This window comes from Heterodontus francisci, chromosome 30 (assembly GCF_036365525.1).
Source record: "Heterodontus francisci isolate sHetFra1 chromosome 30, sHetFra1.hap1, whole genome shotgun sequence".
NCBI lineage: Eukaryota > Metazoa > Chordata > Chondrichthyes > Heterodontiformes > Heterodontidae > Heterodontus > Heterodontus francisci.
Genome location: NC_090400.1, coordinates 46328977 through 46473155, shown reverse-complemented (window position 1 = coordinate 46473155; position 144179 = coordinate 46328977). Strand labels below are relative to the sequence as shown.

The following is a 144179-nucleotide window of genomic DNA, read 5'->3' as shown; positions in this document are numbered from 1 at the left end:
GCATAATGACCAAACTGTACTGTGCTCTGGGAGACCATATCTTGAGTACTGTGCCCAGTTCTGGACACAGATAAGACATCAAGTGCCAGAGGCAATACAGAGAAGAATTACGAGCTGATCTCTAGCATCAAAGGTCTGACTCATGAGGAAAGACTGGAGACACTTGGGATTTTCATCCACAAGAGGAGGCATCAGAGATAATTTTCAAAGTAAATAAAATAGTTATGGGGATGGGAATTAATAAAACAATTACATTGGGACTGATTTGGAAATTCTTCTTTCTACTGAAAATGACTATTACATGGGGGAGATTTTCAGGAGGAAAATGGAGGGACATCCTACAGGAAACAACTGATAATGCAATGGAGGGGGTTTTGGGATATCTCTAGATGGATGAATGAAGATGAGCCGCAATCTCTTCTTTATTCGTAACTATTTTGTGGTTTAGTTCCCCTAATTCTAGCCCTCAGGGAAACACCAGTTTCATTCACTGTTTACCCATCCTAATCACAATGCCATACCTGGTCTCAGATTGGTGACAATAATCTGGCTGGAAAACAGCCTTATCCTTTAAGACCTGCTATCAATTTCCACAGTTTGTGTTAGTCACCTTCCCCTTACTTGCCCGTTTCCCATAACTCCTCGTCTGCTGCCCTCCTTCACAAACTGTTTTTGGTCACCATCTTTTCTTCTGCGCCACTTGCTACTGCACCGTTGTGTTGCCATGTGTTTAGCCTCAGTGAAATGCTGCAGGCCAACAGGGTGTATTCCAAATTGACTAAACTTGCCCAGATCTGGGAGGAATACTCACTGGTTTTAAAGATTAGCAGGAAATATGAATGCTCGTCCCCACTTTGAAAAAGAAAGATAACTGCAGGGGGAGACAAATTATCACTGCATTGATTGGCGATGTCCTCATTGACAATTGAATATCGTATAGTCAGTACATGTATACAGAGCAATGGCTTTTCTCTAAAGGCAGTTAGCAATTGAACTTTGCTGTTTTATAGATAACCAATGGAAATTCAATGGAACAGCCTTAAAATGGAAAATGGTTGCCTGTGACCATAAGGTACTCAAGAAAGTAAAAAGAAACTTGTACTTGTACGGCATCTTTCATAACCTCAAAACATCCCAATGAGCTTTACGACCAATTAAGTACTTTTTTAAAGTGTCATGTAGGAAACATGGCAGCCAATTTGCAACAGCAAGGTCTCAAAAACAACAATGAGATGATGACCAGATGATCCTGTTTTTAGGTGTTGGTTCACAGATAAATATTTGTCCAGAGAACTCCCCTGCTTTTCTTCAAAATGGTGGCATGGTATCTTTTACATCCATCTGAGAAGGCAGATGAGTCCTTGGTTTAATGGCTCATCCAAAAGACAGCACCTCTGACAGTGCAGCGTCCTGGAATAGGACTTAAACCCACAACCTTCTGATTCAGAGGAAAGCATACTACCACTAAACCACAGGATGGCAATGGCCCTTCTAACTGACAATGGGTTTATGTTTCACCCTTGTGAAGAAGAAAACTCTGAACTCATATATTGGCCATAATTTGTGGTGTGATAAAATAAAAACACAGCAGGTTAAGATGTTCACACATAGTTTTCCACGCTTGACGAGCCACCCTAACAAAACACGACGGCCAGCTCACCAAAAGGCCGTGCTCTTTGTTTTTCTTTGTGTTAATCTTTGACGGGAAAACTTTCTACATACGACAAGATGCACCTTTGATATTGGGAAATCTTTGTCCAGGATTACGTGGCAATTTTAGATGCATCACTGAAACATTCCGATGCGGCGGAGGAACTGGCTCACAGAACCATGCAGAAGATTGTTTTGGTGTTCAGCAAAACAAATAATGTGACCAATTACTTTTAAAATGTTTAATTAAGAAATACTAGTATAAAATCATGTGCACCCATGGGTCGGCAACATGTCCGTACATGGACACCAGTATACGTGGCAAAATATTTTGAGGTCCGTGGCTGGTAATTTCAGGCATGAGAAATTTCCCGTTGGCTTCTTCTTTCCAACTAAACAGGTTTTTAAAAAAATCGCACTGTTAGTTTCACAGCTGAATTGGAATTTCTAAGCTCAGATGTTTATCTAATTCTCATGAACAGTCCTTTCCCTGATAGATTCTGAGAATGGGAACAGTGATTTCCAAATTTTGGACAGATTTGAAGTTTTAAGGCGGGTTCTAATTTTTTTTTTAAAGCCTGCCGGAAAACCACAAATCTGTCCGAAGTTCAGAAACTGCTGTCCCCGCACCCAGCAATGTTCAGAGAGAGAGAGAGACAGGGGTGTGGGGAGCAAAGAGAGGTGGGGGGGGGCAGAGAGATAGAGAGGTGGGCAGAGAGAGGGAGGGGGAGAGAGTGGGGTCGAGAAAGCAGGCAGAGAGAGGGGGCAGAGAGAGAGGGGAGAGACTGAGAGAGTCAGAGAGAGAGAAGAGGCAGAAAGGGAAAAAGGGACAGAGAGAGAGAGAAAGGGGGACAGAGAGAGGGGCAACACAGAGAGCAGGGACAACATGGAGAGGGGGGAATGACACAGACAGGGGTGGACATGGCAAGGGGGGACAACACAGAGAGGGGGAGACACAGACACAGAAAGAGAAAGGATGGAGGGAGCGATCAAGATCGCTCCTGACAGATGGACATCTATCTGGAATACTCCACATTGCTGCAACAGGTTTGCGGGCAGACATTGATTACTTGTGCAAGCAGCAAAAATGCCATGTATCTCACTAAATCACTGTCCAACATAGTGACAAGAAAGTAAGTCAATAAATTAGTCTTCTCATTTAAAGATTCTTCACAAAATGCAGATTTGTTGTGGTTTTGATTAATAGTAAGATAAATTGTGAATGCCTTTATCTTTCCAAAATTGTCTCACTGGCCCCCTATGTAAGACAAAAATTGTAATGTGCCCCTGCAACTGCCCCCCAAGTGACAAGGTTGGACACCCAACTCCAAGCCTATCACCTTGTGTTTTAAAATAACACAGGAGCTAAGTATTTTAAAACACAAGTTTACAGGCTTATGTTATGTAAACTCATTTTAATATGCAAACGTCACTTAGGGAATGTCTCAATTTCTACACTCTGGCACACATTACTTTCACTTCGGATACAAGCTCAGTGACATATTGAAATTCACTGGACTTTTACTTCTATATAAATGTCGCAATTCTGCTGCTATCCATTTGGAATCACATTGTTCCAGATCTTGTCTTGAGGGGAAAACAGAGAAGAAAATCCAAGGAATCTCCAGAGGTCAGCACTGTAAATTCCTTATGAAAACAAGAATATGGTGTAATGGGGCTGAATTATATTGGCAAAAACAGTCTGCTGCTGACCCATATACAATAGTTAGCAAATACAATGTAGCGTGTGCCATTTTCCCACACCCTCTTGGCCAGTCTGGACATAGCAGTGGATGCCTTTCCCATGCGCTTGTTGATTTCTGCATCTAGAGACAGGTTACTGGTGATAGTTGAGCCTAGGTAGGTGAACTCTTGAACCACTTCCAGAGCGTGGGCGCCGATATTGATAGATGGGGCATTTCTGATGTCCTGTCCAATGATGTTCGTTTTCTTGAGGCTGAAGGTTCGGCCAAATTTGTTGCAGGCAGCCGTAATCCTGTTGATGAGTCTCTGCAGACACTCTTCTGTGTGGATTGTTAATGCAGCATCGTCAGCAAAGAGGAGCTCCCTGATGAGGACTTTCCATACTTTGGTCTTCGCTCTAAGATGGGCAAGATTGAACAACCTGCCATCTGATCTTGTGTGGAGGAAAATTCCTTCTTCTGAAGACTTGAATGCATGTGAGCAGCAGTGAGAAGATGATCCCAAACAGTATAGGTGCGAGAACACAGACCTGTTTTACGCCACTCAGGATAGGAAAGGGGTCTAATGAGGCACCGCTATGCTGAATTGTGCCTTTCATATTGTCATGGAATGAGGTGATGATACTTAGTAGCTTTGGTGGACATCCGATCTTTTCTAGTAGTCTGAAGAGACCACATCTGCTGACGAGGTCAAAGGCTTTGGTGAGATCTATGAAAGCAACTTAGAGGAGCATCTGTTGTTCGCGGCATTTCTCCTGTAGCTGGCAAAGGGAGAACAGCATGTCAATGTTGGATGTCTCTGCTTGAAAGCCACACTGTGGCTCAGGGTAGACATGCTCAGCCAGCTTCTGGAGTCTGTTTAAAACAACTCGAGCGAAGACTTTCCCCACTATGCTGAGCAGGGAGATTCCACAGTAGTTGTTGCAGTCACCGCAGTCACCCTTGTTCTTATAGAGGGTGATGATATTGGCATCGCGCATGTCCTATGGTACTGCTCCCTCATCCCAGCACAGGCAAAGCAGTTCATGGAGTGCTGAGAGTATAGCAGGCTTGGCACTCTTGATTATTTCAGTGGTAATGCCGTCCTTTCCAGGGGCTTTTCCAGTGGCTAGAGAATCAATGGCATCACTGAGTTCCGATTTTGTTGGATGTACGTCCAGCTCATCCATGACTGGTAGAGGCTGGGCTGCATTGAGGGCAGTCTCAGTGACAACATTCTCCGTGGAGTACAGTTCTAGGTAGTGCTCCACCCAGCGGTCCATTTGCTTGTGTTGGTCAGTGATCGTTTCCCCCGATTTAGACTTGGTGGGGGGTGGGGGGGAGTCTTCTTGATGGTTGGCCCAAAAGCTCTCTTAATGCCATCATACATTCCTCTGATGTTTCCGGTGTCAGAGGCCAGCTGAATACGACTGCATAGGTGTTGCCAGTAGTCATTTGCGCAGCGCCTGGCTGTTCTTTATGCAGCGCTTGTGGCTACTTGAAGTGCTACAGATGTTAACTCGCTGGGGGCTTTCTTGTAGTTCAACAGTGCAATGCGCTTAGCAGCTGTGACAGGTTCCAGCTCTTCAAAGTGAGATTGAAACCAGTCTGCATTCTGCTTCTCACGTTTGCCAAAGGTGGTCATTGCTGAGTCATAGATGGCATCTCTGATGTGGGCCCACTTCGTCTCTGCATCCCCTGTAGGAGTGTTTTGAAGGGCTTTTTCAAGTGAATTTAGAAACTTATGTAACAGCTGTGGATAAGAAATTCTGTTAGTATTGATGTGCGGGCGGCCCTTCTGCTTGGAGTGATGTAGCTTCTTTGGTTTGACTTTGCTGCACACCAGGGAGTGGTCGGTGTCGCAGTCCGCACTGTGGAAGCTGCGTGTGATTTGGACACTGTTTATAGAGGCTTGCCTTGTGACGATGAGGTCCAGCTGGTGCCAACGACGTGATCTTGGGTGCCTCCAAGAAACCTGGTGACAGGGTTTAGTATGAAAGAACGAGTTGGTGATGCAGAAGTTGTGGTAGGTACACAACTCTAGCAGTCTCCGTCCATTCTCATTCATCCTTCCACTGGTGCACTGACATGGAACACAAAAGTCCGAGTGTTTCAAGCCTGTGTCCTCAGTACCTTGCTCTATGGCAGTGAGGCCTGGACATCATCTGTCAACCAAGAGCGATGTCTCAACTCATTCTATCTTCGCTGCCTCCGAAGAATCCTTGGCATCAGGTGACAGGACCGTATCTCCAATGTAGAAGTCCTCAAGGTGGCCAACATCCCCAGCATATACACCCTACTGAGCCAGCGGCACTTGAGATGGCTTGGCCATATGAGCCGCATGGAAGATGGCAGGATCCCCAAGGATACATTGTACAGCGAGATCGTCACTGGTATCAGACCCGCTGGCTGGCCATGTCTCCGCTTTAAAGATGTCTGCAAACGTGACATGAAGTCCTGTGACATTGGCCACAAGTCGTGGGAGTCAGTTGCCAGTGATCGCCAGAGCTGGTGGACAGCCATAAAGACAGGCTAAAGTGTGGCGATTCGAGGAGACTTAGCAGTTGGCAGGAAAAAAGACAGAAGCGCAAGGAGAGTGCCAACTGTGTAACAGCCCCGACAACCAATTTTATCTGCAGCACCTGTGGAAGAGTCTGTCACTCTAGAATTGGCCTTTATAGCCAGTCCAGGCGATGTTCCACAAACCACTGACCACCTCTAGGCACTTACCCATTGTCTCTCGAGATAAGGAGGCCAAAGAAGAAGAAGAAGACTATGTAATGGATAGCTTTAATAAACCTTAATCTATGATGAATTGTCTACGATTCCTTAACAAAATCCGTACTGCATTTGCAGTTTTAAAAACTGTCGGGGAAGACATAGTAAAAGTTTATTATGTTTCAATGACCATGTTAGAATTTTTTTTTGCTGTGAATTGGGTTAAAGGGTAAGTTTTACAAGTATGTCAAAGATCAATAACTATGAGTAATATGCATCATTTACTATTCAGTTTGAGGGCAGATAACCTGAGTGGCCAGTGTCATTTGAAAGTTTTCTGTATCATATAATTACATTACATTAAATGAGCATCTTTGCTAACAGATATGAGATTTGACTTGGACATAAATTGGTTAGTCTGGGGTATAATCTTACAGATAGTGACTAAACATTTAATAACTGCATAACTTTTTGCAGAAAAGCTTTTTGTTAATAATTATCTTGCCAGAGCTGAATCGGAATTGACAGTGATATAGACATAAGTGAATTTAAGAGAATTGCTTTATTAGAGGAACTGAAGGGCGCTCTTCATTTGTCATTGTGCTTATCTAATTTTGCCACTAGTTTTGGTGAGTAAATGACATTTTTTCCATAAGAGATGCTGATGTTTCTGTATTTTAGAATCCAGGACCTAGTTTTACAGGCTGTCAAGTTGAATAAACTAGCCTTGGCTACCTACCATTAATCTCACTGTCCCTTCCTGTCCCACTCTGCTCTTCTGAAGTACCATCTGCTCCATCCTGTAAAATTCTCTTGATTTGGCTGCTCTGTCTTCAGACACATATTACAAGCAGGTGGAGAAGTTGAACAAACATTGACCATCATTAGTTACACTGTCTTGTGATAACAGCAGTGTGAGAAATGGTTCATCCTCCTATTGCTAATTTTTCTACTGCCTCATCTCAATAACCAAAGTAGCAATCTTTTCCTTGAGTTTCATGATTTTTTTGGATGAATTTGCACTCCTGACACCATGTGAATTCACAGAGGTCATCCTATAAGGTCCCTCTACCACCCCGTGACATGATGTATAGTCAACAAAAGTAATTCACTTTGGCATCGCATACTATTTCGCTTGCTAGCTAGCTAATACAGTTGTGCTGCTCTCCATTGATGTTTGTATGCTTAGCTACTTTATAGGGAGAAATGCATTTTAAATCGGACTGTGTTTTGACGGCATTAGGTTGGCTTGATGCTTTATATACAGATTAATTGCCCCATGTCTATGGCTGAGTCAATAATTTTGTCAAATGTCCGTGGTATAACATGTCAGTGCCTATCCCTGCATGCCCTCCTGGTGATCCATTTGTTAAACACCCTGTTCTGAGCCATACAATAACAACTTGCATTTATGTAGCACCTGTAACATAGTAAAATGCCCCAAGGCACTTCACAGGAGCAATCATCGAACAAAATTTAATACCAAGCCACAAAAGGAGATATTAGGATAAATTTGGTCAATAAGGGAGGTTTCATGATGCTTCTTAAAGGAGGAGTGAGACGTAGAGAGGTGGAGATGTTTAGGGAGAAATTCCAGTATTTAGGCCCTAGGCAGCTGATTGCCAATGGCAGAGCAACAAACATGCAAGAGGCCAAAATTGCAGGAGCGGAGATATCTCGGAGGGTTGTATGACTGGAGGAGGTTACAGAGATAGGGAGAGGCAATAGGGAAGAATTTGAAAACACAGATGAGAGTTTTAAAATTGAGGCATTGCTGAACTGGAATGGGTCCCAGGTTCAATTCCTCAACTTGTACTGGGTTGGCTGATCTCAGCCGAGTCAATGGAAGGGTGATTACGCCTGATCTCTGTGCTCCTGAACTGGGGAAGGTGAAAGAAAAAGCAGACAGAGTTAATTACCACTGATTATTATCTAGTGATCCCTGTTGGAAAGTCATATATGTGGATGCTGAGTGCGGACAGGACGATGCCCTTAGTAAAGTAATAGCTTGACAACATTTAAGCCGAAACCTTTTGGTTTGGGGGTGGGGGAAGGAGACATCCACCTGCCTCAGAATTGGCCTCAGGAACCTACCACACCCATCTCACTGTGTTTGCAGTCCTAGGGTTATTTGCTAGAGATGAACTCACCACTTGCACTGGGAAGTTATGCCAGAATAGGGGTTGAAATTGGTCTCAGTGGTCCATCACTGTCATTGCATTGGATTGCCAGCAGCCTCAGGGTTGCTGGTAAACAGTGAAAAGCAAATTTAAGCCCTTTTCTGGGGCATTGCCTGAAGAGCAAAAGCACATGCCGTCACTGCCAACAATCTTTTCCCTCTGCTGATCTTTTGACACTGGGACCAAACTCGCAGCCCCTTACATCCGACATTCAAGCTGGGCAAAGGTGAAGGCCGTGTTTACCTCATTATTGGCTGATTCATATGGGCAGCGAGACTGACCTCTGGAATAGGACAACAGGCAGTAATGTTGTGAAGCTTATCCCTGATCAACTATTCACTCTTGTTCACCCCACCCCACCCCCCCAATCAGCCAGAAATGTATTAGGAAGGGGTCAGAAATGACTGTTCAGGCTCATAAGTAAAAAATGGTTACTCAATGGTGTGCTGGTGCATTGCTGTCACTTGTGCAGTTGTATCCCAGCATAGGCCAGAAGAGGAAATGGATGTTGGGGCAAAACAAAGAGATCCCTTTGTATTTCTACTTGTTCTAAATGTATCCTGTGCTGTTTCAAGTGTGTGAGGTGCCACTGTCTCCAAGATGCGATCAAATTGTTCAATTACTGCAAAGCCTGCAATAACGTACAGAATACAATAGCACACAGCAGTACATTTGTTCTATAAGTCAGCAGTGCGGATCCCACAGGATAGCATGTTATTTGTTTGAGGTCAACACTGCATGTTATTTTCAATAAAGGTTGTCTCTGTTTAGACTATTCGTGAAAATTGTTTTGGATGGAGTTTTCCCATTAGTGAGTTTTCCAGCCTTTTTCTCTTTACCTTTGATGATAGAGCCTGATCCCTGCATCAAGTGCTCAAATTCCATAGTTTCCCAGTGATATTCTAATGAGCAGGCAGGTCAAGATTTGCCAATTGGCATTAGCTCATTTAAAATAAATTGGATAAAGGCAGGTGTAAGAAAACCCAAATCAGACCATTTTTTACGAGACGTGGGGAATGGTTGCAGGGAAAACAACAGTTTGACTTCCCCCACCATTGCCACCGTTTTGTTGTGGTAAGCCTGGATTTTCCAAAGTGTTGTATCATTGTCACATGATCATAAAGAATTATGGATGAGGAAGATCATTTAGGCCGTATTCGTTCATTAATCCCAAAGCACTTAACAGCTTCCCCATTGCTGTATTTCATTGTTTCTTGATGCATCCATGGATTTTGACTCCATCATTCTATCTGGAAGCCCTGGAAGTGTTGATCACTGTGACTGAAGAACTTCCTGATAGCATTCCAAAAGTTGACTTTTACTGGTTTGAACCTATGTCCTATTATCCTACAACCACAATTTAACGGAATAATGTTTCAGATTCAGCTTTTCCATATCATTAATATTTTGTATATCTCTATAAGTTCACCTGTCTGATGTCTTTTTTCCAATCTCTTTAGTCTTTCCTTAATTCTCAGATGCCTGACACTAGGAATCAGCTTAGAACATAGAACAGTGCAGCACAGTACAGGCCCTTCGGCCCACGATGTTGTGCCGAACCTTTAACCTACTCTAGGATCAAACTAACTACCTACCCTTCATTCTACTATCATCCATGTACCTATCCAAGAGTCGCTTAAATGTCCCTAATGTATCTGCTTCTACTACCACCGCTGGCAGTGCATTCCACGCACCCACCACTCTCTGTGTAAAGAACCTACCTCTGACATCTCCCCGAAACCTTCCTCCAATCACCTTAAAATTATGCCCCCTGGTGATAGCCCTTTCCACCCTGGGAAAAAGTCTCTGGCTATCCACTCTATCTATGCCTCTCATCATCTTGTACCCCTCTATCAAGTCACCTCTCATCCTTCTTTGCTCCAATGAGAAAAGCCCTAGCTCCCTCAATCTTTCTTCGTAGGACATGCCCTCCAGTCCAGGCAGCATCCTGGTAAATCTCCTCTGCACCCTCTCTAAAGCTTCCACATCCTTCCTATAATGAGGCGACCAGAACTGAACACAATATTCCAAGTGTGGTCGAACCAGGGCCTTATAGAGCTGCAGCATAACCTCGCGGCTCTTAAACTCAATCCCCCTGTTAATGAAAGCCAACACACCATACGCCTTCTTAACAACCCTATCAACTTGAGTGGCAACTTTGAGCGATCTATGGACATGGACCCCAAGATCCCTCTGTTCCTCCACACTACCAAGAATCCTGTCTTTAAGCCTGTATTCCGCATTCAAATTCGACCTTCCAAAATGAATCACTTCACACTTTTCCAGGTTGAACTCCATCTGCCACTTCTCAGCCCAGCTCTGCATCCTGTCAATGTCCTGTTGCAACCTACAACAGCCTTCCACACTATCCACAACTCCAGCAACCTTCGTGTCATCGGCAAACTTGCTAACCCAGCCTTCCACTTCCTCATCCAAGTCATTTATAAAAATCACAAAGAGCAGAGGTCCCAGAATAGATCCTTGTGGAACACCACTGGTCACCGAGCTCCATGCTGAATACTTTCCATCTACTACCACCCTCTGACTTCCATGGGCCAGCCAATTTTGTATCCAGAGAGCCAACTTTCCCTGAATCCCATGCCCCCTTACTTTCTGAATGAGCCTACCATGGGGAACCTTATCAAACGCCTTGCCAAAATCCATATACACCACATCCACTGCTCTTCCTTCATCAATGTGTTTTGTCACATCTTCAAAGAATTCAATAAGGCTTGTGAGGCATGACCTGCCCCTCACAAAGCCATGCTGACTGTCTCTAATCAAACCATGCTTTTCCAAATAATCATAAATCCTGTCTCTCAGAATCCTCTCCAATAATTTGCCCACTACCGACGTAAGACTGACTGGTCTATAATTCCCAGGGTTATCCCTATTCCCTTTCTTGAACAAGGGAACAACATTTACCACCCTCCAATCATCCGGTACTACTCCAGTGGACAGTGAAAATCTGAGCATTTTGCATTGAGTTTCTGTGTCTAGGTTATTTATGTAAATGAGAAACAATGGCTGTGGCAACATCGAGCCTTGGGCACCCTGCTCAGTAGCTACCGCGCCGCCCCCCCCACCACCCCCCCCCCCCCCAGACCACCCCCTACTCAAACTAACTCCTCTAATGAGCATTCATTGCTTTCCATTCGTCAACCAGTTTATCGATTTCCAGGATCCATGTCACAGATTGTTCCTGTGGTATTTGATTGGTATATATTTTGCACCCCCCACCTCCACCCCCCTGCCTTTGCCTGTGGAATCAATGATGTAAAATGTGCAACAGTCATTTTTTAAATCTTGTGATCTTGCAACCATTGCATCAGTATCATTTTACACACAGTACCTTCCTATTGCCTCAACAGTGATACTTTTTCCCATGTTTTGTTCACTTTTGCCCAATTTTTCATCCTCTTCTGTTTTGTATCCCCAGCAGATGTGCTCAGACACTTTTCAGCTCTTTGTTTTCAAGCATACACCATATGTTGTGATATAAGCAGCCCTAGAGGTGGTGAAAATATCACACATTTGCTGCTTATTGTATGGTTCATGCAGAACCATCTCACATTATAATTGTTGCATGACGCTTTGTGTGATTAGGAACAACACAAAAATCATAGCCAGCAATGCCGATCACTTATACTTAGATTAAACTTCACTTATACCAGAAACTCCTTAACCTGGCAATAGGGATGTGGCGATGTAGTAATTTCATTGGATAACATTGGATCTGACTTGCTAATCAATATGTAATCCATTTAACATTCAAAAAAAAATCCTAATGTACGTTAGAGTGAAAATTAAAAAGAAAATAAACAGGCTCCAAACCATAGTGGAAGATTTTAGAGAGGTGATAAAACTTATCAATAGAACAAGTTTTAGAAAGTATTTTCAAAGTGGGGAGAGAAGTAACCTGTGTGGTGCGGTTTTGGGAAGGAGCTCCAGAGAGAGGGACTGAGTTGGCTAAAGGCTCTAGTGCCAATGGCGGGTCAAAGAGGGGGATAAATGCTAAGGCCAGGGTTGGAGGATTGAAGGCTATGGAAGGAGACACAAGACTGGAAAAGGTAGCAAGGATAAGATGGGGTTAGGCCATGGAGGGATTTAAAGGTGACCACAAGGATTTTAAATTAAATGTAGTGTGGGACAGGGAGTCAGTGTCGGTCAGCAAGAGTTAGCAAGTGGATTTTAATATCAGAAAAATATGGACAATTGACTTTTTAAAAAACGTGGAATTTAGAGAGTGATATGACCAAGGCAGGAGTAATGCAATGTTAATTCAGTCCCAGGTCACAACATAGTAGAAAGGTTTCCCACCTACTAAAAATTAGCCAAAGTAAACACCGTATTTATTCCCCAGAATGAAGCACACCAAACCAGGTTTCTTTAAATAACAACAAATTAACTATTTATTAATAAACCAATTTTAAATGATAATGAGATAAATATATATGTATGAATAGATTTTATAATTTCTTATTCTTCCTAACCCTCATGCACACACAAACTTCAATTATCAATGGTTAATTGGTTTTAAAATGATGTTTGAAATTAAAACTGTTTCTTAGGAATAATAAAATAACTGGGTTTTAAATTCTGGTAGTATTTTCTGGTTCGGTGAGGTGTTCCAGAGTTGAGTAGTCAGATGCCACTTGATGTCTCTCCAGGTGAAATTAATAAACAGTCTGTGGTGGGTAGGCATTCAAGGCAATTTGTCTGCAGCAGGCATCACACACATCTCCCAGAAAAAGGTGTAGCAACAGGTCTACTTGGATTTTGAAATGGCAGTCCATTAGCAGACACTTTCCTGAGGTTTCAGGATCTTTCAAACACACAAAAAGGCAACCAAACTCACTTTTGAGGCAGATAGTTTCCAGAGACTGGAGACAACAGGAATCTTTCCACCCTTAACAATGCAAAGCTTTCTATCAGCAAAACAGCCTTTCTCCAAAGCAGTGATTCTCCACAGAGTGTTGCAACTCCTCTTCCTGGGTCTCCCCTCTCTCTTCAGGTATAAACAGCAACAAGGGTTTTAGCTCCCCTACCTTAGATTTTCAATTCCTTCAAAGTTCCTTTAACTTCATGAAGAAATTTGAATTTCACTTAATACAGGAATTATTCCTCAAGAGAAAGAACTTTCTGGGCTGTATTCTTATCCAGTTTATCGCAGCAAACTGGTCTTTTACTTTCTTTCAGAGAGAGGTCTCTTTCTCTGGTCTCCAAACAGGTTCCAGCCAAAACTGGTCTCTTACTTGCAAAAGAGAAACTAAAAATTCCTCAACAGCCAGTCATGTGACAGTCATTTCTCTCTGCTGAGTGGCTTGGAAAAACAGATTGCCTTGCAATTACCCCACTCAGTTCAGCATTCATTGTTCTCAGAGAAATCCTTTTTCTCAGTCTTAAAGGCACACAACAACTTTTGTGACAAGAGGGAGAAGTAAGAACTTTGGCAAGAAGGACATTGGAGAAATCAAGTCCAGAGATGATATAAGAACATAAGAAATAGGAGCAGAAGTAGGCCTTTCACCCCCTCGAGCCTGCTCCACCATTCAATAAGATCATGGCTGATCTGATTGTGGCCTCAACTCCACTTTCCTGCCTGCCCCCCATAACCCATGATCAAAAATCTGTCAAAAATATATTCAATGACCCAGCCTTCACTGCTTTCAGTAGAAGAGAATTCCAAAGATTAACAACCCTCTGAGAGAAGAAATTCCTCCTCATCTCTGTCTTAAATGGGTGACCCCTTATTCTGAAACTGTGCCCCTTAGTTCTAGATTCCCCCATGAGGGGAAACATTCTCTCAGCATCTACCCTGTCAAGTCCCCTCAGAATTTTATATGTTTCAAGAAGATCACCTCTCATTCTTCTAAACTACAATGAGTATAGGGCCAACCTGCTCAACCTTTCCTCATAAGACACCCACTTCATCCCACAAAAGGATGGACAAGCATTCTGGCGGCAGTGGGCTCAGTTAAGAGAAAAGGTGGTAAATATTGTAGAGGTGGAAGTTGTATTATAAGGACCTGAAAGGGTTAATGTTGGAGACAGTGAGAGCAACCCCTCCCACTGTAGAGATGATGATGTAATGGTCACATGGTAATGGACTTTGGAAGAAGAGAGTAGCAGCACGAAGGATGGTAGCTAGAGAGGCTTGTGGAGAGTGTAAATAGAGACGTGTAAATAGTAAAAAAGTTATTAGTTGACCTTATCTGAGACTTTATCAATAACACCCTAACTACGCTACTACCACAACACACAACAGATGCCTTGGTGATGAATGGTGTTTGAAATTCAGCATTGGGTCAAACAAGATGCAAAGGTTTTGTACGGCCTGATTTAGTGATTCAAGGGAATGGAATCTGTGGAAAGAGAGCAAAAAACAGCATGGGGCAAAAAATAATGGCTCGGCTTTCCTAGTGTTCAGTTGGAGGAAATTTAGGCTCATGCATAACTTGATGTCACTCAGGTGTTTACAGGCCAAGCGAACTGATGGAGAGGTACAGCTGAGTGTCAGCAGCTTATGTAATGGGAACCAATCTTGTGTCGGCAGAACATGTCTTCATTGAACAATGTACCTCAAGGTGAATTCAATTTAAAAAATTGACTTTAAATGGTGGACCAAAGCAGTGTGTCATTTTTAATTGTGATTGTCAGGGATCTGCTGCTTATGTTCAATAGAGCCTGATGTTGCCTGGTGTTCCCTGACCAGACAACAGCAACAAAAAATAAAACCGGAATTGAACATATGGAACTAGAAAAGTTCATTTAACCCACAAAGCATGTTCTTTCCACAGCCATTTACAATGAATATTAGACATTATTTCACCCTTTTACCATTGAGAGTAAAGGTTCTGCAAAAGGATATTCATTATCCCAAAAGTAATCCTTAATATCTGTCTAAACTGGGAACTAGTAATGCTCATATAATAAAAACAAGAAATGCTGGAACCACTCAGCAGGTCTGGCAGCATCTGTGGAAAGAGAAGCAGAGTTAACGTTTCGGGTCAGTGACCCGCATTTCTTGTTTTTATTTCAGATTTCCAGCATCCGCAGTATTTTGCTTTTATACTAGTAATGCTCATCTTTGGCTGGTTCCTTTCCTTAGTACGACATGTTCATGGGGCTAACAACACACAGCATTCGATACACTTACTTTATAGGTTAATCCTAAATTCCATTTCTAACTAAGTATTCATCACACTCTTCTTCTCAAGATTTTAATTGCAAGCTCTGCACCTTTTCTTGACTTTGGAATATTTTGGAAGCTATTCACTGTACTCATTTGTGCATCTATGTAAGCCTGGACAGCAAAGACTTAGATGAATCTTACTATTTAATGAATATGTCGGCTGTATCTATTATTCATCACTAATATGGTAAGCACATTTCTAAGACTCCAGAAATCAAGCCAATTCTGTCCAGGCAGATGTGTTCAATAACAATTTGATATTTGGAGGATGGCCCACTTTAAGTAGATGTGTTTCTTCATGTGACAAGGGCTGGGATTTTGTTGAGCTCCTGACATCGAACCCCGTGGCAGCAGGAGCCAGAAGATTGCAAGGCAATGGCCGGCCACGGAGCCCGATGCTGGGATTGCCGGGACCGATCTTCCTGGCGGTGGCGAAACTCCTGGCGGTGGCTCCCCACCACCACCGGCCCCTGCACCCCCCGCCACTCGGCGGCAGGACCCAACTTTAAATATTTAAATAAAGGAAATGAATACATTTAAATACCATTCACCATGATCATACTGGCTGTCCAGGATCTTCCATGCGACGGCCGGCACTTGTGCCTTCACTTTCTCATCCAGGGAAAGCTGGCGCCTCTGAGGTGGGGAGTGGGGAACTTAGGATTTTTAGTGACGTTGGACAGGGGAGGGTCAACTCTGCGTTTCTACTGTTGGGGGGGTGGGGAGGGGGAACCTCTCCACTTGGTGCAGTTGTGGGGGGGGTGAGAGGTCAAATCTTCAATGTCAGTGTTCCTGGGGGGTGGAATGGGGCGGCCATTTATTTTCATTGTATCGGAGGGGTGGGGTATGGGTCAGAAATTTATTTACAGTGTAGTGGGGGCGGGTATGGGGTTCAACTCTGTAGTTTCTGTGCAGGTCTGGCAGCCCTTTAAAAATGGCACCAGCGACTGCACAGAGGCAGCTGACGCCATTCATGGCATCACTGAGGCCACCCCCACCATGTGATTGGAGGGGGCAGCCCACTCTATGTATTTAAATGAGCTGCGCGCTAGATCACAGAGACATGGTGGCACGGGCCGCCATTTTTTTCACCCGCCGCTGCTCCCAGTGGTGGGAGAATGAAATTCAGCCCAAGGTATTTGCAGATATAGATATTGGAGATCTCACATAGTTCTGTAGATTTGAGTGCCATTAGTTGATGATTGGATTGAGATGCGTTCTTGAGCTTGGGTTTGAAGATTTGACACATCATGAGTGCTGAATAATACAGTTATAATGTAGAGCCATGATGGACAAACCCTGAGCTCAATTCACCTTATATATACTGTGTCTTCCTCCTGTATAAGCTATAGTGCTGAAAATTGGGGAAGTTTTAATTTTTTTTCTTGCTAGTTGTATTGCTGGCTTTGTCAAGATTAAAAGAATCTCCTTGACTAAGGGACTTGGGGCTCCATGGAATCTAATAACTTTAAAAAAAAGAGTATTGTCTGGTCAACACTACAGAATGCATACTACCATTTACGTGATGGTTGTGAATAATAAATAATGGAGATCTTAAACAGTTATGTACATTTTAATGGCTGTAAGGGTTAGATCCATCCTTGGCAGGAAGTCTAAGTCAAGAAGGAAGGATAAATCAGAAGGGAGCATTGGGGATTGGGTATGGACAAAATGACAGTTCTCATGGATGTTTAAAGGGCAATTGCAATCTGGCACTGACATTGTTTTTCAGATATAGGGAACCCCTCCTATTGAAAGGCAAAAGAAAAAGAGTCGTATTTTACTCTTCTGTTGAGCTATGATATGGATTGGCCTCATTTGAAAAGATGAATTCAGAACAGGGATTGCAGATAATGGTGGCCTCTACACTTAGATTGATATATTGGTTTTGGATAGATGTTTGCTATGTCTCTCCTGCACTGAAAATCTGTTTTGGTTAATAGTTTGATTGTTGTGTGAGAGAGACACAAGTAGTAACTATTTGTGTTATTGTTGGACAACAAGTAACACATTTACCAGATTTTGCCTCTTGTATTTAATGGGCCGTCCACTCATCTATGCAATGTAACAAAATGGTTGTGTACAAAATATTGATGTTTTAAATTTCCCTATCTTCATAAAGACCTCCATATTCAGAGGAAGGTGTGGAAAGGTTTGCTTCTAAGACAGGGGTCTTTGGGAAGACAACACTGAAAGGATAACACCATAAATTGTAGGTAGTAAGATCAGCAGACTGTTTTAAGTACCAGCCAAGCAGTCACATGATTTGATGTACAAGTTTGAAAGAACAAACAGTCCTATTCAAATATATACTTGGATACAAAACAGAAACACAGCCAATAATAATGTTAAAGAACGGGACAATGCTGACTCCCTTAATCATACATATCATGTTGACAATAAAAGATAAAGGTTGCAAATATAAAACACCTTCCACATCCTCAGAACATCCCAAAGCACTTTATAAAGAATTAAGTACCTTTTTGAAGTGAAGTCACTATTGTAACGGAGGATTAATTGGACTGAATGTGGCAAAAACATTTCAAATTACAAAACTGGTTTCGTTTATTAATTATGTGACATGATCTGTGCTCAGTCCCTTCTATGGTGCACCTGGTATCAAAGGAGTCTAGAAATGTTAACCTGCTTCAGGATAGATTATTATCCATGGGGCCTTTGGAGTTGTTGTCAAGACATTGGTTTGAAGAACATAAACTGGATTTCTGCGCTGATTTTCCAGTGACCATCTTGTATCAAATTCTCACAAAAATCTGCTCCATTGGAGGAGCATAAAGCTGTGCAGAGAAAACACTGGCTGCTTCTAGAGCTGAAAGATGCCATTCCCCCAATACCAGTGTTTTTGGCACTTTCTGTGCACTTTATGCTTCTTTCCCAGCTTGGTCTCTTACCTAGAGATTATGACGAGAGTACATTGCTGCCTAACTTCTCTCTGATGCAGGTTTTTACGTCCTTTGGGTGCTTTTTGAGATTCCCTGATGTCTCTTTGCCAATTAGACATTATGTTACTATTAACCACCACATTTTTAATTTGTTTCTTTTTGTACTTATAATTCCAGATTCCTCATGTCAAAAAGTTAGATCTTTTTGTATTACTTCCACAATGGACATTTGCTACCTCATAGCTCTGTGCCTTGAACAGTTTACTCTTCAAACATTTTTTCCAATTTTCACCTTTCTCTCCTGAAACACTGACTCTTCCTTGTTTAGTTCCATAGACACCATACTTGTACTCCTGACTACTATCCAAATGGTACCTTTACCCATTGAACCATCAAAGAGGCCAGCTGGACATATCGTCTTAGCTGCTTGCCTTAATTTCACTTAATTCCCAAGGCACTGACCCTAGCTGGGCGATGTTCATACTCGTTATACATGTCAAATTTACTTCTTTTCAGAAACAAATATGCAAATCTATTTTCTCTTCATACACTTCCTTGGACATCTCATACTTTAGTTCCATTGATTCCAAGCTCAAGTGACCATTCATCATCCAATAACCCAAACAATAAGAGTTAACAGTCCATTTGATCATGGAAAATATCATAGTCCTGCCCTGTCCTGTCAATCCATGGGTATCTTGCCTATGTGACCATACTTCATGTCTGACTACAGGCTTTTAGTGTTATCAGGCTATTTTATCAGGGAGGGCACCACAGCTGAGTCCACACCAAGTGGATACACACTTTCCAGCAGAAGTCACTGGATAGCATCAGAGCTGGGGCCTCTGGCTGATTATTCCCTTCCTACCCCAGAGGCACTGACGCCAATTGTGAGATCCCAGGTATTGCCCAGCGAGCTTAGCATGGAGCAAAGATTTAACCTATGACCTCTGATATGCACAGTTTAAAGTGGTGTTGTCCCATACATTAGCCAGCAGCCACATGTGGCTAATTGATGAATAAAAAGTGCATAACGGAGACCATTATTGGGCATAAAAACAAGAAATGCTGGAAATACTCAACCGGTCTGGCAGCATCTGTAGAGAGAGAAGCAGAGTTAACATTTCAGGTCAGTGACCCTTCTTCAGAACTAGAAGATATTAGAAATGTGAAAGGTTTTAAGCAACTAAAGTGGGGGTGGGACAAGAGATAACAAAGGAGAAGGTGTAGATAGGACAAGGTCACAGAGAATAACTGACCAGAAGGTCATGGGACAAAGGCAAACGATATGTTAATGGTGTGCTGAAAGACAAAGCATTAGTACAGATAGGGTGTTAATGGACTGAAAACTGAACAGCCACAAGTACAAACATGTTAAAAAACAATGGGTAGGCAGACAAACTAAGATAAAATAAAACAAAATAAACAAAAAAAAAAATTTTTAAATAGGAAAAAGGAAAAATAACTAAAAATAAAAGTAAAATGGGGGGCCCGTCATGCTCTGAAATTATTGAACTCAATGTTCAGTCCGGCAGGCTGTAGTGTGCCTAATCGGTAGATGAGATGCTGTTCCTCGAGCTTGCATTGATGTTCACTGGAACACTGCAGCAATCCCAGGACAGAGATGTGAGCATGAGAGCAGGGGGGAGTGTTGAAATGGCCAGCAACCGGAAGCTCGGGGTCATGCTTTCGGACTGAGTGGAGGTGTTCCACAAAGCGGTCACCCAATCTGCGTTTGGTCTCCCCAATGTAGAGGAGACGACATTGTGAACAGCGAATACAGTCTACTACATTGAAAGAAGTACAAGTAAATCGCTGCTTCGCCTGAAAGGAGTGTTTGGGGCCTGGGATAGTGAGGAGAGAGGAGATAAATGGGCAGGTATTACACCTCCCTCGATTGCAGGGGAAAGCGCCGTGGGAAGGGGACGAGGTGGTGGGGGTAATGAAGGAGTGGACCAGGGTGTCGCGGAGGGAATGATCCCTTCGGAATGTTGGCAGGGGAAGGGAGGGGAAGATGTGTTTGGTAGTGGCATCACGCTGGAGGTGGTGGAAATGATGGAGGATGATCCTTTGGATCTGGAGGCTGATGGGGTGGAAAGTGAGGACAAGGGAAACCCTGTCGCGCTTCTGGGATGGAGGGGAAGGGGTGAGGGTAGAGGTGCGGGAAATGGGCCGGACACAGTTGAGGGCCCTGTCAACCACAGTGGGGGGAATCCTCGGTTGAGGAAAAAGGCATATCAAAAGTGCTGTCATGGAAGGAAGCATCATCAGAGCAGATTCGTCGGAGATGGAGAAACTGGGAGAATGAAATGGAGTCCTTACAGGAGGCAGGGTGTGAAGAAGTGTAGTCGAGGTAGCTGTGGGAGTCGGTGGGATTATAATGGATATTAGTAGACAGCCTATCCCCAGAGATGGAGACACAGAAGTCGAGGAATGTCGGAGATGGACCATGTAAAGGTGAGAGAAGGGTGGAAATTGGAAGCAAAGTTGATAACGTTTTCCAGGTCAGGGCGAGAGCAGGAAACGGCACCGATATAGTCATCAAGGTACCAGAAAAAGAGTTGGGGGAGGGGGCCTGAGTAGGACTGGAACAAGGAATGTTCAACATATCCCACAAAATGACAGGCATAACTAGGACCCATGTGGGTACCCATAGCAACACTTTTTACTTGAAGGAAGTGAGTGGAGTTGAAGGAGAAGTTGTTCACTGTGAGAACAAGTTCAGCCAGGCGGAGGAGTTGATATCAATATTGGCATGGCGTATGTATGCGTACTTTAGCCATTTTGGATTGCTGTGTGTACTTTACTTCTTCTTGTTGCTGTTTATTGGTTATCTACTAAATGTTGTGCAACATGCATGAGAATGCCAAACTTCAGCACCCTGGAAACACCCTCAAACATTGTATGATCAATGGTCATTGTGATCAACTCAACCAACTGGAGTAATCACTCCAGGCTAGCAATAGAAGAAAGTAAGGCCAACCTGCAACAAGCAGCTGCAACTGGGCATGCTATGACAAAGGGCAAGCAGCATCCAATAGCGTTGTGGATGGAAAGCAGGGACTGGTCTGTCACATTGCATTATGCAATTCAACACTCCCAGCAATGACTCTGATGAGATCTGGGTACCGCTTCTAACTGCCAGACAAATGCCTAGGAGATGCATGAAGATGTATGCATTTGATAAATTTATTACAGAATTGCAAACTTTGGTGAAAGAGAAAGATGGCAAGGTTTCCTATTGAATAGTGGTAGGCGTTTGTTAACTAAATATACACATGAAGTGCCTTTACCTGCATTGTGTTTAAGATGTTTCGTACTAAGATTAATGCATGTGGCTAAAATGGTGTCATAATAGCCACACCTGATTCTGTTGGACCACACTGTTTTATTGCTACACTGGACAGTGCCTTCACCCACTTAGCTATCAGGGGTTGCTACTCTTAGCCACTGTACTGATGATGGATTTGCAGATTTTGCTGCATGTGAAATTTGATTCTACTTCATTGCTATTCTTTAATAAAATGACAATCTTTCAAATCCCAAACTTACAAAATTCCACACCTGCTATTCCAGACCAAGTTGGCATAATGGAATGTTTCATAATCTTTAATAAATGGAGCCCCTTAAATCAGTGCAGGGGCCTGAAGGAAGATCACCTTCTAGAACAGAGAATGATATGTGGCTCGAGGAGTCATAAAGAGAAAGGGTCTTTTTTTTGTTGTTAGGCTCATGCAGTGTGGGTAATAAAGTCTTTTTATACGAGAACATTGTGAAGACTTATTTGATGTGTTTGGCTTCAAGACAGTTTAGGCAATGCCAGGAAAAGGTTAATTTTCACTTTCTGGAGACTCCTCTCTGCGTAAATGAGACTGTCTTTGAGGTGATGTTGTTAATTTTTAGTTAATTTCTTGGAGGGCAGCCTGTCATGCACAGCAGCAAAAAAGATGACCCCTGTGATATACTTCAGGCCAAGGTAGGAGAAAGCCAAAAAGGCTAACTAGTGGAATGATGAGATGAATAAGCAATTGGAATGGTAAGACCAGTAATTACAGTACTGGACTAGCAATCCTAGCAGTTGAGTTTATTATACCACCATAGCAAGTTATTTAGTCATAGAGTCAGAGAAGGAGGCCATTCGGCCCATTGAATCCATGCTGGCTCTTTCCAGAGTTTGTGGACTGGTAGCTGAAAATTACTATTTAAGAAGCCACAGGATAGTCATAAAAGTCTAACTAGTTAAGAATATCCTTTGGGAGTGGTAACCTCTCATTCCAACTTGTCTGGCCTACATGTGATTCCTGTTTCAACTAACCAGCGATTAGTAATAAATGCTGCTTGCCAGTTGCCCTCATCTCAATAACAAATAATTTTTTAAAAATGGGGAGAATTTGGGAGGTGCAGTGAAAGAGCATGCAATTAATGAAATTCATGTTGCTATGTCGATGAAGGACACGTCACCTTTCAAAGAGATGACTGAGAGGGGACTTCATTGATATACGCAAGATTGTAAACAGCACACAAAAAGGTAAATCCTTTATTTCTCTTGTTTGGTAAGAGTGTTACTTTTTTTCTACCCCTTTTGCAATTAATCTAATTCCTCTCTTTGCAGTAGAACCACAGAATGGAACTTTTCATAGATTGAGCCTCTATGTGCCTTAGTACAACCCTGCAACATGTCCATGTGCTTGGAAGTGCTCAGTGAAATGTTCATTTCTAGTGAGAGGTAGCTGCTGTATCTACTTGGTTCCTCAGGTGAGGGACCAGAAGCCAGGGAGAGCTGATATTGACGGGTTCTCTCAGATTGGACTATTAATGGGCCTTCATCACTGATGGAAAGATCCTATGCTTCAGTCACTGAGATCTTCCGCTTTCAGAGGTGCCACTGGAAGCCAGTTGGTTAGGGCTTGTTGCTGTACAGACCTCATGTTAACATTTTAGTCACTTGGCTTTTCCTGTGATCACAGGCTGTGTTGAACGGTTTCTTTTCAAGATGCACACAGCCACTTGTTGAGTGGAAAACGCATTTGCCAAAGGAGTATAAGTGTTGGAGGCTCCTGGATCCCTCCCTGATGGAATGTCAATAATCCTTTGCTAGATTCCATTACATGGGCTATCACAGATGTGAATGCTGATGGTGCCCCACCAATAGCAGACTTCATGCAAAACAAACAGCATTCTAACCTTCCCATTACCTACGGAGTGGAGTTAAGGACTTCTACATGGTGCATGTTTATTCAGATCCTTTTGGAATGTTCTTTTGGGCCTCCTTATCTCGAGAGACAATGGATACGCGCCTGGAGGTGGTCAGTGGTTTGTGAAGCAGCGCCTGGAGTGGCTATAAAGGCCAATTCTGGAGTGACAGGCTCTTCCACAGGTGCTGCAGAGAAATTTGTTTGTTGGGGCTGTTGCACAGTTGGCTCTCCCCTTGCGCCTCTGTCCTTTTTCCTGCCAACTACTAAGTCTCTTCGACTCGCCACAATTTAGCCCTGTCTTTATGGCTGCCCGCCAGCTCTGGTGCATGTTTATTCAGATCCTTTTGGAATGTAGGAAGACTTAAAAACTCCATCAGAAATCTTAGCAAGGACAGCTTATGCAAAGGCTTACTACTCTGCACCAGCAGCCTCCTAACCAGCCTCCGTCTCTTCATACCTTCTATCTGTCCTATCACTGTGCTGTACAATATTTAATACTTAATTCTTAATTTATTAATAATAATAAAACTGTAAATCCCAGGACGCTTGTGTACAGTACCTCTCTGGTGCTGTCTGTGCTCCACAGCATTCTGCATCCCTATCTGTGAACATTAAGCCATCACAATATGTCAATTCCTCATTATCTTTACAAGTAATAATGTACATAACTGATATTGTCCATGCTGAGTGTTGAGTGTTGAAATCATCACCTTAGCTGCCCTTCATGTCAGGAGAACATAACATGAATGGGGATATACCAGCAGGTACAAGTCTCCTTCCCACCTCCTCGACAGAGTTTTTATACTGAAGGAGGACAGCATCTATTTTTCAAAGGTTGGTGAGAGCTTTATTGTGGTACTATTCCCATCAGTATCACAGTAGAGCCTGTTACTGTACACCACCTTCTCCCTGTCATGTTAAAATAGACATTATTGGCAGGGTGTGTTCAGTAAGATTTGTGTAATGCTACATTACTTTTCCTGCACTATCATGGCCTGCAAAGTGCACATGTTATGAGAACACTTTTATAGAGCACTTCTACTGTGACATCATTATCTGTGTCAGATGTGGCTTCCAATAATAATGTTTGGAATAGTTTTAAACTATTGGATTAAACTGGAAATATGGCACACCCAGTAAAGGCTCCATTACTTCAGTGTAGTTGTGCTAGATTTCTGTGTCACATCCTTCCATCCCTCTGAAGCAACTTTAATAGGCTCTGTAATCCCCATCCAGGTAGCCTAGACCGAAACTTGGTTAATGGGTCATTTTCTTCTCCCAAAAGGTCAACTTGTGTGACATGGAGGCCATTAAAACGACAGTGAGATTTTGAGTAGAAAATAGTGCGGCAGATTTTGACTGTGCGATAGTGAATTGTGAAATAAAAACAAGAAATGCTGGAAATACTCAGCAGGTCTGGCAGCATCTGTGGAGAGAGAAGCAGAGTTAACGTTTCGGGTCAGTGACCCTTCTTCGGAACTGCGGAATTGTGATCTGTTTTACTTCTATCCCGCTTTTTAATTCAATGGCATAAAAATCGGGAGCAACGTAAAATGGGCCGCCCAACTCGCCAACAGTGGTATTACGCACCAAATCAAGATCTACCCCGGGCTGTTTGTGGATATGGCAAGCATCCATTGCCTGTACATGGACGGGTGACTAAACAACTTGTTAACTTCTGCAATCTGTGCGAACGAGCATGACTGCAATTACGCACAGATTACACCTAGTTTCTGCCGGTCAATAGTTATTGAATTGGTACGACATGATTGTGATAGAAGCAAATGCAGGTAGTTTTGCAGGCAGGAAATACAAATTGGTGATATTTAATAATAATCTCTAAAGGAGTAAAACATGTACCAATGATTGTGTGTGGATGACTGATACCAGAAGTGGAAAATGCTACATTAATATGATAAGACTCTTAGCATCTAACCCATTCTAGAAGCACTCAACACTGCGATGGAAGCTAAATGTAGATGAAATGTTTCTTCCACCAACAACCCTCCCTGGCCAAAAAAGCAGGCCACAAAAGGACTGTGGTGACAGCATTTTCTTATTCCAAAGAGTTCAGTGAAACTCTATTACACATAAAATCTAAAGGCAGGCTTCCAGTTTGGTAGGGCCTATCACAGTTTCAGTCCCTATAATTTATGAGTGGGTTATGTTGTTCTAATAAAATTCCTATTGTATCCCTGTCCGAGCTCTTTATTTTCTCCCAGTTACAGTAGAAATGTAACATCAGCCCCTAAATTTGTATAAGGCATCAAGGTACACTAGTAGTTATTTGCACTAAAAAACCCTGCTATATTTTAACCGTTTAAGCCTGAATTTGTCATTCTTCAAATACTGCATGTTGGATCCTGGTGGGGAAGTTTAGTTTGCAATAGTATAGATAGTGACACACCAATCATGTCACCTCATATCTAACATTCAACCATGTTTTAGTGCTGTTTATTGTGAAACAGATGTTGACTCAATCTGCACACCACTGTTGTACTGTAAATAGACATGCTGCCAAGACCTGATGTGTGCTTTGTTTCCTAATATCTGCCGCCTTCCTGTGAGTTGAGCGAGTAGGCAACATTGCGAATTGAATGTTGTTCAACTGTCCATAGGAATGAATTATTTTAGGGGACTGGATAGCACAATAGGTTAGCATGCTTGCCTTTTACTCCAGGTTCTGGGTTTGAATCCAACCCAGATCAATAATGAAAGACACCTTTCCCTTGTCAAAAACAAGGACTCGAAATAATACATATTGGAGCAGTCTTAATCCATTTTCTAATCAGTGCTAGTACCTACTACAAATTTTCATTAAATTAAACCAGATGGTTGTCTGCTGTGGGTTAAAGAACTGTCGCAGTGTGCGACACCTCTGCTTGATCCAAACTGACAGAACTTTACTCTGTATCTGGCCGACTCTATACCTGTGGAAAAAAACAAATACTTGCATTTATATAGCACCTTGCCCGACCTTGAGGATGTTGCAAATTGCTTTACAGCCAATTAAGTACTTTTAAAAAAAGTGTAATGCTGTAATGTAGGAAACACGGCAGATAATTTGCACACAGCAAGGCCCTAAAACCAGCAATGTGAACCTGCCCTGGAAATATTGGTGCTGACACTGAGTACCAAAAGTAGAAAAATGTAACCTCCCTGACATTATTATCTTCCATTTGGATAGTATTTTAATTTTTTTTTAACCAATGTCTCGTATTTTAACGTACAGTGCAAATGTAATATTCCTGTGCTCTGTGAGAAGCTGTGCTCAAAGGAAGTATACAATAGACACAAGGCTACCACACTGTAACACTGATTCTCTGACTTGTGCTCCCTTTGCGTTTGGCCCTTGTGTTGGAGCATTGAATTTAGCTTATTCAACATTTTTTAATCATGTCTTTCCCTTGGTCCTCCTTTCTTCCTTTTCTATTGCAGCTTCTCTCCTGCTACAGCCTGAGGGCAGTTGTGCAAATCTCTCCCTAGCTCACAATGTGTTCTGCTCATTGCCCAATTAAGAGGAAGATCTTGTAAATGTTATTACGAAGGGGTTGAGTTAATTTCTGTCAAGAGCTAAAATAGAGCTGTAGAAACACTAGCATATTTACCTCAGAGAGCAGTAATATCCTCTCCCGGTTAGCCTGCTCTTAAGCAGTTGACCCTGTCACTTTAAAACCCAGTAGAATTGCAAAGACATAAAGATTTTCATTCATATAATGTCATACCAGAGCTGTTGAAATGCTTTAAACTCCTTTACATGTTTTTGAAGAGTAGTAACTGTTTGGTAGGCAAACATGGCTGCCAATGTTCTGCTAAGCTGTGAGGGTGCGCAGTCGTACAGCAGCCTGCAAGGTACCGTGCAGGCCTTGTCCCATGTAAGTACTGAGCATTGAAAAACTGGCTTCACACAACAACAAAATTTTACAGGGAACATTAATGGCAACCATTTTCTGCACAGTAAAAAGGCATGTGGTGGATAGAACATCCTGCTCTTATTTGAACAGTGCCATAAGATCTTTATAACATCCACATAAAGCACTGTAGCAGGCAGGAGCCCCTCAGTTTAATATGTCATATGAAGGACAGCAGCTCTAACAATAAAGACCTCCCTTAGTAAAGCTCTGGAATATCAATAATTGTGCAATCAGCTTCCATTGCATTTCATCATTCGCTAATCGCCATTTTAAGAGAAATACCAGCAATAAGGAACATAAAGCATGTCAAATCTCTTATTGTGTGAATCTGAAAGTCAGTACTCACAGAAACAATTTGTGAGTTTTTGAAACAATTATATAGCAGATTGGGCTAAGAATTCCTCTGGTTACTATGTGTAGCAATAGTGTAAATGTGTTTGTGAAGATTTCCTCTGTTTAGTATTTCTCGAGAGTTTGTGAACACGTTCTTTATGAAGCTACCTTGGTAAATTATTGTGTATGAATGACCATAATTTTTAACAGAATTACTAATGTTGTCACGCTTTCCTGGTAAAAATGCAAAGAAAAAGACTGCTAATCTAGTTCATTCTATGGTACGTTCTGCCAGGTTGTCCTAAACCCTGCCTTATACTGTGCATTTCACTCTGAATTTATGCTGCAACATTTATTCAATAAGCGTGCAATTAGCAATTTTTAAAAACTGATTTTTCCCTCCCTGCTTTGCTTCTCCAGTTAACTATCAGTTGCTAGATAACTGCAACTGCTGCTTCTTTGTACCCAGCCTCTGTAATGTACCCAAGAGCAGCGCAAGGTGATTCTCCCTCCCAATTACCTCCCCACCCATTCCTATTTGAAAACACCCACTTTTTGCACTACACATCCATGATAACCAGGTTAGAAATTAAACTTTATAAACATACATCTGTGGCCTATCCAGCTCTCGTCTATCATGTTAGAGCAATGTATTAAATTGTAACAGCTTTGAGTACAAAATGGCCTTAATTTAGAAATAGCCTGTTCCATCTCGTACAAATTTGATCATCAAAAACCTCAACAAATTATTGGAGGTTGAAGATCATTTGAAAGAACTCTACACATCAGGTAGTTATGATACATAATATTTGAATGTTTCTGATTAACTGGTTGAAATTGCGCTGTGCATTATTAATAATGAAAGTGCTGCTGTGTTCAATAACATTTCTTTGTGAACTGATTTAAGGAAGGTAATAATCCTTAAACACGTTAGTGCCTTCATTAAAATAATGGACAGATGAATTTCATGATGAATTTGTGATTAATGTCATACAATGTGATTTGAACATAACAATGCTGTTTTTTCCCAGGAATTTGATTTTATGCTTCAGGTGCCCAGAAACAAATGAGTTATAATTTTTATTTAGCTCAGCATCAATGTTATTATGAGAACTAGCATTCCAATAGGTGATTTTTTCTTTAATTCGTTTGTGGGATGTGGGCATCGCTGGCTAGGCCAGCATTTATTGCCCATTCCTAATTGCTTTTGAGAAGGTGATGGTGAGCCACCTTCTTGAACCGCTGCAGTCCTTGTGGTACACCTGCAGTGCTGTTAGGAAGAGAATTCCAGGATTTTGACCCAGCAACAGTGAAAGAATGGCAATATAGTTCCAAGTCAGGATAGTGTGTGGCTTGGAGGGGAACTTGCAGGTGGTGGTGTTCCCATTCATCTGCTGCCTTTGTCCTTCTAGGTGATAGAGGTCACATGTTTGGAAGATACTGTTGAAGGAGGCTTGGTGAGTTGCTGCAGTGCATCTTGTATATGGTAAACAGTGCTGCCACAGTGTGCTGGTGGTGGAGGGAGTGAATGTTTAAGGTAATGGATGAGGTGCTGATCAAGTGGGCTGCTTTGTCCTGGATAGTGTCGAGCTTCTTGAGTGTTGTTGGAGCTGTACTCATCCAGGCAAGTGGAGAATATTCTATCATACTCCTGACCTGGGCCTTGCAGATGGTGGACAGACTTTGAGCAGTCAGGAGATGAGTTATTTGTCAGATAATTCCAGCCTCTGACCTGCTCATGTAACCACAGCATTTATATGGCTGGTCCAGTCAAGTTTCTAATCAATGGTAACCCCCAAGATGTTGATGGTGGGGGATTCAGCAATGGTAATGCCATTGAACATCAAGGGGAGATAGTTAGATTCTCACTTGTTCAAGATGGTCATTGCATGGCACTTGTGTGGCGTGATGTTATTTGCTACTTATCATCCCAAGCCTGAATGTTGTCCATGTCTTGCTGCATGCGTGCACAGACTGCTTAAGTATCTGAGGGGTTGAAAATGGTACTGAGCATTGTGCAATCATCAGTGATCCTCCCCACTTCTGACCTTATGATGAGGGAAGGTCTTTGATGAAGCAGCTAAAGATGGTTGGGCCTAGGACCTGAGGAACTTTTGTAGCAATGTCTTGGGGCTGAGATGATTGGCCTCCAGCAACCACAACCATATTCCTTTGTGCTAGGTATGACTCCAACCAGTAGAGAGATTTTCCCCTGATTCCTATTGACTTCAATTTTGCTCCAGGTCCTTGATGCCATACTCGGTCAAATGTTGTCAGTGGCCTTTGCTGTATCCAGTGCCTTCAGCCATTTCTTAATATCATGTGGAGTGAATTGAATTGGCTGAAGACTGGCATTTGTGATGCTGGGGAATTCAGGAGGAGGCCAAGATAGATCATCCACTCGGCATTTCTGGCTGAAGATGGTTACAAATGCTTCAGCCTTGTCTTTTGCACTGATGTGTTGGGCTCTGCTATCATTAAGGATGGGAATGTTTGTGGAGCCTGGTCCTCTAGTTAGTTGTTTAATTGTTCACCATCATACATGACGAGATCTGATCCTTTGGTTGTGGGATTGCTTAGCACTGTCTATAACATTCTGCTTCTGCTGTTTAGCATGCACATAGTCCTGTGTTATAGCTTGACCAGGTTAGCACCTCATTTTTATTTAGACTGGTGCTGCTTCTGGCAAACTGTCCTGCACTCCTCATTGAACTAGGATTGGTCCCCTGGCTTGATGGTAATGGTAGACTGAGGAATATGCCAGGCCACAAGGTTACAGATTGTGGTTAGATACAATTTTGCTGCTACTGATGGCCCACAGTGTTTCATGGATGCCCAGTTTTGAGCTGCTAGATCTGTTTGAAATCTATCCCATTTAGCACAGTGGTAGTGCCACACAGCACAATGGAGCATGTCCTCAGTGTGAAGTCGGGACTTTGTCTCCTCAAGCACTGTGCCGTGATCACACCCACCAATACTGACATGGTCCTACAAAGGTGCTCAGCAACCACATATTACACAATACTGCACAGTTCATATAATCGTAGAAACTTACAGCACAGAAGGAGGCCATTCAGCCTGTTATGCCTTTGCTGGCTCTTTGAAAGAGCAGTTGTGCTTATTCCACACCCCCTGTTTTGTCCATAACCCTGTAAGTTCCTCATCCTCAAGTACCTTTCCAACTCCCTTTGAAAATTATTTATGGAATCAGCTTGCACCACCTATTCTGGTGGAGCCTTCCAGATCCCAACTAATGAGTTCAAAGATTTCTCCTCATCACTCCTCCAGATCTTTTGCCAATTATTTTGAATCTATGACTGCTGGTTATTAACCCACTCACCAGAGGAAATAGTTTTTCTCTATCTATTCTATCAAAATCTCTCATTGTCTTGAAAACACCTATTAGGACATTTCGTAACCTTCTCTATCCCAAAGAGAACAGTCCTAGTTTTTCCAACTTCTCACAACTGAAGTTCCTCATCCCTGGTAACATCCCGGTAAATCTCATCTGTATCCTTTCAAAGGCCTTTACATCTTTCCCGAATTGTGGTGCCCAGAAATGTCCTCAATATTCCATTGAGGCCAAACCAGTGATTTATAAAGTTCTATTCATCTATTTATAAACCCAAGTAACCCATACGCTTTCATAACCAACTTATCAACTTGTTCTGCCACCTTGGGATTTGTGTATATGGACACCAAGGTCTCTCTGCTTACCTGCACTTCTCAAATTTGTGCCATTTACAGTGTACTCTCTTTCCATATTAGCCCTCCCAACGTTCATCACTTTGCACATCTCCACATTGAACTCCATCTGCCTTGCTTCTCCTCAGTTTACCATCCTGCCTTACACCCTGAAGCCTATAACAATCCTTATCATGATCCACTACTTTGCCAAGTTTCATACCATCCCCAAAATTTAGAATGTTGCTCCTTGCGCCTGAGTTTAGGTTCCTTCTAAAAATTGAAAAGAGCAATGGACCCTAACCTGACCCTTAGAGAACACCAGTACAAACCACCTGCCAGTCACCAGATTTGCTCTCCAGCTTTCAATTTGGCTATTTCCCCCTAATGAGCCTCAAGAGATCATTGCTTGTTTTACAGCTCATTCTCCGATTTCATAACACTCATCATATCTGAGGTGCGGTCTATTCCTGTTTTGCTATTCTGCTCTCACTCTGATTTCCCTATCCTTCCCTCAGTTTTCACTCCAACCTCATTGGTTTCTCCCATTCCTGGCTTTATAACCATTGTCAATCAGTTACTATCTCACACCAGACCTTTGCTTCTTATTAGCACTATTCTCTCTCTTTCTGCTGCTGGTATTTCTCCTCTCTGAAACTGTACAAACACAAATGATATGATTCTCAAGTCAGTGACTGTATCATTAATTATATTACTTCCCTCCTTCAAACCACTATCCCTCATGCTTTTAATCTGATAATCAATTTATAAGTAGCAAAATCAATCAACTTAAGATGCTGAATTACATAATCCACTTATCTTTGTCTTTGACATAATTCTATTGTCTTGTTATTTACTTTTGGAGGTTTTTTTGTGCTCATCAGGTTAAGAGACTTTTATCCCATCTTGCCTGTCGCAGAGGAATTTTCCAGGGTCTTTTTGCCTTTATTGGCGCTGAGTTTTTTCTGCTTGTTTTGTCCCTCCCAGGAGATTACATGGCTTTGGGAGCTCGGAGGTGCTTGTTATGACACTTCAGGAGTTTGGGGCAGGCTTGGTGAACCACATGGTCTTTTGTACCTGCCAGTTTCACAAGTCTGTATCTTTTAGAGCAGCCATCCTATTACTCTTTTCACTACAGAATTGACATTTTCACAGATTTTAGGAGATTTGATCAAGGTTTATGTCATGAACTGGTGTAAATTCAATATTATGATTCCAGAGCTTACCTTTCACAGCGCTTTCCAAACCCTCAACCTCTACCACCTAGAAAGACAAGGGCAGCAGATGTATGGGAACAATACCACCTCCAAGTTCCCCTCCAAGCCACACACTGTCCAGACTTGGAACTATATTGCTGTTCCTTCACTGTCGCTGGATCAAAAACCTGGAATTCCCTTCCTAACATCAGTACCTACACCAGATGGACTGCAGCTGTTTAAGAAGGCAGCTGACCACCACCTTCTCAAGAGCAATTAGGGATGGGCAACAAATGCTGGCCTAGCCAGCAACACCCACATCCCATGAATTAATAAAAAAAGAAAAGAATGGTGCAGTGGCTAGCACCGCAGCCTTACAGCTCCAGTGACCTGGTTTCGGTTCTGGGTACTGCCTGTGCGGAGTTTGTAAGTTCTCCCTGTGACCGCGTGGGTTTCCTCCGGGTGCTCCGGTTTCCTCCCACAGCCAAAGACTTGTGGGTTGATAGGTAAATTGGCCATTGTAAAAATTTTCCCCGAGTATAGGTAGGTGGTAGGAGAATTGAGGGAAGGTGGGGATGTGAGAGGGGAAATTGGATTAATGTAGGATTAGTATAAATGGGTGGTTGATGGTCAGTGTGGACTTGTTGGGTCGAAGGGCCTGTTTTGGTACTGTATCTCTTTATGACTCTAAGGCAGCTGAACTATGCATGAGTTGGATTTTGAGGGATGGTGTAATGTAGCCTCACTCCAATCACTCCATCCTGCTTGCAGTAGAATTGTAACATGTACAAAGGGGCTTTCTAACCTTAAAATACAAGCTCCAAAACTGACCCTAAATTTCCAATGTTCGTGAAGAGATAACAGAATAATCAGCATTTTGTTACAATTAAAAATATCATGGAATGGAGTTCCAGACTGCTTACATACAACTCAATCCACTTCAGCACAGCATGCTGCGAATGTGGTAGTATAATATTAAAAGGAGCACTCCTGGAGAGGACCTGATGACATCACTCCAATACAAAACAAACACCGGAATATATTTTTAGCCTTATAAGTATTAATTGGGCAGCTGGCACATGCCGAGAATGGAAAGTGCAGTGCAAATCACTCATAAAACTGTGAGCTTGTTGCTTTGTGCTGTTGATGTTGCAACTGGCAAGCTGTACTTTGTGTTGATGCAAGGCAGTTGCAGATTTGCACCGTCAAAGTACAGCTTGAGATTGAAGCCCCTTGCCAGATTTAATTCTGGCAACACGGGTGAGACCCACCTCAACAACAACAACTTGCACTTACGTGGCATCTTCAATGTCATAAAACATCCCAAGGTGTTTCACAGGAGTGTTAGCAGACAAAAAGGAGATATTAGGACAGATGACCAAAAGCTTGATCACAGAGGTAGATTTTAAGGAGCATATTAAAGGGGAAGAGAGAGGTAGAGAGGCAGAGAGATTAAGAAAATGAATTTCAGAGCTTAAAGCCAAGGCAGCTGAAGGCACAGCCACCAATGGTGGAGCCATTGAAATGGGGGATGAGCAAGAAGCCAGAATTGGAGGAGTGCAGTGACCTTGGAAGGTTGTTGGGCTGGAGGAGGCTATAGAGATACGGAGGGTGAGGCCATGGAAGGCTTTGAATACATGGATGAGAATTTTAACAGAAGGGCATTGTTGGATGGGTAATCTCGCATTCTTTCAGGTTTGCAAGTAGCTGTAGCATTTGTGCAACAACCGAACTCCCCAGTTGGACCGCCTGGTACAAATGTTGGCTTAAGGTGAACTATTTGTTCCCTGAGTTCGCTGTTCACTGCTTGTCTGCCAGTGAGCGGCACTCTGCTCATGCGTGCACTCTGCTCACCTGTGCACTGATTGCAACGCAATGCAGAGCCAGCAGTATAACTCATCACCGCCGGTTCCACATCATGGTTAGCAGGAACAGGTCTCAACCCAGTGGAATGACGGTGGGGCTACATAATGCCGGGGGCGGACTCCAAACAGCGCATTGAGGATTTTAGAAAATATTTTAAATGCTACGAAATAGCAATTTGAAGAGACATAAGCGAGACAGTTATATATTTTAAGGAATTCCGCTGACGGACCCTAGAGTGCACGTACACTGGGATTTTAGTATCGCTGCAAAGTGTTTTTGCACTGAACACCATGCTAAAATTGCAGTTTAAATCCAGTGTGTGTGGGGAGTGGACCCCCAGGAGAAAGCATCTGACAACACTACGGAATGCCACTCCTTGTAGCATAACGCCAGTGCAATGCCAAACAGGGTTCAGAAAGCGACTTGGAGGAGGTGGGATGAGGGTGTCTCTTGAAGACTCCCGGGACACTTTAAAGCTACCTGCAGTTAATGTCAGTGTTTACAAAGTTAAGGGCCAATGCCATATGCGATGTACAAACACTTTCTTCCCATCTGGGGCCAGCCTGCGCAGAGCTCTGCCTCGGACACACAAGCAGGGGAAATGGGGGACCGCAGGGCTGGAAGTCAATCTGCAGCTACCAGCCTCCAACTCTGGGAACTCCAGCATGAACGTACAATACAGTGAAACCACGAAACTCCCCAATAGAGGTGCCCCGTTTTAACAAATGAATCCACACGAAGTCATTAACCCTATCCTGACCCTCACCCCACACTGGCTTTAGGAGACGTGGATTGACAATAAAATTGTCTACATAATTGGACATTGTTTTCAATTGCTTTTGGCAATTAAGATTCTAAATGTTCTTTACTGTTTAAAAAAAAGAAATCCAGTGAGAATACAAAGATAAATATATGGGCACGAAATAGTGCATCATTTATGAAGCAAAAACTGAGAGATTTGGGAAGTTTTCAGTAAGAGTGTGAGAACAGAGCAACATCAGTGAGAATAAACAAACGGACCAAACTTGAGGAGGCTGTTCAGCTTTCACTATTATTAAGAAACATTTCTGAAAGCGTGAAATCCTGGCCAAATACCATTTCCCCCTCTCTCTAAAATCTCCTTGTCTGTATTAATGTATCCACGTGTTTCATAAACCACTGACGAAATATTGACGTAGATTCAGATGTTTAAACGACAATCGCCAAAAAAAAACCCTGAACTCGGTGATGTTGTTTCTCTCGTACATTATATGCGAAATTAACTACTCATTTAAACAGATATCTTTTAAAACCCCATTAATCGCTTTATAAATAGTAGGTTAGCAACGAATTGCCAGTTTTTAAATTAAACGATTGTTCTTTTCAAAGACCTCGTGTAAAAGAATTGACAGCAATGGAAAATAATGGTATTTGTATTCAATGATCTGCTTTTGCAACATATTTGGATCAAGATTTCAGTACAAATGCTGTTTGTTTCTCTCTGTACGAAAATCCCTCTTTAAATGAATTCTGTACGAACTCCGTCAATGGAAGAGCTGTTTCGTCCAATGACATATCTGAAAGGCAATAACAGAATTTCCTTAATAATAGCGTCCCTTCAATAATCTCCTTCGATAACTCGGTAAATAATAAAGCCAAAAGGATGTAAACTGAAAATCTGGCGATTCTTTGCAAACTAAACCGGTAAACCCCTCCCAGATTTAACAAGTGTGTGATTATGACAACTTAAAAACAAGGGTTTTAAACTATTATACTTCAACCCCCTTCATAAACTAATCGGTATCCGCGAGTCAATCCCTTGATAACAGCACAGTATAAACCACTAAAGTGCAGAACTAGGGGAAGCTGTCTCGCCATTACTACATTTAGACTCAGGCATGTTGAAATAACTTGTGTAGTCACATTGTTGTACTTGAAGATGCACTTTTGGGGGCTGGTTCAGTATTGTTTATATAATCAGAGTTTAATCAATGTCACAAACTCTTATTTACTTAACAGGGAGGACAGTTTGGAAAATTGGAAAACACATGAAAATAGGGTCTACCCTATTTACAGTTTATTACAAAGTCCACCTGGATACGAAAATTAAGGTTCTTTATTTTTTTAAAAGCTATGAAAGAACACATTAATGTCGCTGAGATAATCGGCGGGAATTATCTCTCTGCTGTTCTGTAAAACACGAAAGTTACACGATTATGGAGAGTGATAACATTTGATGTGACAATGGGCTCTATTCAGGGTCTCCTCTCTGGAGATTGATTACATAAACTGCGACTGCATAATGCATTGGGAGGCGAAAACTTAATTTAAGGGCGCAGTCACCATTTTATTCGGCTGAATTATCAAAAGCCCAAATCTATGCAAAACAGTTTTACGGCGACATGCACGGTGCGATATATAAATATCTCTCTTTCTGTATATATCATTTATTTTCGTTGTGTCCTTTCTTTCCTCCCACCTTCCCTCCGCCCGCCCTTTTGGCAAGCTCGCTGTTTGCAGCATTGATTAGTGTAAAGTTTACAGCAGGTAAAAACGCTTATTGGCAAGTTACGTCTGCTCTGTTTACAGTGCCAGAGTAACAGAGGGGGAAAACACATGAAGAAAAATATCTCCCGTACTTTACTAGAAAGTCATAGAGTTTGATAGCGAAAGATGCCCAGTTTCCCATTATTTTATTTAAGGTTATTAATATGTTATATTCGATTATCATGTATTGTAGTTACTGTGGCGGAGTGCTAGCATTCAACACGCTTACTTGGTACTTATTTCTGTTTAATGACAGTTACACAATTTAGACAGAGAAAGCGACAAGGTGGACAATATTGTTTACGTATTTAGCCCTCATAACATGTACTTGGTGTATAAGCGACTGATGCGGATTTGAAAAATGCAGTTGGGTAGAATGGTTTCTGCAAGCTAAATAACCCAATTGAAAACACATTTCACATTTAATGTATATTAAACTCTGCGCTGAGTTAAATTACTAATTTGGCTCTCAAGATCTATAATGTAAAACAAGACACGTTCTTACAGTCAGGGCGTTGCGCTCATTCGTTTAATGCCCCTTACATATCCCATTCACTCATAGAGAGCAATATTTATTTAACCTAGGGATAAAAACGGCTCGGAATGGGTAAATACACCAAATAAAAATATTTAGATATTAATTCGCTTCACTCCTAATCAGAGATGTACCTTTCAAAAGGACTTCTTGTAGCTTCCATCACAGGCCAGATTCTCTCTTTCACCGAGCACATGTTTTATTTCCCTGTTCTCTAGAAAACTTCCCCCAATTGTTTTTTCAACAGTCCCACCAATAAGCCGTTTTAGTCGCAGCAAAACTCCAGTCCCTCCCGTGCAGCAGTCGGCTGTATACACAAAAATATTGATTTATCCGCAAATGTCGTTGACCTGTTTCTACTTGTATCGATCATTCTGTTTTGTTCTGGTACATTTTTTGGAGGTGGGGGTGTAATTTTATTCCAAGCGATTTTCTTACATGGAATTCCTAAAGATTTTGGTGGATAAAGCGTTTCACAGTTCCTGTTCTTGACTGGCCGTTTGATCTGTAAAACGCAAATAAACCCAACTCAATCTATATTTCCCAATGCCATTGTCTGCTTTCTAAATGAAATGTTAAAAGTTTTAAATTTATAATTTGAATTATTCAACCGTCTGATACTTAATTGCATTAATTAGCGGTTTAAAAAATAATTCTGGGTTTAGCAGCAGAGAAAATTGCTTTTAGTCATCATTTATGACCAGAGTTATAAGATAGGGGAGAAATCTTTTAATCATCAGTGATGAACTCTGGGCATCTTTTAGTCAACTATCTGGAGATTAAAGCGGCCATATTGGGTCAATATGTGATCCAGAGGCAACAGGGGAGTTACAAGCACTCTCCACCACATATACTTCCATTAAAATTCGTGTTTTGTGTCAAATCCCTCAATGACGGCCAGGATATAAGATGTGGAGTAAATTACAATTCACTATTAACTGAAAGCAAACCGGACTCCCTATAAACTGCAACATAAAACAGTGGTCAGTGCACACTCACATTAGAATAGGACATTCTGAAATATCCCTTATGTGCTATCCATTAGTAATGACATGTTCAGATTGGAGAGAGGAAGGCCGTGCATTTCCCCCTGGAGTGACACGGTTTGTATTCTTTCCCAACACACACAAATGTCCTCACTCTTCTGTCCACTTTTAATGCCGATGTTCTTCTGTCGTTTTTATGCCCTCAGGATGTATATGTATATATAGCATTAACCGGACTTGATTTGATTTAATTTATAAACCCTAGGATCAAACTGTTGATAAGACAAATAAGACTCAAAGGGAGAGCCTGGTTATTGCTGCAGTCACTTGCAGCTCCACACACCGACGCTGACCTGTTCGTGTGAGTGTTTTATTTTAAGGACAGAATCTGAGTTGTCTCTAAGCATACATAAGTTGCACTGAAACCTGATTTATTATTGCTTCGTTTTTTTTTTAACGAACTGACTGGACGTTCATCATGAGAGTAAAACTGAACGCCATGAAATGTGGAATTGAAGAAAATGTTATTTTGAGTATAATTGCATGTGAAAAGCGCTGGGCAGGTGTCTGATCAACAAAGCACTAGTTCTCTGCAAAGATTTCAGGAATTGTTCTGGCTCCAACATGAGGGGAGGACAGGCCCGCAGAATGTGCCGTTCGATTGCTCTGTCTGGTAGCGAAACAAATTCCAAACGGGATGTCTGAAGGCGCTCAGCGAACATTTAACAGTGCCGAGGCAATAAAACTGCAGTAAAGTGTTGTCCAGGACCTGTTGTGTCCCATCGAGACATTAGCTCCCTCCTGGAGGGATATTGTTTTAGGAATCCGTTTGAACTATTACTCCGAAAAGGCCAGCGAAGCACAGTTCGAAATTGAAGATACATATACTTTATTGTTTATATATTATAAAGTGTGTAAAATATTTTTACTCGCGCCCTCTTTGTTCTATTTTTATTTTTCTAATTCATAGATTCAATTGAATCGCACCAGATATATTAACCAACTGAACTTCGCATAACACATCTCCAACTTGTTGCATTTACTCGTTTTAAATGGATTTTATAGACGGAAAAGATCTATGACGATTATTCATGTGCTAACTAAACTTGCAACTTCTGAATAATTACAAACAATGTATGTTTTAATCTCCATAAGACATTTTCTAGCTCAATATACAATTCAAAACTTAAATTTGTCCTTTTTTTCACAACTTGCATAAATTATACAGTCCCACACAAATCATTCTTACATTTTGGAAATATAGTGAGTGAGAGTTTGACAGAGACGAAAACAGACACGCTTTAAACTCTTTCCCTTTGGTTCCAATTGGAGTTAAAATCCAACCCTGTGCAATTGTCACGAATTTGTGAACCTCCTTCATTTTGGGAAAAGTAATCCGAAAGTGAATTGAAGGGATTTACATCTAAATTCCATTGTTTTACTCCGAATAAAATAACTATGGATTGATGTTTGCCAAGTCTGATCAAAGCAGTATAAATTAAACCTCTCATTCTCAAATAGGATTGGGAATTTTACGCTGTTATTTCGTCGGAATCATATCAGTACTTTTAATGTCCTTCCTACCATTAAGCAAACCAACGCCAATCGCTCCAATTCCCAACCGCAGGTCTGTTTTGTTGCAATTCCTATTTCGTATATTTAATCTTTAAAATCGGAGCTTTATCGAATTGACTTTGTAATGGGTTGCTTTCTACATTTAAGATGTACAGTACATTCTGCAAAACTTGGAAAAAAAAGTCTCGCAATTTATTTTCTTAAAACAAAAGTCCAACGCTTGAATTTCCTCGCCGATGTGTTTTTTTTTGTTTTAACCTCCCCTTAAGATCCCCGTCTATCTATTTTACCATTTTCTCCATTAATATGATGGACCCTGGTGTTTAAAAAAAAAATCCCTTGCTTGCGCAGTGTATCCATTCGGCTGGTGCAAGGGCAGACTCTGGACTTAGCGCATCGCCGGTCCAAAGTTCAGAGTTTTCTAGGTGCGGAGCGATAAATAGCGGCCAATAAAATGTGCCAGTCTCAAATGTAAACACAATGAGCTGGGCTCACATTGTCCCAGCTCCACCAACGCACTCTCTCGCAGCCAGTCGGTATTTGCATATTGCTAAGACTTTTTTTTTTACAAAGACTTCCCGCCGATTTGCATATTCTTATATTCTCTTCCCCAAGAAAGATCATGGCAGTTTAGAGCAAACGGCGCCTGCAGGAAAACGGCTTCTCCGGATTGTTTGCGTCCTGTTCTCCCCTTCTTAAATATTATTTTTGATGCATAAGAGGGAACGAGTAGTTACAAAGGATCCGATTGGTCTGCGTATATATATTTTGTAAAAGGTTTGATTTATTTAAAAGATGGTGTCCAAATTGACATCTCTCCAGCAGGAGCTCCTGAGCGCTTTGCTCAGCTCGGGACTTTCCAAAGATGTTCTCATCCAGGCTCTGGAAGATTTGGAGCCCTCTCCAAACTTCGAGGTGAAGTTGGAAAACCTGCCCGTGTCCCCCTTGAAGATGAACGGCTCCGGCTCGGAGAGTAAAGCCGTCTTCCACACTCTGACCAACGGGCACAGCAAAGGCAAACTCTCCGGGGACGAGGGCTCCGAGGACGGCGATGACTACGATACCCCTCCGATTCTCAAGGAGCTGGAGTCTCTCAATACAGAGGAAGGGGCCGAGCAGAGGGCCGAGGTGGACAGAATGCTGAGGTAACGTATCGTTATTTCAACATATATGCTTTTACCTAAACCCACGGTGGTGTAGTGAGCGATCATCTTGTCGATTTGAAAACAGCGCAAAGATCCACTAGCGCCCGTGGGCTAGTTACTAATTATCTAAGTAGTTGACTATTTATTTCTTATTAGGAGAATATAAAGTAAATGCAACGCGCAAGAGCTGTATGGAGATTAATGAGAAGCCTTGGCTATTTTTAAAAGCCTTTATCCGCCCGTGCATTTTATCTGGAAAGATAATTTCTAGATCGCTTCTGGTAAGGACGAAAAGCGGAGCAAATCTTGCAGGGGGTTTGCAGCGTTATTTATTTGGAATAGACATGTTGTCAGTTTCACACTTAGGATTTTTGTCAGTTTCACCTTGAGTACAATCTGTCCCAATTTTGCCAGGATCCCTTTCGCATGGCGCGAATCTATAAAATGGGCAGAAAATTCAAAATAATCATTGAAGTATACCTCGTCTAAAATGATCACTAGGGAGATACCGGGTTGCCTACGTGTCATCAACCCAAAAAAAACCACCCCAAAGTGCCCCCTTTTTAAAGGGGCACAGCTAATTAAGAATTTAACCATAAAACATCCTTAAAGTCAGGTGATTCGGTTTTCTGTCATCTTAACGGGTTTGTGGCTTGTTCTCGTCTACTTTAGTATCGAACAATTTAATGGATGATAAATATATTCTAACAGCAAAAACGTGAAGCAGAAATTAAGGGCAGTTTATCTGAAGCTTGTCTGATCTTTTAGCATCTAAAAACAAACCAGTTAAATTACCAGTAGAGTAAATGTTGAGCAGCTAGAAAATTGCACTCTTGTGTGTTACGAACACTGAGATCGGTGGAACCATTACACGTCAAGTAAGACACAGACTCTGGCTTGGAGGCTTCTTAGTAAAGCGTTGCTTTTGACAACTCATTTCAAACATACAGCCACAGGTTCGCTTTACTTCGAAGTCATTGTTTCAAAACCTCCATAAATCGTAAGTCTTGACTCTTTACCCAGAAAGGGAACCTCAACAGGCACTGAGTATACAGCATGTGCAGCCTCCTCCGACCCAGGTCCCTCTGGATCCCGAGAACCGAGTGCGAAATTGTACACATACCGCTAAGCTCTGTGCCCCAAATCGACAGGGAGGGAGCCTAATCATTAACATGTCATATTTTAACAGTGGAAATCAGTGTATTTCCCCCATTTATTAGAGTCAACCGAATGGCTGACTGTGTATATAACAATAACTTTATATATGACTCTATATATACGGACATAAATATATATAAAATTATATATATTCAAAGATTTCCAATACATGTCGAAAATACATGGCTAATCCCGACAGTAACTCCACCAATATTCCAAGCGTGTTTGGATGAGGGGCGAGGATGGCTCCTGCAGTTTCTAATCGTCTTGTAACAAGTTTGTAAATATAAATCTGACCCAAGATTCTGGGACACGTGGAGCTGACGTTTCTGCAGAGTGCTATTAATTTATTATAAATCATCAATCCCGAATGAACAGAAAAGTGGAACACGCTTTGATTAGGTGAATGGGTAACCTGGTTACTCATTGGCAAAGCCGAGTTGTAAAGGGACTTGAATCCAAATGCGGGCATTATCCTAAACAAACAACTCTGTGTTTGGGTTGGGAGTCCGTGATAACTTACTAAATATGATCTGAAAATTGCAATCGTCAATCAGCTTTGAACGTAATATTATAAAATATATCAAATTCGATTAAAAAAACACACATAATTCTCTGGAGCGAGCCTGGGTCCCAGTGCTAAGACAGAGAGTTCAGAACAAGTCTCATATCTCCCTGTTCTAATTGGGCTCCTTCGACAACTTTCAATGCTGTTGTTTCACTGTTAACTTCAACAACACGGATAAAGCGATGGTCGCATCGCAGTTACGGTTTTTCCTATTCGAATTAAATATTTTTTGGACTGTGATTAACCCTTTTGATAGTCGTTTAATTTTCGGCGAATGCAAGAGAGGGGGGTCAATAAATGTTACTATAGGACAGAAATCCAACCAGATCACACGCCTGGAGCTAATGTGATGAGTCGGGAAAAGGGAAGACGTTTTCAATTCCGATTTTAGCGGATCTTTTGGACTGTTTTTTTTAAAAAAAAAGAAAATAAATTCTAACGTTGCCAAACGGCACTTTGAATCCGCTTAAAAACGGAAACGAAATGTCATTCGTTCAAATGGGGTATAATAACCGTCACCAGTGTCCAGATAAAAAAAACTTTGTTTCATAATACATAAGAAAAAAAAAATTACACGGCGAATAAAAATGAACACACGCCATGTACATTCTCTCGTGTGACCAAACGGGAGACATTGCCGATTCCACCCGCACAGTCCAGATGATTTCGGATCTAGAACACACAGATTTTTACCATTTCAAAATATACCAATCGATTTACATTAAAGATATCTGACCATCAAAGCAGCCGACCTGACAATTCTTATTTTGGGGAAAAAAAAATCAAACACGGGCCCCAAGAGGCTTCGCTACATTTTCAATGTAGACTCTAAACTTGTATTGTGATTTCAGGCCAGGCTGAAACTGAGTGCATTCAGAATTTACACCGTTTGCTAGATTGGAAAATAGCTACAAAATTCAGAAAGAACTTGGCGGGTGCGTTGCACAGAGTTTCTCTGAGACCAGATCAATTCACAGTAGAGGCTGCATGAGTGGGTCCCCGCCGTCGTGTTACAAAACTTTGCTTTCCGTGTAGGGAGGGTTAGTGGGTTTAAATATCAGCTAGCAAGGAATGTGGAAATATGTATCATCTTTCAAAAATCAACACGAATTAACCAGGAAGAAAACCTTATCCAATTGAAAATAAATGGTCGAGATTTTCTTATGTTATTGCAACACGTACTGAAGGAGGAATATTAACTGAATGTATCTTCCGTCCCCTTTGAAAGCAGTTGCCAAAACTGCTTTCGAGTCTGTGTTGGCTAACGGGGTAGATTTTAATATAGACGCGGTGAAAATTCATCTGAATCAAGGCTGGTTATTTGGCTGCATGTTGCGATCTGTATAGTGAAAATCGAGGCTATTATCACGTCGGTTTGCTGTTCAATATTTCAATATTGTTCAATATTTCAATAGTTCAATATTTTCCACCCTTTTATTCCGTCTGGCCTATGTGTGATTCCAGACCTACAGCAATGTGGTTCACTCCTAACTGCCCTCTGAAAAGGCCTAACTTCACTCAGTTGCTCAAAGTATAAGAATAAGGTTGGACCGACCACCGGCATTGACCTAAGCATCAGATTTGGAGATGACAAAGGCACACCCTGCCCAGTCAACCCTGGAAAGTCCACCTCACTAATATCTGGGGACTTGTGCAAGAATTGGTTGAGCTGTCTCACAGACCAGTCAAGCAAGAGCCTGACATAGTCATACTCTCAGAACCATAGCTTTCAGCCAACTTTGCAGACTCCTCTATTGCCATTCCTGGGTACATCCTGTCCCACTGGCAGGACAGACACACCCGAGGTGGCATCACAGTGATATGCAGCCGGGAGGGAGTGACCCTTGGGAGTTTGCAATATTGACTCCTGACATCATGACATTTCATGGCATCAGGTCGAACCTGGGCTAGGAAGCCTCCTACTGATTGCCACCTACCACCCTCCCTCAGCTGATCAGTACTCCTCCATGTTGAACACCACTCAGAAGAAGCACTGAGGGCAACAATGGCACAGAATGTTCTCTGGCTGAGGTGCTTTAATGCGCATCACCAACAGTGGCTCAGTAGCACCACTACTGACGGTGCTGGCCGAGTCCCGAAGGACAGAGCTGCCAGATGAGGCCTGCATCAGGTGGTGAGAGAAGTAACACAAGGGAAAAACTTACTTGACCTTGTCCTCACCAATTTACCTGTCACAGGCAGTATTGGTAGGAGTAATCACCACACAGTTGTTGTGGAGATAAAGTCCCATCTTCACCCTGAGGACATCTTCCATCCTGTTGTGTGGCACTACCACCATGCTAAATGGGATAGATTTTGAACAGATTAAGAAGCTCAAAACTGAACATCCATGAGGTGCTGTTGGCCATCAGCAGCAGAATTGTATTCCACCACAATCTGTAACCTCATGGCCCAGCATATCTCTCACTCTGCCATTACCATCAAGCCAGGAAACCAACTTTGGTTCAATGAGGAGTGAAGGAGAGCATGCCAGGAGCAGCATCATGCATACCTAAAAATGAGGTGCCAGCCTGGTGAAGCTACCACACAGGACTACGTGCATGATAACCAACAAAAGCAGCATGCTATAGACAGAGCTAAACAACCACGCAACCAATGGATCAGATAAGAGCTCTGGAGTCTTGCCACATTCAGTTGTGAAGAGTGGTGGACAAATATGCAGCCAATGGAAGGAGAACATCCCAATTCTCATGAGTGTAAAAGACAAGGCTGAAGTGTTTGCAAACATCTTTAGCCAGAAGGCCGAGTGGATGAACACCTCTGCCTATTCCTGAGGTTTACGGCAACACAGAAGCCAGTCTTCAATCAATTTGATTCATTCCATGTGATATCAAGAATGGATGAGCACACTGGATACAGCAAAAGCTATAGGCCTGACAACATCCTGGCTGCATAGCTGAAGACTTGTGCTCCAGAATTACCTGTGCCTCTAGCCAAGCTGTTCCAGTACTATTACAACATTAGCATCTACCCGACAAAGTGAAAAAATGCCCAGATATGTCCTATCCATAAAAAGCAGGATAAATCCAATCTGATTAATTACAACCCCATCAGTTTACTCTCAATCATCAGCAAACTGATGAAAGGTTTCACTGCATGTGCTATGAAGGGGCACTTAGCCACAAATAAACTGCTCACTAATGCTTAGTTTGGGTTCTGCCAGGATCGCTTGACTTGAGACCTCATTGCAGCCTTGATCCAATCATGGACAAAAGAGCTGAATTTCTGAGGTAAGATGAAAGTGACTGCCCTTTGACCTCAAGGCAGCATTTGACTGAATGTGTCACCTAGGAGCTCGAGTGAAATTGAAGGCAATGGAATCAGAGGGAAAATTTTCCACCTGCTGGAGTCATATCTAGAACAAAGGCAGATGATTCTGGTAGTTGCAGACCAATCATCTCAGCCCCAGGACATTGCTGCAGGAGATCCCCAGGGAAGTGTTCTAGGTCCAACCATCGTTAACTGCTTCATCAATGACCTTCCCTCCAATCACAAGGTCAAAAGTGGTGGCATTCACTGATGATTGCAGTGCCCACTTCCATTTGCAACTCCACAGATAATGCTGCAGTCTATACCTGCATGCAACAAGACCTGGACAATATTCAGGCTTGGGCTGACACGTGGCAAGTAACATTTGTGCCACACAACTGTCAATCAATGACCATCGCCAACAAGAGAAAGTTTAACCACCTTCCCTTGATATTCAATGGCATTACCATCACCGAAACCCCCACAATTAACATCCTAGGGATTACCATGGATCAGAAACTTAATTGGACCAGCCACATAAATACTGTGGCTTCAGGAGCAGGTCAAAGGTTGGGTATTTACTGTCGAGTCACTCACTTACTGACTCTTCCAAACTTTTCCACCATCTACAAGGTACAAGTATGATGAGTGTATCTCCACTTGCTTTGGTGTGTGCAACTCCAATACTCAAGAAACCTAGTGCCATCCAGGATAAAGCAGCTCGTTTGATTGCCAGCCCATCCACAGCCTTAAACATTCACTCCCTCCACTCCTGGCACATTGCGCTGAAATGTATACCATTTAGAAGATTCACTGCAACAATTCGCCAAGGGTCCTTCAGCAGCAGCCTCCAGACCTGCTACCTTTACCACCTAGAAGAGCAAGGACAGCAGAAGCATGGGAACACCATCGCCTGTAAATTCCCCTCCCAAGTCACACACCATCCTGGCTTGGAAATATATTCCCTCAATGTCGCTGGGTCAAAATCCTGGAACTCCCTCCCTAACAGCACTGTGGGTGTACCTACACCACATAGACTGCAGCGGTTCAAAAGGCGGCTCACCACCACCATCTCAAGTGCAATTAGGGATGGGCAATAAATGCTGGCCCAGCCAGCGCCATCCACATCCCACGAATGAATTTAAAAAAGCAATATTAACGTAATGGTGAGAGGTGCAGTGTGCAGTGCCCACCTCAAGTAAAATGAGGGAGAATTCTCAGAGCGATGCCTATTTTAAGTACAAATCTGTGACTTTCCCTACAATTTCGATAACAGTTTGTTGCTCTGGCATTTTCCCCACAGGTACTTAGATGAGTGCGAGTGAGTTACTAAAAAAAAGTCGTGTTTTATTTTATTTATTTAGAGATACAGCACTGAAACAGGCCCTTCGGCCCACCGAGTCTGTGCCGACCATCAACCACCCATTTATACTAACCCTACAGTAATCCCTTTAAAATGTGACAATTCTCAGATTTTGGTTGTTGTGGATTTTTCGGCTGCTTGCAGGGAAGTCGCAGGTTTTCCTTGCAATCTTCTGTTAATGACGATGAAGCTGATTGTTTAAAATGTAATATGTCTATTTGATGACTCGCTAGGGAAGACCCGTGGCGAGCGGCGAAGATGATCAAAGGTTACATGCAGCAGCACAACATTCCGCAAAGGGAAGTGGTGGACGTGACGGGTCTCAATCAGTCTCACCTCTCGCAACATCTCAACAAGGGCACCCCAATGAAAAATCAGAAGCGAGCTGCTCTATACACCTGGTACATTAGGAAGCAGCAAGAGATTCAGAGACGTAAGTGCAGTCACTCCAAAAAGCTGCTGTGATGCGCAAGCGTTACTGCAAGTGTACATTCTTTTCAAATATAACCACATGCGTGAATAAAAAATGTGAAGAGTTTAGCCATTCTCCAAAAAAAGTTTTAGTTTCAGGTTTTGGTCTGTTCAGGCGCTTTCACTTCTAGGTGATTTTATACATTCGGGTGGATATATTATAACATAGAATTGGCATTTCTTATACACAAGACAAGTAATTTATCCCAACCATTCAGAAACCGGCATTCTCACTACTTCGGGGATTTGCTCATGCAGAATTACAATACTGGGGTGGTAAATCGTGCTACCTCTGGTAAATATTGAAACTCAGGGAATTTGCGATTTCAATCACTTGTCCGGTTTGCATACGTTGTATTTAGGAATGAAAGGCAATGTAGAAAGGTATAGGAAAGGATCACTTGCCTAATAAGCCTGCCCCTTTGCTGCTTGATCGCAGATATATCGTCCTGCCTTCTCACCACATCCTTCAATCCCATCTTTCTCCAGAAACACATCTCGTTCTCCCTTGCCAGAATAGGATGAAGGGACACAGATTTAGTAAAAGGCAAGTTAGGGACTGATACCAGGAAATTCTTTATCATACAGTAAGTGATCAACAGGAGAAATTGACCCTGGATAGAGTCATGAAAGTGGGAACCCTGGGATCATTTAGGAGCCAAATTGGAATGGGAGGAATTTAGGGTAATTCTGGCTAGGTAGACAAAGGTGGGCAAAGTGGCCTTGCTCCTCTCTAATTGTCTTGTGATCTTGTGAACCATTTTCCACCATGCACTTTTTGCACTTCAGTGGTTTCCCCATAGTAACATAGGAAATAATAATAACAGGAAAGATTGTTTGAAAGCAAATAACATTGGGACAATTTACTGAAATAAACCCACGGTATCCACTTTATTGGTTTAGAAAGGCAGACTAGTTTACTGAAATTATATCCTCCGTCACTCTCTTTGTCTATCTCATGGAGGTGCAGAGCCAAAACACAGTTCATCAGAACATTTCTCTGCTATTATCACAGTAGCTCTGGGAAAAAAACAAGACTTTTTCAAAACAATATAGCAACCTGTATTTTTGATACAGCTGAATAGTTATGATATGGTGTGCAATTTAATTGCCAGTAATCTATTGTCAGGGGAAAAATGGAATAGTGTGTAATATAAATTCAGGGTCCGCAACACACAATTAAATAAAGTCGGCATCTCATTAATGCAACCAACATGGTACAATAACATTTCAGATCCCACTATTTAAATATGGAGCTTGCCATCTGCTACAATCTGCCATAACATGCATTCCTTACAAAAACAACACAGAAAATAAAACAGAAAAGGTGTTGTGAACTGAACTTGTGTCTATCATGTGGAATATCACAGGTTATAACGTATTTGAAAGGCGTGCAACACCTTGAAGTTAAGCTGGTGCAATAAACACAAGTTCCAAATGCATCTGGTGTAAAATAATGGTCACAAAATGGTCAACAATATCTCTTCATTTTCCTCAGTCTTTCTTCTATAGTTTTACATGCTTTTAAAATGCAGGCTTGAAATCATGTAATCACCATCTCTTGATTGATCCCATCTTCATTTTAGCCTTGGTGCTTTTTTGCATGATTGGACTAAACTTTTCAATAATAAACAAATGTTGTCAGGTGCTTAGGTTGTTTTCACCTTGTTTTTTTACACACATACTCCATTTCCGTCATAAACATGCTGAATAGCATTTCTTAATTAACATTTTTTTTTAGAAAGAAAATACACTTTATATATATGAAAACAACAAAAACTGTCGCTGGGTCAAATCCTGGAACTCCCTTCCTAACAGCCCTGTACCCCACATGGACTGCAGCAGTTTAAGAAGGCAGCTCACCACCACCTTCTCGAGGGCAATAAGGGAGGGGTAATAAATGCTGGCCTAAACAGCGACGCCCCCATCCCAGGAACGAATAAAAAAAATTAAGGCAGTAACTCAATCTTGGACTTCTGCTAACAGAAGCCATTCAGTCAGGTTAGTATCACCCAACTGAATATGCAACTGATTGTTGCCATCTATTACACTCTTATATAAAGTATGTGATTAAAACAATTCAACTCAACATATTGGCCCATTGGAAATTGAAAAAGATAGCAAATTGAGATAATATATTTTTAAATGTTGCTTTATATTTTCAGTCATCTAGAAATACTCCTTCATCTTACAACTACATTGCATTGGGAAAACCTCTTCTAATGTTCATGATAAGGCTGCTTAAACCATTATTTAGCTTAAGTCACAAAGAAAGAACATTTATATTTAACTACCAAAATGGGACTTTATTAATTACCAATATTTCCTTATTTTTCTATTCATTTAGTTTTCTTCTAAGAACATCAACATAAAATTCTCGATTGTAAAACTTCCTCATCAAGGTTTAGTCTCTGAAGACATCTAGACACTAAGGCTATATCATTGCATTGACAGGCACTTCCTAGATTAGAAGTACTGGGATCTGTTAAGATACCTGCTGTAAATTTCCCATTTCTCCTCACTGCATATTCTCCACTCTAGCAGATCTTGTATAGTCAATAACTGATGACATGCCATTTCCTTGTTCTACAATAAAATAGATTTGTCATTAGGTTCCATTACTAAGATCCATATACATAATGGTTATGCAGTGTATGGAACTGTCTGGATTTTGACCCATTCAGCATAAAAATGTTGCATTCCAGCTTTTGAAAATGTATATTTATAGAAATCTTCAATGGCAAACATTAACAGGACGGTGAAGAGGGTCTAGTTATCCCTTCTGCCTTATGGAAAAATCTTTTAGAAATGGTTTTGAGAAATATCCCAGGTCATCGCACAAACTGTCCATGACTGTAAACGTTTGACTCCAAAACACCAGTCTCACTAAGAGAGGCCATAGGGATGGCTGGTGTGAAAAGTGCACTAGTTCAGCAGAGCGTACTCTTTTGAGATTGGGATAAGGCACAGTTTGGTTAAAATTGCCCTGTGCAACATCACAATGAGTTCAGAACAAAAAGAAATACCACTTATAAAGAGTAATAAATACTAATATTTTACTACAGCTGACTTCCTGTGTCAACACTTTTGGTTCCTAGTGAAAACTGTAGAATTTTATCTGTAGTTGTAGAACCATAGACGTACAGATGTTTCCACTTGTGAGGGAGACCAAACCTTGGGGCCATGAATATAAGATAGTCAGTAATAAATCCAACAATGAATTCAGGAGAAATCGCTTTTCTCAGAGAGTGGTTACAATGTGGAACATTACCACATGGATTGGTTGAGATGAATAGTATAGATGCCTTGAAGGGAAAACTAGATAAGTACGTGAGGAAGAAAGGAATAGAGGGATACAGATAGGGTTAGATGAAGTCGGGTGGGAGGAGACTCATGTGGAGCATAAACCAGCATAGATCATTTGGGTCGAATGGCCAGTTTCTGTACTGTAAATTCTATGTGGTTCTATGTATCTTCCTTCAGCCTAATAAGACACTAGCTTTGAAATATTACTGAATTTGGTTCCAGCCTATCGCTATTAATTACACCATGCTTTACATTGCTTTACTCTAAGATAATGTAATAATACGAATAAATCCAATAACAACCCACAAGCTACAGATGGCAACAGAAAGCAGTGCTGCGTTTCCACCTTAAGTTTTCATTCTGTAGTCTTGGTTGATGAGATTTGATTGTGACTGTTTTTGGACTCTTGTCATGAATTTTTTTTTTAAATAATATATAAATCAGCTTTTCCTGTTGTGTATAGGCTGGGTCAAATCTACCCTTTCTCTTTCAGAATTCAACCAGACTATCCAGAATACTGGAAACAATATGACAGACAAAAGCAGGCCAGATCAGCTGCTGTTTCTCTTTCCAGAATTCAATCAGCAAGACCAGGGGCAGGCCTCGGAGGTGGGCACTGAACCTGCCAACAAGAAGATGCGTCGCAACAGGTTTAAATGGGGACCAGCATCCCAGCAAATATTGTACCAGGCTTATGAGAGGCAGAAGAACCCCAGCAAGGAGGAACGGGAGGCACTAGTGGAGGAATGCAACCGGTAAGCAGTGATAAGCTGATAATTCAAAAATATGCACTGTTATCCTTGGAATTTCAGTTAGTAAGTACACAGCCGAGTGTGGAAGGATCCTAGTTTGATACCTGACCAGTGCTGAGTCAGTTGATCATCGCAATAATCACAGTAGGAGTACAACCATTGACATCAGGAGTGGGGGAGGGGAGAAATCAGCCTGGGTTCTCACTCCTCATCCAGTGGCTCTTGCCTGCAAAGCCCATCGGGTGAGGACAGGATCAGTCTCGGCTGTGTTCTCAGAGGGTTGCCAGCCCTGTGAACTGTACCGTGTTGTGAGTCAGCAAATTCAGAAAAGAGGAGAAAATTAGATGGGGCAGGAAATGAATACAGGTAGAGTGGCTTTACTCTACACAAACCAATGCAATCTACTTCAAAGACGCATTACAATCTTTATAAAACCAACGTTTTGCTTGTTAACAGTGGCCCCTGTGCTGATGTCACTTTGTCTTATTTTTGATCATATAATGTGAATGCAATCATGATATTGTCAAACTGAAATGATTGTTTCAGCCAATGTAATTTCTGATACAAGCAAAATATTCTACTTTAGATTCTTAATAGAATTTAGTCAGCGACACCCATCCTCTGGGCAAAACTGAATCAGGAGTTTCACACTGATTGGTTCAAATTGAAGCTTGCTATGAGTGTTAATATTCCAGATAAAATAATGACACAGTCTTATCATTAACGTTGAACTTTATTTGTATATTTCTGTCTCCTATTGTGGTGCTTTTTTGAGAGAGGCAATATTTTTGTGTAACCAATGAGTGCTGATAATGTATTTGTGGCTGGTTATTGAGCCCAACATTGTAAAGGTGTTGATTTACTATCAGTGCAGTTATTAAGAAAAGGTTACTTTAAAGTAAATACTGTACCTGTGGACCAGTAGACTTTGTTACCTATTTGTTCATGTTTCTGACTGATCCAGAGATGTATTTGTTGAAAATGAAGGACTCTATCGTTTTTCCGTTGAATCAATCCAGCGTTACATAGGAAAATATAACTTTCATGTTTTTGTGGGTGGGGGTATTTAGTATTGGGTATTAGGGGTATTAGAAAATGTAGTTTTTAATAAATCTCGATAGGACACTTGTTTTAACTGATTAAAACATTCACTCCTCCAGATTCTCTCTCTTCTGGTGTGATTATCTATATTTAATTCATCTCCCTCATGCAACACTATCAGGCTCGTTAGTTCATCTCAGCCTGTTCCACCAGTGGTGCCACCTGTGCTTTCTGTTAGGAAAAACTACTGGGTTTGTCTCTCTTGCATTCACCAGCCTTCAATTGTCCACTTGTTCACTTTAATAGACAAGAAATAGACAGCTGTGGCTGCAAGAGCAGAAAACTACAGCCAGAATCTTCAGAGAAAAAGACAGAGAAAAGCAGAAGGATTTAAGTTTCATATTTGAAATTTGAGAGAAATCTTGATTCTGAACTCAGTCCTCACGATCCAAATTCCTTTGTACAGGTGAAAAGGTCTTGTGTCCTAAAGAGTTTTTATCAATAAGTCTGTGCTATGCTTTAATCCACATTTATGTTTAGTGAAATTTTATATTTGTGTAATCAAATGCATTTTTATATGGTTAAAATGGATTAAGTGACTGTATGTGATATAATTACGCAATTTTAATGGTAAAATTACATTCAAGAGTACTTGGATAAGCTATTTAAAGCATGACTATCACTTCTCACCTCAGAGCTGAATGCATACAACGTGGGGTCTCCCCTTCTAAAGCACATGGACTGGGATCAAATCTGGTTACAGAAGTCAGAGTGTATAACTGGTTTGCCAACCGGAGGAAGGAAGAGGCTTTCCGTCAGAAACTTGCCATGGACGCATACAGTGTTCAATCACACAACATGAACCCGCTGCTGTCTCACAGCTCTCCACACCACCCACAGCCAAACTCATCCCCCTCAAGTAAGCACGGTAAGCTGTTGCCCATTGCTTTATGCCAGTGTACTGTCTCAATGTGCAATGTGTCACAAAGGTGGAATTCACGTCTGCACTTGGCCGGGTGAGAAATATGATTTGTTATAGAACCTCTCCCGGGGCAATTTTAATCTAACCTGCCTGTCAGGGGGCTAATGAGATTGGGTGCAACACTGGGTTTCAAACCCCGTCCAATTTTACTCTCCATTGAAATCACTTGAGAGTATTATTGCGTGAAGTGTAAAGCAACATTCCTGCTTGATGAGTGAGGGTAACATTACCCCTGGAGAGGCAGCTGAGTTTATTAACTTGTCTTATTAACTTTTAAATGGTGGGCCTTACCAGCCAAAGTGGGGCAGTCGAGAGGTGTATGGTTTGATAGCAGTCACAGGGAGGGAAATTGTTGTTTTAAATCTCACCATTAAAAGCTGTTAAAAGTTTAACACATGAATGTTTGTGCTTGCTGGACCTTTTACAAACCATTCTTTGACAAAAAGTGTACGTATATCTCTTAGTTTGGATTTCAATATGGTTTCCATCATTTTTTTGCTAAAAAGTATGAGAGCAATTGATGGCCATTTACTCTGCATTAGGAGTTTAATTCAAAACACATACCAATTCTAAACTAATCAACTAGACTAGAAACTGAGCAAGAATATGGAATAAGTTTCTAAGGATGTACGATCCTTACAGACCTGTCGTAGTTGAAATGTAGCATCTACGCTATTCTAAATAAAGAAGCAAATTGGGAGGGGGGGTTGGGGCAGTGGAGATCAGGTACATTCTCATGTGGATGGAATGAAAATTAAATGATGGGTCACCCTGGGCCACTGACAGAATGAAGCATGTATCTGGTGTAACACCAACTATCGCAATGAAGCTTTGTGAAGTTCTGTTTATTTTTGTTTGAAGTACTGCATAGCAATATTATCGGCAGACACAATTGGTAACAAAAGGGGTTTCTTCATTGTATCTCATGCAAGGCACCACAAGGAGGGCAACATACCTTTAAATCCACAACACAATAACCATATATGAGGGATCCTAGTTCTTTATCATTAGTTTTAGGTCCCTGGTTCTTTACTGGAAAACCAATAATATTAAGAGAAAATCAGCACTGAAGAAACAGACTGACTTATTCCAGGTGACTAGGGTCACACTGCCAGTGCAGATAAAACGTTGTAGGTTAAAGACAGTTTCAATTCTGAAGCCTCCAATATAATTCTGGCCCCAAGTGTTGTTCTGCTGGCAGATCATTAGAGAATTCAAACAAGGGGCAGCGGTTTGATATTGGGTCCCAATGCAATTCCCAACAACCTTTGTTGCTTCCAGTTGATTGAGATGCATGGATGTGACATCTTCCACTTCTCAGTGACTACTGAAGACCCCAGCTTGCTTGCAATATGGGCATAAGAGAAAGACTTCGCACTTATATCACAGCTTTTGTAACCTCAAAGCACTTTACAGCTAATTAAGTACTTTTGAAAGGTAATCACTGTTGTAACGTAGGAAATGCAGGAGCCAATCTGTGCACAGCAAGATCCCACAAACAGCAATGAGAGCTTTGCTCAATGTAATAAACATAGTTAAAACTGATAGCCTTGATTTGAACTTGTGGTGGGTTTGGTTCAGGCAGTGTGGGTGGGTGGGGGATGATGAGTGTGGGTTTGGTATGGATGGGGACCATACAGACTAGTCATCATGAAGCCCTGGGCTGTTCTTAATCTCGTGGCCTCCTTTTAATGCTGCTTGTTGGTCTCCCTCACAAAGCTAGCTGGAATAGCATCAAGGATTGGGGTAGGTCATTGCCAGGGACCTAAGGGAATGATTCCCGACATTAGATAGGTACTGTAGGTGGGGGTTTGTAAAGATGGTGGTCGGAGGAGGGAGGGCCTAAATCGTGGCAAGGGAGGCCCAAGGACTCCTTCAGGGGGCTTAGATTAGCCCCCAATGAATCCCTCCAAAAATTAATTTACCATCACCCCTCTGACCAGAGTGCTGCCTCATGGCTGGTATCACTGGCAGCTTTGGCACTGTGGCTGGTATCACATGGCTGGTATCACTGGCGGCTTCGGCGCTGTGGCTGGTATCACATTGCTGGTATCACTGGCAGCTTCGGCACTGCTAGTCTCCCAGGATTTGACATTAAAACTACTGCACCGATTAATTATGTCCCCACCAGTCTCTGATGGGCGGCCTCTATGCAGCTAGAATGCTGGCAGTTAAAATAGCATGCGGCTGGTGGGGGTGGGAACACAGCAGTTTCTGCCCATCCGCTAATATAACTCAGCCTGCAACCCCGAACCGTACTGTTGGGTGTTCTGTGTCATAAGTGGGACTAATGTGTTTGGAGCTGCTAGATTGAACTCTACACTCATGTGGGGGTGGATTCTGTAGTGGGGCAAAGAGCCAGGTCTGAAGAAGTGAAAGAGTGTAAGCAGGCACCATATAACCGAACCTTGGGAGTTGTCAGGAGTGTGTGCAGGGCCCTGAGGTCAGATGTGATGAATGGCCATTAAGACAAAGCACAGAATGGCTACTGTTGGTCACCATACTGTGCCTCAGCGTGAGTGAGCACTCTCTGGAGAGGGCAGGGGAGAAAATTAGGGTGAGGTTGGCGGGGAAACAAGTTGTAAAGTAAAATTAGTGAAGAAAAATAGATTGAAAAAAAAAGACAGTGTGGAAAAAAAAGCATAGAAACGAACCAATAAAAGTTGAGTGAGTGATAGTGCAAATGTCATTGTGATTCTGAAGAGATCGGAAAACAATCCATATTGTTCTTGTACCTGCAATCTACACACTAAAGTCAGCAAGCCACTGATCCAAACAAAGGGACCTGGCAAGCAGTGGGGTCGCGGGGAGGTCAACGTGAGGTCGCTGTCCAAGTATGAAGAGTGTTTGCGGGGTGGGGGGGGGGGGGGGGGTGGGGGGTGGGTGCGTTTGGGTGGGTGGGGAGGAGCTCATTTTGCTGATCCTGACTAGGTGTCATAGGCCACTCAGTTACAAGACGCCCTACAAGCACATTGTCAGCAAAATCAGCTGTTTTCAGTGTCGCACTCAGGCTAAAATAATGCAACAGCATGCAGTCCGTGTTGTCATGGCATTGTGTCCATTATGCATGCTTAATTGAAAATTAAGCAAGCTCTTTGAATGAGTCATGTTCCCCTTTGATCTCTCCTATACTTCCAGTGTGTACTCAGTCACTGCATGACATCCTTTGTTTTTTTATATTAGGGGGCTGCATTTGTAGAATTGTATCCATGTTCATTTATCTTTATTCTGCAAGGCGGTTAAGGGCTGCCCCTTTCTGCTCCGAGCTCCAGACTCAGCCAGCAGGAGCTGTCCAGTCTAAGGGATGCGATGACAGCCCATTCTGCGGTCTCCTTTACCAGCCAGGAATGATGGTCCTTCCTTAATGCAGTCTGTGAATTGGGATAGGGGTCTCGAAAGGTCAGGCGTGTCGGAGGCGAGAATTTGTGAATTTGCTGGGGACTGGTGCTGATATTGATTAGGTCTCGAAAAAGGAGGAAATTAGCTCAGGAAATGAATAATGCAGGACGGGGGAGTGCATGAATAAGTCAATGAACTCTAGTCTTTTTAACTTTTCCCAGGGCACACAGGTACAGAGTATCTTTGCGTATTAACACTTCTGTAACTCAACACTGATGTGTTCCTTCTTTAAAATTTATAAACTGTACATGACTGGGCAAACTATCACTCACCTTAATTATAACCCTTCAGATTATGAAGTTTCCTTTGCAACTAGCATTTGGGGTCAGATCATTTAACTTCCGCATGAGCTGTGTGGTAGAAATGGTTAATAATTGTTGATAAGAGTGTTCCTTTGTTGCAGTAAAGCTCAGTACTATTAAGTACCTTTTAGAACACAGTTATACTGCACAGCTGGTCTGCTGAAGGTGACTGCAGAGTGTGAATGGCCAGCAAAGCAACTGTTGTGTTGTAATGCAAGCTGCGACTGGCTGCAAACTCTACCCATTGCCCTGCCAGCTATTTTTTTCTACATGAGGAGAGCAGGTGAGAAAGCTCACTTTCATCTAACATTAAAATAAATTCTTAGTGTAAGTTCACAAAGTACACAGTGAAACTATTCATTATGTATTGCAGCAGAGAACAGGTTCAATGGTCAAAGGTTCTGTGTAGAACAGAAAGTACTGGAAATATGCAGCTGGAAAAAGGAAATGACAAGTTAACATTTTGGTATAGGCCCTTGGTTAGAACTGGAAAGTGGGAAATAAGTAAGCTTTTTTTTTGAACTGAACAAAATAAAGTGGAGGGCCCATTATCTTTGGCTCATTTCATGGTTGTATGACGGATCAGGTAACGCTAACATGTCTAAAAGATTCTGGCTGGTTGCTTGTGAGAAACACATTTTAAAGTGAGAGCCTTGGGGAGGGCCCAGAGTACAAGGCATTAATTAGGTTGCAAAGACGTAGAAGGAAGAGGAGATTTAACAGAAGTTATGATTAGGTGATCCCAAAGTTTGCATTTAAAAGCCTAGGAAATGAAGTCATTGGGCACATGCAATTCTGGTTTCATCAGCCTGTCCGCCCTTAATTTCTTTGTGAGGTGTGGCAGATTTCTAGCGATATATTTGTGGTTCCTCCATTCAGTCATCTTGTGGAACCCACAGTTTATCCAAAGTAGCATTATTGCCTGAAGTCAGAGATTTCCAACCTACAGCTCTACAATCACTCACAACCGTAAACTCTGGCAATCTGTCCTTCAAAGCCCAGGAAATTCACTCCAATTTGCACTTGTATTTCTTAATTGCAAATTCATCCTGTTTGAATTTTATACAACTGGGGGTTTGGAAAGGTCTGTTTTCAGTGCTGGTGTCTCATTGTCTATAACCACCTTCCAATGGCATAACCATTGTCAAATCCCCCACCATCAACATCCTAGGTCACCATTCACCAAAGCTTAACTGGACCAGCCACATAAATATCATGGCTTCAACAGTAAGTGAAAGGCTGGGTAATTTGCAATGACTTAATCACCTCATGACTCCCCAAAACCTGTCTACTATCTACAAGGCACAGGTCAGGAGTGTGATGGAATACTCTCTCCTTTTCCGGGTGAGTGCAGCTCCAACAACACTTAAGAAGCACAACACCATCCAGGGCAATGCAGCCTGCTTGATTGGCACCCACTCCACCACCTTAAACACCTCCACCACTGGCACACAGTGGCAGCTGTGTGTACCATCTACAAGATGCACTGCAGCAACTTGCCAAGACTTCTTCAACCTCCCAAACTTTGACCTCTATACCACCTAGAAGGACAAGGGCAGCAGGCACATGGGAACACCACCACCTGCAAGTCACACCATCCTGACTTGGAAATATATCACTGTTCTTTCGCTATCACTGGGTCAAAATCCTGGAACTCCCTCCCTAACAGCGCTGTGGGTGTACCTACACCACAAGGACCGTAGCTGTTCAAGAAGGTGGCTCACCACCAGCTTCTCAAAGGCAATTAGGAATGGGCGATAAATACTGGCCTTGCCATCCACATCTGGTGAATAAATAGAAAAAAGTTTCAAGCCAATAGAAGAAAATTTCAATTCAGTAGTTTTGGGGACATTTAAGCACAGATCAAATTGCCTCTTGGGGCAGACAAATAAAATATAGCAGGAGTTACAAACCTTCAGGTTAAAGAGAAAGCAGAGACTGATAGTGGCACTAAATGCATTGTTTTAAGCCATAAAGGTGTCAGTGAACAATCCACAGTTTCAGTGGCATGTCCCCCAATGGAAAGCACTTTCCTTTATTTTAGAGCTGTTTACCTGCAAATTTAGTTCTAGAAACTATAATTAAAGACCAATGAATGTTGGGGTGTATTTTATGCTGGAGTTAAGCTGGGCAGTCAGCATAACTCCAATGGATGCTGGAATCGACTTTCGAATGGAAATATGGTGGGGAACTCCAGTAGATGTTGGGGTGGACTTTCTGCGGGAGTTCCATTGAGAAGTCAGTAACTATAAGTTTCTTTGTTGGTGACTATACTTTTTAACAGCATTTTGCACGAAAAGCCCCACTAATGATTCTGCTCTGGGGTACAGCTTTAGACCATGTCATGAATCTCAATAAAGTCAAGGCAACTTAATTCCCTACATTTCTTGCTCTGCTGGTTTCTCCTTTATGAATTTCTTCAACATGGTGCTTTGGATTGATCTGTTCTCAGCACTGCTCCTTCATCCTAGTCTGAACACCAAGATCTGCTATTCTGAGGTTATTTGCAGCTTCATAGCAAAACTTCAATTAAACTACATTTACGGCCAGTGGGATTACACCTAAGGAGTCCACTATGAAAAACAAAAAAGAGCTCTCCTGGTTTATCTGGGAAATGCACTCCTCAGTGTAAAATAGAGCTGTCCAGGTTTGATACCTGTTATGTGATGAGTTGGAGATGAAGGCGAGCAATCCCATGAAACAAGTAACATATATGCTTGTGTCTCTGGTATTTCCTGTGTGACCAGAACCTGACCACAACCCACACTGTGAGGAGACATACACCAGGCTCCTTCTTAAAATGAAGGGATGTAAAAATTGCAGAGAAATTGGCACGCATTTACAGAGGAGCCCGGCCAGGGGGCCTGGAGCAGGGTACCTGACTCTGATGGCACGTGGGGCTCTGTAGAAAGGGAAAGACCTGAACAGAGTCTTGTATATAAAATGAAACGATTGAACTTGTTGCAGATCAATAATGGATAACTGGCGCTGTCTTTTGTACAGATCTTCTTTAAGTCTGGAAGCCTGGCAGTTGTCCATTGGCTCCTGGAATTTTTGATGATAACTCTGATTTTCATAGCTTGGCAGCAGATTTGTAGACCCAGGTGAAACTCAGCCTGTGAGTGTGATGTGGGTCTATGCAAACCCAACTTAATGACATAAAGATTGGGAGCTGTCTCCTAGAATCAGACTTCAAGAAGACCAACATGAGGGTGGTTTACTAGGCAGTAATCTCATCGAGTGATTCAGCTGGCAGCTTTAAACCAGCAGAATCAACTGTGGGAAGTTTCTCTTCATCATCTGAATGCCAAGATTAATTATTGATAGTAATTCATTAACAAAAATCTCCATTTGGAAAATACAGGGTGGCGTGCATGTGATGTGGAGGGTGATTACTTGGGCTTGGTGACAGATTAATTTGGTTTCATATGCAAGTGGTATTTGTACAAAGTTGTTTCAGTTTGTATAATATTACTTGCAGTTTTCTGTTTAGCACCAGTGAGTACTGCTCCCTGAGATACATTAGCTCCTGGTTAAGCAACTCCTTGATTTTAAAATTCTCATCCTTGTTTTGAAATTTCTCCATGGTCTCACCCCTCCATATGTCTGTAACCTCCTTTAGCCCAACAATCCTCTGAGATCTCTGCGCTCCTCTAATTCTGACCTCTTGTGCATTCCTGATTTTAATTGCTCCACGATAGCCGGCTGTGCCTTCAGCTGCCAAGGCTCTACGCTCTGGAATTCCCTCCCTATACCTCTCCACCTCTCTCTGTTTCCTCCTTTAAGACAGTCCTTAAACCTACCTCTTTTACCAAGCTTTTGGTCATCTGCCCTAATATTTCCTTACGTGGCTTGGTGTAAAATATGGTTTGATAACGCTCCTGTGAAGCACCTTGTGACTTTTTGTTATGTTAAAGGCACTAGATAAATACAAATTCTTGTTGTTACTGATTCTGTAGGATTTGTCACTGCCATGATGTGCGTGTTGTCATGGTTACAACAAGGGCTTGTTGGGGATGACAGTGTGCGTGTAGCTATTGGGTTTATCTTTCAAATTTTCAGTGGTTCAATGGGAAGTTCCCATGTGATTGTTGCCTCATATATGTGTAGTGAATGTTGTGTTCCATGTACAGGTGATAAGAATGTATCACATGCTGTTGTGGGCTTTACACACTGTGTGCTTTTCTCCAGTATATATGAACGTTTTAAAACTTGGGCCTTGCTTTGACATTGGGTTGGGCGCTTAGCTTAGCCGTGAGCCTCAATAACCCTTTTCTACAGTAAACAGGTTGAATCATATCGACATTGTCACTCCACAGTCATTTGCGTTTCAACTGTACTATGTTAAAACATTTTAATTCTGTCTCACCTCAAGAATAATCTACTCTTCAAAGCTGTTTTATGCACCAAAAAGAAATGGAATTATCGAATAATTTGAATTAAACCACATACATAATGCAGTAAAGTGTGAAGTTAGTGCTAATAACAAACTTGGATTATCATATAATTGGAATTAAGCAAGAGGAGTGGACTGTTTAATTAAGTTGGTAAGGTAGCTGACAAAATCTAATAAGGAGGTTTAATAGGAGCTGTTCCTAAGGCACATTGCTAAGATTCATTGTTCTGTGTACCAGGCAGGTACATTACCGGTGAGGGCCACTCACATTGTAATTCTTTGTATTAATGCTTGTACCAACACATAAAAGTAAATATTCACCGTCAGCAGTAGCATAACATGGATGGTATGGTATTGGCCACCTGTTATATGCCTCACCCAATATTCAATTTCCACTAATTCAATAGAACTGGATATCCAGCGGGGTATATAACAGATGGCCCATATGATATCGCCTGTTCAGCACTACCACCCAGCCAACATTCACTCCCCCCCCACCATTGTTTTACAGTTGAGAGCTTTTCCCTTTGAGGTGTTTGCTCCCTCCATCTCTCAGATCTTTTCAACTTCTCTCATCGAGAGAGTGGTTGCGTGACCAGCTCACAGACCCCTGCCAATGCCACTTATATTTTGTGACAGTAACACACCCCTGACTCTGCCTGTCAGCTTTCCCTCCTTCTTCCCATTTATGCCTACCAGCATTTTCTTTAAGCTTCATTTTTTACTGTGTCAAACAGATGATTTGTTGTGCTGTCCTGTTTTGCAAGAGGGCATGTAATAAAAAGTAAATATATATGGTAAAAATAAATATATTCATCCAATACGTAGCACAGCTTGCTAAGAAGGTATAGTCCCCAATAGTATGCCGCTTATGCACTGTGCTGCTGTAGGCCCGATTCTCCAATTAAGTGCTATCAGCACTGAGCCACATTCACAGGGATCCGTGGTTTGGCAAATGCAGTCCCCAGTTTTCATCCATTTAAATTAACAGGCAGAAAATCAAGTGCTGTGAGTCTGCAATTTCCCAACCCAACCAGCAGCAGCCCACACTGGATATGGCCAGTCACGGAACAGGTCCTGCTGTCATATGTGTTTGTCTTGACACCACACTGTATGATATTAATAACAAAGGCATTCATATAAATTCCACTATGCTATTTTAACAATGTTATGAGGCAATCTAAGATAAGCAGATTAATTCTTTCATAACACGAAGCTCACAAGGTGATTAGAGAGGATCGAGTTCATTTGGCCTATTTTAATTCATCCATCCAGAGATATCTTAAAAGTCCCCCCAGTTCTTTCTTAAATGATTCTGGGGTTTGCCCCTCCACTAATCTACTCAGAAGTGTATTCCACACATTGATCAGTCTTTGTGAGAAGAAAAATGTCCCATTATCAGTCCCTAAATGATCTTTTATGAGTTTGAATGCTTGTTTCCTTCGTTCTGCTCCTGCAGTTCAGTTTAAAGTGTTGCTCCAGGTAAATATTTTCTTTTCCCTTAACACTCTTATATAACTCTAGGAGATCACCTTTCGGACACCTCCTTTCCAAGGCGGAAGCCCAGGTCTACCTCGACTTCCGGGTAACTCAAACCCCTGACATTGGGATCAGCCTTATGTCTCTTCTCTGCAGTACGTCCAGCCCTTGAGTATCTCTGGTGCTCTGGTCACATTGCAACTTGAATATTGCATCCAGTCTGGTCTCCAAGAAATCAGAGAGACATTCAAGGGTTTCATCATGGAGGAAGCACTGTCGGTAATAATAACTGCCATTTTGAGTGGGAGTGACGTGCGATAATTAACAACAATACAACACTTGGCACAACTTTGAAACATATTAAGTTCATTTTTTCCTGAAGTGTGTTGGTACCAATATATTAAGTAAACTAGTCACAATAATAAATATCAATGCTTTATTGAGTATATTGGATCTTTCCCCAGGCGCTGCTTTGAAAAGTTAACTTGCACCTGTAGGTCTCCGTTGGCTCTATCCAGTTACATAGTTGTAATTTGAAGGCTGCCAGAGTAGAGACCAATGGATGTGGTCATCGTCACTGCGAGCGTTGATACTGGTCCATTAGGTCATTGGCTAACAGATGGGCTGTATTAACAGATGGTCAATAGAGTGATGCATCAATGTGCTCACAGGTTGCAACTGCAGATTGGTCGGACAAGATTTGTTCACCTGTGGGTTTAATTCCCTCTGTTCCATTATCTTGCTTGTGTGTGTTGCTGTCTGCGTTATTTTAGTGCCATTGCTAATCTGCTTCTTTTAAAAGTGGTTGACAATTGCATTCAGCGCGTACAGACAGGCATTTAAGCAAATATGCATACTAAAAGTAACACACACAGGATGTTAAACCCATTTTCTCCGCACAACTCATTCCTGGTCCCAACTGAGAAATGAGAAACATTTTTTTTTAAATGTAACAGAGGCTCTTCCTTCTTCCACAGGAAGGGAGGGGTAATCAGAAGTCTGCTCACCCTGGGCTGCTGTTGGACACATCTGTACTTTACAGTAGTTTATTACAGAGGTTGCAATTGGCAAAGATATGGGGCAGGTTAATCATATATTCATCTGCTCAACTGAGGAATGTATGTGGCATGAGGAAGGACTATAAAGAGAATGTATTGATGTAAGTCACTGAGATATTGCATTTTCTAACAGGCACAAGAGACTTGCACAGAAAACCTCGCTGAGTTAGATGTTATTTTAAGGAAGCAATGAAACGGTGCTTTGTAAATGCTGTTTGCTAAGACGTTTCTTTAATTAATGGGCCCCGACTGGAATTGATAAGACATGCCTGAGCAGAAATTTGAATTAACTATAAGTTCAGGTAAATTCTTCAGGGCACAGTATCTGCTTGCTCAACAAGACCAAACAGACTGCTCACAGTTCAGATTCTGGGGTCAAAAGTTCACACTTATTACTCAAGATCTGGGAAGCAGAGGGTGGCTGCCACTCCTTCTGATACCCACAGCTTTGCACGACAAAATTAATTAGATTGACTAATTACCTTACTCTTTCAAAAAAATTGGCATTGATGTGTGGATGTGGATATTTTTCAGTTCGCTGGTTTAATTTGTACAGACAAATGTGAGGTGATGCATTTTGGCAGAAGGAATATGGTGAGGCAATATAGACTTAATGGCACAGTTCTAAAGAATGTGCAGGAACAGTGGGACCTGGGGGTGCATGTGCATCAATCTTTGAAGGTGGCAGGATATATTGAGAGTGGTTAGCAAAGCAAATGGGATCTTGAGCTTCATAAATAGAGGCATTGAATACAAAAGCAGGTAAGTTAAGCTGAAGCTTTATAAAGCTCTAGTTAAGCCGCAACTAGAGTATTGCATCCAGTTTTGGTCGCCACACTTTAGGAAAGATGTGAAGGTCTTTGAGAGGGTGCAGAGGAGATTTACCAGAATGGTTCCAGGGATGGGGGATTTTAGTTACAAGGTTAGGTTGGAGAAGCTGGGTTTGTTCTCCCTGGAGCAAAGGAGATTGAGGGGAGATTTGATAGAGGTGTACAAGATTATGTATGACAGGCTTAGGTAAGTTAGGCAAGGAAAAGCTGTTCCCATTAACTGATGGTATAAGGACTAGGGGACATAGATTGAAGGTTTTGGGCAAGAGATGCAGGGGAATATGAGGAAGAACCTTTTTACGCAGCGAATGGTAATGACCTGGAACTCGCTGCCCACAAGGGTGGTGGAAGCGGAGACGATCAATGATTTCAAAAGGAAATTGGATGTGCGCTTTAAGGAAATAAACTTGCAGGGCTACAGGGATCAAGTGGGGCAGTGGGACTGATTGGATTGCTCCACGGAGAGCCAGCATGGATTCGATGAACTGAATGGCCTCCTTCTATGCCATAAATGACTCAATGACTCTATGAAGTGAAGCGTAAAAGGTATCAAGAGCAATGAGTAACCACAGCCCTATTTTCTCCCCTCTTCTTAAGCCAGTGAGTCTTGGTAGTGTGTGGATCCCAGGGCTCCAACAGACCTCCAGTTCGTCAGCCTTTCTTCATGTCTGAGCTGAGATTGTGACCATCAGCAGGCTATTCGATCATGGGCACATCACAAGCAACCTTGGTCCTGACTCTCACTCCAAGTCTAATTGTGTACTTTCCAGTAGGGGTCACACACGCACTTTCCAGCAGAGGATAATGATCAGTGGCAAGAACCCCGGCTAAGCTTTCTCTACACTTCCTAGTTTCCAATATCCTGGAATGACGCTATGGGACACTGACATAGGACTGCTTACCATGTTCTCTTGATATTCCTGTTAGGTTAACACTTCTGCTAAGATGTGGGAGCAAAGATGTTCAGTTTAACGCACTGAGATTTGGTTGACCAACTGGCAGAGCACTAGCCTATTGCTCATACCTGGGTTGAAGAGGTGCCTGTGATTTTGAGGCCATGGCCTCACTTCCATCGAGCCGACTAGCTAGGGGGCAGGTGCCAACATTGGACTAACTAAGTGGAGGGGGCAGGAAGTGGGTCTTAACTGCAGAGGATGGCGGGGATCTGGGGCAGCAGTGACCCTGGTTATTTTTGTGTGGGGCCCATAGGAGCACTCCTGGTCCCACAAAAATAAGCCCAAACTTACCTTTACTCAGCCTCTTCAGCTCCCTGACCTGTGAAACCAATCGGAACATACACAGTGCTCGCTGTGACTGGTTCGAGGCTACCCATGAACGCCAAGGCAAAACAAGTCACAACTGACCCCTAAGAGCTCATGCATGAGAATCCCATTGTAATATTTCAGGTCCAAGTGTCCATTGCTTTGCATTATGAAAATAAACAGACCAATTCAGTAGCTTTCACAATCAATACTGGTATGGAGGTGAGGGGAAGGGGTGGGAAATTTGTGAACCAACTTCCTTGTTGCCATGGAAAAATTTACCTAGAAAATAAAAAGTAAGGATATGTAAAAGATGAACTGCAGTTGGTCAATCCTGGCTTTTGTTTGGTATCTTCTTCTGTTGGGTGTAAAATTTGAATAGTTCAGTTTAATGGAGATGTGAACGTGCAAACGATTTACAAAAGAACCAACTAGTTATAAACAAGGTGATAAAAAATGGTGCAAGACTTCAATTTTTACAACAAAAAGCTATGACTGTCTCACTGCTGGGTGACAGTTCATTGATTATTCACAATGAGATCTTTCCAATTATTAGTCCAATTCTCATTGTGAATTCTAATCTCCGGCAGCAATTTAACGTACTTCTTAGTTGCCTGAAATTATAAATTTTGCTGAAGTTGTGCATATAAAATAATATTTGTGACATCACACCGGGGCTTGGGGGTGGGGGTAATTTTCCGTGGTTGTGGCGCTGGTGGTTTGTCATGTCCATTTTTCACGCAAAGGGGGAAGGTGCGGCCACCATTTTCCATCCATTAAAATGGACGCATGTTAAATTGTGAGCAGTTTGGCTGGGCAAGGCCCTGTACTGAAGAACAAGCTTGGATAATTCATAGAGTCATAGAGCACGGAAAGGAGCTGTTTGACCCATCATTGCCTGTGCCGCCTCTTTGAACCAGCTATCCAATTAGTCCCGCTCCCCTACTCCTTCCCCATAGCCCTGCAAATATTTCCTTTTCAAGGTCCATAACTACAATCTGTCACAACTTCACTGCCTGTGCGCTGACTTAAACGAAAACCATTGAAACTTCAGCTCTCCGCATTCATATGAACCTCCTCTGTGCGCAGTTTTAACAAATTGATTAACCCATTTAAACCACTATGGGTTCAGCAATCCATTCAAGCAGGGGAATCTGATGGCACCACACACAAGTGACAACAAGTCCAGTCACTGAATTATAACAGTAACCCACGGTGGGGCTGAAAGTCCTCTGTTCACTATGTTTTTAGCCTGCCGGTTAAAATATTCATGTCCAATTCCCCAGTGCAATATTTCAGCAGTTGTTAAGCAGTTTCAAATAAATGGATTCAAAGCTGCATCGAGAGTTTGATAGGCATGTATTAACCAGTGCTCTGAACATTGCACACAGAGGAATTTCAATCACTGTGTGTTAAGATGAGGGTTTTAGCACCCCACAGATTTACCAGGATACAATCAAAGAGAGAAGCTATCATTAGGAGGAGAACTTTAATAATCGGATTATTTCAATTGAACAAAGTGGGCTAAGAGGAGATGTCATCAGTTATTAAAATTATGAAGGTTTTTGATAGGGTGAGTAGGGAAATTGGGGAGACAGAGAGGAAGGGACTTGCAACTTAAAATTGTCACTGAGAGACTGAGGAGATTGGTTAAGAGAAACACAAAGAGTTATTAGAGTATGCAATACTTTGCAACAGGCAGAGACCATCTCATGGTTTAGAGGAAGAGGAGATAAACCTTTAAAGCAGATGAAGATCCAGGGCTATCGGGAGAGAGCAGGGCAGTGTGTTTAGATTTGGATTCTTCTCATTAAGAGCCAGCAGAGACATGATGAGTTGAATGACCTCCTTCTGTGCTGTAAACCCCTATGGTTCTATGTTTGGGCTTTTCCCTAACAATGTTAACTTGCTTCACAGTAAAAAGGCAGTTCCCAAGAGTAGTTTGTGTCTCCTATTATTCACAACCCGTGTTGTTCTACATGCTATATATGAGTTGGCATGTCCATGTTCAACAATGTGACCCTAATTGTGGCACATCATTCACTGGAGATCGTGTGGCATGGCCATCATGTTTTCCACTCTCTTCCAAAAAGGATAGAACCATTGAAAAGTTATGGCACAGAAAGAGGCCATTCAGCCCATCGTGTCTGCACTGGCTGAAAAAAACCAACCTGCTGGTTATTTGATCAGATTTATGAAAAAGTTCATTTTTACGTATATGCAAAGTGATGCAACAAAATATTTTCTTAGCACAATAGTTACAAGGAGAGGACTCAAAAATCTGCAAGGTTGCCATGTTGTTTGATACCAGGATGGTGTCCTGCAGTGCTGACTCTGCCAGGTCTCTGCAGTGCCCAAGAGTTTCTGCAATGACTTGCACTCCCAGCCAACCCATTCCAAGGCAAATGATGAGTGGGGTAGGCAGGGGTGGTGGTGTGGGTGGGTGCCAAGAGCAGGGACTTCCTTGAGCCAGGAGATCCTTATCCTCACCAAGGACAAAGTCCTGGTGTGGTAGTAGCTGCTAGTATGCCCAGTAAGAAAGGCATAATGGTTTCCACAGTGGCACATTTGGGCCTCAGGCCCCACGAATGAGGCTCCAGGCCTGGCAGGAAGTCATGGATTGTACCTTTACTCAAGAGAAGCACTGGAGCTGAAGGGGAGGAGGCTCTGGTCAAACCACACTCCAAACGGGGTGGTGCGTGAATTTCTGGGTGCATGGTGGGTGGTAAAGACACAGCCATAGTGGTGCTTTTGCCTTTTCCACATACCTTCCCACTGGTCCGGAAATTCTGGCTGAGCCAGTGCTGGTAGATACTATTGGGTGCGATCCTGGTGTAAATCTTCGGACCGCCATCCGTAGAATTTTATTTTTACTGACCAGTTTCCTTAGCTCTTAATACTGTGTCAGACAAAAATGCTTGTGTGATTACTACAGGAACACTGCAGCTTGAATGGAGACCTTTTACATGAAACATTCCCAATTACAGTCCGATTACCATGCAGACAGAATCTCTTTCCAATGAACTGTCTTAACTCAAATTGCATCCCTATCACTAAAAATAAGATGCTAATTGTTAGAACATTTACATTGCTGTTATCTGAAAGCACACTAACCCCTTGAATTGACTCTCTGACAATGCATCTGACCACTGATAGTAAGTAAAATAATGCACAGACTGGAGTGTGTTATCTGCCTGTTACAACCCTCGGATGGCATCATCATCCCGCCAATCCTGAGAGAGGTCACAACCCATTCCTGTTTCTGTTGTTCTTTATATAATACAGGTAAAAATTAATGTCTTACTCTACTTTTGTAACAAAATGAGCTGCTATGTCCTGTGTATACAGTAGGGAATTAGCACACCTTAGTGCAGATTACCAATTGGGCATTAGTCGGGTGGTATGTTAGGAGTATCCGCCCAAGCATTGGTGTGCTGACCTTGCCAAGTTCTTATTGGGGGGTGGGGGGGGTGGGGGGAGGTGGTGGGGGGTGTCTGTTTCACTTACAGAATGTGGGTGAGCTCCCGCCCATATTGGGTTTGGCATTTGTAGTTCACTGAGTCTTTGAAGATCAGGAAATCATACATCAGCAATCTTTAAAGTGCTGTTTATATAGACTGATGGCTAAAATGAAAGGGATGTGGTTGCTTAAAGGTTGTAACCTTGTGTAAGGGCACAAAAATGTTAGTGGCCTTTGCAAAGGCTTTAAATATTTTAATGTATGTTTAAAGCATTTGCAAAGGCTATTTGTGTGAGAAAAATGATTGGTAAGTTGGGACAATAAATGTGGAAGTGGGAAGCCAAGTCTTTGTCTAAGGGAGGGGGAGTGGCACAACACTGTTTGAATTCATCCAAAACTCTGCTGCCCATATCCCAATTCTCACCAGATCCCGTTAACCCATCACTCCTGTGCCTGCTGACCCACATTGACTCCCGGTTCAGCAATGCCTCGAATTTACAGTTCTTATCCTGGTGTTCAAATCCTTGCCCCTCCCTATCTCTGTAACCTTCTCCAGCCCTACAACCCTCTGGGAACTCTGTATTCCTCCAATCTTAGCTTCCAGTGCATCTCCGATTTCCTTTGCCTCACCATTGGCAGTCGTGCCTTTAGTTGTTGGGCCCTAAGCTCTGGAATTCCCTCCCTAAACCTCTCCAGCTCTTTAGCTCTCCCTCCTTTAAGATGCTCCTTAAAGCCAAACCCTTTGAGCTCCATATATAGTGGTGTAAAAGTTTGTCTGATAATGCTCCTGTGAAGCACTTTGGGATGTTTTACTATGTTAACGGTGCTATATAAATGAAAGTTGTTGTTTGTTTGATGCTTGGCAATGTGGGGCAGATGCTTCATGAGGTGATCACAAGGATCAAGTCCCCTTTGTCACTCCAAGGGCACCCTCTCCATAGGACCGCAGTTTGACATGCCAGGAAAGAGATGGAGCTGGAGAATTTCATGGCACAGCTACCCAGCAGCACGCATTCGTTGCAAGTGTTTTTGCAACCAATGACTCTGCTTTGTTACTCCTTTCTTGTGATTCACGTTTTTGCAGCCAGAGCTCCCCTGACAAATCAAAGTCGGTCTGCTTTTGTGTGTAAATCTGGGTGTGAGAGTGCTAGTCAATGGTGATGGGGTGGGGGCACAGTCTGCCTCTGGTACAGCCTGACCTGCCTGGCATCCATCCATGGCTCCTCCTCCCAAGAAACACAATTAGTCGGCAATGCATTGTGCCAATATTACAGGCAATCCAAAAGAAATGGGGAGTGCCAAATCACTTGGCACAAAGCCTCCTGATCAACTGAGCACTGACAAGGTAAAAGGGAACAACTAGCAACAAAAAAAGCTGGAAAAACAATCTCAAAATGCTCTTTTAATGTCTTATCGGCCTCTTCAACTGTACTTTTAGAGCGCTGAGACAAGCCTTCACTATCTCCATCTATAGCAGGATAAGAACAGGCTGGCTTAGGATCCTTCACTGCTCACACCTTACCTACATTTGCATCTGACTTAGGCAGATGAGTGTCAGCAGAACTAAGGCCTCAAGGGCGGGCTCTTTCATACATTCTGGTCCTGCCTCACTCACTGGGCTTTCTGGATAGAGGAGTTAGAAGCCACTGATTTGATACCTGGCCTAATCATCTCCAAAGACCCAATTCCATGTGTACTTGCTCTGCTACTAGCAAGCTACCATTTGTAAGCTCACCCAGATCTCTCGGCAACAAAAAGATGCAACCCCTGTTACAATGCCATCCAGCACCCTACTGCAACAAACATGTGGCCTAAGCACATCTGCCAGTCAAAGCAAGTAATGTATAGACTGTGCATAAAGCTAGAGAAGCAACAGCAGATATGGGGTCCCTTCCCGAAGGCCAGCTGTCCACCAAATGTCCCACTACTAGACCAGCCCCAGTGCTACCTGCTGAGGAGATGGACATCTCAACAAGGACTGTCTACTACTACATCATATTGAAGTACCTCATTCTGTTCTGCACAAGTCCCCACGAACCACTGACCAATGATGACCCCACCCCCCCAATTCTTTTACCTGCAGAACCCCCCCTCCTAATGTATGGAACTCCATAACTATGTATCACCCTTACTGCATTCACCCGCAACTATGGCGAATTGTGTACTATAACATGGACTCTGAGTGAAGCCAAGTTGAGTCTGGAGGTCAATTGAAAATTTCAAAACTGAAATTGATAGATTTTTGTTAGGCTAGGGTATTAAGGGAAATGGAACCTAGGCGGGTAGATGGAATTAAGATACAGATCAGCCATGATCTAACTGAATGCCGGAAGGGGCTTGAGGGGCTGAATGGCCTGCTCCTGTTCCTATATTCCATGGCCTAAGAGCAGGCAAAATTGTTGCATAAAGTAAATTACCAAAGAAAATGCATCTCCACATATAGTACTGTCCCTAATAACTTTGGACATCCGTTGTATACAAGTGGGGTGGGGGTGGGTGGAGGGTAGCGATGAGGGGGTTATGTCCCAGTTTTGGTATGCCATGGGAAATTATATAGTTATTTAAATGTTGTCATCGGGCCTCATTTAAATAGCTGATGGGCTCTTGGACCCAACTGTGTGCTAAATTCAGACATTACATGCATATTTCTGATCAGCTTACACTCATTTAGAATTATCGAATCTTACAGCACAGGAAGAGGCCATTCAGCCAGTTGTGCCTGTGCCAGCTTAAATCTGACAACTTTAATAAAATCCCTTTCACTTGTCCTGTGGTGCTGGAATAGATGCCTCTGCTAATAAAGTTCCCTTGTATTTTTTAGCTTAACTGAAAAGAAAGGCATTTTATGCTCATAGATCTCAAAATCTACCCTCCTGTGTACTATATAGAGATACACCACAGCATAAGTCAAATTCATTATTTTTATAAGGGATTCTGGAAATTTTTGAATTTTTTATTGGCGTATTTAGAATCATATTCTGCAATTATCCGGTAATAACCACAAATAAGCGGCCTTTGTTCTAAGAAAAAGTGTACTTTATCCATATTATAGAGAAATGGCCTCTCCTGAATATATTATTGAGAAATGGCACACTGTATTTAATATAGAACAGCAGCTGAACTCTGTTTATTATGGAGAATGAAGGATCCCTGTGCATGTTGTAGAGAAATCGTTGGAGAGAAATTGGTTTAACTTGTTTTTTTGGGTCAAGCTAAGGAACGTGCTTGGATTACGCACCAGGAGCTGCAGTCCTAAGACCATCCCGAATTGGGCTACCTGACTGATTCTCGCAAACTGTCAATGCCTACCCAGCTCACAGTATTGCTGTGGAGGCAAGAAGATCATTCTTGCCCATCTTCGCTCTACATCAGGGAAAACTCACTGTTTGGTTGCCAGTCCCTTTAGTAACCGCTGAATTGGCAGCTGACTACTGTAGTGCTGCTTAATTCCAGAGCAAGGTTATGAGACGGGCATTCAGTCCCTTCATTAGCATATGCTGGGATGCCAAAATATTGCCTGTGGTGCTGTTTGGGGGCGGAACATAAATTGGTGAAATTGGTGATTTTTGCCCCTTTTCTGCACTGGGATGCAGTTTCTTACAAATATATCCTGGGTGTAGTGAAACAGTGTTGGTGTGTATTTTATGGAGAAATAGTGTATCCTGTGCATAGCAAAGACTTACTGGAATGATACCAGAACTGAAAGGTTGTACAGGAAGGACTGAACAGTCTGCGACTCTTTTCTCTAGAAAAGAAAAGACTTGAGGGATGACCTGATTGAGGTCTTGAAGATTGTGAAAAGGTTTGATAGGGTAGACGCAGAGAAGGCACTTGCGGGCAAGACCAATACTTGGGACCGTAAATGTGAGATAGTCACTAATAAATCCACTGGGGAATTCAGGAGAAACTTCTTTACCTAGAAAAGTTAGAATGTGGAACTTGCTACCACAGGGAGCAGTCGAGATGAATAGCATAGATATATTGAAGGGGAAGTTAGATAAGAACATGAGGGAGAAAGGAATAAAAAGATATGCTGGTAGAGTGAGATGAAGAGGGGTGGGAAGAGGCCAGTGTGGAGCGTAAACACATGGACTTGTTGGGCTGAATGGCCTGTTTTTGTGCTGTAAATATTTGTGATACTGTTTATATCATTCAGTAACAATATGCCCTACATATTATTATAGAGAAATGGCACGTCCTTTGTATGTTATAGAGGATAGCATTCCCTATCTCTATTACAGAGGGATAGCATTCCCTATCTCTATTACAGAGGGGTAGCATTCCCTGTGTATATTATAGAGGCAGCCATAAAGACAGGGCTAAATTGTGGCGAGTCGAAGAGACTTAGTAGTTGGCAGGAAAAAAGACAGAGGCTCAAGGGGAGAGCCAACTGTGCAACAGCCCCGACAAACAAATTTCTCTGCAGCACCTGTGGAAGAGCCTGTCACTCTAGAATTGGCCTTTATAGCCACTCCAGGCGCTGCTTCACAAACCACTGACCACCTCCAGGTGCGTATCCATTGTCTCTCGAGATAAGGAGGCCCAAAAGAAATTATAGAGGGATAGCATTCCCTATCTCTATTACAGAGGGATAGCATTCCCTGTGTATATTATAGAAGGATAGCATTCCCTATGTATATTACAGAGGGACAGCATTCCCTGTGTATATTATAGAGGGATAGCATTCCCTGTGTATATTACAGAGAGACAGCATTCCCTATGTATATTATAGAGGGATAGAATTCCCTACATATATTACAGAGGGATAGAATTCCCTACGTATATTACAGAGGGATAGCATTCCCTGTGTATATTATAGAGGGATAGCATTCCCTGTGTATATTATAGAAGGATAGCATTCCCTATGTATATTACAGAGAGACAGCATTCCCTATATATATTATAGAGGGATAGAATTCCCTATGTATATTACAGAGGGATAGCATTCCCTGTGTATATTATAGAGGGATAGCATTCCCTATGTATATTACAGAGGGATAGAATTCCCTACGTATATTACAGAGGGATAGCATTCCCTGTGTATATCACAGAGAGACAGAATTCACTATGTATATTACAGAGAGACAGCATTCCCTATGTATATTACAGAGAGACAGCATTCCCTATGTATATTACAGAGAGACAGCATTCCCTATGTATATTATAGAGGGATAGCATTCCCTGTGTATATGATAGAGGGATAGCATTCCCTGTGTATATTACAGAGGGATAGCATTCCCTGTGTATATGATAGAGGGATAGCATTCCCTGTGTATATTACAGAGGGATAGCATTCCCTGTGTATATGATAGAGGGATAGCATTCCCTGTGTATATTACAGAGGGATAGCATTCCCTATGTATATTACAGAGAGACAGCATTTCCTATGTATATTATAGAGGGATAGAATTCTCTACGTATATTACAGAGGGATAGCATTCCCTGTGTATATTATAGAGGATCAGTATATGTTGCACATATATAATAAGGAAATATCCAACCCTGTTGTGGATGCTCAGTTGTTGAGTACATTCAAGTCAGCAATCGATAGATTTTTAGCTACTAAGGGAATCAAGGGATATGGGGATAGTGCAGGAAGTTACAGCTAAGGTAGAAGATCAGCCAAGATCTTATTGAATGGTGGAGTAGGCTCGAAGGGCCAAATGGCCGATTCCTGCCCTTACTTCTTATGTTCTCATGTTTGGAATATAAAGATGCGTTTTTTACTGCTGCCAAAGAAGCACCAGGTAAAACTTGAGCACTTGTAGATAGTGCGATGCTTGTGACTGATCCCAGCATTTGAACACAGCATCTGAAACAATAATGTTTACAGTAAGTGTGACACTGAAAGTATAATGAATTCTACTGTTATACTGCAACACTTAGGGACCTTAGCAGGTCATGAGTCCACTGACAGATGCCTGAGAGAACTGAGAAACCAATGCCATGAAAACATATTTATCTTCATCAGTTTCACTGACACCTGTTATCTGCGGATTTCCCAGGCTCGATCCTACATGCCCTACAGTAAGCTTCATGTACTTTACTGACTCAATGCTTAAACTGGCCTCACATTTATCAAATGCCAATCCAATTCTCCTACAACCCAGTCTCTCACAATTCAACCCCCACCCCCACCCATCACCCCCCCCAGCAAGCCTGCCCACCATCCCAACCTGGAATTCAGAAAAGTCCCCTGTAAGTAGAATCGGTGATTCAACACTGCAAGCACTTTCTTTCCTCTGGGAATGTTATTGGTTTATGGGTACTCATTAATCACCTCATATTTCTGGCATCACTTCCTTGATTCCTGAAACGCACTTTCCATTCAGATGAGTGCTGAGCTGCTGCCCACGTCAGGTCAGTTTAAAAACTCCTTCAGAATATTACAGGCATACCCGAATGCAGATTTTAATGGTAACGAACTCGGGAATACATTTTTCTGTCATTTTATTTTAACGAAATGAAATGTTCTGGGTCTATGCATTGTAAATATATTCCACAAGAACTTACCCACAATTTGTACACAACCACAGTAATTCTTTCCCACTACCCCTCCCCCAGAAAAAAGACAGCAGAGTTGTCACTTGTCCTACATGAAGTTAAAACCCTCATGAACCCCAGTTGTATTATCAATAGAGAAACAAAATACAGTGACATCTCTCATTTGCCTTCACAACAACTTTTTTTCAACAGTTCTAACCAACATTTTGCTGCTGTGGTTAAAAACAGCTTGAGTTTGGTGATAGGGACCTCTCAGATTTTATTAGGCAAACTACAGATTCACCGAGCTGTTAAGTAACAAATACAAGAGTATGGCACACTAGAGTGTACGTTAAGAGTAATGAAAATAAGAGAAGGAATAATCATAAAATATGAAATATATGGAATCCTTTCCTTTATTAGCTGAGGTATAGAATATAAGAGCAGAGAGGTTATGCTGGAACTGTATAAATCATTGGTTAGGCCATAACTTGAGTAGTGTGTGCAGTTCTGGTCATCTCATTACAGAAAGGATGTAATTGCACTAGAGAGGGTACAGAGGAGATTTACGAGGATGTTGCCAGGACTGGAAAAATGCAGCTATGAGGAAAGATTGGATAGGCTGAGTTTGTTCTCCTTGGAACAGAGAAGGCTGAGGGGAGATCTGATTGAAATGTATAAAATTTTGAGGGGCCTGGATTGGTGGAGGTGAAGGGCCTATTCACCTTAGCAGAGACGTCAGTGACGAGGGGGCATAGACTTAAAGTGATTGGTAGAAAGATTAGAGGGGAGATGAGGAATTATTTTTTCACCCGGAGGGTGGTGGGGGCCTGGAACTCACTGCCTGAAAGGGTAGTTGAGCAGAGACCCTAAACTCATTCAAAAGGAGTCTGGATATGCACCTCAAGTGCCGTAATCTGCCGGGCTACGGACCAAATGCTGGAAGGTGGGATTAGAATGGTTGGATTGTTTTTCGGCCAGCATAGACACGATGGGCCAAGTGGCCTCTTTCTGTGCCGTAAACTTTCAATGATTCTATTCTTTGAAGCAAATGATCTCTCTCTTTGGCCTGCACATGTGCTTTGCCTATTCTTTAAACTTTTTGGGGCAACTATTTGAAAAAGGCAATTGTTGAAGCTGATGGTGGGTGGTGGTGGTGTGGATCAAAACAACGTAGTGGTTGATCAGCGTATGGGCTTCCACTTTCTTTTGCCCCATTGCTGTGTGAAGCCATTACTGAGATAAACAGCAGTTCCTAGGACTCGAGTCCTGAACCCTGAGAACACATCAGCAGCACTATCTGGGCGACTGAGTTCACCTCGGCGTCCGTGCCTTTTCCTTCTAGCTTTTAAAATTCTTCCCAAAATGGGGGTTTCAGGGGGTGGACTGGGAGCAGGGAATGTACTAGCATTTTATAAATTGCAGAATGGCTCATAACACAGAATACAAGTTTAATAGGAAAAGTCAAAAGCATCAGTAATAAAGGAAGCACCTTTGCAGGCCTTAAAAATCCAGAGGTTTGTACTATCAAGTGAGAGTTCCACATCTTTAATCCACTTTCATACTCAAGTCTAACTACATTTGTCCACACATTATAATTTGTGCAGAGCTCAGACCCACATTAGGAAAACCCTGAAATGACTAACTGGTCGAGATTCCAGTTGTATATTCCTAACACAGTGTTTGCACCAACCTGGGAATCCAGTGACAGGCCAAACAGCACAGTGCTCTCCAGGGTCAAGGACATTTTAAACTGCTTTTGGCAGTCTATCAGCTATATGAGGTTTATTACATATTGACTTAACCCATTAAACCCTTGGCACTTTAGTCAAGAAACTCACTGTCAAATATGACTTGGAGTTGGTCCTCATCCAGGGGTGGCTGTAACAGAAAAAAGGGATGGATTTGGATTAATGAGTGATAGCAACAGTAAAAAGGAATTACATTCTTTTTTTTACTTAACTCTGTAAGCGACAGTTTACTGTTGCTGTTACTCTACCATTAACAATCTTCTGAATACAAACCTAGAATCTCAAAATTTGCCTATGACACCAAACTTGGAGGTGTGGCAAACAGTGAGGATGATATGAACTGCCTGCAACACAACATAGATCGGCTAGCAGAATGGGCACACAGGTGGCAGATGGAATTTAATACTGACAAGTGTGAGGTGACGCATTTTGGCAGAAGGAATAGGGTGAGGCAATATAGACTTAAGGGCACAGTTCTAAAGAGTGTGCAGGAACAGAGGGACCTGGAGGTGCAGGTGCGTTGATCTTTGAAGGTGGCAGGACATATTGAGCATGTGTTTAGTAAAGCATATGGGATCTTGGGTTTCATAAATAGAGACATTGAGTACAAAAACAGGGAAGTAATATTGAACCTTTATAAAGCTCTGGTTAGGCCCCAACTGGAGTATTGCATCCAGTTCTGGTCACTGCACTTTTTTTTATTTGTTCTTGGGATGTGGGCATTGCTGGCAAGGCCAGCATTTATCGCCCATTCCTAATTTCCCTTGAGAAGGTGGTGGTAAGCTGCCTTCCTGAACCGCTGCAGTCCTTGGGGCATAGGTACATCAACAGTGCTGTACGGAAGGGAGTTCCAGGATTTTGACCCAGTGACAGTGAAGGAACGGTGATATTCTTCCAAATCAGGATGATGTGTGGCTTGGAGGGGAACTTGCAGGCGGTGGTGCTGCCCTTGATCTTCTAGATCAGGGTTGTCCAACCTTTTCGGGCGGAGAGCCGCATTACGATTTTTGCTTGGCCCAAGAGGCCGGTGAACAAATTTCAAAAGATAAAGGCATTAAAAATTTATCTTACTAATAAAAACAACAACAAATGTGCATTTTTGTGAAGAAGCTTTAAATGAGAAGACTAATTTATTGACTTACTTTCTCGTCACTATATTGAAAACTGATTTAATGATATACCTGGTATTGTTTTTGCTTGCATAAGTAGTCAATCTCTGCCCATACACTTGATATAGTGATGCAGAGTATTCTGCATAGATGTCCACCTTTCAGGAGAGACCTTGATCTGTCTCCCCCCCTCTCCCTGTGCTCTGTGTGTGTGTCTTGTTTCCTTTTCCCTCTCCTTTCCTCTCTAGGACTAGGGGACACAGATTGAAAGTTTTGTGCAAAATATCCAGGGGGAATATGAGGAAGCACTTTTTTTATGCAGCGGGTGGTCATGACCTGGAACTCGCTGCCTACGTGGGTGGTGGAAGTGGAGACAATCAATGACTTCAAACGAAATTGGATGGCCACCTGAGGGAAATAGACCTGCAGGGCTACAGGGATCGAGCTGGGGAGTGGGACTGACTGCTTAGCTCCATGGAGAGCTGGCATGGACTCGATGGGCCGAATGGCCTCCTTCTGTGTCATAAATGACTCTATGACTCTCTATATCCGTATTCTTAGCAAATTACTTTAGGCCAGGTAGCACACCTGTAGAGCTTGCAGAATTTAGGGGCAGGGGCTCTCGTATTTAAATTTCCTTTTGTAATTAATCAGATTAATTACAAATACAGACATTAAAACAGACCTGATGTTTTCTAACTTAATGAGTCCAAGTACATTCCGTGAGTAATTATGAAATTCTTTCTTTTTTTTCCTCTCAAATTCTGAAGCAGTCAATGAATGAATTTTGAACTGTGTAAAACAAGATAGGGTAGGTTGCAGATCCCCTACACATTGTGGTCAAACTGCACAGGATTGCAGTTTGGAGGGACCTGCAGTCATGTGCTGAACCTCTTTGCTGAATTCTCTTCCTCCCCACCTTTTTCAAACGGCATTTGGTGTAAGTTAATGCAGGGTGTAAACAGGAAGGAAAAAGCACACAATGTACAGCTGCTGCACGTAAAATGCGACGCCTGAAATGTCCTTCGCAGTACCCAAGGTGAAGGCCATACTCCCTCTATTTCCATACTGTCTAAACAAGCTCCAACTCCTTCATCCATTTACCCTAGGGATCCAGCAAGAAATAACATACCTGTTTGGATCAACTCATCCATTATCCATAACTGCTGGGTGTCTTGTTCTTCACGGTGCACATAATTCCCTTTTGTGCTACTACTCCTGTGTCTATGACAGGTCACCAAGAGCTGGGACAGAGATGTTTTGCTGGATTCATTAACTTTACTGCAGTGCCTCATTGGAGGACAGGAAACCCAAGTTTCTCAAAACAGACTTGTGTGTGGGTTTCAGGGTGATTTCCACAACATAGAACCTTAGCTTTGTCTCCATGCTGTGTGTCACCTAATTTGTAGCAGTCTTCATATTAAATTTTTTTACTTACTTACTCAAATCCTAATTAATACTTCTCTGCGCAAAAACAGTATTTTTTGCATCTACCTACTAAGAACAGCTTGAATTTCATACTGATCATACCTGTCCTTCATCCCTATATTAAGGCAGGATGAAGTTGCACCGGCTTTTACTAAGCTCTTGGTCACATGTCCTAGTATCTCCTCCTAGATCCTTATTGTAGAGGACCTTGATTTCTATGCAGTATACTAGTGATTGTTCCTCAACTTTAACAAAACACACGGCCAATTGCCATTGAAATCGGTGAGAATTAGGCAGATTCTACAATGAGGGCATTCTACAATGGGCAGGTTCTACGCTGTGAGGGTTCTACAATGGGTGGGTTCTACAATGTGAGGGTTCCACGATGCAAGGTTTCTATGATGGGAGAGTTCTACGATATGAAGGTTCTACAATGGGAGGTTTCTACAATGTGAGGGTTCTACGATGTGAGGGTTCTACAATGTGAGGGTTCTATGATGGGAGGGTTTTACAAAGGGAGGGTTTACGATTGTAGGTTTCTACAGTGTGAGGATTCCCTGATGGGAGGTTTCTACATTCGGAAGTTTCTACATTGCAAGGGTTCTACGCTGGCAGGGTTTTATGTTGGGAGGGTTTTATGATGGGAGGGTTTTATGATGGGAGGGTTTTACGATGGGAGGTTTCTACATTGGGAGGGTTTTATGATGGGCGGCTTCTACGTTGGGAGGGTTTTACGATGGGAGGGTTTTGCAATGGGAGGTTTCTACGTTGGGAGGGTTTTACGTTGGGAGGGTTTTACGTTGGGAGGGTTTTACGTTGGGAGGGTTCTACATTGGGAGGGTTTTACATTGGGAGGGTTTTACATTGGGGGGTTCTAAGTTGGGAGAGTTCTACGTTGGGAGAGTTCTACGTTGGGAGGGTTTTACATTGGGAGGGTTCTACGATGGGCGGTTTCTACATTGGAAGGGTTCTACAATGTGAGGGTTCCCTAATGGGAAGGTTCTACGATGGGAGGTTTCTATGAGGGAAAGGTACTACAATGGGTGGGGCAATCCATTCCACCAAGTTACTGCCCCTGGCAGTGACAATGAAAATTACCAAATTCCTCTTTAAAAATTAGCTGTTTGACAGGGAGTTCAAGTCCCCATCTGAAAAATAAGCCTCTCCAAAATCTTACCAGTGCCATTTGTTTTTCCTTAGTTTTGTGAACTACGCAGCTTTATTAACCTTATTTTTATCCCTGCTGCCAGTTCTATGTCTTGTTAGCTGCTTGAGAGGTATAACATGAGCATTGTTCTGGCTGCAGGGTGATTCTCTGTCATTCCTGGCTTTGAATTCATGTTACACTTCGATTGGCAGGTGTTACATTCAACTAAAAAGGAGTTATTAGCCTTTTTGAGAAAAAGAAAATGTGATCCCTATTCTTTTCATATCTTCATCCCTGAAACTTGTGTTAACTCATTAGAGATATTGTACAACCAAGCACCATTGGGGTGTTGTAATTGTAATCGTACTGCAAAAAAACCTAAATAGGACCTAAACAAGAGTTTATTACTGTAACAGTTAACAATTTAACACACTCATAAACAGGGAGTGCATAGCAGTGAAATTGGCTGGTAATAGAAGGAAGAAAGAGTTGTATTTATATGGCGCTGTTCGCAACCTCAGGACATCCCAAAGCACTTTACAGCTGATGAAGCTCTTTTGAAGTGTTGTCACTATTGTAATATAGGAAATTCCACAGCCAGTTTGCGCACAGCAAGCTCCCAAAACAGTAACGTGATAATATCAAGATAATCTGTTTTAATGATGTTAGTTGAGGGATAACTGTTGGCCAACAACACCAGGGAGTACTCACTTCTCTTCTCCGAACTAGTGCCATGAGATCTTTGATGTCCACCTGAGGGAGAAAATGGAGGCTTGGTTTAACATCTCATCCAAAAGACATCACCTCCAACAGCGCAGCATTGCCTCAATGTCAGCCTGGATTGGTACTCAAGTACCTGGAGTGGGACTTAAACCCACAATCTTTTGACTCTAGGTGAGAATGCTACCATTGAGCCATAGAACCAGATCATGTCCAGTTCAGGGTTGTACCGTGCAGATTGTTATCAAATTTGATGATAGATATAAATCAAAAATCAACGTGGGCATTCAAGATGAGAAGTCCATCAAGAGAAGAAGGATGGCATGGCCTAAAATGGGCAAAAATGAAACAACAGCACATTACTGCAAAATCAGTGTAAAGGGCAGGACCATCTAGACAAGAAGCACCCATTGGAGAAGAGTGGGTGCAATATGCAAAATATGAACTCTAGCAGAGGTGGACTCGATTGCCTTCTGAATTCATGGATAAAGTCAATCTTTGTTTAATACCTCCTGGTGCCTGGCATGTTTCCAAGATAATAGAACTCATTTTAAACAAAGGCTGTAAAAATGGCATTCTGTAACAGTAAAGTGTAATGAAAGGAAGTAAAAGTTCCTGGAGTGCTTGGTTCATGAAGGATTGTGTTGCAGGTTGACAAAGTTTAGTGACTAACTTGAAAAGTTGTCTGTTGCACCCTGTGAGATCCTTCAACTTGAGGAAAGTTTTACAAGTGCCTAAGGTTTGAGGTGCAACCAAATTTACTGGTTATTTGGAGTCTGCTTTAGGCAGTCAGAAGCTTTGGCTTTATACAAGGTAACAACAGAATTGGGAAAGAGACTTCAGAAACTCACTTCACAGAGCTACCTAGTGGTCACAGCTTGCAACTACCTTGTGACGGTTGACATGACAATTCACAATGGCATATGTTGACATAAAGGTATGACTAAAAGTCATGACATTTTTTGTAATTACGTAAGGTATGTGAACGGGAAGTGCATGCCCTAAACAAGATTTTTAATAATATATCGATGTTGGTATATAAGCATGTTGGAAGATTACCACCCATGAACCATTTTAACATTCAGCTTCTACCCTCCAAGGTTTCTGGTCTCCTTTCTTGTGGTAAATGGTGACATATAGCAAAGATTTCTATTTCATTTCTCTTGTCAGACCCTCGGTAGCTGAGCGCTGTTTCTGAAGCACAGAGCAATGTTCATGAGTAACCAACCAAATGGATATCAGCAATCTTTTTAAAGAGCTTTTGCTGACAGTTTATGAGGAAATGCAACAAAATTATGGGGGATTTGCCAAATTATTTTCTTCCTGGATATCTGCATTGATAGATTCCTTATTGTTTGCACCATGTTGATTTAATCCCAATAATCTATTGACCTACCTGGACCCTGCAGAAAACTAGCAATCACTACTTACGCATGTTCAAAGATAGTGTTGACAATAGTGACTTTATGAGAGTTAAGATTTGAGACCTGGAAGCTGGAAAAATTTTATTGTCTTCTTTGTTGCAATTATTTAAAATATGCCAACTTTCTGAAAAGCTAAATGGAAACCAAACTACTTCAAATGTAACTACTTTGTGTGGTCGTCACATACTGCTACTACTATGGCTTTCTTGGGCCATGGAGCCTCCAGAAAGGAAGGCACTCCCTCGGGAAGCTGCTGGGAGGCTGCCTCAATGTAGCTGGTAGTCTCCTCATGTGACGGGTGGCTGTTCTGAGGCCCGTGAAATCCCGGCAGCCTGGTAAAATGGCTGTTAATAGGCTAATTAATTGGACTAATTGTCCGTCCACTTCCAGACGCACTGCTGTTCCCACCTTTCGTAATATCCCATGGCGGCAGGAGCACTTCGGGCTTCCCTCCTGACACCTTTCGTCGGCATTTTACCACCCTTCCCGCCTCCCAGCCTGTCTCCAAAGGGCTGGGGAAATTCTGGACCGCAAGTTTAAAAAAAGCACTATGATAGGTGGTTAAAATGTTAATAAGTTAAACTCTAATGTTGTTTCCACAGACTGTCAATAATAAGACATTGGTGAGACAATCTCAGCAGTGATAAAAGCCCTTGTAACCATTGCACTGGGAAGTCTTTGATTCCTTTTTGGCTGTGTACAGAGCGGAATTTAAAAAAGAAACAGAGGCAGAGACACAGACAGCCAGTCAGGTTATAAAAACAGAATGCTGCAAAGACATTCAGGCTACTAGAAGATTAGAGTGCAGGAAAGTGGTTAGGAATTGCTTTGTGTAAGCGAAGCAAAGGAACATACCAATGTGTGGAATGTGCCATATTCATTATTCTGTATAATTACATGAGATCATAACTATTTCTCTTGTTGTTCACTCACTGTTAAATAAAGCAACTTAACAATTTGTTTCTGATCTCATCTTACCAAGTGTTTTCTGGGTCTGTCTTTGAAGAAATTAAGGAAGCAGAAGTGCTAACAAGAAGAATAACCACTTCGGATGATATTGTTACAGCTCTGGGTTACACTTTCATATAGTTAATCATCGAGCAGTATGGGCACATGCCTAAACATAAGACGCTCGGCGCTTATGGGAGTGATTAGCATTGTTGTCCCTGAGAGATTAGCTAGGCCTTAAACATCTAGTCTCAGGTCTGGAGTATAGTCATTATGTTTAACTGCTAGTTTGGCCTGTCCCTTTAAGCCAAGTGCTCGTGTACTGCTAATCTGACCTGTCCTTTAAAACCGCGGCTCATCAACTCCCTGGCAAATGCAGATAAATTAAGGCAATTGCTAAAATGATAGCAAATTTCCAGAGAAATACCTAGCTGTCTCTTTTTGTTATGGATTGTTTTGCATCTATAACAACAGTTTGAATTGTGATGCCTTTGTGTGATGGATGTGCGTTATATGCAAGAAGTTTTTATATATATGTGGTGTTGTGAGTTGGAGGCTACAATGTTTTATGATAATAGGGATGTGATAGAGAAAGTGTTACAAGAAGTAAATGTGACACTTACAAGTAAAGTCTACTCTGCACAAGACTTTTATTATATTACATGCAGATCTACCATGGCATTGCTCAAGGTGAGTGGTAGTTTGACTAGAGTGTTTCCAACAAAGTAAGATGGCAAAAATATTATAGGAAGTAAATGTGACTTAGAGGAAGTCTGTACTATATAGAAAACTTTTAATGTATTATTGTCAATTTTCCATGGCATTGCCCATGATCAGTTGGGGAATATAAGCATTTTTATGCACAAAATGGCAATAGTGGAGGGGAAAGTGCTCACTAGAGCCACCTAGTGGCCAAAGCTTGCAAATACATTGTTACAGTTGACATAATAAAATTGAATGGAAATTGTTGATATCACAATTTACAATGGTAAACGTTATTAAGAAAAAGGTTTTTCGATATGAAGTGTAAAATCTGTGAAAGACATTCTCCACTTATAGTTATTCTGGTATTACTATTTCACAAAGCACCTCACATCTTTTAGATGTTAGTGTGAAATATGGATTTTCACCTTATGTTTGTTTCGCAGTATTTTATGACAACATTCTCCCAGGATGTTTTGACCTACTGTATTGAGCCCTCAAAGATCTTGCTGATTTCAGCTTTCATGGTTGATGAAGTGCAGCAAGTAATCTGAAGAAGACTTGATCAAAAACTCCTGGAAGAATTCACCATGCAAATTCATTTCAGTGTATGCATATTGGTGCTGTGCAAAGTCATACCACATCTGGAGTATTGTGTGCAGTTTTGGTCTCCTTATCTGAGGAAGGATGTTCTTGACATGGAGGGAGTGCAAAGAAGATTTACTACGCTGATTCCTGGGATGGCAGGATTGACGTATGACGAGAGATTGGGTTGACTAGGCCTATATTCGCTAGAGTTTAGAAGAATGAGAGGGGATCTCATTGAAATCTATGAAATTCTAACAGGACTAGACAGGTTAGGTGCAGGGAGGATGTTCCTGACGGCTGGGGAGTCCAGAACCAGGGGTCACAGTCTCAGGATATGGGGTATGCCATTTAGAACCGAGATGAGGAAAACTTTCTTCACTCAGAGGGTGGTGAACCTGTTGAATTCTCTACCGCAGAAGGCAGTGGAGGCCAAGTCATTAAATATATTCAAGATGGAGATAGATATATTTCTTAATGCCAAAGGGATCAAGGGATAAGGGGAGAAAGTGGGAACAGGGTACTGAATTAGATGATCAGCCATGATCTTTTTTGAATGCCGGAGCAGGCCCGAGGGGCCGAATGGACTACTCCTGCTCCTATTTTCTGTGTTTCTAGGTATGTTTCTATGTTTCATACAGAAGAAAAGGTACCAGGTTCAGTGACCAGGTTATCTGGTTTGAACTGGGGCAACTGTGGGAGAGCCATAATTAGCATCCTTGGGTTAGGAAAGGCAAAAGAATCAGTCAGGATTCCCAGTCTTGATCATAATATCCAGGGACTCCTGGTGGCAAGTGCATATATATGGATATTTGATGAGGATAAGATCAGGTTCACTGTGCAGACTGGAATGGTTACTTTGGAAAGTACAGGAGGGTAACAACCCCTGTGGAACTGAACTCTGGCATTAATGCCTTCAGGAATGTACAGGTAACAGAGTCACTAAGGACTTCACAAGCACTCATGTAAGATACTGTTAACAGCCAAAGCAAGAATGGACTTTCCTCCTTTTGACAGTTTTACAGGAGACTGAATTGTAAAATAAAGGCTTTTTATTAGGCTCTGGATCATTGTTGGGCCAAATGGGCAACAGAACCAGTTAAGTGTTTTACTGTCTTGCTGATGTTTACAAGGAAAACCATTGCAGCTTGGGCTTGGGTTAAAGACATGGAAACAGAGTCCTTGACTGCATTTACGTGGAAAATTGATGAACCTTCATGGAAGCTTTACAAAAATTAATTTTTAGTCATTAGCATAAGGTCATAGAAATGTACTCAAAAACAGGGAGGCAGCGGCGTAGTGGTATTGTCACTGGACTAGTAACCCAGAGACCCAGGGTATTGCTCTGGGGACATGGGTTCAAATCCCACCACAGCAGAAGGTGGAATTTGAATTAAATTAATAAAATAAATCTGGAATTAAAGCTAGTCTAATGATGGCCATGAAACCATTGTCGATTGTTGTAAAAACCCATCAGGTTCACTAATGTCCTTTAGGGAAGGAAATCTGCTGTCCTTACCTGGTCTGGCCTACATGTGACTCCAGAACCACAGCAATGTGGTTGACTCTTACATGCCCTCTGACATGGCCTAGCAAGCCACTCAGTTAGGGCAATTAGGGATGGGCAATAAATGCTGGCCTGGCCAGCGATGCCCACATCCCATGAATGAATAAAAGATTTTTTAAAAATTACTTCATCACTCCTTTAATCAAATACCTCCATTTTAATATCCAAATGATGTTGATCTGAGTAGCTAACTCTCATGTCAGAAAATTAATAATCAATCAGCAACGGTTATATTAATATGATTTGTGAATGTGGTAAGCAAGGCAATGCTGTAGTCCTTCAGAAGGGACTTGACAATTTCCTGAAGGAGTAGGACATTGGGTGTATGGGTTAGTTATGCCTGGTTAGTGATGTATCATGGGCAATCATCATTCGCTGGAGTTGCCTCATTGCCTTTGGAATCACGGAGGAATTTTCCTGAGTTTTTATTGAAACTGATCAGTGGTTTCTCCCCTTTCATTGTTTTGCCTCTTCAGGAGTTATTGTTGTTGGGGAGAGAGGTGCACATGGTCACACTACCTAGTGGCTAGGGGGAAGCATCAGTAGGCCTAATGATACTTTCTAGCCTGAATCTTCATAGCTTTGCACTTTAATAATGATTGAAAAGTTGCTTTGTCCACTATGTGCATTGACATCATAAAACATCATAAAACATTCTTTTTGAATGTAATATTTTTGGATTATAAAAGTTAGAAACAACCTTGATGAAAGCCATCCTAATATTGCTTTGCAGTAAAAAAGGGCTATTCCGACTAGTCCATTGTCTTCCTTGTAGATATGAATCCCATTATTTCTGCCCACTTTTCACTGGTCTACACATTGAGTTGAGCCAAGAGAGAAGCTGGACGGAAGGGAATGAGGCATTTGTTCTTGTCCTTGCCTATTGCTCCTTTGAACCAGCCACTGTTTGCTTATCAAAAGTGGCCTGGTGAGGGTTATCCCTCCACTATCTCCTCCCCACGGGTGAGGCAGCACCACATTCAATGCCTCCCGACAGCTGAGAGCAGGCACTCAGCAGGGTATGGCAATGTTGTGAGCCCACATCCAGCCACTCCATGACATTGCAAGTTGTGCTACGTTTTTCCATTTGGCCTATTAATTGAATCTCCATAACTTTAACAAAGGAATGAATCATTTCCCAAGTTGACTGTGAAAATATTTTATTCTAACTTTCTCCACTCCCGAATCTCTGGCCCAGCTGGAATAGAATCCCCTCCGGTAAGCTCACTGGATTGTCCAATATTTATGCATGAGCCGCAGTTGTGAAATATCCCTGGATAGTAATCAGGGGCTGCTTCTATTCCTCCCTAAAATTGAAGCCAATTGTAGTTAGGATCAGCTAACTCAGAGTAAACTCTGTAACACTTAACTGGTGGTGCATTTACCCACTGAGCCACATAGGGAACCAGAGGCCTCAAACACTTTTAGAAAAGTAACAAATTATTCTCGTACATCTGTGATAGTTTCTGTGATGTCTGAGCAGCTTCTAGAAGGAGTTGCTGAAAGAACAAACTAGTCTTACAATGTCGGAAACATGAAGGAAGTTGGCAACTGTGAAATATGGTGACAACAGTTACATTGAAATATTCAATAATGCCATCACCCCGTCATTGCACAATGTTTGCCCTAGACATGAGTAAACTGCTCATGTTGGCAATTTTCCAGCTATGAACTGAGTTTTGTTTTCATTGCCACTGAAAGGCTGCTTTCAAGGGACTATGATCGAGTGACGACTCAACAAATTTATCAATCATAAAAAACGCAACTTACGATAATTGAGCTCATTTTTCATAGTGCAAATGGTTTGTAGCTCAATCTGTTCTATTTTTCAGCCACTCTGCTCCTGTGCTCTGGAACTCTCTGTCTTGGTTCTTCTGGCTTGTCACTTCCCTCTCCGCTTTTAAAAACCTTCTCTCTGCCTGTGCCTTGCTCCACCTGCCCTAACCCTCACCATTTTTCTCTTTTTCCCTCCAGCTTAGTATCCACTGTTTTTCCTCTTTAGCCATGTTCTATAGGTATTAGTCTTGGCTCAGGAGGGGCATCTCTGTCTCTGAGTCAGCAGCTTGTGTGTTTAAACCCAACTCCAAGATTTGAGCACATAATCTAGGCTGATGTTTGAGTGCAGTACTGAGGGAGTGCTGCCATCCTTTAGATGAGATATTAAACCAAGGCAAACATAAAATATCCCTTAGCACTTTTTGAATTCACCCCTGTACTGGCCAACATTCATTCCTTAACCATAACCTAAAACAGATTATCTGGTCATATATCTCATTGTTGCTTGTGGGAACTTGTTGTGCAAACATTGATTGCCATGGTTTGCCTAATTAACAACAGTGGCTGCATTGAAAAAGTACTTAATTGGCTATGAAGCGCTTTGGATGGTTCTTTCATTCCTGCACGTGAGGTTCACTGCAGAACTGCAATTTGTTGTTGTCTGTCCATGTTTTTGTCAAATTTATTTTTTTTCATTTTATCTTTCTTTTCTCCCCATTTTCTCCCCTTTCTTCCCTCGTAGGCCACTCGCTGCCCGGTATCTTCCTCCATGAAGGAAGTCAAGGTGCTCTTGGCTATGAACATCTCCACAACCATCAGTGCCCCAACATGGCCAGCTGGCAGGAGGTGCTACTCAGTCAGGGTGAGCCGGGCAGTAGTGTTTTTATTTCCTCAGGATGTTATGCCTCACTAACAAAACTTGCCCAACCGAGGCAAAGCTTGGGCAGTCTGAGAGTTGGACTCAGTAGTCTTAATATTGGGAGAGACTCTCAACCCCACCTTCTTCTCCCCCATTATCAAGTTGGACTGGGAGTAACTCCTCTTCTGCCATAATCCATGGTTATAAACAGCAGTCTTCGAGTCTGATGCTAACTTTATCTCTTGTTCATTCAAGAGTGCAAGGTTTAAAGTAGCTGCTTCACTAACATGGCAGTACTCTGCTCACATGTATCTTCCTGTTCATAAGTTCACAAGATCTGACGTGATGTTAATTTGTGTTGTGCTACCATCCTGTTTAATGTGACACAGCAGATTACTTCTGATCAGATGGGTATCTAACCCCTGAGAAAGCTACACAGATTCTGTTAACCTGCTTTGAAGTTCACACTCTCTTACTTTAGGGGCACCACACCACTCAAAGAAAAACCAAGAGAATTTAGGCACAGGTTGGCAAAAGTCAAGTATTAGGGGCACACAAATATGCACAGGGGGTACTGTAGGAGTTTAACCAGCTGAAATCAAGTAGCTTACCAAAGCAGAGCACGTCCTACTACTTATCCATTTGATCCATTTGGTCCACCCTTCCCATCATGGCATTGACTTGAGGGATTATTTGGAGCTGAGTGGGAAAATCCCAGGCTGCAGTGACAGTCCTATCCTTCCAAGTGCAGTTAATAAGCCAGACTGGTTCATCAATCATCAACAGCAACTTGGAGATTTGCTGATCTGCTGGGTTCATGTGTCAGATTGTCTTCCATGTGACTAACTGCCATTGCAGGTCACGGCCCAGACAGCTTCCTGTTCAGAATTAATGGGGGGGGACGTCTAGCAATTTCAAAGAAAATCAGAGTTTTGTCATAAGTTACGAGTCAGGATTGCATCAAGATTGTATCACATAATGCAGCTTGAAAAAAACAATGGAAAATTACTTTTAACAGAAAAAATCCAGAAGGGCTGAAATTCTTAATTGTATTTAGCTTTATCATCTTGGTTTTTCCTCCATTATAAAGTTAAATGCCTCCTTTGACATGTGTCATGCATTTGATGTTCTTATCACATTTAGTTTTGCGCCCAGTACTGTTGGTCTTCTTGTCCTGTTACTTACTGGGAATGCAGGCAGGACATTGACTGACATACTCAAATACACCAGAGACCTTTCACCTTTGCCCCCCACCACCGTCAGTGTTTACTTCATGTGTTCTTTTTGTTTGCTCTCAGTGGGCCTTGTCGTTTCAGAGGCTAAAACACAATTCAATCTATTTCAGTAAATTTGATTTTCAATCTATTTTGTGCAGGAGGCGTGCGGTATGGCCAGCAAGGTACCAGTGAAGTCTCCTCTTCCACAGCAATCAGCCACCATGGTAACAGTGCCATGGTAACAAGCCAAACAGTTTTACAGCAAGTCTCACCAGCCAATCTGGACCCTGGCCACAGTCTGCTGTCACCTGATGGCAAGATGGTAAGTACACCTGCACCATTGTAACTGCAATGCTGATAAGATAAGAGTCTGAGAAGGCAAAACAAACAAGTCTTTTTTTAATGGTGGACAGACTCATACAAAACAATGAGAGCATTGTAGGAAAGGAAGGTCTGGAATCCAAAGTAAATTAGGACTGAAAAGCAGTGCTCTAACCCTTAGCCTGCATCGCACTAAAGGTGCTAGTTCTGTACTCAACCAATAAAGCTGACAAAGAAACTTTTTCAATTTATTGATTAAATACATTGTAAAGTTAAGTTCCCGCTGTGACACTATTCTTTATCACTGGCAACATTTACATTGATAATAAGCACATTTATTTCATTTTTCGCTTAGTTCCTATGACTTCCCCTTCCCGGCATTGCCTGCATAACAACAGTCACTTCACTCCAAAGCCAATTCATTGTATGTGAACTGCTATGGGATGTCAAAGCACAAAATAGGGGTTTTTACTTTCTTCCAACCTTCGTTCTTTTCTACTAACATCCAATCCTACAGTCTAGACTTATTGTACAACCGCCTACTCTGTTTTTAAACAGTGGAACTCTTTACCTGTGTAAGCTTCCCTCCCTCCTCCAGTCCATTGGCTTTTAAATCCATAGTATAATGCCAACCATTTCCTACTTCTCGATTTACGTCATTCGCTTTTCCCTACGTATTTCAATCTTGTTGGCGTCTTCTACTATAGACCCCACACCACATGTCATATATTCTAAAAGGAAGGGCTAGAGACTAGCTCCCAGTTAGACAACTGGCTGCTAGGAAGTACCAGAGAATGGGCTGAATTTTCTGTAGGGAAGGACTAGACCTCTGCTTAGTGCCTTCCTTGGGAATATGGTTGGGATCCGGTAGTCTCATAATTACATAGAACATACTTATATAGAATTTACAGCACAGAAACAGACCATTTGGCCCAACAGGTCCATGCCCGTGTTTATGCTCCACATGAGCCTCCTCCCACCCTTCTTTATCTCAACCGATCAGCATATCCTTCTAATCCTTTATCCCTCATGTACTTATCTAGATTCCCCTTAAATGCATCTGTGCTATTCACCTCAACTGCTCATTTCTTCGGAATTCCCTATTGGATTTATTAGTGACTATCATATGTTTTCTCCTCATCTATCCTTTCATAATTTTAAACATCTCAATCAGGTTACCCCTCAGCCTTCTCTTTTCTAGAGAAAAGAGCCTGAGCCTGTCCAGGCTTTCATCCCGTTCACCACATGAGCTTTACACCTACCATACATCCTTTGGCACTGTGGGCTGAAACTCCACTATGCTGCATCATTCCACCTGCCCTCAAATGTATTTTCTAAAGGAGGATTCGGGAAGTATATGAACAGACACCAAATCCATTTACAGGACAAACTCTTTGAGTGGGCATTTTTCCCAGCTCTGCTATTGAAAATATTCCATCCAGCCAAACATCCAGGCATATTGGAGTACTTCCCATCAAAGCTCACCTGAATCACAGGCAAAATATTGGATTCATGGATGTGCGGAGCTTTTCATAGCCGGCATGTCTTTCTTCTGGGAAAAAAAGAGCATTGTGGGGTGCAATATAATTTGGAGCAACTGAGACTTGCTCATTGCCTAGAAAATGGCCACTTAGCCTTCTGGGGAAAAAAAAGTATTGTGGGGTGCAGTATAATTTGGAGCAACTGAGACTTGCTCATTGCCTAGAAAATGGCCACTTAGCCTTCTGGGATCTATAGAAACATTTACAGCATGAGTCAGCACCTTCAGGAGAGAAAGGGGGAAAAGATGCAGGGGTGATATGAGGAAGAACATTTTTCCTGCAGGCTTAGGTAATAAACTGGAATTCGCAGCCTATGAGGGTGGTAGAAGCAGAGACGATCAATGATTTCAAAAGATAATTTGATGGGCACTTGAGAGAAATAAACTTGCAGGGCTACAGGAATAGAGCAGGGGAATGCAACTGACTGGATTCCTCTACAGAGAGCTGGCATGGACTCAATGGGCCAAATGGCCTTCTGTGCCATAATGACTCTATGGCTGGAGTTTTACACGCCTAAAAAAGAGCAGGATGGTGGGGGGTGGGGGGGGGGGGGGGGGTACGTAAAATGGAGAAGGAGGCTCAAGGGGCCCTTCCCGACCCGCTCCCACCTCCGCTGCCACTTCACGCAGGGCAGTGCTGGCAAAAAACGGCCCGCCCATTCCAGGCCAATCAAGGCCTTTAAGTGGCCAGTTAATGGTCACTTAAGGGCTTCTGCCCGCTGCCACGGATATTTTATGCTTGGCTGGCGGGTAGCCCAGGCCTGAGAAAAGCCGCTTGTTAAAAGTTGGCGCCTTTCTCATGGCCTTGACGGGGGGGAGACCCTCCTGATCAGGCACCCTGTGCCTGACAGAAGGCTGCTCCCGATGCCCCAACCACCCCCAATGCCCAACATGAACCTGCTGACCCATCCCCCAATCGACTACCCTTGCCTCACCGGGGCCCGACCAATTGCCCCCGGCGAGGCCCCAAAAACTTACCGGTTCTCCGGGCCACCCTGACATCTTCTGTCTTCAGCTGGGTTGCCGTCCCAGCAGTAGCCACCACTCCCGGTGGCGCTGCTGGGACAGAGAGCTGCCGGCCCATTGACTGGCCAGCAGCTCCTTTAGGCAGGACATCTTGGCTCAATGAGGTAGAAGTCCCGCCTCAGACCAATTAATAGCCTGGGGACTGTAAAATGCGTCTGGATCCCCAGGCCAGACGGAGGTGGGGTCGCCACCGACCTTTTAGTCGGTGGACAGCTCCCGTCCGACAGGGGTAAAATTCAGCCCTATGACTCTATCAGAGGTTTTTCTCTTAATCCTTCCCACCACAAACCCCTTCAAAAACCCATTCATTGATAGAAATTGATGATGACACTTCCAATATAAAACTTAAACTGCCAAATTAATTTGTAATGACTTTTAAAAGGGAAGTAGGTAAATTTTCAGTAAAATGTGAAATGTTAAAAGGTATACAGAAAGGCAAAGGAATGGGATTGTGTGGATAGGTCAGTCAGCGAGCTAGCACAGGCACAAAGGGCCAAATGGCTTCCTTCTCTATTGTAAAATTATATGAGTATGTAAAGAAATAATATAAGTTTATGTTCTAGATTTAGACCTTTCACCAAAAATCCTCCCTCTGTCAGTCTTGGAAGGTCATTTCAGGCCTTAATTTAATTTTACCCTTTCATCTGCATGGTGCAAACAATTCTGGAAATGGATAGTTTCCATTGACAGCTGTGAATTGCAATTAGATTGTTGCTGGCAACCATTTACCATTTGATGGTGATTTGCATTATTTGCAGTTGGAATGTAGCTGCTGTCAGTAAATGTAGGGCAGGAGATGGTGAGAATGAATCAGCGCTGGAAATTGTTCACTAGAGGACTCATAGGGTAGAGTTATAAAGTCATGGAGTCATTATGGCACAGAAGGCCATTCAGCCCGTTGAGTCCATGCCAAGTCTCTGTAGAGCAACCCAGTCAGTTCCATTCTCCCGCTCTATCCCCATAACCCTGCAAGTTTATTTCCCTCGTGCCTATCCAATTTCCTTTTGAAATCATTGACCATCTCCGCTTCCACCACCTCGTAGGCAGCGAGATCCAGGTCATTACTACTTGTTGCATAAAAAGGTTCTCCCCCTGCATCTCATGCCCAAAACCTTAAATCTGTGTTCCCTGGTTGTTGTACCATGAACTAATAGGAACATTTCCCCTCAACCTCCTTTGCTCCAAGGAGACCAACCCCAGCTTCTCCAACTCAACCTTGTGGCTAAAATCCCTTTTCCCTGGAACCATTCTAGTAAATCTCCTCTGCATCCTTTCAAGGACCTTCACATCCTTCCTGCAGTGTGGTGACCAGAATTAAACACACTACTTGTAGTTGTGGCCTTACCAGAGCTTTACAAAGGTTCAGCATAATTTCCCTGCTCTTGTAAACATTTCTTCCATTTATGAAGCCCAAGATCCAGTAAGCTTGCTAATGACTCTCTCAATATGTCTTGCCACCTTCAAAGTGGGCGGCACAGTGGTGCAGTGGTTAGCACTGCAGCCTCACAGCTCTAGCGACCTGGGTTCAATTCTGGGTCCTGCCTGTGTGGAGTTTGCAAGTTCTCTCTGTGTCTGCGTGGGTTTTCTCCGGGTGCTCCGGTTTCCTCCCACAAACCAAAAGACTTGCAGGTTGGTAGGTAAATTGGCCATTATAAATTGCCACTAGTATAGGTAGGTGGTAGGGAAATATAGGGACAGGTGGGGATGTGGTAGGAATATGGGATTAATGTAGGATTAGTATAAATGGGTGGTTGATGGTCAACACAGACTCAGTGGGCCGAAGGGCCTGTTTCAGTGCTGTATCTCTAAATTTAAAAAAAAAATTAATATTAAGATCTATGCACATGACCCCCAGGTCCACTTGTTCCTGCACAATTTTTAGAACTGCATCATCAAGTCTACATTTCCTCTCCCTATCCCTTCTGCCAAAATGCTTCTCTGTATTAAATTCCATCTGACACCTCTTTTTGCCCATTCTGTTAGCCTATCTATGTCCTGTTGCAGTCAATTGGTATCAATCTTGAAGTTTGCCACACCTTCAAGTTTTGAAATTTTACTCTGTATCCCTATATCCTAGTCATTTATATATATATCAAAAAATGCAATGATCCTAGCACTGACCCATAGAACCAAAGAAAAGTTACAGCACCGAAAGAGGACATTCAGCCCATCGTGTCTGTGCCGTCTGAAAAAAACTAGCTGCCCAATCTAATCCCACCTTCCAGCACCTGGTCCATAGCCTTGCAAGTTACAGTACTTCAGGTGCATGTCCAGGTACCTTTTAAATGAGTTGAGGGTTTCTGCCTCTACCACCGATTCGGGCAGTGAATTCCAGACACCCACCACCCTCTGAGTGAAAAAGTTTTTCCTCGTATCCCCTCTAATCCTTTTACCAATCATCTTAATTCTGTGCTCCCTGGTAATTAACCTCTCCACTAGGAGAAACAGGTCCTCCCTGTCTACTCTATCTAAGTCCCTCATAACTTTGTACACCTCAATTAAGTCAGCCCTCAGCCTTCTCTGTGCTAAGGAAAACAACCCTAGCCTATGCAATCTTTCCTCACAGCTGCAACTTTCAAGCCCTTATAACATTCTCGTAAATCTCCTCTGTACTCTCCCCAGAGCAATTATGTCCTTCCTGTAATGTGGTGACCAGAACTGTACGCAATACTCCAGTTGTGGTCTAACCAGCATTTTATACAGTTCCAGCATAACATCCTGCTTTTGAATTCTATACCTCATCCAATAAAAGAAAGCATTCCATATGCCTTCTTCGCCTTCTACCTTCTACCTGTCCTGCTACCTTCAGGGACCTGTGGACATGCACTCCAAGGTCTCTCACTTCTTTTACCCCTCTCAATATCCTCCCATTTATTGTGTATTCCTTTTCTTTGTTTGCCTTCCCCAAATGCATTACCTCACACTTCTCCAGATTGAATTCCATTTGCCACTTTTCCGCCCACTCAACCAAACGATCAATATCATTCTGGAGTCTACATCTATCCTCCTCACTATCAACTACAGGGCAAATTTTTGTGTCATCTGCAAATTTCCCAATCATGCCTCCCACATTTAAGTCCAACTCATTAATATATATCACAAACAGCAAGGCACCCAATGCTGAGCCCTGTGGAATGCCACTGGAAACCGCCTTCCATTCGCGAAAACATCCGTCGACCATTACCCTTTGTTTCCTGTCACTGAGCCAATTTTGGATCCAACTTGCCACATTCCCCTGTATCCCATGGGCTTTTATTTTTCTGACCAGTCAGTGGGACCTTGTCAAATGCCTTACCAAAATCCATGTAGACCACATCCACTGCACTACCCTCATCAATCCTCTTTGTTACTTCCTCAAAAAATTCAATTAAGTTAGTAAGGCATGACCTTCCCTTAACAAATCCATGCTGACTATGCCTGATTTATCCATGCTTTTCTAAGTGGCAGTTTATCCTATCTCTCAGAATTTATTCTAATAATTTGCCCACCACCTAAGTCAGACTGACTGGCCTATAATTATTTGGCCTATCCTCACACCCTTTTCAAACAATGGTACAATGTTTGCAGTCCTTGGGGAACACCACTGTCTACCATCCTCCTGGCTGAAAAACAACCATTTACCACGACTCGCTGTTTTCTGTCCTTAAGACAATTTTTTACCCAATTGGACAGTGACCCTTTTATCCCATGAGCCTCAATTTTGTTAACCAGCCTTTTATGTGGTACTTTGTCAAACATATTCTTAAAATACATATCGACAACATCCATTGCATTTCTTTCATCAACCCACTCCGATACTTCATCAAAAAATTCAATTGGATTAGTCAAACACCGTCTGCTTTTTACAAATCCTTGCAGGCTATCGTTACGTATTTGGAGACTTTGTACTTCAGGTACATGTTCTTTGGAACCTAGAGTTTCCTTTTAGGAGCATAAGAAATATAAAGGACTGGAAAAGACCATTGATCCTAGGATCCCAAGTGGCTGGTCCCAGTCCCTTTACAAGAGTAATCCCATTTGTGCTTGTTTTATGGCATTGGTGGGGATAATGACACTGGATTGGTGAGATGCTATGTCTTGTTCACGACTTTCAGTAGCTACTGCATTGTATGAATCTTTGTAACGATGACAGTGAACCTGTTGGGCCTGTACAATTTCAAAAGAAACTCATTATTGTGGCCAGGGATAAAACCCAGAGCCTTCTGCTTGTGTCCCTAAAAAAGAAACTGTATAATGCAAAGGGTTTATCATGCACACCACTGTTTCCTTACTGTTTACAGGATGTGCTGACCCATTTGATGATGCACCTATGCCAACATGCTGAAAACATGCCACAATGTGGGTAACTTTTGGAGCAAGTTGGTGCTTTCACACTGTATCTGATCTGATTTTTCTTTTCTCTTTGTTCAGATCACTGCCACAGGTGGACCTCTGCCTCCAGTCAGTACGTTGACAAATATCCACAGCTTGTCACAGCCTCCACATCACAATCACCAACAAACGCAGAATCTCATCATCAACCCTCTCTCTGGAGTCATGGCAATAGCACAAAGTATGGCCTCTTTCCAACTAACTAGCTATATTGAGGGTGACATTTAGTCAAATGCTTTTTTGCTTTGCAATGAGAGTTCCATAATGTTCTGGAGACTTGGTTTAGTGTGTGCTTATGTTTATTCATGAGGGATTTGCTACAGGGCAGTGTAGCTGTTGGCTCTGTTGGAAAAATAGATACGCCATGTGGTATGGCACTGGACCATAGAGACCTGTAAGGTATAAAGGTTGATTCCTATCTCTACTCAGTTAATTTATCCCCAGCAGGACTATAGGTGAGATGTTAGAAGTTGAATAAGAGTCCTCGAGAGGGGAGCCATGCTCAGAGGGAGTGTCTGTCTTTTCTTTTTTGCTATTATTTGTTTGCTGGATGTGGGTGACACTGGCCAGAGTGTATTTATTATCCATCCCTAGCAGCCCTGAGAAGATGGAGGGCCTTCAGCTTGAACTGCAGTACTTATGGTGATGGTGCTAGGGAATTCCAGCAACATTAAAGGAATGGCGATATATATTTTAATTATATTTTAATTTTAATTATATATAGTTGAAGTGGGTGGTCAAGAGCAATGTAGGCCCACTAAAAGCTGAAAATGGAGATACTGTCATTGATAATGGGGAAATGGCAGACATGTTGAACAATTACTTTGCCTCAGTATTTACAGTTGAAAAGGAGGATAACTTGCCGGATGTTCCGATAAAATTAATAGCCGATACGGGACAGGGACTTAATACAATTAATGTAAGTAAAACATTAGTAACAAGGAAATTAATGGAACTAAAGAGTGAGAAATCCCCAGGACCTGACGGTTTCCATCCGAGGGTGTTAAAGGAAGTAGGGGAGCACATTGTAAATGCCCTAACTATAGTCTTTCAAGGTTCCCTAGATTCAGGGGTGGTCCCTCTGGATTGGAAAGTTGCACATGTCACTCCACTCTTTAAGAAGGGTGAAAGGGGGAACCAAGGGAATTACAGACCAGTTAGCCTGACATCTGTGGTGGGCAAGTTGCTGGAGTCTATAATCAAGGATAGGGTGACTGAACACCTAGAAAAATTTCAGTTAATCAGGGTACAGCCAGCATGGATTCATGACGGTAAGGTCATGCCTGACAAATCTCATTGAATTTTTTGAAGAGGTGACTAAGGTAGTGGACAGGGGAATGTCTATGGATGTTATTTATATGGACTTCCAGAAGGCATTTGATAAAGTCCCACATGAGAGACTGTTAACTAAGGTAGAAGCCCATGGAGTTGAAGGCAAATTATTGACATGGTTAGGAAGTTGGTTGAGTGGGAGGTAGCAGAGAGTGGGGATAATGGGTAAGTACTCCAATTGGCAGGATGTGACTAGTGGTGTCCCGCAGGGATCTGTGTTGAAGCCTCAATTCTTCACATTATTCATTAATGACTTGGATGATGGCATAGTAAGTCATATATCCAAATTTGCTGATGATACAAAGTTAGGCGGCATTGTCGACAGTCTAGGTGATAGCATAAAATTGCAAAGAGATATTGACAGACTCGGTGAGTGGGCAAAACTGTGGCAGATGGATTTCAATGCGGGCAAGTGTGAGGTTATCCATTTTGGACCAAAAAAGGATAGAGCAGGGTACTTCCTAAATGGGAAGAGGTTAAGTACAGTGGATGTCCAAAGATACTTGGGGGTTCAGCTGCATAGATCTTTAAAATGCCACAAGCAAGTACAGAAAATAATCAAAAAGGCTAATGGAATGCTAGCTTTTATATCCAGAGGATTGGAGTATAAAGACACAGAGGTTATGCTGCAGCTGTACAAAACCCTGGTTAGACGCCACTTGGAGTACTGTGAGCAGTTCTGGGCACCACACCTTAGGAAGGATATTTTGGCATTGGAGGGAGTGCAACGTAGGTTTACAAGAATGATACCTGGTCTACAGGGGTTAAGTTACGAGGAGAGATTACACAAATTAGGCCTGTTTTCACTAGAATTTAGAAGGTTAAGGGATGATCTGATTGAAGTCCAAGATATTAACAGGAAAAGACAGGCTAGATAAAGACAAACTATTTCCACTGGTTGGAGATTCTAAAACTAGGGGTCATAGTCTAAAAGTTAGGACCAGACCGTTCAGGAGAGATATTAGGAAGCACTTCTTCATGCAAAGGGTGGTAGAGGTTTGGAACTCTCCCCCACAAACAGCAGTTGAAGCTAGAACAGTTGTTAATTTTAAATCTGAAATAGATAGATTTTTGTTATGTAAAGATATTAAGGGATATGGGCCAAAGGCAGGTATATGGAGTTAGGCTGCGGATCAGCCATGATCTCATTGAATGGCGGGACAGGCTCGAGGGGCTGAATGGCCTACTCCTGTTCCTATGTTCCTATGTTCCTATATGCCCAAGTCATGATGGTATGTCACTTGAAGGAGAATCTGAAGATGATGGTGTTTCCATCATTTTGTTCCTCTTGCCCTTCTCAGCAGTAGAGGTCAAGGGGCTGGGAGGTGCTGTCAAAGTAACCTTGATAAGTTGCTGCACTGCACCCTGTATGTAGTTCATAGTGCAGCCAAAGTGCGCCAGTGGTGGAGACAGTGGATATTGAGTCCGCTGGCAGGCAAAACAGTGTTGTAGCCCTATCTCAAACCGACCGAATTTACCCTTATAATTGGCATCAGCAATTCTGCGCAAGAGAGCAGAGCAATCAGATCAGACATCTGTTAATTATTGTCCAGTGACTCCTACTGGAAAGTCCATATGTGTGGATGTTGACTGAGAACAAGATCAGGCACAACTGTAATGATTGGGTAAACTGCCAGGACTCACTGCCCGGGCTCACACAAGAGGGAAAATACCCCGAGGACTCCCAACACCCAAGGAATTATTTGCAATGCAGGTGTGGGGATTTGCTTGGCAAGAACATGGAAGTGAAGGCGCCCAATTCTCTGAACAGCACTCCTGCACCAGAATCCTCGTCTCACAAAATCTACCCCAATATCCCATCATTCATGGCTTTAGAAGAGAGGAGAAAATCAAATAGAAACAATCATCTAATTTTATTAAAAATGTATTATGTGGAAGAATGTCAAGTAATATTTTTAATAATTGTATTTCTGAGTTAAGGATGATTTTGGCTGCATTTGCACTAGATCTATAGTGTTGGTACAAAATGGCCTTACTTTGCACCAGGACCAGGAAGTTATAGCATAAATCAGAAGTCAAGGCTCAGTCTGACTCCCGAGCAAAGAGAGACTCCCTCCTCTGTTTAGACAGCTGTTACAGTTGTAGGGGTATGATGGTGTCGTGATGATGGTACTGGACTAGTAACACAAAGGTCCTGAGTTCAGGTTCCAACTCATTGCAACTTATGGTCAGCTATGACAATAATAGTTGCTGGATTTTCATAAAAATCCAACTGGTTCACTAATGTCCTTCAGGAACCTGCCACCCCTACCTGATCTGGCCTGCTACATACTGTAATCTGCAGTTCATGATTGACTCTTCATTCCCTTTGAAGTGACCTAGTAAGCTGCAAAGTTATGGAACAACCTTGTGCAGCCTTGTCAAAAATGCTTCTATCCCAACAACATCTATGAATCTGAAGATGTAAATATGTGAGATATCACAGAGACCATTCAACCTTTCACAAGCTATCCATCCAATGAAATCCACATTGCAGCACCCACTTGTTAACTAAATGTTTCCAGGATTTACTCTGTCTGGAAGCTTTTGAACTATAGGGTTATGGGGAACAGGCAGGAAAATAGAGTTGAGGCCAAGATCAGATCAGCCATGATCTTATTGAATGGTGGAGCAGACTCAAGGAACTATATGGCCTACTCCTGCTCCTATTTCTTATGTTCTTATGAAGTCTATTGCCCATGTTAATCACTATTTGAACCGACTGATATTTGTTTACTAGTTTGAACCCATGTCCCCTAATTACCTGTCCAACTCACAGTATTTTTTTTTTTTTTTTTTTAGATTAGAGATACAGCACTGAAACAGGCCCTTCGGCCCACCGAGTCTGTGCCGAACATCAAACACCCATTTATACTAATCCTACATTAATCCCATAATCCTACCAAACATCCCCACCTGTCCCTATATTTCCCTACCACCTACCTATACTAGTGACAATTTATAATGGCCAATTTACCTATCAACCTGCAAGTCTTTTGGCTTGTGGGAGGAAACCGGAGCACCCGGAGAAAACCCACGCAGACACAGGGAGAACTTGCAAACTCCACACAGGCAGTACCCAGAATCGAACCCGGGTCCTTGGAGCTGTGAGGCTGCGGTGCTAACCACTGCGCCACTGTGCCGCCCCTCACTTTGTCATTTCTCAGTTGCTTCTTCCGAGTCCACTGCCTGTTCTACTTTTGTATCAGCTGCAAATCTGATGACTTTGCATTGAGTATCTGAATCTGGATATCTTATGCAAATTAGAAACATTATTGGTCCCAGCACCAAACCCTGCGGCACCACACTCCCCCGGCTCTGACATAGCTCTTCTAATGAGTACTCGGTGTGTTCTACCCCTCAGTCAGTATATTATCACTTAAAGGTGAAGTCTGGTGGGAGCACTTTCTATCAGTTTTTGCCTATTTCTTTTTGGATAGATGGACAATGGGGGGAGTACTTTAAATTTCCCCTTTAAGTGTCTAATAATTTGTGTAAATTTACTTTGAATGAGTTCTTCATTGAAAGTTTTTACTCAGGATATTGATATTGTTCTCCTGTTTTTGCATTTTCAGGTATAAGCACATCCCAAGGGCAGAGTGTCCCTGTTATAAACAGCGTAACAGCGGGCAGCTTGGCAGCTTTACAGCCTGTGCAGTTTTCACAGCAGCTTCACAGTCCACATCAGCAGCCAATCATGCAGCAGACTCAGAGTCACATGTCACAGCAACCCTTCATGGCCACAGTGACCCAGCTGCAAAACTCTCACAGTAAGACGTCGTCGTGGGTTGGAGTGGGAGGTTGGGGTGTTCAATAAAAAGGGCCTAATAGTCTGCAGTGTAATGAAAGTTGGATGATTAACTGTTTTAAATCTACGCCAATGTGCAACGTCTTTTGCCTAGTTACCGATTGAAGTCACACAGATGGAAAAAGCAGCAGAGCTTTTTAATCAACTTCACATTAAATAGACTGTTTAGTGTTGGGGTTTTTTTTTTGCATTCCTGCCTTGGCTAGACATTTTATTTTCTGATCTTAAAGCTAAGTTGGAAGATTTCTCTTCCACAGAGTCTCCATCACTATTTGCAAGTATAGATTTCCTGAAGATCACCTTTACGGCCACTCCCAGACTGTCCTGGAGATTGTCTTGTGGGGGATGGGAAGAGTGTGTGTGAAAATGAGCACGTTTGAGAACAAGAATGAGGCTGGCAGCCCTTTTGTAGGATAAATTAGACCAATGCTGTTCCACAAGGGAAGGGGTGGTGTCCTGGAAGGATGAAATCAAATGGGTCGAAGGGCTTTCTACATCCAGATTTAACCTTGCGATCTTGCAAAGTCCTCACCAACCAACCAAGAACTAGGCAAACTGAGCCAACCAAGCTTAAACACTAGGCAATGCTGGGGCTCAGGCCCACAGCTTCCTGACTGCGAGTCAAGTACTATATATTTCTTTTACTACAGGAGTTGCTGGGGCTGGCATTCTAATTTTGAAAATAAAATTTACATCATAGCCTTGATGAAATCTTTATGAGAACCTATTAACCCTCAGACTGCGAGCAGGATCAGAGACCTAAACCAATACTGCAATAAAGCTACTCATACATAACCTCTTTCTGTAATATTAACCCTATCATAACTGAATCATAAATTGCTTTGCCAATATTTTGCCTTTCATTTTGTCACATCAGTGGTTGCCATGTGGTTGTATGCTGTGGCCATTAGATTGCTTTGTGGAGTGAGGGCATGGAATCTCTCTCCCAGCTCCATCGCCATCTTGTATACAAAAAATATTCATCAGCTATCTTCAGGCAAAGTCAAGGGAATTTATTTGTATTATACAAAAATAGAAACATTTTAACACTTGACTTGTGTTTGGTTTGTCTTCCCTTTTGTCCTCTTATAATTTATGGCCTTCTTCTGTGTTGTAAATTCCTGTAGTTCATCCTGCTCCTCCCAACACCAGCTGCGCACCGTGACTGCAGTGTGCATCTTCTACAGGTTGCACTGCAGCAAGCCAACAAGGCTTCTTCTCCCAAACTGGCGACCTCTACCATTTAGAAGGACAAGGTCAGCAGGTGTATAAGAACACAATCACCTCCAAGTTCCCCTCCCAGTCACACGCCATCCTGACTTGGATCTAAATCACTGTTCCTTCATTGTTGTGAGTCAAACCCTGGAACTCATTCCCTAACAGCACAGTGGGGGTACCTTCACCACATGGACTACAGCAGTTCAAGCAGGCAGCTCACCACCACCTTCTCAAGGGAAGTTAGGAATGAATCCTGAAAAATGATTCTTATCAAATAGAAATGTGAGAAACTTTTTTTTGTTTGCCTGGCAAGCATTAAAGGCCAGTTTTCCAGTTAATAGAAAATCTTGATTCATCAGTTTGACCTGGCGAAATCATTGACCAGCCAATATTTGACACAAAAATTATGTTCCTTAAATCTCCCCAATTTCTGAAGGTACTGACTCGCTCTGGGCTATGGTCCCACAGGCACCAGCAACTGTCTGCTAACTTAACCAAGTGCCCATTTGAAACCTCGACGGTGACTGTTGGAGGTTTTCCTACCTTGGGGACAACACAGCCAAACCCAGATTTCTCACCCAATATTCCAACATAAAGCACTGGATAATGATCAGGAGTAGAAACCGAGGCTGATTGTTATCATCTCCATCCTGAGTTCAGCTGTAGCACACCTGCCTCACCGCCACCCCTCAGCTGAAGTCAAATAACTCAGCACACACTGTTCTTTTTGGTCTGTGAAGTTGTGACTCACACCAACCAGTATATTTTAAAGAAATCCACTCTCATATTTGCATCTGGATTTAACAGCCTGAATGAATGTACCTCTTTTTAACATCCACTGTTGAAAATAGACTTTTCTTTAATATAAACTTTCCTGAGACTACCTGGGAGCTGTCTATTGCTTGTGACATGGCCATGGAGTGGGAGGAGATGTGGGAGATGACTGCAATAGATTTTAAAAAATTAAGATCCAGAATTATATACCATGTTATATGTAACTCATACCAGGAATAAAACAGTCAGGGTCCCTCCCAAATACCAGGACCAGCTAGAGAGACTGGAATGAGATGGCAGGGAAGGGCTGATGCCTCGAAACCTTCTCTTAATGTTTCTTTGTTATTGGACAATGAGAAAGTGAGATGCCACCTTCATTGCAAACTGTTTGAAAATTCTTATTTTGTTTCTTTGCCAATGCACAGTGAGTCATGACATGAATCGTGATGTCATTGTAAAGCAAATAATGCCCTTGCTGAATAATTAAAGGTTTGCCAAACACTTCTTCATGAACGTAGGTGTAGGATGGCCTGCCCACATAGCCCTTTAATAGATGTGGCTGAGATTGTGACAAGACAACAGATACCAAGAAGCACTTAACAGTATTAAGGAGGGGGAGTTTCATGTAACCCTCAATAGGAAAATAGTGTTAAGGTTCGGGCCAACACTTAATGCATTTTTTTTTATCACTTGCATCTAGGAAGTGTATTTTTCTCATCTGTATAATTATTGAGGTCAGCTGCAGGTTGTGATTCAAGGGTCTTTGAAAAAGTCTCCTCCCCCTCCCTTTCACACAATGAGAAACTGATGTAACGCTTCAAAAGAGGAAGGCCATCATCTTGTTAAAATTGGCTCCTGCTGTTTAAGAACAAGTCACCGAGCAGTAACTATCATCTAATGACTCGGACCAATTGATCCTCTTAATGACCCGAATTTTGCTGTGGTAATGATGGTGAAACTGTCAGTGTCTCCACTGAAACTGACAGCAATTTCGGGAGACCAGACATGTGCAGAATAATACAGGTATCCAGAAGTTGCTGTCTAATGATTCTTCACTCCTCCATAGGTGCGCTGTACAGGTTGCCAGAGACTGCAATTTCCATTGCAATCATGAATTGATGCGAATTTCCACACTAACACTATTAGTCTTGCTGTACTAGTCTTGCTTACACCTTATTGAATAAGGTGTAACTAGGTTTTTAACTGGGTACTAAGTTCATAAATACTGATAACTGCACTCTCTGGCCTTGAAAAGCTGATTTTATATTTATGGATTGTCAAATTTCTCCATAATTTTAAAAGATTCCATGTATTTTCAAAACAGAATTAAAAAAAAAAAGTGTTCATCTTTGTTTTAGCTTCTATCTTAATCCAATCATAATTTATTTTACTATCTGAAAATTTATAATAAAAATGAAGGGATTCATTGGTTTTAATTTCCTGGTTTGCTGTGTGTGAATACTTCAATGTGATTGGTCACCTACCCTGTTTGCTGACATCACTGCTGTAGCACGCCACAACATCCCCTTGACTTGGCAGCAGATTTAAACTGTTGTTAGGAAAGGGAGAAGCCACAGAAATTGCAACTTTCTTCAAGGTCACCAGCAAATGTCCTTGTTTTGCCACTGACCTCAAAATCCGAACCAATATGTTTTGCATACCAGGCTCTCTGAATGGCATACTGTAGTTAAAGCTCACTTCTTTGGGTGATATTTTCCTCCGTTCATTCATTGTAGCAAAGCAGTAGACACTTTGAGCACAGCCTCCCATTGCCCTTTGTGCTAGGTGCCAACATTGGGGTGTGCTAGAATTTGTAAGCTTCAGGTCTCCATGCCCAATATTACGGGGAACATAATGATGTGCTTCAGTGCATTGTGCACCAGACTAACCTCTGTTGCTCGACAGCAGAACCTGTATCTGATGCATTTGCCTGGCAGTGGTCTTTTTCTTAAGTTCCTTTATTAAGAAAGTTTATTAATTTGCCTCCCCAGCTGTGATTAGCGGTACCATAACCTTGCTGAATTATTGATGCTATTTCTATACTTCCCTTTGTATGCAGTCCTAGTGGCAGTGGCCAGCACTAAATTAAACTTTCCCAATCAATACTACCTTTTTGACTGATATAAAAATTTTTACAAGATGCTCCAAATTAAAATATTAAAGGCATGAATTAATGTGAAGTATTCCACTCATTGTGAAAGGGTGTCAGAATCTTTCTTTAATGTGTTATATGATGGAATATACACAGATTGTGAAAGCTTCAAAGGTTTGAAGACTCAGGGCTGATGAAAGAGTCACTCGTCTAACACTTGCTGTTTTGTTTTGGTTTCCTTCCAGTGTACACACACAAGCCAGATCCACCCCAGTATTCCCACACTACACGTTTCCCATCAGCCATGGTCGTCGCAGATACGGGCAGCATCAGCGCACTAGCAAGCCTGTCCTCCAGCAAGCAGGTAACTGAGTGCAGCAACTACAGTAGCTGCTCAAAGTGATAGTATTGGGTGTGAATCTGTGGCATTTAGAAACCCTGCTCTATGGTGAATGTTAATGTGTCGCAGATACACCTTGGCTGTGATTGAGGCAAAGTTCTAAGTCTGAATGTTGCATATAACTGATCTTTATATTTATTAGCACTGGACAATTTTCTGAATCAATTTATTCCTTAAAATCAGGAATTGAATGATGGAGTGAGTTGGATGGGATCATGGCCATTTCCCACTGCTTCGATTTAAAAATTGTCATCCTTGTTTTCAAATTCCTCCATGCTGCCGTGCCTCCCGCTATCTGTTACTTCCTCCAGCTTTACAACCCTCTGTGATCTCTGCGCTCCTCCAATTCTGGCCTCTTGAGCATCCCCATTTTACATTGCTGCATCATTGGTGGACCTGCCTTTCGCTGCCAAGGTCCTAAACTCTGAAATGTCCTCCCTAAACCTCTGCGGCTCTCTCTCTCGTCCTTGAGGACTCTCCTTAAAACCTATCTCTCTGACCAAGCTTTGGGTCACCTGTCCTATTATCTGCTTATGTAGCTTGGTGTCAGAGTTTGTTTGGCAACATTCCTGGGATGTTTTGCTATGTTAAAGGTGCTATATAAATTCAAGCTGCTTTTGCTGCTGTTGTTGAATGTGTTAACAGTGAGAAAAGGCCTTCAGTTCGTCCAGCATATTCCATCATTTAGTTTCTAATTTTAATGAATAATATGATTTTTAAAGTGTTGGTCATTGCTGACCAGTATTCTACACCAACTGGTGCTGTATATTGGGTGAGTTTAATAGGTTAAAGATGAGCTCCACAGTTTGTGGGTGATAAAACGGCACAAGGTATTGGAGGGGAAAGGCGGGTTGTGGATTTTGCGTCTCTCAATCTTAGCTCTGTGGTCTTCGGGAGGCACCGAGCGGAATCAGTGGTCTAGAAGCAGCTATGCAGTGTGCCCTATCCATGATGTTTGGTGCAGAGATTTTCTGAGGAGCTAAAGAAAACAATTTTTGTCTCTCCCATTCCCCCATTCTCTCCTGAATGTGTTGTGTCTTGCTGGTGTCTGATTCCAAAGCAAATTTGCTCGAATGGTTCTTCTCTGTCAGTGAGCCTAGTCCATTCCTGATCTGATCAGAAGTTCACACAGAGCATGGTACTGTAATGACCATTGGGATTTTCTCCTTCCCAACCCAGGGGCATTGAGGCCAATGTAGCTGCAAACTAAAGGATTGCAGCCAGTTCAAGGGAAGTGGTAGGGTGGAGGACAGAAATCTTTAGAAAGATTCAAACAGCATTGCAACCTAATGGAAAATTGTAACAAGACTGGAGATGGGCGGGGGTGGGGGTGGGGGAGGGGGGAAGTGAGAGACAAAGAAAAAATGCAATGTGGAGGCGTCATATGCCTAGGGAGCAAGCAGAAAAGTAGTCCAACACCTGAAGTGGGTATTATATTGCCTGAGGTGTGAGAGTAGCGAAACCCTCTTTGGCACTCCAGGATACCTGCCATGCATGGCAGCAGTGTGATGATGGGGGAGGCGGTGGTGTAGTGGTATTGTCACTGGACGAGTGACCCAGAGACCCAGAGTATTGCTCTGGGGACATGGGTTCAAATCCCACCACAGCAGAAGGTGGAATTTGAATTCAATTAATAAATCTGGAATTAAAAAGCTAGTCTAATGATGGCCATGAAACCATTGCCGATTGTTGTAAAAACCCATTTGGTTCACTAATGTCCTTTAGGGAAGGAAATCTGCTGTCCTTACCTGGTCTGGCCTACATGTGACTCCAGACCCACAGCAATGTGGTTGACTCTTACATGCCCTCTGAAATGGCCTAGCAAGCCACTAAGTTGTATCTAACTGCTAGCACTGTGGATGTACCGACCCCACATGGACTGCAGCGGTTCAAGAAGGCAGCTCACCGCCACTTCTCAAGGGCAATTAGGGATGGGCAATAAATGCTGGTCTAGCCAGTGACACCCACATCCCATGAATGAATTTTTAAAAATGCCTGCAATTGGCCTTTAGAATAAAAGTTAATGGTTAAAGTAATCCAGCCCTGCATCATCCACCCTGACTATGGTTATAATCGAGCAGTTGGCAACATTAATAACAAGAGGAGCCATTTTAAAAAATTTAGTCAAAAATGCAGTATCTTGAGAGCTGCAATGCTCTTGCTCAAATGCCAGTGATAATGGAAAACAAGACGCATTTCAACAATGTTTTAAAGGTTTTTACAAAAAGGTTGCTAATTGATACCTTAGCAAAAATACAATGTTAATTAAATATTTTATAATGAAACAAGCCATTGAATTACCATCAAAATGAATTTATTTGATCAAGATCAGGAGCCGCACATGAGTCCTGAATGAGCCGCATGCGGCTCCGGGGTCATAGGTTGCAGACCCCGATTCCAAACTAATTAGCCACCAAGCCAGGAGTATAAAAACAACTTTTTTTTTCTGCAGGGAGTGGCAGATTTCTTGCCAGGCCTGGAACCCACTAGTGAGCGTCACATGTGCCCTAGTGAAGGCCAGTACACGTCCACTCACTCTGTGTACCAGCTGCCACTACTACATCAGATCCCCTTCCAGCATTGGGAACTTCCTGACTTTGGGAGTCCATGCTCCAGGCCATCATTTTCTTTCGAAAGATGCGGACGAAAATTCCAATCCTTACAAAGCTCTCTGGAAGCTCCCAGAAATGGTAGAGAAATGAAGATTCACCCTGTTTTCTTGGTGAAGGGATAGGGGAGGGAGGGATGTTCTGTGAGCCAGTCTCCCATTGGAGTAATTTCAAAGCATCTCCATTGTTGTCAAAGGAGTTGTTGATTTCTTACATAAAAGTGAAGACTGGGAACAAATGTGCAATATACTTAGAGACCACGCACATCAGAGACTGCTTACTTCAGAGTCAGCTCATAGGGCCTCTGTGTGGCTTTGAGCTGACTCACCTGCTGCAGACATTGACCTAATGAAAGGCATCACACTACAGCCAGTAATTATCTTCTTCATTGATAGTATTTTTTTCAAGGATTACTCTGTCCTGTTAAATCTCTGAAGCAATTAAAAAGTGTTTTCAGTACTCTTGTTTATTTTCAATGAAAGTTCCTTGTGTAAGAAAATCATAAACCCATTCAATATAAACATCTTAATAGCTTGAGAATGTTGTTCATTATCTTTATATTCATTCATGGGATGGGGGCATCACTGGCAAGGCCAGCATTTATTGACTATCCGTCATTGCACTTGAGAAGGTGATGGTGAGCCATCTTCTTGAACACACAGTCCATTTGGTGTAGGTACACCCACAGTTAGAAAGGGAGTTCCAGGATTTTGACTCAGTGATCATGAAGGAACAGCGATATAGTTCCAAGTCAGAATGGTATGTGACTTGGAGGGGAACTTACAGGCGGTGGTGTTCCCATGCACCCACTACCCTTGTTCTTCTAGGTGGTAAAGGTCACAAATTTGGAAGGTTCTGTTGAAGGAGCGTTTGCGACTTGCTGCAGTGCATCTTGTAGATGATACACACTGCTGTTCACAATGCACTGGTGGTGAAGGGAATGGGTGTTTAAGGTGATGGATGGGGTACCAATCAAGCAAGCTGCTTTGTCCTGGTCGGTGTTGAGCTTCTTGCGTGTTGGAGCTGCACTCATCCAGGCAAGTGGAGAGTATTCCATCACACTCCTGACATGTGCTTTATAGAGTCAGGAGGTGACTTACTCACCACAGTTTAATTTGTAAATTCCTTCTTCCCAGCCTTTCTTCACCAGTGGCGGCCATGCCTTCAGCTATCTGGGCCCCATGCTCTACAGTTCTCACCCTGAATCTCTGTGCCTCTTTCTCCTCTTTTAAGATGTTGCTTCAAACCTATCTCTGACCAAGTTTTTGATCATGCCTCCTTCTTTGGCGTGGTGTCAATTTTTGTCTAATCACGCCACTGTGCACAAGCTTAGGACATTTTACTATGTTAAAGGTGCTATATAAATGCAATTTGCTGTTAATAGTGAATTATTTTCAGACAAGGTAGTCAATGGAAATGCACCAAAACGTCTCATATTTTTAAGTAGGTAAACTTGACAAAAAATATTTTGCAACAATTTTTCAATGAGCTGCAGGCTGAAAGATTATAGTTTTTTTTATATTTTTGCCACACAATTGTGTTGGTATTTCCATTAAAGAGACTGAAACATGGTGGCCAGAATTTAATGCCACCCCAGCGAGTGGGATGGTGGCCAGGGGGAGGGGGGGGGTGGTGCGTGGCGTTAAATGGAGCGGGAGGCTTCAGGAGGCCTTCCCAACCCCAATCCCACCTCCACCGCCACTTTATATAGGGCAGCGTGGGCAAAAAATGGGCTGCCCACCCAAGGCCAATCAAGGCCCTTAAGTGGTAAGCGGGCGGCCGAGGACCCAGAAAAGCCACCTGGAAATACCAGGTGGCTGCCGATTACCCGGGGGTGGGCCCTGTTCATTGGGCACAGGGTGTCCAGTGGAGGGCCGCCCCCACCACCCCCAACACCCAACACTCCCCCTTCCCCCCATCCAACCACCCTTGCCTCACTGGGGCCCAACCGATTACTCCCGGCGAGGCAACCAAAACTTATCTGGACTCTCAGCTCCATGTCTTCGGCTGGGCTGCAGTCCCAGCAGTGGCCACTGCTCCCGGTGGTGCTGCTGGGACTAAGTGCTGCCGGCCCGCTGATTGGCCGGCAGCTCAATAAGGTGGGACTTCCTCCCTCAAGCAGGTGGAAGTCCTGCCTCGGAACAATTAAAGCCTGAGGACCCATAAAATGTGGGTCGGATCCCCAGGCAAGGCGGAAGCGGGTTCACCACCGACTTTTCAGTCGGTGGCCGGCTCCTGTCCACCCAAAGTGAAATCCTGGCCAGTGTGTCAGCAATTAGTCTAACTTCCATTGACACATGTTGGAAATTCAGGGTCTTGGCTTGATTTTGAATAACTGCTGTTCATGGGCAAGGCTCCTCGCCAGCAACTCAGACCTTGTTTTTGAATTTATTGTTTAATACTTACCACTTAATATCTTAATATACCTCTATAAAATCCGTTAGTTCTTTTCAGTGTTCTCTAACTCTATAACCCCCTCCATTCCGATAGCCTTCCAAGATCTCTGCACTGCTCCAATTTTGGCCTCTTGCACATCTTCGATTTATGTTGCTCCACTATTGGAGGCTGTGCCTTCAGTTGTCTTAAGCCCTAAGCTCTGGAATACCCTCCCTAAATCTTTCCACCTCTTTCTCCCTCTTGAAGACACTCCCTAAAACCAACTTCTTTGACCAAGTTTTTGGTTACCTTAAAGCCTGGCTACCCAACCCAGACCTGACTAGACCTGACTACATTTGTGGGGTTCAGGTCGAAAGTGCGAGTCCAGCATTCGAGCTTGGGTTGGGTCAGGCTGGACACTACTTCTGAGAAATCATGGGATCAGGCTTACCCATGATTCTCGTGGGTTTCCTCCGGGTGCTCCGGTTTCCTCCCACATGCCAAAGACTTGCAGGTTGATAGGTAAATTGGCCATTATAAATTGTCCCTGTGTAGGTAGGTGGTAGGGGAATATAGGGACAGGTGGGGATGTGGTAGGAATATGGAATTAGTGTAGGATTAGTATAAATGGGTGGTTGATGATCGGCACAGACTTGATGGGCCGAAGGGCCTGTTTCAGTGCTTTATCTCTAACTAACTAACTAACTATAACTCCAGCTGCAGGAATAGCCTGCTGCTGGAACAGATGAAGGAGATTCATGTCAGGTTGGGTCAGGCGCAAAAAAAAATTAAAGGGCTCGGGCTTCGGTTGGGTTTGGGTTGGCTGTGTTGGGTTGGGCCTGGGTGGGGTTTTAATTTTATACCCGAGCCAGGCTTTAGGTCACCTGTCCTAATATCTCGTAGTGTGGCTCGGTACCAAATTTTGTTTGATAACGCTCCTGTGAAGCTCCTTGTGATGTTATTGGGAGCCCCAATTTGTGGGTCACCCTTTATACCCTTGCACAATCAGCTCTGAACAGGGAAAAACAGGCTTAGAAAACATTAAATTCATGCTACAGCAAGGTGAAAGCCTCGTAAAATCAAGAGCTTGATCCACATCTACTTCATGAGTCCCTTAAATAAGGCATTACACTTTATAACACCACATGTTATATTAAAATTGTACCATTGCCTCAGATCTATGCAACAGGAATGATGCAATAAAGGCAATCCATGTAGAAAGTAATTTTACTTGAAGCAACCAGCAAGCTCCACATCTCAGACCACCTTTAACTGAGCCGCACCCACTAGCTATAAAACACAGAGCTGGCTTGTTTCCTCCAGATATTGAGCTGAGTGCAGTTAGTAACTGTCAGTGCTGTAATTTATGAGGCCTTTTGCAATATTGTGTTTATTTGCTTTTTCCATTAGCCAATATGATTTTCACCAGGTAAATCTGCCTGCCTTTTTCACTGAGTTCATCCACTTTGACTGCTTAGCCTCGCTAATACTCTTCACCCCTATTTGTCATTTAATCATTCCTGCCCTCCACTCTCCACGGGCTGGGAAGGAACGCTGGTTTTACACTCCGGCCAATAGTCGTCTCCAGTGATTTCAATAAACAGTACAATTGGACAGGGGTGTGAAACCAGCGTGGCAGCCAATCCCATCTGTTTCATGATGGGCTGGTTAAGTTAAAATTGCCTCCAGTTATCTCTGTTCCATTCTCCATAGATGTTGCCTGACGTGTTGAGTTTTTTCCAGCATTTTCTGTTTTTATTTCTCTAATACTAATTTCAACACATCGATGCATGCATCACAGCTGATGCAATAATCTTCAGACCTTAGGACTTTTGTTTTCACAAGAGGATAAGACAAGAGGGATTTTCTCTGAGTGATATTGATATATGTCTGATAAATACTGTGGTGACAACAGCAAACCAGAGGTTACATATGTTGCGGCAAGTAACTCATCTCCTGACTGCCCAAAGCCTTTCCACCTTATACAAGGCACAAGCCATGACTGTGATGGAATACTCTCCGTTTGCCTGGATGAGTGCAGCTCCAACAACACTCAAGAAGCTCGACACCATCCAGGACAAAGCAGCCCGCTTGTTGGCACTCCTTCACCACCTTCAACATTCACTCCCTCCACCACTGATGCACAGTGGCAGCAGTGTGTACCCTCTACAAGATGCACTGCAGCAACTCACCAAGGCTCCTTCGACAAGCACCTTCCAAACCCAGGATCTTTACTGCCTAAAAGGGCAAGAATAACAGGCACATGGAAACACGATCCCAGGAAAATTCCCTCCAAGCCACACACCATCCTGACCTGGCAAAATATTGTCATTCCTTCATCCTCACTGGGTTAAAATCCTGGAACTCCATATGTAACAGCACTGTGGGTGTACCTACACCACACTGACTGCAGCGGTTCAAGAAGTCATCTCACCATACCAATTACTATTGTAAACAGTTCTGTCACTATTCTGATTCAGTTTTGCTATGTCAACAGTTAAGATATAGTTGCACACTTTGGCCGCTAGGTGGCTCCACGGAGTGAGTTTCTGAAACTTCTTTCCCAAATCTATCATATATTAAAAAAACTTATTTTCATCAGCTAACTGGACAAGGCCAAGGGCACTTTACTTGTATAATTTATTTTGACTGTCCCGTGGTAATCAATTGTGTCCCTTCACATGGTTTAAGCAACGACAGCCTAGAAATTGCTGTTGGTGATATTAATGGATGAATGCTTAACATATTTGATGTTCTTATGTCCACTACAAGTGCATTACCCCATTCGTTAATTGTGCACCATTATCACTAGCAGTTCTTTCTTTGCCACGCCAATCAATCAATGTGCGATCAGAACACATTAAAGCACAGACCCCACCAGGACACCAACTTGTGGGATAAAACTTTCAGACTGGAGTAAAACCACCGTTAAAAACTGCAGAGTATAAATTTTAGAAATATTGGATATGTGGAGTGGTTTATAGAGTGTAATCACTCTTGGGTATTTATAATCTTGTATTTTCAGACAAGTATGTGAGCAAAGACAGCAATTGTGAGCCCCAGTTTTGCACTATATGTTTATTATTTACTGATACAGTTTCCTTTATTTTTGTTCCTTTTGTCACACTGACTGTCTTGAAGGATTTCCTTCAAAATGGTAGTAATTTCCTACATTAGTATATAAAGGGCTGCTGCCTTCACAAAAAAATTGGGCTTTTTTATTTTGGGAAGAGGCAGGAAGAGGGAGGACTGGAGAGAATACCAGCCAAGTGCTATTTTCATCATGGACAGGGTTCAGGATGATGTGTTTCAATTTAATTCATGTCACAATGCTTTGTGTTTGCAAACAAACAGAAGATTTGCCTAAATGCATCTTCGTTAAGACTGTAGCTTTTTATTTAGAGATACAGCACTGAAACAGGCCCTTCGGCCCACCGAGTCTGTGCCGACCAACAACCACCCATTTATACTAACCCTACAGTAGTCCCATATTCCCTACCACCTACCTACACTAGGGGCAATTTACCTATCACCTGCAAGTCTTTGGCTGTGGGAGGAAACCAGAGCACCCGGCGAAAATCCCCGCGGTCACAGGGAGAACTTGCAAACTCCACACAGGCAGTACCCAGAACTGAACCCGGGTCCTTGGAGCTGTGAGGCTGCAGTGCTAACCACTGTGCCACTGTGAAGAAATTTGTAGACGGAGACATAAGTCTACTAATATTGTACCCAGCATTATTTTAAGTATCATAATATCCATTTACTGAAGTCATTAAAATAACTTAAAATGCACCACGCAATGAAATGCAGTGACGATCTGCAGTTAAGTGAATTAGATCCAATTGTACAATTATCTCAAATAAGTGTTCAGCTAAAATATACCCATCCTAATGCCTTCTTCAATGTCAAAAATATAAGTTGCTCACCTCATCACTAAACATGGCACTTGAGTCCAGTTAAACAACTAATTTATTTTTATTGCACTAAACTAAAAGGTGAACAGGGGTTAATACACATCAAATAGAAATTGAATCTTAATGCTTATTGAGGTTCTGATACACAAATCTCAATCAGATGGGCAGCCGGGCAGAGAAATACTCCTAAGTAAACGAGGTTTCCTTTGAAAATCTCTATCAATCAACATGCTAACTATTCAGCCTTAAACTGGCTTGATTAATTATGCCTTCATACTCCAATGGTCTTAGATGAGTTGCTTGTTGGAACAAGCCTTCACAGTACAGGAAATGTCCTCTTATCAAAATATTATGTGGCGCTACCTGTTAGTTTAACATACATCCTGATAATTATCAGTCTTTTCATCAGACACTATGGTTACTCTTCCTTGAAAGATAGTTAACTGGAACTAATGCAAATGCTTTGCGGATGAGATGCCACACGGTTAAACAGAATATCCTTTCCAAATGGATTCCCCACTCATTGTCCTTCTTCTTGTTCCTGTAATTGCGAGAGCCTTTTCCAACAAGATGCATCTAATAGATATGCTACGGTGAAGGGTTCAAACTCTAAGGATAGGAATTCGAATTTAAGTTACCAGTGAAGGCTATTTAAACAGGGGAGGTGAAATTGTGCTATGCCAACAACAACAACTTATATTTATATAGCACCTTTACTGTAATAAAACATCCCAAGGCTCTTCACAGAAGCAATATAAAACAAAATATGCGCTGAGCCACATGAGGAGATATTAGGTCAGATGACCAAAAGCTTCTTCAAAGAAGTAGGTTTTCAGGAGGGTCTTAAAGGTGGAAAGTGAGGTAGAGGAGGGGGAGAGGCGTAGGGAGTGAATTCTGGAGCTGAGAGCCCAGGAAACTGAAGGCACAATGGTGGAGCGATTAAAATCAAGGAGGCACAAGAGGCTAGAATTAGATAAGCGGAGATATCTCAGAGGGTTGTGGGCCTGGAGGAGATTACAGAGATAGGGAGGAGCGAGGCTTTGGAGGGATTTGAAAACAAGGATGAGAATTTTAAAATCCATAAGTTGCTTGACCATAAGCCGACGCAGGTCAGCGAGCACAGGGGTGATAGGTGAACGGGACTTGGTGCGATTTAGGATATGGGCAGCAAAGTTTTGGATGCGCTCAGGTTTATAGAGTGTAGAATGTGGGAGACCAGCCAGGAGTGTGTTGGAATGTTGAGTCTAAAGGTAACAAAGGTATGGTTGAGGGTTTCTGCAACATCTGAGCTGAGACAGGGGCAAAGTCAGGTGATGTTATGGAGGTGGAAATATGCAGTCATAGTGATAGTGCGAATATGTTATCAGAAGCTCATCTCAGAGTCAAAGATGACAGCAAGGTTGTGAACAGTCTAGTCTAGTCTCAGACAGTTGCCAGGGAGACGGATGGAGTCTGTCGCTAGGAGACGGAGTTTGGAGCGGGGACCAAAAACAATGGCTTCAGTCTTCCCAATATTTAATTGGAGGAAATTTCTGCTCATCCAGTACTGGATGTCGGATAAACAGTCTGATAATTTAGCAACAGTGGAGGAGATGAGATTAGATCGATAAGAATAGAACCGGGTGAGAGCAATAGCACCCACCTGGACAACAGTGGAGAGATGTTGGAGGAGGATGGTATGGTCAATGGTTTTGAAGGATGCAGACAAGTCAAGAAGGATGAGGAAGAATAGTTAACCGCTGTCAGAGTCACAGAAGCATGAAAACAGGGCTCATGGTGAGTTTTACATTGCACATGATTTTCTTTTGCAATGGAAATACTTTGTGTGTTTGCTGATACATAGTTTAACAGCATATCCTTATAAAATGGGTGATATTTATTGCCTATCCTGTTACTGTAATTGGGAGAAGTTTTTCCATCAAGGTGCATCAAATCCATTGGAGAAGAACATTAGATACAGTGTAAGAAGGGCCACTTATTTGCTATGAACCCATTTCACGCAACTAGCTGAGAACAATTTCACCCATCCCAAACTGTCTCTTCTCCCCTTTTTGCAGCCAACATGGCAGAGGTACTGGATCCATGTCTTCAGCAAGCCCAGCCTGGCTGAAATCTCTCCCTCCTCAGCAGCCCTTTAAAAGCCTTTATTTTAAAGACAGCACTGTGAGCTCACATGGACGCACCAGTGCACCTAAATTTCCTGCATGAAGTCGCTAACATGGTTTGGGGGACGGGGAGGGGGGTGGAAGGGGGCGGGAAGGGGGCGGCGGTGGGAAACCAGGCTGCCCTGTGGCTGCATCCATCCTTGAAAATAGAGCCGGAGATACAAGCGCAGCGTCAGATCTGAAAGACCCACAATCGCGTTCCTGGCTACCAGCAGCCGAAAGCCTCGAAGATTCGATCAGTTAATTGTAGAAAATGTGCAACATCTACCTTTTGGGCTCTGCACCAAGTTGTTGCCAGACCCTGTGGTTTGAGGGGTGGCCGTAGTGCATCCCAGTGCCAGCTTTGTGAGGTGCCCCATAGCCATTTTCTCGGAGAAAAAAGTGAGTGGCCACACCCTTTCCTGTCATAGAGAGATACAACACTGAAACAGGCCCTTCGGCCCACCGAGTCTGTGCCAACTATCAACCACCCATTTATACTAATCCTACATTAATCCCATATTCCCTCCCACATCCCCACAATTCTCCTACCACCTTCCTACACTAGGGGCAATTTACAATGGCCAAATTACCTATCAACCCACACAGTCGCAAGGAGAACTTGCAAACTCCGCACAGGCAGTCCCCAGAACCGAACGCAGGTTGCTGGAGCTATGAGGCTGTGGGGCTAACCACTGCGCCACTCTAAACATTGCTTCCTCAACATTGACACACCGGGCCTAAGCCTATTGCAGGAGATTCAGGGACTATTTAAAGATATGTGAAGACCCAGCAAAAGGAGTCTCCATTCCCTTTTTCCTGACCTTTGCACCTGGGGAGTGGGTATTGCCCGGGGCCAAAGGTCAAGATGGTCTCTTAAGTTCCTTACATCTAAAACAGGAAGGAGAAATGCCCCACTACAAAACCTGTTTTCTCATTTCCTCTGCACATTTCCAATCATTTTTAAAGATCGGTGCTGGTATTCTAGTTGTTGAAATGTCACTGTTGGATGTTACAGTACAAACACATTTTAAAGAAGGCTCGGTGCTTGTTAAAATCTATCAGAGCAAGAGTGAATGCCTACAGGAGAGATGGGGACAAAATTGTTGGCAGGGAAGAGGGGAACAAGCAGTCTCCCCATATGCTTCAGTCATTTCTTCTTATGTTCTCTACGCTGGGATATTGAGAGAAGTTATCAGATGATTACTGGCCACCCTTCAGTTTTTAATGAAGGGAAGACTCCAGCACTTGTTCTGCGTGACTCAAACTGATATGACAATGGGTCATGTGATTCTCTCTGTAGTTCCTCTAAGCCATGTGACTTACTATTGTGATATAAATCATTATACGGCATGTTAATGAGGAATAGCATACACTGTATATACTGTATGGAAAGAGCACACCCTGTGTGAATTATAGAGAAATAGCAGGCCCTGCATATATACTATATAGAGTTGGCATACCTTCATATATTGTAAATATAAAGGAACAGCATGCTTTTCATAGACATAATAGAATCATTATGGCACAGAAGGAGGCCATTCGGCTCATCGAGTTCATGCTGGCTTTCTGTCGAGCAATCTAGTCAGTCCCATTCCCCCACTCTCTCCCCATGGCCCAGCATGTTTACTTCCTTCAACTGCCCATCCAATTCCTTTTTGAAATTGTTGATCATCTTTACTTCCACCCTCTTGGCTTGATTCATTACAGAAGCAACACGCACAATGTATATATTAGAAAGGACCAATAAAACTAGTAAATTGAGGAAACATGCATACCATATTTATTATAGGAAATGGCGTACATTGGATATATTAAAGGAAAAGCAATCCCTTTTATAAATTGGGAAAGAGGAAATCATATACAGCACATAGGAAAGAGCATACCATGTGCAGAAGAAAATCATGCACATTATTGAGGAGCACCATGTTCTTGTATATTACAGAGAAATGCACACTCTGAATGCGTTATAAAGCTGTAACACAATCTCAGGTGATTTTGGAAGTCATTCACTCTGTGCATTCTATGTGGATAAATGTGGATAAAGCTTTTGGGGATGAATTCAACAACCTCTGTGCCTCTAGTGAGAAGCCTCACTCAGAGGGAGCAAGGGTTGGAATCAGAATTCAGTGCTGTAGCTCAATCTCTGTCCTGCGCTCCCTTTGAACGTGGCTCAATACTGGGAGTGTAACTGCACTGAATTTATAAGTTTAAATAAGTAGTCAATGCTGCTGATCTTTTCTCTTTATTGTACTAACATTCAGAATAAATCATCACCCCAGGGTATATATGTAAATGAGTTATAATAGATGTATTTCTCTAATGTCTCTAATCACATATTGTCAGATAGGACATATTTCCCCAGGTAAGACAACTGATAGACATTCCTATGGCTGTTTTAGTTTAGGAACCATTGCTGTCACTTTAAGGGATCAGTAATGTTTGTATTGCCAGTGCCTGAGTCACAGGGGTCTGGTCTTAATGACATCTTCTGGCGTCTTCTTATCTCGGGGTTATTATGTTTACAGTTCCAATAAATTAGTCCGGTTTGGCACTACTCTCCTGACGAACTAAGATCAACTGCACTGCGTCTTTATAGAGGATAGCTCACAGCAATTGGTTGTGACGTGAAGTAGATTATTAAAGGAGACTGTCAGCAATCATTATGACTTTACAGCAGTGCAAAGAAAATATAGCCCGTGATGTTAAATGACATTTCTTTAGTGGGGAGAGGGAAGAAATAAAGAGAAAGCATTTTTCCTTTTAGGAGCTTTGTTTTCAAATTTCGCATTCCATGGTGGGTTCCCTGAAGCCCAGCTGTATTTCCCTGGTAACACAGTGGCCAGTGTCAGGCACATTGGGCATGCTTTGCTATTTACAATGGGTGTTGGCATAAAGGTTTTGCCATATTGGCAAAAATTATTGACATTTTTTCATATCAGTTTTCTGATTTTTTTTCCAAAATTACAACTAGGTTTTGAAAGGGCAAACAGTGACAGATTGTCTCCACTGGTTGGTGAATCGGTAACTAGAGGAAATAAACTCAGGATTATTACCAGAAGATCAAAGGTGGGACACTAGAAGACATTTTTTCACACAGGTTATTAGAACATTGTATGTTTTACTATGATTTGGGCAGCAACTATAACATTGTTTAAAAGGAAATTGGATAAGTATTTGAAAAGAAAGGATATAATGGAATATGAGGAAAGGACAGGGTTACGGGTTTATAGTAGACAGCTGCAATTGAACAAGTAACGCTGGCACAGATGCAGTGAGCTGAATGGCCTTTGTTACTATTGTAAACTCTATTAGGTGGAGTGCAGCAAGGGGCCAATTGTACTACACAGTTTGTATAATGTGAAGATAATCCAACTTTGAGTCAGTACAAAGTGTAAAGTATTTCAGATGGATAGTTGCTCGGTGTATACTAAGACAAGATGTGTGAGACTACCTCTGCCTTTACATTGCAAACTTCTTAAACAAAATTTAGTTAAATTTAACAAACTGGGTGCCAATGAGCGGAACATGCATGTGCAAAGGCCTGTTGTCTCTGGGTAGAGAATGATAAAGCATGGCAATATAACTTGGGATTTGCCCATCTTGTGTCACACTCTACAGGTACGGCGCTAGAGTAACAATATATTAGGTCTTAAAAAAATTATAATGCGAATGCATCTTCCACTGTACGCAACTGAAGCCACCATCTTGCCTCAATTGTGGTGAGGAAGAGCTGATCTGAGGCCTCTCTCAATATAAAGACTGAACAGGCCATGGATCTTTCCACCAGAAAAGAGAAGGCTGAGGGGGTAACCTGATAGAGGCTGTTGAGATTATGAAAGAGTTTGATAGGGTAGACGTAGAGAAAATGTTTCCCTTTGTTGGGGCGTGCAAAACTGAAGGTCATACCTACAAGATAGTCACTAATAAATCCATTAGGGAATTCAGGAGAAACTTCTTCATCCAAAGAGTGTTAAGAATGTGGAAATCGCTATCACAAAGAGTAGTTGAAGTGAATAGCATAGATGAATTTAAGGGGGAGTTAGATATGCACATGGTGGAGAAAGGATTAGAAGGTTATGCTGATAGAGCATAAGTGAGGTGGGAGCATTAACTATTTGGACCTACTAGCCTGTTTCTGTGCTGTAAACTTGATATAACTATGCAACTATGAACAGATGAAGTGAATTGCTGGGGACACTTGTACTTTCAGGTTATTTTTCAGGAGAAGTATTTCTTTGGAATCAACTAACTTGGTGACAGTATCAGGTGTTTAGTACCTAAAGAGTGATCCAATTGCAGCCAGAAGAAGTGATTCCATTTCTGTATAGTCTCAAATCCCACCACTAATCTGCCCCAGGTGAACTGCTAAAGGAACCTGGCAATGAACTTTGTTGTGAAGAATTGTTTAATGCATGTGTCAGGGAATAGAATGAAATTGGAGCCAGAACAAAATGGATATGGAGGCAGTTCAGAAATACTAAATTGGGCCAATGAATTTACTACTAATGTCAACAATGAGCATAACCTCAGAGGAGCAGTTCCTGCCCAATCAAGTGGATCCAATGGGGATTGGGAGCCTTTAATGGCCCAAAATACATTTTTTTGCGGGCAACTATGTTTTTTACCAAATGCCTTGCAGCGTATTTGAGGGTAAGGGGGTGAAATCCTCCAGCTGATATTACATTGAATATACAGCACAGAAACAGGCCATTCAGCCCAACAGGTCCAGGCTGATGTTTATGCTTACCATCAGCTTCCTCACGCATCTCTTCGTCTCACTTTATCAACATAACATTCTATTCCTTTCTCCCCCGTGTTTATCTAGCTTCCTGGTAAATGCCAATATGCAAGCATTAAAAAGATCACGAGTGCAAAGTTGGGGGGGGTGGGGGGGTGGGGAGTGGTGCCATTTTTGTGGACTTTTCCTCTAAAATTATCATCAGGAGGAAGTTTATCTCAAGAATGTTTTAGATCTTTTTCTGTGAAAAATATACCTTTTCAGTGTGAAATTTGAACCAATATTGAGTGCAGTCCTTTCAGCAAGAATAATGCCTTCAACGAGTAATTAGAACACAAATGCATCTTCCATTGGCCTTGGGAAGTCAGAAATCTGAAAAACATGGGGACAAGAATCCCATTTCTGCATTAATGGCACAAGCTTGAAATTGCGTCCCAGCTTGCGGTTTTCCATCTAGATTGAGCAGAACAATCATGGGTAAGGAGAGCACAATTCTACGATATATGCTCGGCCATACAACAGGAGTGCAGTGGAGGAGTCTTTACGCCCTTTAAATGGGGACGTTTAGCCGCTATGTTGTCCTTAACCACCCCTTAAGCATTCCATATGGGAATCCATGTAATTAAAGCTGCCTGTTTATTAATTACTTGGGTCCATTCGAGGTCAGAAAGTTGCCTGTAAATTTCAGGCTACAAGTCAATGACTACCTTTTTTTCAGTATTTTTTAAAAGGTTATTTGGACCTGGAGTAAAATGTGACATCTAACTTGTAACATCTTCGGAGTGATGTTTGAACAGAAAGAGGGAGGTGAAAATGTTGTCACTTTTGCTCCCACTTGAAAGATAAAAGCAATATGGAGGGAGGGGAGGAGGTGGGGCAGGGTCTTGTTCCGGTCACTATATGTGTGCCGGCACTGTAAATGGAATCATGGAGATTTCCATTACCAAGATCCTTTTTGCTTGTGTTTACTGTTTTGTTAGAAATACCATCCGGTGGAAACTTTCACAAATCCATTGAAATGGGGGGGTGTGGGGAAGGGGTAAAAGATTCTGCTGCATACTGGACAATCACAGGCTCGCAGTGCATAATCTTATCAATGTTCTTGTGCCTCATACTGAGAGTGTAGACATGGAAACTTTGCCTCAATAGTGATGAGGGCAACTCTTACTGATTGCTTTAACAGCAGCCACTCATTTTTCTGTTCTCTTTTTTTTAATCTCCTCAGTGTCCTCTACAAGCCTGGTGATACTCCACTCATCGCCTTTCTTCGAATCACAGATAACAGCATTAAAAAAAAACAAAATGGTTTCCACAACATCTGTCTGGTAACTAGGGAGACCAGGGGTTTCTATGGAAAAACTCACTGAGCCAGCCAGTACATGGAATGATTCTATGGAGCTGTCCAAGACTGGCCTTCTCTGCAGCTAAGTTCCATAGCAGACTGACAGTGAACACGATGCGAAAGAGAAAATCTGACCCAAACTTTGCCTTGAAATTCCTGCTGGGACAGTATTTCCCCAACGACCAAATGCGTCCTGTTTCAGATCATGCTCTGGTTTGCACAGGCCTCATTCAAGAACAAAAATAATGAAAGAGTTTTAAAGAATTGGGTTTTTTTTTTAGAACTCACTTGTGCAGCAATTTTTTTTTGTTAAATTCTCAGCCGAAAACACCTTTTTATCTGTTACTGGAAGTTTGAAGCAAAAACACTTGTACAGTTAAATCAAATCCAAACTGTGAATATTAAATGAAGACATATTATAGTTAAAATCTAATGAAGGAACGCCTTAGAAAATGAACACAGAAATCTTGATTGTTCTGATTAAGTGCAATTCCCAAGGTTGCCGACATCACCGAGGAATCCATCAGCTGCAAGTTAAGTGCCACGCGGGAACTGGGTGCTGAACAAACATAGCTTGTGAAGAAAACAGGGTTGCCCCAGCTAGTATCAATGGATTTCAAATGTGTGAACTGAATAGTGCCTTTTGAAGTTGTGGAGAGACAGAGTGGTGTTCCTAGGGGCACAGCACTGTCTCATAATGGTGGCAGTGATTTGACAAAAAAGAGAAACAGATTGCATTCAATGAGCGTTGAGCTTCATTTTTATATGTGGCACACCTTTACAGAAAAGATAATGACATGGGGATTTGCAAAGAAAGCAATCAATGGAGGATGCAGCTCCATCCCGAAGTTCTGTTGGCGCGATCATTCCAGATTACATGCATCATATAGGCCGACTGTTTAATATTAATATTGGCGGAAGCAGGGGGTGGAGACTTGTTCAGATGTGTGCTGGAAAACCATTGATTTCCTTAGCTGGAAGCCAGTCCCTGCTTATTTGATATGTAGTACCCAGCTATTTCCAGTAATGGCTTTATATTCACTTATGGCTGGTAAATGTGGTAAAGAATGCAGTCAACTATTTGTGTCATTTCTATTTACTTTAAAGCTTAATGAAGCTCTTGATCATTTCATTTCCGTGACGACGCAAGGTGGGCTGTGGTACAGCGGACATGTTTCAGACTCAAACTCCCTTGTTTTCACTCACAACATTAGCTAACCTGCTGTAGAATCCAGAAATGACTATGCCGGTACAGCAGTTTTGCTTGTTTCTTCTCTAGAAGCTACTAAGTACATTTTACTGTGCCATTTGCCATGGCATACATCAGTGGGAATGACTAACACGTTCGTTTAATGTTTGCTTTGGGAAATGAATATAGATTCATTCCGCTATTTTAGAATTTGCCCAGCTCTGATTGGATCATTTTCAGAAGTTGTTGCTGCAGGTGTCTGCAGCACCAGATCCTTGAATGTAGGTGTTGATGTTAAGGTTGTAGCAGAAAATGGAGGTGTTGGAATTTGGAGTCAGTCTGAATTGGGATTTAGTCTGACATTTTGATTCCAATTTTCTCCAGCCATGTTTAGTGCTCACTTGAAGGGTTGACAAAAGGGTCATTCGTAATTTTCAACGTTCTCACAAGTGTCCAAAGAATAAAAATTAAGAGTTCAACTCTTCCCTGAAAATGAATCTAGAATTTTTAAAATTCATTTCATGGGGATGTGGGCATCGCAGGCAAGGCTAGCATTTGTTACCCATCCCTAATTGCCCTGAGAAGGTGGTGACGAGCTGCTTTCTACTGCTGCAGTGCTGCCTAGTATCCCTACAGTTTGCAACAACCCCTAGAATGCTTCACCAATTCTACCAGGTTTTTTGAGTTTTATCAGCTCCTTGGGTAGCGCGGCCGACAAGGGGAAAGATCCCTTGTTACTGACCAGAAATGCTGACATTACCTGGGGACAGAAGCACTTCCTGTTGTCCGAAGACTTGAGCAGTATTTCAGAAGGTCGCATCCCAGTGGCCTTGACCTTGCAGATGAACAGGATTGGAAACAGAATACAGGCCTTGAAATAGCAATATAGGATCAACAAATTGGCTTGGGGGAGGGAAGGTCATTAAAAATGATTTTTTCCAAAGGGAGGTTCGGGCTCAAGTGGTAACTTTCCCAAGTCCAAGGCAATCTGTCACTCAAGCCGATGCTTTGCGAGGTTGCTAGATAGTTGGCATTTGTAAATATGGTGCTAAATCTTAAAAGAAGCAAAACACAGGCATGTTCTGACTTGCCTGCCTTGACACGTACCTCGTGTTGGCCAATTACAGCAAGTCATTAGAAGGTTGCTCATTGGATAATAGATAATTAGAAGCCCAGAACATTTCTCTCCCCCACTGACAATGGAATGATATGCATTGGTGAATCATCAACATGAGGGGGGGGGAGAAATTACTGGAGAAAATTGGGAACAAAAAGCTGTGACTTGAAGAAACCTACTTCTATAGTTCTGTTTTGAGAACCAGTCTCAATCTGCCCCTCCTTATCAATACTTCCTAACTTCTGAAAACATTGAAATGATACTATTTCCACAGAGGCATCCTGCCACTTGCATTAAAAAATATATCCATTAATAGAATGTGACAGCTTGGAACAATGAAGTGCTGGACCAAGTAAAAGATTTGATCTAAAAATCAAACAGGTTTTGCGTGCCTTAATGAGGACAAGCAGGAAAGTTTATATAAGCACCAATGTACGCCTCTTTTAGCATGGAATTGAATAGACTGCATCCTCCAATCTCACAGTTCTGTTCATGACAACTGTGAAAAGCATCATCTGAATGTTTGAATGATAAAATGAAGGGTACAGTTTACCCACAAATTCCAGCACAAGGTGAGTGAAATAAAAGCTTACTTCTGAGGCATAGACCCCGATTTCAAAGATCCGCAGTCCTAAATAAATTAAAACAATCTCACAAAGTCTTAATTCTGCATTCTTCAGGGAGTGCAACACAATTGTAATGTGCTTTTGTGTCAGAAGTGACATGTGACTGTTCTGCCTGTTATTGCTCCTCCCTCCCCTTGGTGATAACGTCAGGTCATCTAAAATGAATTTCAATTCCTGCAGCTGTCAATCAAACTAACTCACTCCATCACAGAGGGCAAAATACCAGAAAAGTTATATTTCATAGTCAATTTGTTATGCTGGCCATTTTCCAAGTTTACGTTTGTAGGCAAGTAATAATTGCACCAGGCGCTATACTCCACAGAACCATCTTAGAATGGGTGAGCTGACAGATAGAGTTATTACTGATTTCTAGATCAGAAGGCACAAGTGGTTTGCGTCACTATACCATGTTGTCAAGGTCACTACGGTGATGGAGTGGGCTGATTTTTTGGAACGTGGGCTCTCAGCTTGGAGCATCACCCACCGGGATCACCGATCAGGAAATTGCAGGCAAGCTCTTGGCCATGAAAAATGAATAAAGAACTATGGGGAGCATTTTCCCAGTTGGTGCTCCCTGCAGGTGATGCTTCATGCTGGGAGTGTGCCTTTGTCAAATTCTGTTTTTATTACTGGGATTTTCACCTTTGTGTTTTGGGAACTGCTTTCCATGATTATAATTATAATTAAGCTTATTGGATTAATCTGGTTAAATAAGTCAGGTACTGCATTGATTCTCTACAATTTTAACCATGGTTTTGGATTCATATATTATGCCCATTTTCCCATAAAAATCAGCGCCATTGCAAACTTATAAATAACGGATTACCGGACAATAGTCGTTAAGCTGATATGACTGTGAAAATTAGCTTGTATATACTGGAAATAAAGACTTCCCAGCAGCTAGTTAGATTAACTATAACTAGTTACTGAATGTGCCACCCAGATTTTATAATGATATTTATAGAAAGTGAGCAGATTTAGTTCTTTTCAATGTCTTCACCTTCATTCCTGTTGCTATCTCCTCTGCATAAACATTATACACAGCATTTCAATGGATTTTTTTTTGTACTTTATAAAGAAAGATGGTATCTTCATCCTCATTACATTCAGCTTGCCTTGAAAAAGTGTCATCCTGTTGAAAATTCTGGTGATCCTTTCGCAATGATTTGCGGTAGTTTGCTACGTTGAATGAAACATGTATTATCAAAACTACTGCATGTTTAATATGTTCATCTTGATTCAGAAGTTGAACTTTGCCATCCAGTTAAAAAAATACTTGCACATAATACAGCAATAATCAAAAGGAAATTCACTTGTGTATCAAATGTATTCTCCATTAAACTGGTGTCCAGAACTGTTCCCATTGGCAACCCATTACTCTCAATCATGTGCCAGATTATCCTGCTGTTCTTCCAGTCAAACATTGGCATCCATCATTTTACTGGTAAGAAAGAACTTGCATTTATATAGCACCTGTCACGCCCTCACAACATGCTTCACAGCCAATGAAGTATTTTTTAGGTGTAATCACTGTTAGGTAGGCAAGCATGGCAGCCAGTTTGCACACAGCAAGGTTCCCATAAACAGAGACTGGGCAAACGACTTGATAATCTTGATTTTCTGCACACTGCGTTCAGCTAAATGCCAAGACTAGCCATGTTATTGCAGCTTCATCTCTAGCTTAAACCGCCCTTGGAGCTTCTCAATGGATTTGATGTCCTATAACCTTTAACATTCTCTTGATATCTGCTAATCTATATGCTACCTCTTTTCTGTGCAGTGAGCAAGCAGAGCTCAAGCAGCTTACAGTTGGTTTGATTTTTGTACAGATTTTTTAAACAATTAACATTAATATTCCACAAACTTTAGATTTTGTTTACACCATCTCTAATTGATATGGCTGCATATGAATTCACCTTACTAATATGAGATCAATAAATTTTTATAAAATACCGGTTCTGTATTCCTGGATATGTAGTTTAGTTTAGTTTAGTTTAGAGATACAGCACTGAAACAGGCCCTTCGGCCCACCGAGTCTGTGCCGACCATCAACCACCCATTTATACTAATCCTACACTAATCCCATATTCCTACCACATCCCCACCTGTCCCTATATATTTCCCTACCACCTACCTATACTAGAGGCAATTTATAATGGCCAATTAACCTATCAACCAGTTCTGAGATATAAACAGATGTCTCACTAAATGATTGTACCACACACACAGGCTGATAAAAATGAGGGACTAAAATTGGGAGTTTTATTTCAAAGTGAGGGAATACAGCAGGTTTACATTCCATAGTCCTCAGTATCATCAAACATTTCCCATTGTGACCCCAAATATTTATGTGGTATAATTCACAGCAACAAAATAGCATCCTTTCTCATTTCTCTCTCTCTCTTATTTTTCCTCGCTTTTTTTCTCTTTCTCTCCTTTTATTCAGACCCATTCTCCCCCTTGTTCTCACTCTATAATTCTCCCTCTCATCCTCTCTGTCTTGTTCCCCATCTTGTTTTCTCTCTCTCTCTCTCTCTCTCTCTCTAATCATCCCTCTCATTCTTGCTCTCCAACTCTCCCTCTCATTCTCTCCTCTCCCTCTTGACATTCACTGCATTTGACAAAACAGTGTTATTTAAACTTTCCAGAATTTTAGATAAAAGTGTGTAATTATTGAAAAATTGATTATATCTTACAATTACTGTATTTTAATGCTTTGTAATGTTTCTAATGTCCAATATACAGCAGTATTAATTTACATTTTTGCTTAAGAAATTCTCGGTCAAAACTGAATTTTTCAAAAAAAAATGTTAAACAAAAATAATTCTTATTTTGTAATGTACACAAATTATTCCTCATGAAAGTGTGTAATTGTTTATTAATCTCAGCTCCAGCCCATATTCAATGGTACTTGCCGTTTAATGTATAATTGCAGGCAACAGGTCAAAGAGACCCAGCAGCAGAGACGGTCCAGTCTTTGGTATATTTTTGTCTGTCGATGTTTGGCAATTTCTTTACTGCCAAGGACATAGAGGGATTCTGACCTTTTTATCTAGAGGAAAAATAATGCCGTTAGAATTGATTTGTTTTGATGTATTATTTTTGTAAAAATGCAAATCCAGTCTTTTAAAAATCATATTTATACTTAATGTGTAAAGTGAACATTGAGAGTAAACAATGTTGATGAATGCTGAAGGCTGCGGGAGTTTTCTTTCTACTCAAAATCAGACGGATATTCAACAACTTGCATTTATATAGCGCCTTTAATGTAGGAAAACATCCCAAGGTAAGATGCAAAGAAAGAATTTCTTCTTTTGGAGGAGATGTGAAACCAAGGCCTGCTCTCTCAGGTGGACATAAAAGATCCCATGGCACTATTTTGAAGAAGAGCAGGGGAGTAATCCCCGGTGTCCTGGACAATATTTAGCCCTCAATCAACATCACAAAAACAGATTATCTGGTCATTATCACGTTATTGTTTTTTGGAGCTTGCTATGCACGAATTGGCCACCGTATTTCCTACAATCCAATAGTGACTACACTTTATAAGTACTTAATTGGCTGTAAAGGACTTTGAGACTTCAGAAGTCATGTATGGCGCTTTATAAATAATCGTCTCTTTTTTCTCCATATGTAAATAATCACATTTTTAAAAAGATATTTCCCTTTTTCTCTCCCCTCCTTTCTTAAATGAGGTAACTCTTGCTGGGATACAATTCCACTGGGACAGCAACCCCTCCCCCCCCACCCTCAGTACCTCATACCAACGACCACTCTTCGGGCTGGATTTTACAGGCCCCCCCCCCTCCCCGCAAGGCTAAATCGCAGGCAGGGAGGCGCGGAGTATCGTGATGTGTGGTGGTGGGGCAGAGGGCCCGTCACCTTCCTGACACCCAGCGATCTTCCCGGGGGTGGGATAGGCTGCGATGACCTTCCTGCCCAGAGGCCAACTGAGGCCCTTAATTGGCTTATTAGTGGCCAATTAGAGGCCTCTTCCCGCTGGGATCTTACCAACGGTAGGGTGGGCCACCACTGCGCGGGGGAGGACGCCGTAAAATAAGGTCTCTCTGCAGGCTTTGGGGGGGGTGGGTCCCTCCTCCATGGGTAACTTGTGGCCCACGGAGCTCCCGCTACCAGGTTCCAATTCACCCCCTTGTTCCCTGGTCCTCCGGACCAACCAGACCGCCCCCTCCGGTTCCCCCTTACCGGTGCCTTCTGGACTGGCCTCAGTGACCCCACCTCACCTACCTCTTGGGGCTGGGTTTCCACCATTGGGCCTGGGTCCGAGGCCTCTGCAGTACCAGCAGTGGCCACCGCTTCCGGTGGCACTGTCAATACTGACAGCTGCCGAGACTCTGATTGGCCGGCATTCTTGGAGGCAGGATCCCGATCCCTTTAAAGTCTTTGAAACGATGGGGATCCCGCCTCCTAAAACTTTGACACAAAAAGACAGGAGGATCTCTCTGCCTTTTTGGCCCGGAGCTGGGAGCCCTGCCTCCAGCACAAAATCCAGCCGTTCATGTGTGAACTTTAATAATTGTCCTATAGTACTAAAATACTAATCAAGAAAGACTCAGCAGGCTGGTTTCTCCAGAATAGAAAAGGCTGAGAAGTGATCTGATAGAGATCTTTAACATAATGAAAGGATTTGATAGGGTCGATGTAGAGAAAATATTTCCACTTGTGGGGAGTTCAAAACTGGAGGTCATAAATATCCAATAAGGAATTCAGGTGAAATGTCTTTATCCAGCAAGTGGTAAGAATGTGGAACATGCTACAACATAGAGTAGTTGAGGCAAATAGCAGAGGTGAATCTAGGGAAAGCTAGATAAGCACATTAAGGAAATAAGAATTAAATAAAGTGGGGGGGATGGGGTGGGAGAAGACTCATGTGGAGCATAAGCACCAACACAGACCAGTTGGGCCGAATGGCCTCTTTCTGTGCTGTACACTCAGTGTAGCTCAATGTACATTGACAGAATACTTGTGAAGGACATGGCAACCAGACCTGACCCTGAAGTGCACTGGATAATGATCGCAGTGGGAACTCACTTCGTACTTTTCTAGCCAGGCACACTGAGGTCTACTATTGTACGTGTGTTGCCATGGTGAATGTGATGGAGTAACAAGGCATCGAACCAGGAACTCTCATGTTCTAGCTCAGGCCTGTTTCGTACAAAGTATTTATCAACTGAGTCATCAGGGTGAGATAAAGAACCGATAACCAATATTTTCAAAGGGAGTAAAGAATTCTTCCCACACCGCCATGTTTGACAGCCTGTTGGAGTAGTTCACATCGAAACAACTCATCATGTCAACAAAATATTATTATTTCATTGGCAAGTGAGATTATTGTAACAAAAAAGACACTCCATCATTACAAACCTTTTCCCTTCCTGATAAAAAAGATGGTCCTTTAAAAGAAACTGATTTGTATAATAAAATAAACAGAGTAAATGTATTGTGTAAAGTTATAATGAGCCATGTATATAATTTCTAAACATTGGGTCAAGGGTTTCCTGATGATGCACTATGGAATTATACAAGGATTACTTTCAGTGAGGAGCTTCACCAGACAGGAGCCTGGGCCACCAATAGAACTCAAGACTATATACAGCCAAACTACTTGGAGCCATGCAAAATTAACCCCACAGATTATTCCTTGATAACTTTTAAGGTGGTATTACCATGGTTAAACCTCTGTTTGCATATCACCACACAACAATGACACAGAGCTGTTGAGAGTTCCCTTAAGCACAAGCAAGCAAAATTGAACAAACCCTTCACAAAAAATTTAAGTTATCTATTATAAACAAGCGACATTTCAGAGGATGATTTCAAAGCTGTAATCTAATCCCAGTGTTCAGATAACAGTAATAAACCACTTGACCTTCTCTCTTGCAATTTATGATGTCATCTCAGCCCCTTGATTAGCTTAATACCTTGAAACCACCCTCAAGCTATCCATTATTCTCCATCCTGTGGCATCATTCCAAACAGGGTTAGAGTATATTTATTAAAACAAGGTATTACAGCCTGTCTGATCCATCTATACTATGGCAGATCTGGAAGCTCCAAGGCAGACCTCAATAAAGGGGAAGGTGCTGTCCAGGAGCTGTAGTGTACTGAAAACTGTGCAACACAGAAACAATGGGATACAATTCCCCCATGGAGCAAATTGCCAATCCCAGGGTCAAGCTACTGACCAGCCAATAACAGAGAGCTGGGTACTTTCTCACAGAGAGGGGGAAAGGAATCAGAGCGAGATGCTTCCAGTCAATAGAACACATGGGCAGGAGATTATAGTGTGGTGCCAAGGGATGGAAATGCCTGAATCACACATAATAAGAACATAAGAACTAGGAGCAGGATTAGACAATTCAGCCCCTCGAGCCTGCTCCGCCATTCAGTACAATCATGGCTGATCTCATCTCGGCCTCAACTCCACTTTCCTGCCTGTTCTCCATAAACCTTCAACCCATTACTAATTAAAAATCTGTCTACTTCCTCCTTAAATTTACTCAATGTCCCGGCATCCACCGCACTCTGGAGTAGTGAATTCCACAGACTCACGACCCTTTGAGAGAAGTAATTTCTCCTCATTTCTGTTTTAAATCTGCTACCCCTTATCCTAAAACTATGACCTCTCATTCTAGATTGCCCCACCAGAGGAAACATCCTCTCTACGTCTACTTCGTCAATCCCCTTAATCATCTTATATACCTCAATTAGATCTCCTCTCATTCTTCTAAACTCTAGAGAGCAAAGGCCTAAACTGCTCAATCTCTTCATAAGACAAACCCCTTATCTCTGGAATCAATCTAGTGAACCTCCTCTGAACTACCTCCAATGCAACAACATCCCTCCTCAAGTAAAGGGACCAAAACTGTACGCTATATTGCAGGTGCAGTCTCACTAATGCCTTGTGCAGTTGTAGCAACACTTCCCTACTTTTATACTCTATTCATTTAGCAATAAATGCCAAAATTCCATTTGCCTTCCTTATTACCTGCTGTACCTGCAAACTAGTTTTCTGTGATTCATGCACGTGGACACCCAGATCCCTCTGCGATTTACCTTTTATAAAACCATGCTGACTTTGATGGATTGCATTTTGACTTTCTAAATGTCAAAGAACAACAAAGAACAAAGAACAGTACAGCACAGGAACAGGCCTATCGGCCCTCCAAGCCCGCGCCGATCTTGATGCCTGTCTAAACTAAAACCTTCTGCACTTCCGGGGACTGTATCCCTCTATTCCCATCCTATTCATGTATTTGTCAAGATGCCTCTTAAACGTCGCTATCGTACCTGCTTCCACCACCTCCCCCGGCAGCAAGTTCCAGGCACTCACCACCCTCTGTGTAAAGAACTTGCCTCGTACATCCCCTCTAAACTTTGCCCCTCGCACCTTAAACCTATGTCCCCTAGGAACTGACTCTTCCACCCTGGGAAAAAGCTTCTGACTATCCACTCTGTCCATGCCACTCATAACTTTGTAAACCTCTATCATGTCGCCCCTCCAACTCCGTCGTTCCAGTCAAAACAATCTGAGTTTTTCCAACCTCTCCTCATAGCTAATGCCCTCCAGACCAGGCAACATCCTGGTAAACCTCTTCTGTACCCTCTCCAAAGCCTCCACGTCCTTCTGGTAGTGTGGCGACCAGAATTGCACGCAATATTCTAAGTGTGGCCTAACTAAAGTTCTGTACAGCTGCAACATGACTTGCCAATTTTTATACTCTACGCCCCGACCAATAAAGGCAAGCATGCCGTATGCCTTCTTGACTACCTTATCTACCTGCATTGCCACTTTCAGTGACCTGTGGACCTGTACGCCCAGATCTCTCTGGTTCTGCCATTTACTGTATACTTCCCACCTGCATTAGACCTTCCAAAATGCATTACCTCACATTTGTCCAGATTGAACTCCATCTGCCATTTCTCCACCCAGGTCTTCAACCGATCTATATCCTGCTGTATCCTCTGACAATCCTCATCACTATCCGCAACTCCACCAACCTTTGTGTCATCCGCAAACTTACTAATCAGACCAGCTACATTTTCCTCCAAATCATTTATATATACTACAAACAGCAAAGGTCCCAGCACTGATCCCTGCAGAACCCCACTAGTCACAGCCCTCCATTCAGAAAAACACCCTTCCACTGCTACCCTCTGTCTTCTATGACCAAGCCAGTTCTGTATCCATCTTGCCAGCTCACCTCTGATCCCGTGTGACTTCATCTTTTGTATCAGTCTGCCATGAGGGACCTTGTCAAAGGCTTTACTGAAGTCCATATTCCTGCTATTACTTCCTTAATAATGAATTCTAACAATTTCCCAACAACAGATGTTAAACTAACTGGTCTATAGCTTCCTATTTTCTGCCTTCCTCCCTTTTTGAATAAGGGTGTTATATTAGCTTTTTTCCAATCCACTGGGACCTTTCCCGCATCCAGGGAATTTTGGAATATTATAACCAATGGATCCACTATCTCCGCTGCCACTTCCTTAAAGACCCTAGGATGTAGGCCATCAGGCCTTGGGAACTTGTCTACCTTCAATCCCAATAGTTTGCTTAGTATTTTTTCCCTAGTGATGATGATTATTCTAAGTTCCTCCCTTTCTATAACCTCTGCATTACCTGGTACTATTGGTATGGTACTAGTGTCCTCCACCGTGAAAACTGATGCAAAATACTGATTTAGTGTCTTCGCCATTTCTGTGCTCCCCTCTATTAACTTCCCAGTCTCATCCTCCAAGGGACCAACATTCACTTTGGCTACTCTCTTCCGTTGTATATACTTACAGAAGCTTTTGCTATCCATTTTTATATTTTGCACTAGTTTTCTTTCATAATTTACCTTTGCTCTTTTTATTACTTTTTTAGTAACCCTTTGTTGACCTTTAAAAGTTTTCCAATCTTTCAGCCTGCCACTGGCCTTTGCAATATGGTATGCCTTAGTTTTTGTCTTTATGTTATCCTTAGTGTGCCTAATGCTCTTAAGTCCCAGCTAGAGTTAAACTATAATATTTTGAAGTGAACTACAACTGCATTGAGGATTGGGTGAGAACTCTATGGCAGTGGTTACACAAGCTTTTTAATCAAAACTGATATACCCAGGAGTGAAATCTGTCCAGTAAATCGGACCATACGTCAACTCATCTTTAACCCTGTTCCTATCCCAAAATACTTGGAACTTTCATCCTTCTTGATGGCGGTTCCCAGTTGCCTTTGACCATTTGCGATGGAGAGCACCTCAAACTCAACTGTAGTTGGGGGAGCATGAGACTTAATCAATTACTATCAATTTCCATCAATTACTTGTCCTGTGATTGAAGTATTAATGGTCATTTTGTGTGGTGTGATTTATGCTATGGAACCTCACTAGAAGGGAGCACAGGTCACAAAATCAGCCCTAAGTGTTAGAGCTTCACCTCCAACCTGCATTTCATAGTAATGAGATTTCAGTATCTTCCTATTGAATTAAAATAACATACTATTATTAAGTCAGTCTTGTCATGGAACTTTTTTTTCTCCTCTGTTTAGAACAGTGTGCCTTTGAGACCCTGTTTAAAAATAGTGTGCCTTTAAGACTGAGAAATGCTTTTATATTCTGTGTGCCAGCTGCACCTGTTTCCTAGGCCACAGCAGGAGAGAGAGGAGATCACATGGTGTACTGTAACTTTTAACTGTGGGTAAGGATTGACTTTAAATGGTTTGAACTGGAGACAAACAAAGCATGCTGTACACTGAAGGAAGAAGCTGTCTACTTCTCAGCAGAGAAAATCTACATTGAGTTCAGACTATGGTTGTCTAAGGAGAAAATAAACCTTTGGAAAGAACATTTTCATTGTTGGAGATAGTAAAATCCATTTTACTTAGAAAATCTAAGAAGTCTGTTACAGAAGTAACACTCTCTATTGCCTGTTTGTGTTTGCTGGAATTCTCAGTAAAGTTTTTACCAAAAGACTGCTGATTTTTAAATCCAAGGAGACCTATTGCTGTGCTTCTTGTTGAAAGAACTGTGTGATGCCTGCTGCAGCTGAAATACTTTGAATGCCTATCTATTAAAAACTGTTTCATCAAATTCGCCTGGAGACTTCGACTGGCGTCTGCTTGTTCTACTCTGGGATACCTTAACAACCATCGACCAGAAACTGAACTGGAGTCGCCATATAAATACCGTGGCTACAAGAGCAGGCCAGAGGCTAGGAATCCTGCGGTGAGTAACTCACCTCCTGACTCCCAAAGCCTGTCCGCCATCTACAAGGCACAAGTCAGGAGTGTGATGGAATACTCTCCAATTGCCTGGATGGGTGCAGCTCCAACAACACTCAAGAAGCTCGACACCATCCAGGACAAAGCAGCCCACTTGATTGACACCCTCTCCACAAACATTTACTCCTCCACCACCAAAGCACAGTGGCAGCAGTGTGTACCATCTACAAGATGCACTGCAGCAATGCACCAAGGCTCCTCAGGCAGCACCTTCCAAACCCACAACCTCTACCAACTAGAAGGACAAGGGCAGCAGATGCGTGGGAACACCACCACCTGCCAGTTCCCCTCAAAGTCACACACCATCCTGACTTGGAACTATATCACCGTTCCTTCACTGTCGCTGGGTCAAAATCTTGGAACTCCCTTCCTAACAGCACTGCGGGTGTACCTACCCCACATGGACTGCAGCGATTCAAGAAGGCAGCTCACCATCATCTTCTCAATGGAATTGGGGATTGGCAATAAATGCTGGCATAGCCAGCGATGCCCACATCTGACGAACGAATAAATAATAAACAGGGAACGTAACTCACCAGGACTTACAACCCAGCTACTTATTTTATTCCTAAGAAACACCATTTTTAAAACCGGTTAACCATTGTTTTTTTGAATGTATATGTGTGTGCATGAGGGGGGTTAGGTTAAATCAGAAGTTATAAGGTCTTTCGACATAAATGTATCTTAATAGTTTTTAAGATTAGGTTTATTAATAAATAGTTAATTTGGTGATGTCTAAAAGTTTGGTGTATTTTATTCTGGGGGGGTTAATAAAGTGTTTAAGTTGGCTGTTTTCCGGTTGGTGGAAAAACTTTAAATTTAAAAACTGCGACGTGTGGAGTGAAGGGACTGAATTGACACTACATTGCTCCCACCTCAGTCGTAACAGTCTACAGCTGGGATCTTCTGTTGGGGCTTCTTACATTTCCAATGTGTTCTGATCCGAATTATGAAATGACCCATCTGCCCAAAAGGTACAAGTCCAGAAATTGTACAAATTGGGGTTAGGGGCCTCTCCTTTTAGTTTGGTCTGATAGTCCTCCTGCACCCAATCTCCACTGAATCTTTGGGGAAGGCACTTCAGTTGTGCCACTATATACATAAGTGCTTATTCTTATTATGTAAATGAGTCCTGTGCCCATGATTTGGGATAAGGTCACAGCAATGTCACAAAGTCCCACTGTGCTACAGTTCCACCCACTCAAACTGGTTCACAAGATTTTTACCCAGTTTTCTCCTTGCTTGTGGCATGATTCTAGGGGTAGTGGGGGTCCAATGGCCATTATACATATGTAAGTCTGAACAGTGAATGCAAGCAGGCTTTTCAACTAGGAAGAAGATAGCACAATCCTGTACTTATCTGATGTACTTCCAACAATGGTCCTGAGATATCAATCAGGAGCAGAATCAGACCAAGAGATGTTGACCAACTTATTCCTTCCTAGCTACAGCCAGTGATGGTAACCTCCACTGCCTTAGCTGAGATCAGCTAACTCAACACAGACTGACAATTGAATCTGAGCTCTTCCTGTACAGCTCAACTACTCACTGGACTAACTCATTGATCCATCAATCAGAGTGTTTCCCTCTATTTTGTCATAAATGTATTATTTTCTCTCAGCTCTCCCCGGGCTATAAAACTTGGCCTTTGCAACTGGTTTGCAGAAGGCTTGCTCACAGTCTTTACCTTTGCTGCTTAAGATCAGTCGCTACAAGGTGTGCTAAAGAGCCGTTGCGTGTCTCTCCAGTTACCCCACCCACCACCCTCCTCCACCCATCGATTTCCCCCTCTCTCCCTGAGGGGAATACACCTTGCTTCAGCTCAGCAATTCCAAGTGCAGCTGACTAGAATTGGGAAGATGGCGTGTGGAGGTATCACTGGAAGTGTACATTGAAAACCATTTATAACTGGGGATAATTGATACTGAAATCAGGACTAAAGTATGTCCTTATTTATAATTTTCTTCATTTCATTTCCTAAGTGACAGATAAGCTGCAAGTTAACTTGTGCAATGATTTACTTTATATATATATATATATATATATATCAGTTCTTCAGAGATAAGCAACACTAGTAAGCCAGCCTTCATTGTGCATCTCCAAGTTCCTTGAGAGTATTTAGAATCAACTCCATAGTGTGAGATTGAAGTCACATGTAGTTGCAACAGGATTTCTTCCCTGAATGGGGCATATTTGCAAAAGCACCACCTGCATCAGGTTTCATTCAGACATTGCCATGGTGGGAAGTGAACTATCAACCCTTAGAGTTACTGATCCAGTACCATAACCATTAGGTTACCATACCCTAATTTCCCCACATACTGAAATAACTCTAACCTTGGGCATGAGTGTAAAGTGGGCAATATCAAATGAGACACCTATTATCCATCTCTCTCGCCTGTTTCACATTGATCCAAGATATAGTGCTACAAATTTCAGATTGGCGGCAACTTTTGCTGCAGATTTTAAGTAAAATGTTGTAAAGTGTTTCATGTGGAGTGTACCATTGTGAGGGGTAAGGTGGGGCATGTGTGTGGCTAGAGTTTGCGGTTGCCATCATTGTTTTATTGAAGTGTAGGTGATAGACCTACCACTATCAGCGTGCCCCAAAAATATTTAGTGAAGAAGTACGGCACAAACTGACAACATACAACTGCAATGTGGGGGTGGGGGGGATTTGAATCTCAAAAACAGACAGGTTTGGGTTGGGTGGAAGGTTAAAGTGTTAAAAAGCTGAATCCTGACCCAAACCTGCCTCCACCCCGCCCACTTCAGCTTTTAACGGAGCCAGGACAGTGGGTGGGTGACCACCCCACTCTGAGGAGGTGGGTTGACACTTTAAATATTATACTGAGGCTGTGAGCCTCATTGTTACTCCCCATTCGAAATCTACCTGTGGCCGAACGGATTTCCCGGGCTGCAGGAAACCTCCAGTTAAACCCAGGTGAGGGACAGCTGGATCAGGAGTTGTGCCTTTCCACTTATCGCTGAATCCAGCATGCCTGTCTGGGCAACCACTCGCCCGCAATCAAGCACACCTCCCATCCTTCTGATGCACCCCCCCGCCCACCACCCCCACCCCGCAATCCTGATCTTTTCAAGGCCTCTGACCTTCTCCCAAAGCCTTTGTTTTCCTCCCCCCTGCAGGTCTCTATTCCTCCCTCTCAAGCCTCTGATCCCCAACCCCAGGCCTCCGATCCCCCTCCACATCTCTGACCACCCCACCCCCATCTCCCCACCCTGGTCCCCAGGATCTGATGACAGCAACCCCTCCCTTGGACCCTAGTATTCCCCTGCCCTGATCACCCGTTTCCTCTCAGGATCGACCCCTCCCTCCCACCCGCTGTATCGTCTCCCCAAGGGGCACATACCGACCTAATCCTGCAGCCTCCACCAAACTGCTCCCTGCTAGACTGGAAGCTAAACCTGTCGATCAGGCTGACTTCCAGGTGGAGAACCGTTCAGTGACCTCACACTGTGGAGTTACCAAGCCCTGACTTCCTGGATCCATCCGCCTTACTGACGCCCCCATACCCAGTAGGTCAGGTAAATTAAAATCCAGCCCATTTGTTTCAATTCACTCTCATCTCTGCTGAGTGTGGGAAGATTGTCATAAAATAGTAGAGATAAATCAGTCATTTCATCTTACAGAAGCTCCGATAAAGTAGATTCATGGACATGTCATAAATATTCCTCACTGGGGAAGAAAAATGTGAAATATTAAAATAAACCGATCGCTCCTGGATTCAAAATAAGAATCAAAGGAACAGGTTTGATAGATGAATAGGTTGTATTGATGGAGCACTAAGAAGGATCTGCAGATGTTACCAGTGAGGAAGCAGGAGACTGTTACCACTTTGTAAAGTTAGATAAAGAATGAGAACTAACTTTATATTTCTTTACATATTCCCTGGATAGGGGAGTCACATTTTAATTTTAAAAAATTAGCTCAAGCCAAAAGTAACAGGGAAACAACTCATCTATTTATTTCATTAAACCGAACCCAGTGATCCAGGTGCCCAAGATGGCCTCAGTGCCTTTCCATTTGTACAACTTGGGCGAAAATGGGCTAGAAATTTGACACACATCACATGAGACCATTTTCACCCCTGTGAGACTCTGGTATGTTAATACGAAGGTCTACTGGAAACTGGTCATGAGGACTGTGTGAATATTTATTCAGTGCCTCGAAGTGCCATTTCACATCACTGAGTAAAGCAAGTAGAGCAGTGCCTCAAGAGCCTGAAGGACAAAGTGCACATGCAATGATGCATAAACAATAAAATTCAGCCTTGTTTTTTCGTCTTACTTAATTTATGCACATCGTTTCCTCCTTAAAGCTATGTCACTCACTCCACAAAACAGCAGCTTGATCCTCAAGCCATATACACATATACTATGAGAATAGAGGACACCAACATACAGCAATAGGACCTGCCTGTAAGTATTCTTCTAAAGCTAGCACAGAGGCAACTGGATGACACAGTGGGCCAGTAAACTACCTTTCCAACTTAGCAACTTTGGTTCATACCCAATTCCTCTCTGTTGGCTGTATGGGGGGCAGTTTTAACCAAACTCACCTGTCAGGAAAGTGGCTGGGATCAGGTGCGATGCTGGTTTTACATCCTACCGGATTTCAAGTAAACTGAGAGTGATATTGGGTGGAGTGTACAACCAGCAATCCACCTGATCCCATGGGTTTTGTATCAGCAAGTTAGGTTAAAATTACCCCCTAAAAATCTAATATAAACTGGGTTTGGCAGCTGCAGACCAGTTCTTAGTGGTTGTGAACCTACAACACAAAATTTACCCCAATTGCACGTGCATTGGTAATCTCTGACAGAAATAAACAATGCAAATG

General features: G+C 42.4%; 1 protein-coding gene and 2 long non-coding RNA genes across 13 annotated transcripts; 1 reads left to right on the top strand and 2 right to left on the bottom strand.

Moving 5' to 3' along the window:
* Positions 1-35418: 35418 nt before the first annotated feature.
* LOC137346730 (uncharacterized) lies at positions 35419-42291 on the bottom strand. Of its 5 annotated transcripts, none has more exons than XR_010968774.1 (3): positions 42076-42291; positions 37709-38079; positions 35419-36069 (listed from the first exon to the last, which is right to left on the bottom strand). It is a non-coding gene; the product is annotated as an uncharacterized lncRNA (long non-coding RNA). The 5 variants fall into 5 exon arrangements; XR_010968775.1 differs by lacking the exon at positions 42076-42291 and adding an exon at positions 41316-41339; XR_010968771.1 differs by lacking the exon at positions 42076-42291 and adding an exon at positions 40145-41309.
* Positions 40592-132228, top strand: LOC137346729 (hepatocyte nuclear factor 1-beta-like). 7 transcript variants are annotated; one of them, XR_010968769.1, is made up of 11 exons: positions 40592-41280; positions 47873-48072; positions 51910-52171; positions 53905-54137; positions 90760-90879; positions 92252-92415; positions 99391-99532; positions 104259-104453; positions 108821-108939; positions 122993-123118; positions 125985-132228. XR_010968769.1 is itself a non-coding variant. In XM_068010490.1 (11 exons), the coding sequence occupies exons 1-10, from the start codon at positions 40931-40933 to the stop codon at positions 123044-123046; spliced, it is 1830 nt and encodes a 609-aa protein (XP_067866591.1). In that variant the 5' UTR covers positions 40592-40930; the 3' UTR covers positions 123047-123087; positions 125985-132228. The 7 variants fall into 7 exon arrangements, 5 of the variants coding, with proteins under 5 accessions (XP_067866591.1, XP_067866590.1, XP_067866594.1 ...); XM_068010490.1 differs by having other exon boundaries at positions 53905-54128; positions 122993-123087; XM_068010489.1 differs by having other exon boundaries at positions 122993-123087.
* LOC137346731 (uncharacterized) lies at positions 48522-80981 on the bottom strand. The gene is made up of 3 exons (XR_010968776.1): positions 80853-80981; positions 78702-78741; positions 48522-48617 (listed from the first exon to the last, which is right to left on the bottom strand). It is a non-coding gene; the product is annotated as an uncharacterized lncRNA (long non-coding RNA).
* Positions 132229-144179: the final 11951 nt, after the last annotated feature.

Coding starts and splice junctions, on each gene's coding strand:
- LOC137346729 (XM_068010489.1), top strand. CDS start 40,931: ATGGTGTCCAAATTGACATCTCTCCAGCAGGAGCTCCTGAGCGCTTTG. Junction 48,073..51,909: donor GCAGCAAGAGATTCAGAGAC/GTAAGTGCAGTC, acceptor TTTCTCTTTCAG/AATTCAACCAGACTATCCAG. Junction 108,940..122,992: donor GCCTGTCCTCCAGCAAGCAG/GTAACTGAGTGC, acceptor AATTACAACTAG/GTTTTGAAAGGGCAAACAGT.